The sequence below is a fragment of the Zalophus californianus genome, chromosome 17 (genome assembly GCF_009762305.2).
Source record: "Zalophus californianus isolate mZalCal1 chromosome 17, mZalCal1.pri.v2, whole genome shotgun sequence".
NCBI lineage: Eukaryota > Metazoa > Chordata > Mammalia > Carnivora > Otariidae > Zalophus > Zalophus californianus.
This window is the reverse complement of record NC_045611.1, coordinates 4736063-4876212: the sequence shown is the minus strand read 5'-3', so window position 1 is coordinate 4876212 and position 140150 is coordinate 4736063. Positions and strand designations below refer to the sequence as shown.

Here is a 140150-nt window from a genome sequence, read left to right as displayed (position 1 = left end):
CAGAGTCCCAAAGGCAGAAAAGATTCTACGGGTCATCAGGTCCCCCCATCACCATTCTAAAGGTGGGGGTGGAGGCACAGAAAGGGTAAGTGGCCCGCCCCAAAGCACACAGCCAGTTAGTCCAACGTGACTCTCCTGTTCTCAGATCTTCCCACCTTCTCGTTTCTGCAGCCACAGGTGGTAACAGAGGCCGCTTTGCTCCCTCCGGAAGCTGCTTGCTTTGTTGACCCCACCCACCCATGCCACCACCTGCCTGCCTGCCCCGGGGGAAAGGCAACTGAGTGCCTGTTATTGCCTCATCTGGGGGTTCTTCCAGAAGCAAGTGTAAGTCTGTGAGAGGTGCAAGAAACACTTATTGGGGAACTGGAGGGTGGGACCGATAAGGGCAGCTTGTCAAAACAGCTACCACCCCACCGTGAGCACCTGGGGCCTGGGCACACCCCAGACTCACCCCCAGGGGCTAAGGGGCTGGGGTATTTATATAAAGACTGCTGTCAGCCATTGTTTGAAGGCAGAGAGGGTGGGTCTGAGGCGGTGGCTCTGGTGGCAACATGGTTCCAATGGCACGGAGAAGCTCTCAGGCAGAGAGGTGCCATCAGATGGCAGCCTCGTGTCTGCTCAGGTGACAAGGTGGGGGATACAGGAGGGCCACTAGAGTGGGTAGAACGGTGTTCCCCAAGCTCCTGCTAGTGTGGCCTTATTAGGAAATAGTCTGCAGATGTGACCAAGTTAAGGTGAGGTCAGACTGGCGTTGGGGGGGGCGGGGAGCTCATCCAATGCCTGGGGTCGTAACGGGAGGGAAACGAACAGACACAGAGCACCCCGGGGACGGCCATGTGACAGTGGAGGCAGAGATCTGAGGGGTTCTGCCACAAGCCTAAGGACACCAATGATTGCCCAAAGCCACCAGAAGCTGGAAGAAGCAAGGAAGGATTCTCCCTTGGAGGCTCCAGAGGAAGCTTGGGCCTGCCGACAGCCTGATTTCAGACCTCTGCCTCCAGAATATGACAGGACACGTGTCTGTTTGTTGCAAGGCCCCCAGTTTGTGGCACTTCGCTGCCCCAGTCCCAACGGCTTGAAGGACACACAGTGTGCAGTCACACAAGTAGCAGGTGGCAGAGCTGAGATTTCTATCCAGGTGTGTCTGCCCCTCGGGGCCATGGGGTAAGTTTCTCTCCTCTTCTCCAATCGGCTGTTTCCCCAGCTTTATAGCTCAGGCCACTGCGTGGACCCTGCCACGGTTCTCTGTAACAGGGCAGAGGGTGGACACATCCAGAACATCTCACATGGTGACTGTTTTAATGATCTGACCCCATTGAGGCAGAGACCTAATAGTACTCGGTTAAGGACCTGGGCCATCCCCACCCCCAACTGCCCCTCCACAACCAGTGTTACCTACTGGGGACATAAGCATACGAAAGAGGATGCTCTGCGCTGGGCTACTATGGGGTGGGAAACACACACCGACTCCTGGCCGGTCAACATCAACAAGAGGGAAGGGGAGCTCGGCCTTCTATGGAAGGGAGAGCCCCCAGCGTGGTGTAACTGTTGTCCCGAGACACAGCAGGCCAGCTTGCACCTTCGTATAAGAGATCCTGGCACAGTGCTCACTTCCGCAGCACGTCTACTAAAAAAAGAGATCCTGGCACATCCTTAGAAACCTCCAACTCTGTGTAATTCCAGAAGCTCCAGGGAGGCAACTGGCAGCCTGGGGGAAGGGAAGGAATTCTTCTAACAAACCACAGGACCGAAGCTTCTAGACTGCTTGGACGCTGGATTCTGGAGGAAGGCACACTCGGGACAGCAAGGAGGCGAAGGCAGGGGATCACAGTTTCCCCCCACAGGGAGTCAGGGAGAGAAGGGTGAGGGGCGCATCCGTATCTTTGATTTGCACACGTCTCTATTGTTGGACTTGTTTAATGGGCATGTTCATGTATTACTTCTAGAATCCATTTTTCTTTGTTCTTAATTCCCCAACTTGCACGATGACCCGTATCCCCCCACTTTTCCTGCTGCTTTCCCACGGTAACTAAGCCGCAGTGATTTGCAGGGAGAGGGAAGCTAACAAAGTGTTAGTGCCAGGTCCCTGAAATGACCGGGAAATCCGTATTTTAAAGGCGCCTGCGGTCAGTTCCCCCCTGCTCCGCCGCAGCCTGGCCAAGAGGAGGGCAGCGGCACACCGGAAAGACAGGCCAAGTTCACAGACACCAGGCACAGCAGTACACATTGTGGCAGGCTGGTCTTCACTCCCATAGGGCGTGGTCAGGGTCAGCCCCACAGCCAACCGGGGACTCGGGGTGGGTGCGTCCTTCCCACGCGCTCCTCGTGGCCTGGGCCATGTGACTTGCTCTGGCCAATGGGAAGGGGGTGAACGTGGTACGTGGAAAGGCCTGAACACGCTCCGCTTCTGGGCGGGAGGAACCCGGGGCGTGCTGCCCGCGTCTGCTCCGCGAAAGGCGTGCGGCATCCGAGCTGAGCTTCTGACCCACGCCCTGGACGCTGCGAGCAGGTGTGTGCAGTGCGGGCAGGTGTGCGCGTGCGGGCAGGTGTGCGCGTGCGGGCAGGTGTGTGCAGTGCGGGCAGGTGTGCCGTGGGGGCAGGTGTGCGCGTGCGGGTAGGTGTGTGCAGTGCGGGCAGGTGTGCGCGTGGGGGCAGGTGTGCGCGTGCGGGCAGGTGTGTGCAGTGCGGGCAGGTGTGCGCGTGCGGGCAGGTGTGTGCAGTGCGGGCAGGTGTGCGCGTGCGGGCAGGTGTGCGCGTGCGGGCAGGTGTGCGCGTGCGGGTAGGTGTGTGTAGTGCGGGCAGGTGTGCGCGTGGGGGCAGATATGTGCATCTATTTCGTTTATGTCAGGCGGTCAGTAAATTAGAATTATCGCGTGAGAGCCTGACTAATGTAATCACTGCCGAAAAATCCCCTTGGCTGCTGGTGTCCCCTGTGACTCTGGCAAAGTCTTCTCCTGACCTACGTAGGTCACATGAAACAGTGACCTTTCCCTCCCGCCTGAACAGCCTGGGTCCAAAGGTGGCCATGTAGCCAAGACTGGCCGAGCAGAGCGCCTTGTCACCTGCTGATTCCAGGCTGGGAAGATGGGCTGTGTTTCTGCAAGAGAGCCATTGATAGGGACGACAAAGGCTCTGAGGGGAGCTCAGCAGCCACATTGCTGCGTCGTGGGAAGTCTGTTGGGTACTGAGCACTGAGCCATATTTATTCAGGAGGCATCAGTGGTCCAGGGCATAGGGCCTACAAGCCTGTCAGAACATATACGCCTGTTGGAGACCTGGAAGAAAATGGTATTGACCCCAGAATACAGACAGGAAATTGCAAAGCCCAGCCCGTGTTTATATAAAGATCTACAAAGTATATCATTATGCCACCTTTATTAAGTTACAGTTAGCATTCATGGAATGTCACTGCATTTGGAAGGAAGTGGCAGGTTTTGTTTTCTGGTGTCACAAGAGTTCCCAAGTATGCAGGATCACCGCTGTGAACCCCTAGCCAACGGTTAACCTGAGTCACTTCGGGTGAAGTAAGTCCAGAAGGCTTCCGTGGTGAGGAGCAGCGACCCCCTCGATGCTCTAGCAGACGTGCTGTGTGTTTCTCACATAACAAGAAATCTGGGGCAGGGGAGGAGGGGCAGTTCCTGCTCATGCATGTTTGCCCGGAGACAGTCACATATCCACTCCTCATTCCTCAGCAAAATACTGGTAAAGAGAATGAAATTGCGTTTATTCATTTAACAAAATGTTCTGTGCCAGCCAGCCTCGTAAGCACTTTAAAATACTCAGTCCTCTTACAGCACTATAAGAGGGGTGTAATTCCTATCCACATTTTACAGATGAGGAAACTGGCCCAGAGAGGTTGAGTCACTTGGTCAAGGTTGCACAGCTTGTAAGTGGAAAAGCTGGGATTCTGGCCCAAGCCGTCTGGCTCCACAGTTTACCTCCACAGTCTACTGTCTTTTGATGCCCTTGGATGACGCAGACACATCCTGGAGCCAGAGGTAGGAGCAGCTTCTCCTGGGGCGGGGGGGTGACTGCTTTGGAGACAGGATAGATGCTGGAATGAAATCCACATGGTGTAAGGAAGGAGAGCAGGGATGGATAACGAATAAGTCCCCACAGCAGCCCCTCCTCGCTCCCTTCTCCCTTCCTCCTCCCTCCTGCCCTGCCTCCTTCCTCCCCTGGGGACGTGCTAGAATGAGGTAGATGCCTAAAAAGCCAATAATTGCTCCTTCCCACCTCGGTGACCCTCGGCACCCCTCCTGCCCTTTCCCCTCACTCTCTACTTCTCGCTCTCTGATTTGCGTTATGAGATGACTTTTGCAATGTCAGCCATAAATAGATTATGAGAAGAAAATCTTTTGTTTAAACAGAAATTCTAATTTTCTGAAAGGTGGTGAACAAACAGTCCAGAATGCATTAGAGACCAGCAGATCTTGTTTGCGTAAAATCGTGCTTCAGTTTCTTGATACAAGCAGAAAATAGCTCTGAGTCCTTACCAGAGCTTCTTTGTGTCAAAGGATTGGTCTCACCATTTCAATTTGTGTTGCTCAGAAGATGCTGAGCGTTCCTGCCCAGGGGGGAAGCCACTTCTCATGGCCCCGGTGGGTCACAGCCCTCCCCTGGGCGCTGAGCCGCTCTGCCCCTGCTTTCTACCGCAGTAGTCCAGTCCCTTCAAATGGATGCATTTTCAGCGTTGGGGATGAATTACAAATTGCCTTTACCCAAGGGGCAACGCCTGTGGCCTGGGTCCAGGAGGGCTGAGCCCGGGCTTGGGAAAGCTCCCCGGGGTTCTCTAAATTTTGATGCTGTCAAAGGCAGCTTGTTCTTTCCAGAGCCTCGCCCAAGAGCCTCCAGCACCTTCTTAACCCACAGGCCAGGTGGAGTCTTCAGTGAGACACTTCAGGGTGGCTATCACAGAAGGTACTAGGACCACATAAGCAAGAGAGGGGAGTTTATTATAAAGGGACAGGTGGGCCTCCCAACAGCGAGGGCAGGCAGCAGTCCAGTTTATAGAGCTGTGTGACGTATCACCGAAAAACCTCGTGGCTTAACAGGACCATTTTTTTAGTGCTCCCAGATTCGGTGTGGGGAATTTGGACAGAGCACGGTGGAAAGAATGTGTCTTGATGACCCGGGCTTCTGGAGTGAAGGCACGGAGGCTGGAGGCATCACCTGGTGGTTGGCTAGGACCTCGGCTGGACCGTTGGGGGAACATGGACACGTGGCTTCTCCCTTTGGCCTTGGTGGCATTGAGGAGCTGTCCTGCAGATCTCCACCTGCAGGGTGGGCAACCACCCCACAGCCCCAGCTCCTGAAATCCATTGCCACTTCTGCACTGAGGCCAAGCTTGCCGTGGGCTGTTCCCAGCCAGTGACAGAGCATGGCAGAAACAGTGAGCCCGGCCCATTCCTGGAGAACGTGGGACTCCTCTGACAGGTGACCCTTGACTCATGGACTCCCTGATGGCTCTGTCAGGCCTTCCTTAAAACTGTGCTCCGGGGGTGCAAAACCCCCCACTCTTTGGCTGTGTGGATTGCGCAGACTAATGTCCTTCCAAAGAGTACAGGGTGGAAGGGGGAAAAAGTAACTTTTCAGTGGGAAAACCTGACACACACTTCAGGCGAACAGTCAAGGTCAACATCAACAAAGAAGTCATATTGATAGCATGCACCCTTGTTATGGATGAGAAGGACGCTTTACCTATGAAAATCTTTGTCCCAAAAACTCCTAACCAAACTCTTATCATGAGACTAAACATCAAACAGACTCTAAGAGAGGAACACTCTTCAAGATAACCAACCTCGGGGCCCTGGGTGGCTCAGTCGTTAAGCATCTGCCTTCAGCTCAGGTCATGATCCCGGGGTCCTGGGATCGAGCCCTGCATCATGCTCCCTGCTCAGCGGGAAGCCTGCTTCTCCCTCTCCCACTCCCCCTGCTTGTGTTCCCTCTCTGTGTGTGTCTCTCTCTGTCAAATAAATAAAATCTTAAAAAATAAATAAATAACCAACTGGTACTCCTCAAAGCTGTCAAGGTCATCCAAACAAGGGAAGTCTGAGACACTGATGGGTTACAAGAAAGTAAAGGGTGCTGTGAGAACCCGTCCGAGGGGGCCTCACATGTCTGGGTGGAGGCAGCTAGGAAGACTCACAGGAGCTGGAAGAGTTGGCTGGCAAACCAGGCTGGAGAGATGGTTGCAGCAGGGGCTCATTGTGCGTAGAGGCTCTGAGCATGAAGGAGCTTGGAGCTTCCAGCCACTCGGAGAAGACCTTTGTGGCTGGAGCTCAGAGACAGGGAGAGGGTGCCCCAAATAAAACCTAAAGCGCTTTTCAGGGAACAGATGGCCAAGGGCCTTATCAGGACTTTCTTCCAAAAGATTCAGGAAGCCATTGAAAGGTTTTGTTGTTGTTGTTGTCAGTTAAGTAGGATTTTTGTTTTGTTTTAATTCCAGTACAGTTAACATTTAGTGTTGTATTAGTTTCCAGGGTACAATATAGTCATTCACCAACTCCATACATCACCCGGTGCTCCTCATGAGAAGTGTACCCTTAATCCCCATCACCCCCATCACCTGATTCCTCAGCGCCACCCCCCACTTCCCTCCCCTCTGGAAACCATCTGTTTGTTCTCTGTAGTTAAGAGTCTGTTTCTTGGTTTGTCTCTCTTTTTGTCCCCTTTGCTCATTTGTTTTGTTTCTTAAGTTCCACATAAGTGAGTGAAATCATATGTGTTTGTCTCTGACTGACTTATTTCACTTAGCATTATACACTCTAGCTCCAGCCATGTTGTTGCAAATGGCAAGATTTCATTCTTTTGTATGGCTGAGTAATATTCCATTGCATATATATACCACGTCTTCTTTATCCATTCATCTATTGATGGGCACTTGGGCTGCTTCCATAGTTTGGCTATCGTAGATAATGCTGCAGTAAACATTGAGGTGCGTGTATTCTTCCAAGTTAGTGTTTTTGTATTCTTTGTATATACACCCAGCAGTGGAATTACTAGATCACGTGGTACTTCTATTTTTAATTTTTGAGGAACCTCCATACTGTTTCCCAGAGTGGCTGCACCAGCTTGCATTCCCACCGACAGTGTAGGAGGCTTCCCCTTTCTCCGCATCCCCGCCAACATCTGTCGTTTCCTGACTTGTTAATTTTAGCCATTCTGACTGGTGTGAGGTGGTATCTCATCATGGTTTTGATTTGCACCTGATGATGAGTGATGTTGAGCATCTTTTCATGTGACCATTGGCCATCTGGATGTCTTCTTTGGAGAAATGTCTATTCATGTCTTCTGCCCATGTTTTAATTGGATTATTTGGGTTTTTTTTTTTTTTGATGTTGAATTGTATAAGTTCTTTACAGATTTTGGATACTAACCCTTTATCAGATATGTCATTGGCAAATACCTTCTCCCATTTAGTAGGTTGTCTTTTAGTTTTGTTGACTGTTTCCTTCGCTGTGCAGAAGCTTTTTATTTTGCTGAAGTGCCAATAGTTCATTTTTGCTTTTGTTCCCCTTGCCTCAGGGGACCGATCTAGAAACAAGTTGCTTCCGCTGATGTCAGAGAAATTACTGCTTGTGCTCTCTTCTAGGATTTTTATGGTTTCAGGACTCACATTTAGGTCTTTAATCCATTTGGGGTTCATTTTTATATATGGTGTAAGTGGTCCAGTTTCATTCTTCTGCATGTTACTGTCCAGTTTCCCCAACACCATTTGTTAAAGAGACTGTCTTTTTCCCATTGCATGTTCTTTGCTTCTTCATCAAAGATTAATCGGCCATATAATCATGGGTTTGTTTCTGGGCTTTCTATTCTGTTCCATTGATATATGTGTCTGTTTTTGCACCAGTACCAGACTGTCTTGATAACTGTAGCTTGGTAGTATATCTTGAAATCTGGGATTGTGATACCTCCAGTTTTGTTCGTCTTTTTCAAGATTTCTTTGGCTATTTGAGGTCTTTTGTGGTTCCATACAAATTTTAGGATCATTTGTTCTAGTTCATTCCTCGGTATTTTGTTATTTTTGGTGCAATTGTAAATGGGATTATTTTCTTAATGTCTCTTTCTGCTGCTTCCATTATTGCCATTGAGAGATTTTAAACTGAGAAGTAACATATTAGGATTTGTGGTTTTTATAACCTGTCCCCATGTGGGAAAACATGGGCACGGGGTGCTCTCCTACAAGTAATAGAAATCCCAGACTCCAGCTGGTTTCAAGGAGAAGGAAGATTCCTATCTCCCTTTTCATGGAGCATGAAGGTAGAGCCAACTCGGCCAGGCATGTCTGGGCTCCAGACCAGTTTCCTAATTTCATGGGCAGGCTCTGGCCCCATCCTCCCCCAGTATGCTGGCCTCATCCTTGGGCTGGTGGCAGGCTGGGGACCCTCCTTCCAGGCATCACATCCAGGTACAATACTAGCCAAAGGAAATAATATCAACACCTCCAGTAATTCTTTGTTAGGAATGAAGAAACTCTTCCCAGAAGGTCCTGGCAGAATTCTTCTTAGCCCATTGACCAGAACAGAATGATGTACTTACTCCAGACCATTCACTGCAAGGAAAATGGGGCTACCCTAATTGGCTTAGATTAACCAAAATCTACCCCTGGGTTGGAGATGGGGTTACTGGGGTTATTGAGTTCTTGGATTTTCTTAGCAAGGACAGTATTGTTGCCAGACTGACAGCAAACCACATTCAGCACCCAGAGCTGGAGTGGATGCCAGAAGACCCCTTGGAGGCTCCCCCAGTGGTCCAGACAAGAGAGTGCCCTAGACCAGCAGTAGACTTCTAGAGAACTGAGGGGAGTCGGATGTATGTTAGAGAAGTCACATCAGTAGGATTTTTGGTGGGTGGGGTAGCCTGGTGCAAGAGATAACTTCTTTGTATGGATTAAATATTACATGGTTGTTTTCTTAAATTCACTGTCCTATGATCACACCCCAAAACCACCACAGGAAACATTATTCTGCATTCAGAGGGACATCTGCATTCTCTATCAGTAACATAATATGAAATTCCCCAAGCATAATGACCCCATTTCCCAGGGTTATTTTCTATCCCCACCCATGACTTCACCCAGTGTTCCAGTCCTGAGCACTTAGAATCAGTTCAGCCCAATTTGGAGTAATTTTTAAAGAAAAAAAAAAACTTGCATTCAAGTAATTCCATTGGAATTTAATAAAATTATGCCACTTAAGATTTCAGCGTGATTAAATTTAAAATAGCAATGTCTAGGTATAAAGTAAAACATAATGGCTTTTATTAAAGCAGCTCTGGTCAAAAGCCCAGTTCAGATTTCATGTGGTTTCACATCTGCTTTTCCTGCTGACTCATTCTTTCCATAAACAACTTCAGAAATAATAAAGCCTGCACTTATCAACAGGGATATCACCGTCCTATCTTGATGAATACAAGGAATAGAGCATTATCACATTTACTCTGCACAGAAGGAAAGGTGGCCTGCCAATTTGTGTTATTACCCCAAAAGGAATTCTGTAATGATTAAGCCCTAGACAAATCATGGATTCCCTGTTCATATCTGCTCTAGCCTTATAAGTACTTTGAAATTGCTCCGAGCTGTTCTTTGATACCCTTCAGAGCCATACACATTGCTATAAACCTTCAACTTCATTTGGAGGCAATTTAACCCTCAATTTATCCACAAACTTTTAAAGAAAACTGGGCAATTTCCCAAAGCAAATTACGCCTGAAATGTGAAATAGTGTCTCATAAACACAGCCACTTTAAAATTGATAAGACTGCACTGGAAATTAGGACAATTCACATTCAAACTAACTGAACGACGATCGATCAGGATCAAACCCTTTTGTTGGGTTTTTTGTTGGCTTTGTTGTTGTTGCTGTTGTTGGGTTTTCTTTGCCTTTCAGGTTGTTAAATATTTAAGTGATGGACGATATCTCGTATCGGTAAAGGAGTGAGTGCTCTCATAAAAGGTTGGTGAGATGCGAATTGCTACAGCCTTATGGGGAGGTGTGGCGGCAGTCCCTGGGAAAATGTTCAGGGGCCATTTGTGGCTCAGTCGGTTAAAGTGTCTGACTCTTGGTTTCGGTTCAGGTCGTGATTTCAGAGTCATGGGATGGAGCCCTGCATCAAGCTCCATGCTCAAGGTGGAGTCTGCTTGTCCCTCTCCCTCCGCTCATTCCCCTGCTCGCTCGCTCGCTCTCAAATAAATAAATAAAATCATTTTAAAAAGATAAACAAAATGTTCAGAATGCAACAGTTGTCACAGTAGAGAAAACTTACCCACATGCAAAGAGAAGAATAAAGAGGTGCCTGGTAGCATGGGTTGCAATAGGAGAAAATTAGAAACGACCTAAAACCGAACAGAATTTCAGTAAACAATCATGGGCGCCTGGGTGGCTCAGTCGTTAAGCGTCTGCCTTTGGCTCAGGTCATGATCCCAGGGTCCTGGGATCGAGCCCCGCATCGACCGTCCCCCCTCTCATGCACTCTCTCTCTTTCTCAAATAAATAAATAAATAAATAAGTCTTTAAACAAAAATAAACGATCGTGTACATGCATTCAAAACGAATGATTTGGACCAATCAGTACTGATGATGATTATCGAGACATGTTGTGGAGGAGGAAAATGTGGTGAGAAATTAATCAAGCTGGACTCAAGTTAGAGCACAACCCGCCCCCAAAGTAGTTTTCTGTATGGGTGTGTGTTTAGGCAGATGCTTGGAAAGGCTCTGTGACTGCAGACTCCAGGGGGAACTCGGTGAGTAACATCCAAGGCTAATATTCTGTCCCATTTGGCATCTGCCTTTCGAATTTCGTTCATGGAGTATTCAAATATACAACTTATTTTCAAAATCTGTGAGTGATTTTCCCAAGACAGGGTGACTATCCCTTGGTGTCCCACATCAGGTCCCCCCTCTCCCGTTGCTGTCCGACATGGTGACTTTATTTACTTGCTCTAGATTTTGCTGCAGAGTCCACAGTCGTGATTCCCAAGCCTCTGGGTGGCTGTGCTTATGGAACCTTTCCTCCCCACCCCCTCTCCTTGCCTGAGTAGGTCTTTTATCCTTTATTTTTTTTTTTAAGATTTTATTTATTTATTTGAGAGAGAGAGAATGAGAGACAGAGCACATGAGAGGGAAGAGGGTCAGAGAGAGAAGCAGACTCCCCGCTGAGCAGGGAGCCCGATGCGGGACTCGATCCCGGGACTCCAGGATCATGACCTGAGCCGAAGGCAGTCGCTTAACCAACTGAGCCACCCAGGCGCCCGGTCTTTTATCCTTTAGATGGGAGTCTAAATGTCCCTTCCTTGGAGAAGCCATACCAACCCCCAGGATGGGACAAGTCACCCTGTGATGGGTGCCCTGATGGCACCATGTACCACCCTCCTTCGTCCTCCTTACAGCTGAGATGATACTACGATCGTTGTCGTTAATGATGTTAAACTAAGAAATACTCCTAACCTGCAGAAAATAACATAAGTAGGCTTGCGTATGGACTTTTGTGTTTCATTTATTTAATACCTAGCTCTTCTAGACACCAAGAGTTACATAACCTCTCTGTGTTTCTGTTTATTGATGTGAAAAATGGGGCTCATACTAGTACGCAGGAAGGTTGTTGTGAGGATCGTATATCTTAATACTGTCAAGCGTGTAGAACACTGCCTGGCACGTTCTATTTTAAGAATTCAACAAATAGCAGCTGTTGTTACTAAGTGTTATTATTAGACACTAAGCTCCATGAGGGCGGGGCCCCATCCATCTTCTTCATTATGGTGAATTGCAAACCACGACCTCAGATTCCTCATCCCGGTACACGTCCCTGGGCAATGGGATTTTGTCACTCCTTCCATCTAGAGATGGGGTCCTAGCTCCCCTCCTCTTGAATCTGGACTGGCCCCATGACTTGCTCTGACCAATAAAGGCTACAGAAGGGATATTCCACCATCTCTGGGGCTAAGCCTGAGCGCCCTTGTACTTTGTACTTTCCTTCTTGTGGAGTGCTGCCCTCTAAGGAAGCCGGTCTGACCGAACCTCAGCCTGGAGGAGAGCTGAGGCACCACCAACACCCAGCACCCACCGCCATGTATGTGAGTGAGGCCATACTGGGACTTCTGGCCCAGCTGACCCTCTAGCCACATGTCCTGGTAAGACCAGCGGAAGAATTCCCAGCCAACCCACCAAATCATAAGTAATGAAACATCACTGTTGTTTCAAACTAAGTGTTAATACTAAGTATCAGGAGTGATTTGTTGTTACTCAGCAAACACTGACTGATACATCTGCCCTTGTTTCTGTTCTGCCTTATATGGGACTGACACTAGTAAATGCCCAATAAATATTTGCTGAATGCATGAGTGAGTCCATGAACAAAAGAAACAACCAACGGACGAATGAATGGATGAGTGGAGAGAAATGTGAGGGATGCAGCCTTTTATTCTATTGGATGGATTCACTTCTCAGAGTAGGAAGACCAAGTGACAACAGCCACGATCTCTCTAATGGTTGATTTCAGAGACTGTGTGCTTCGAAAGGGAAATGTGAGCAGACATAATCTCCCCATCACATCAGACCAACTTACTTTGTCTGTGGAGTATAGAAGAACACCCAAATTTCAGATGCAGGTGTCCAGACTGCCTTAAAAACTAAACTGTCCACTAATACATTTCAGGAAATTGTGCTCAAACTGGTTATCTTAGTTATTAATAGGGTCGATATTTCTTCTGCTGTCAACCACAGATAAAAAGGGCCGTGTGGGGACACTGACAGTGGTTTGGCCTCTGTGGAGTGCTTTAGTTTATCTTTAACGTGTACAACAGAAATCTTAATTTTCCACTTGTATTGAGTTCTCGCTCCTGAGGCAAAACCAGAAGGCAAAAATTCTTCAAAGCCATTGAACTGTGCTCATATCTTCGTGTCGGATTTCAGCTTTAAGACGGAGTTGAGAAAACAAAACTTGAATTAATTCAGGTGTCACAATTGTAATTATCTAATTGGCTTTACTCCCCAGATTTTCAATATTTTTAATTAAGCCAATAGTTGTGTTGCAGATTTCCGTGACATACGCATTTGTTAATCAACTACCATAAAACATAGTTTTTTCCTTTTTAAAATGAGTTCCTGGGGCAGGCAGGGAGGGAGGGAGGAAGAAAAAATAAATGGGCAATTTTCTCATTTTTTATGCCACAGAGTCAGCAAATATCCTTGAGAGTTAAAACATGGAACCTAAGAGAAAGTCAGTGACTTCACCTTCTATGATTTTCATAATCTTTCTTCTTAACTTTGAAGGAATGGCGAACTTGTTTCTCCCAATTGTGTGTGCGTATGTGTTTTCAGCAAAGCGTGTTACTGGTCTTCATTCATATACAGAGACCAGATGCTAACCATGGTACTGATTTGGGGAGGAGGGCATTTTTTTTCCTTTGGCCTTATTCTTTGCATTTTAAACATTGTTCAGTTTTTTTTTTTAAGCATAAGCATGTATCATTTTATGAAAACTGTAAAGTCATTACTTTTTTAAACCAAATAACCAAATATATTTTTCCTACTTTCGTCCAAGTTAGACCTTTACCACAAAACGGCTGGCTTTAGAAGCGCATGGCAGAGCTAATGTCTTGGAAAGCTGTCAGCACGTGGAGGGTCCTGTGGGGCCAAGAGGGAGTCCCGCGGAGGGAGAGGGAGGGGCAGAGACACCCAGAACAGCAGGAGCATCTCCTCCCTCCCAGGCAGGTTGGCCTGGAAGATGAGGAAGGCGCAAGTGAAGAGGTAGCCCAGACAGAACAGATCCTGCCAAGGTCAAGGTGCAAAGGTCTCCAAGAAAGGGACCTTAGTGGCTCTCCTGCCCTCAAGTGTACTCTCTGGTTAACTCACACTTTTGATTTCTTTGAATCACAGTGAGATGGGAATTCCAGAATACTGGGCGCTGGAGAACTATCACAGGGTGTCACGTTCCCATATTCTTCTGTATCAAATGCGACATCCAGAAATATCTGGAGATGCACGGGACCAGCTCCAGTCCTGTGTCTGAGAGTGGAACCGTCACTTGGGGGTTCCAGAGTGGCCCAGCCCCAGGGAAACCACTGGAAACCCCTTCTAGCCACAAATGTGGTGCTCCGGCTCTCTTCTCTGTCTCCCCGGCGTCAGATGTCAGGGGCTCATGATGAGACCCGAGGGTAACTTCCCGTCCTGTTGCAGGGGATACAAAGGGACGAACCCGCCCCTAACCCAAATGTCAACATACGTTATCAAAACGCAAGCAAACAGACCACAAGAAGATGCGGGAGAATTTTGGTACAATCTTTGAGCAAAGAACACTTTTCTGACGCAAAACTCAGAAGCCACAAGGGAAATGGACAGATGGGACATGAAAGCAAATCTCCTGCTGGGACATGTGTGGGCAGCTGATGACACACGCCCAAGACTTTGAATGTCCAAAGGCCTGATTTCTTTAACATGAGAGTAGCTCCTAGGAATCAGTAAGAAAAAAGACTGACAAGCGAATAGATTAAGAGGGGGGACTGGTAACAGGCCCCAGAAAGGAACAGCAGCCACTCCTAAGTCCTAGGGAAGCTCAGTCTCACTTGGGAACAGAGAAATGCAGTGAGTGCCCCTCTGGAGTGTCCGCCTGGCAAGGGCCGGGGCTCCCTGCATGGGGCGGGGCACTCAGCCATCCTTGCTCCCTGCAGACCCGGGGGTCGGTGTCCCTTTCAAATTGTACACCAGGCGCATATCTCGCCTTCTCAGAAAACAATGTTTTAAGCGCAAGCAAGCAGGATTCCTAAGCAAAAAGTTTGGAAGTGGAGAATTTGCAGATGTTACCTCCTCTCCCACAGGGCAGCTCTTTGGCCTCCTCATTCACTCATGCAATAAATATTCTCTGAGCAATTACTGTGCTTGGCATTGTTCTGGGCCCTGGGGAAATAGCTAACAAATCCCCTGTCCTCATGGCCTTTGCGTTCTGGCATGGGAGACAGACAAGTAAGTCTGTACCTGGCATGCAGGTGGCTCTGTAAGCTAGAGGGGAGATGGAGAGCACTGATAGTGAGTTGCGATGGACCTTGCGTGTTTTTTTACATACAGTTCTCAAGAAAGTCCCTAAAGAGACAGTGACATTTGAGCTGAGATCTCAAAGAAATGGGGGAGCCAGCCATGGGGATAACTGGGGCAAGGGCAAGTGTTCGAGACCGAGGGAACCGTGCGTGCAAAGGTCCTGCAGCAGAAGCGAACCTGGTATGCTCCAGGAGAGCAGGGAGGTCTGTGAGGCTGGTACTAAGTGAGCAGGGGGAAGATGGGAGGAGATGAGGCCAAAGAGGTCGTGCAGGGCCAGAGTAGGGCCTAGCACATTGCTGTCAGGACTAGTTGAGGCTGGCCAGTGCCCTGGCCCAGTGCCAATCCGTAAATATCTGTTGGATTTGAATTTCAAATGCAGTGTCTTTGTGTTGAGGGAAAATTCCCTTTGAACATTGTCTTTCCAGTCTATGAAAAGGAGGCATCGAATCATTTCTAAAATTTTCTGCTTCAATTATTAATGTTTTCAAACGTTTTCTCTTATTTAGTGATAAATTACATTAAGAACAAAGCCTGTTTGGTCTGGGTGACTTTTCTCTAAAGAGTTTTATTAGAATTTTATCAAAGACTTCTGCATTTATCATCACAAGTGGTATTGATCTCTAATATTTTTCAGAACTAGATTTTTTTCATGGTTCTAGAATATTCCATTATAAAGGGTCCCATAATCATTTAAGTGAGTTTCTGGGATTGACTATTGGAGAAGGGCTTGATTTAACAGTCTCCCTACTCTCCGCCTTCCTGTTCTCCCACGCCCCCCCTCATACATACGCACATGACAGACACACCACATGCACACACCACACGCGTGACACGTATGTACGCATCCAGTGCCAAGGGACTGGGGAAGCTGGGTATTGTTCTCATTCTCTGGTTCCCTCCCTCCTGGGTCCTCTCCCCCAGGCCCACCTCTGTGGGGCAGCCTGTCCGTGGGGCTCCCTTCCCTTGACCAGCCAGGCCTCCCTCCGCCTTGCCCTGGCTCCCTGCCTTTGCTGCCTTCAGGCCCCGCACTATGCCCTGCCAGCTCCCAGGATCCTGGCCACATCTCGGTCATGTTCCCAGCGGGGGACCTGCCCTGTTCTCCAGGCCTCCTCTTCTAGTCTCCCTGTATCTCCAACTTCCCCTGATAAATCCAGGACCACCCGAGATGCCGCCCCCTTCCAGGTGCGAGACAGGAAGCAGGGCAGAAGTCCAGATTCCCCATAACCCCCTAATGAGGGCCTCCTCTGTGAAAACTAGTCATGGGAAACCTCACAAAAATGGAGTTGGAAGGTGGGCAGGGGGAGTGCTCACGCCCTACCACTCTACTCATAGTCAGTTGCAGACCCAACCCGAAGAGAGGGACTTGACCTTGCAGGTGGACGCTACTCCTGGAAGGAGTTCTCCTCCTCCCTGGGCAGCAGCTTCACCAGCAAGAAGCCACCACACCTGGAGCTCCTCGTTTCCACCGGTGGACTTCTGGCTCATCACCGCCATCCCAGCATCCCCCTTTTCTCCTTAAAAAGCTTTTCTCTGCATCAACCCAGAGTTGCTGATGGTGTTGCCACAGCTTGTTTGTCCCAGATTGCAATTCTCTCTCTTTTTTTAATTTTTATTTATTTATTTGAGAGAGAAGGAGAAAGAGAGAATGTGCATGAGCAGGGGGAGGGCCAGAGGGAGAGGGAGAAGCAGACTTCCTGTGGAGCAGGGAGCCCGACAAGGGGCTCGATCCCAGGACCCCGGGATCACGACCTGAGCCGAAGGCAGACGCTCAGCTGACTGAGCCACCCAGGCGCCCCTTGCAATTCTCCTTTATTCCCCAATAAACCTATCTGTTGCTGATGACATAACTGGCAGTTTTACTTTTCAGGTTAACACCTCTGAAGGACCCACACATCCCATCTTCCCCTCTGCTCCCCACTTTCCTTGTTTTCCCCAAAAACTGCAGCATCACCAGGGAGGGCTTTCCCCATGTGGCAGCCTATATATATTTGTGCAACTTGGAAAGAGGTGCCCCTTCTTTGGAATATTTTACTTTCATCTGGCAAAAAAGCATTACAACGGACAGATTTTGTATCTAGAAAACTGTCAGGATAAGTACACAAAACTGAAGTACCTCTGCCATGAATAGCAGGCTCCCCTTAGAGGATGTCCTTGCGCAGTGCACAACCTGCTCTCCCAGACCCTGCCTTCTTAGCTCTTCCATATATATCATATATGTGTTCTTCCCAGTTCTATCTTCATGACTAAGCACTAGGCATTTCTGCATCTCAGGAGGAACTCTAATGTCAAATGGTCAAAACCAGCATCTTACTAGAAAGATAAGTACCCACCTGTCGTATCCTATCTGGAGACGACAAATTGCTATTTAGCCTTAGGAGGTAGACTGTTTCAAGGAGAACATGTTAAAACGGGAAGGTTAAAAGGTATCAGCCTAAGTGCTGGCAAATGGCTTTTCTCCTTTACGCGGACTAGAGACTGGAGTCATCTCTCAGTCCCCACCAGCTTCCATCATTTTACAGATCTAGAAATTGAGCCCCACAGCCCAGGCTAAGCAACTCCCCCAGGGTCACCTTGTGAAATGCTAGACTGCGTGGCCTTCCCACCTTCGAGTCCCCTAACAGCTCAGTAAATTGGAACAAGAGACCAAAGAACATGGGAGATATGCCCACCAGGAGCCCTGCTTCCAAGCCCTGCTGCTTTTCCCGTGGCCACTGGACATTTGCAGCCATCTGAATACCTCAGCCTGGAAGCTGGAATGTCAGTTTTCACTTAGGGAAAATTTTTACACGGCAGTCAAAAGCCATTTAAGAAATAAACGCCGGGAAGATGATAATGGAAGTGCTGGTAACCTTTAATGACAGCAGCATTTGCAAAACGTACAGCTCAGGAAGGGCCAACGCTTGATCCAAAAAGCTCTTGTTAAAATCCAATCATCTTCTGCAATGAGCATTAGCAGGAAATGCCTGCAATGAACAAAAACACGCGAAAGGTTAATGGCCTTCTTTGCTAAAACGATTCGGGGTTTTATCTCACGTTCCAACTCATCCTCAGACTGTGCATACACTGAAGACTTTTTTTTTTTCTTTTTGGTAATCAGGAGAAAAATTGATTACCAAAATTATAATTAAGAGGTGGGAAAAGCTGCAACAATTTGGCTGCTTCATTTAGCACATATTTCAGGTTAATTGCATGATTTTACTAATGAAGATATTTGCATGAATGTTTTCAGTGGCTACGTTCAACTTATTGTGCAGTGAACACTCTGCCAAGTGGATATGACTTCACTTTTTGTTGGATTCAGGATGGGACAGAGGCTGAAACTCTCAGTGACATCCATAGAGAGTGCCTGGCTTCACGTGTCAGGATCCTAATTAGGAGTCCGTCACCCCCCCCCCCGCCCCCCGGTAGAATTCACACTGCCTACTTGTACAGCCAGATCCTTCTCTAATTTTGCAGAAGACCAAAAGATTCCAAAGACGCTGGAGAAGCCACCTTTATCACCAACTTTTTGAAGAAATAGATTAAAAAGAAGTACCCATGCCTATCCAATCCTACCCCCTAAGGTAATCACAACTTATTCACACTTTTTTAAAAGATAAATGTGATCGTTAAAAATAAGAGAGAAATTTAAAAATACAAAATAGCAAAAGAAAATAAAAATTATCCATACTTCTACTATTCAAAGGTAACCACTGTTAAAGTTCAGAGGGTGTAGGGGCACCTGGGTGTGTCTTAGTCGGTTGAGCGTCCAACTCTTGATTTCAGCTCAGGTCATGATATTGGGGTTGTGAGATCGAGCCCCGAGTCTGGCTCTGCACTCAGTGCGGAGCCTGCTTGAGATGCTCTCTCTCCTTCTCCTCCCCATCCCCCGCCTCCCCGCGCTCATGCTCTCTAAATAAATAAATGAAGTCAATAAACAAACAATTGTAAGAAAAAAGTTTAAAGGGGACATTATTCTAAATGTTTTTCCTTTGCTAAATGTATTTTTATTTTCTTACCTAAATGGATTCTACTGTAGATACAGGTTTTTATTGTTTCACTCACCGATAAATTGTGAACACTTTTTATAGCAGTAAACACTTTTTCTACCTCTGCGAATGCATGAGGTCTTGGGTGGTGCAGATGTGCCGTAATTTAAGTGATCCCCATTTGTTGGACATCGAGGTTGAATCTCTGTCTGCTGTTCTAAGCGGCAGGCAGTGAGCACTCCTGAAACTCCTAAGCACACCTGTCACTTCCTGAGGATAAACTCACAGATACGACATGATTCGACAGCCTTGATAGATGTTGCCAGTTTGGCGCTACAAAGATAGGAACATGATTCGACAGCCTTGATAGATGTTGCCAGTTTGGCGCTACAAAGATAGGAATTTGAAACCCCACCAGCCGTGTGGGATAAGGCACATTTTCCCACACACCCACCAGTATCGGGGGCCCAATGCCACCATTTGAAAATGATAGCTAAAAAAAAAATTCATCTCTGTGGGTTTAATTTGCATTTCGTTAGTTACTGGTGGTTATTTATTAGCCATTCGTGGTTCTTTGTGACTTGCCATCGCGAACGCTTTGCCCATCTTTTTTTAAATTGGGTTTGTTTTTACCTTTTCTGTGTCGCAGGGTCTTTCTGTGTTAAGGACTATGTTTGAAGGACATTAAGCTGTATATATGGCACGTTTTGGGTTTTTTTGTTTGTTTTTTTACTGACTTTAATATTTTTTGATTGGTGCAGAAAATAAAATGGTTACATTTTGCTTGCCGTGTTCATTCTCCGGGAGAGATCGAGGCTGGGAGTAGGGACCGTCCCTGGGAGGTCCAGCAGGTCAGCGTGGGGACGTGGGCAGTGAGCGTGCTGTTGTCCGTGCTCTTCTGCGCTAGCTCACCAAATTCTCACGTTATTCTCTCGGTTTTGCAGATGAAGAAATAGAGGTTCAGAGGGCTCCACTACCTGTCCCAGGTCACTCAGGGACGGTGGCAGGATTTGACCCCCAGCAGGTGTCTCCAGGGCTGGAACCAGACTCCCAACAGATGAGAGAACCCGCTTGGTGGTTTGAAACTCGGGCTCCGGACAGCTGGGCCTGTCGGAACAGGTATCTGTTGGAAATGCTTGGCACGTGTAACAGCAAATCCAATGACAGTTGCTTAAACCAATAGGGGTTTTCATAAAGGGACATTTAATTGCGGCTTCTTGTGACATGTGGACAGTGAGTTGTGTGTGAACAGATTTGTCAAAACCGTGAGGCCCCTCTGACGGCGTCCATGACCGCGTGTGTCTTATAGGTATCAGAGCATCTTCTGGGTGAAGGCTTGAGAGGAGAGGCTGTGGCTGAACAGATGTGTGAAATCAAAGGCGTGGTTGATGGCAGAAGGTGGTCTGGGGCCCCAGCTGAGGGTGCAGGCTTGGTCCCAGTTCCCATGGGTGAGCTAGGCCCCCCCCCCCCCAGGGCTGGGAACACCGGGAGCCGCTCCCAGGGCTTGAGAAGCCCCGCCTCCCAGCTCTGGCTCTGCTCAGCTGAGATGTATATTCCTCCACACCCAGTAACCCTGCTTCGGTGCAGATGTGTGAGCACCCTGGTGAGGTCAGGACCCTCCTTGTGAGGCTTTCACTCTCCTGCCCTGCTGTGGGCAAAGACAGCAAGACTCTGAGAGGCGCCGTGCAAGTGAAGCCTTCCCCAGGTCCCCGTTAGCATCCGGGGCAGATGCAGATGGACAGCAGGAGTGGGGCGAGGAAGGGGCTGGGGCTTGGACCCTGGACGGTGGGCCGGGCCCTGGCGGGAAGGAAGGGCTTCGTTCCAAGCTGAGACGCCCCATGACTAGAATCTGGAAAATGTCGGGAAAACTCAAAAAAGCAAAAATGTCTTGTTCTTTTAGGAAGCTATTTAGCAGGACTCTGAAAGGCAATGCATGACCCCAGATTGGATCCTTCCTTTGCGGGGAAATTGCCACCCAGCCTAGTATTGGATAAGGTATATGGGTTGTTAAAAATAATAGTATTGACTCAATATGGAGCTTCCTAAACTTGATATTGTACCTGATTATAGAAGAGCAGGTCCTTGTTCTTAGGGGACGTGGGCTGATGGAGTGGAGGATAAAGAAAGTGTCATGATGCCTGCAACTCATCCTAACTTAGAGGTGGCAGAGGGCTTCCTGAGAAAATGCCAGAGAGATTATATTATTTGTTAAAGGCGTACGTTGACAAGTGACGGATCCAGCCGAGGGGCAAATGCATGTGGGTGTTCATTGTCCCGTTTTTACAACTTTTCTGTAAGTTAGAAGTTTTTCCAAAGTAAACATTTTTTTAATGTTATTTAAAATTCTAGGCGTCTCAGTCACGTGTGCGAAAGAATGACACCTAGGAAGAGCGCCAGGTCCAGATTCCCGAGTCCTTCATGGGTTTGCCCCAAATGACCTAAGATGGCAGGTAACCTGTGGGGCCAGCCAGACCCCCTGAATGGGGACCTGTCCCGATTGCGGGCTATGCTGTCAGCCGTGGTGCTCAGCTGTCTGCCCTCAGGGTCAGCTTCAGCTGCGCTCAGACCCTTCCCGGGTGGCCCATGCTCCGTGACCCATCGACACCGGTGTATGAGGACCCAGGCACGTTGGCCCAGCTGGTGACATCTCTGAGGGCCACCACAGCCCTACAGCTCTGGGGGGGCCAGCCGAGGCCACGCATCAGCTCCCCTCACCCATGGTGCTGATCCCAGGGCACCCCCATCGAACGTCCTGGATGTCAGCTCCCTCCAACCCGACTCCCCTGTGATCTCCCTCACCCACCCCCTTGCCATGCCACGCTTATCCCTTACGTACACACATCACACACCATGGATGCTTCCTTCTGGAAAGCAGTCTGATCTGAAATCTTTCCAACATACAGACAAAAAGATCACAGGATGAGGAAGGCCTGTGTGCCCCCACACAGCTTGAAGGGTCTCAGCCCCGTGTCACGTTTGCTCAGACTCGCTGTCCTGGAAGGAGTGGAGTGTCCCCCTCGGCTGAGGCCTCCCGGGTGCCTGCCTCCCTCCCTTTCCCGTGGGCTCCCAAGATTCTTCTGTCAGCTTGCCACTTCTCCTCCACGTGAATGTGTCTCTACTTTTAATACATATTTATGCATCCATAAGCAATATGTGGTATTGTTTCGGGGTTTTAATCTTTATATAAATATTATCATTTGCCACCTCATTCTACAGCTTGCTTTCTCGGCACCATGTTGTTTGTGAAATGCATCCCAGTGCTTATGTGTGGTCCTAGCCCATTCAGCTTGCCGTGGGTTTTTTGTATGCCCCTGAATTTCAATACCCTGCATGGATTTTATCCTTCCTTCTCTGTATGGACATTTAGGTTGTATCCAGTTTTCTTCTTTACAAACAACACTGCAATTGCTGGCTCACCCATGGCCCCTTGAGCACCCGGGACTCGTCACTGAGGTGTCTTTACCTATCAGGGAAATCAATCTGGGGGGATGAGGGGAGGTGTTCAGCAGCAAGCCACCATCTGAATGTCAGACAAAGCTCGTGGCAGATCCCCATCGCATTCCCTACCCACCCCCCCCCCCCCCGCTTCCTGCCCCCCCCCCCCCAGCGCGTGGGGCAGCTACTGGGGCAAGCAGGCTCAGCCACAGCAATGCGGGGGAGTGAACAGTCCCAGACTCTGGGGACTTAACACCAGGTGGTTATTGCTCACTCATGCATCAGCAGGCGCGCAAGGCAAGGCTCTCTTCTGGCCATGGGCTGGTTCCCATCTCCCTGATGGGCCCTTTTGCTTTTTTTTTTTTTATTTAATTTTTTTAGTGATCTCTACACCCATCGTGGGCTCAAACTCACGACCCCAAGATCAAGAGTCCCATGCTCTTCTGACTGAAGCCAGGCACCCCTGGGCCTTTGATTCTTGAAGGGTCAGTGGCTTTCTGGGACATGCACTTCTCAGGGCAAAAGTTGAGACATTAAGAGGCTAAGCTAAACCCCACGAGCTGATGTGAAGCCTGGTCCCATATTCCGTTGGCCAAAGCAAGTCTCAAGGCTAAGTAAGCCCTAGGTCCTCAGAGGGGCGTGGACTCCTCCCACCAAACACACACACACACACACACACACTTTCGATCCCATTCTCTTCTCACATTCGGCCCCCCTTAGCTCCCGCCCACTCCCCCATTTCTCCCAAGGGTCTCCAGAGCCGAAGTGGGGTGGGCAGTGATCAGCCAGACAGGTGTACTGATAAATAAGGGGAGCGAGGGCGCCATTGGAAGGAATGTAGCGGATTAGGGCTCTCCAGAGAAACACAACCAGTAGGAGGTGTGTGGGGTGGGTGGAGATTTAGTGTGCGAAATTGGCTCATGCAGTTACGGCCCCATGAGCTGCCCTCCACAAGCCAGAGCCCCAGGAAAGTTGGCGGTATCAGCCAGTCCAAGTCCAAAGGTGTGAGAACCAGGGAAGCCGATGCTGTAAATCCTGGAAGGAGGCAGAAGCTGAGTCCTCGCTCCATCAGTGAGACAGGAAAGAGGCAAATTCTTCCTTCCTCGACCTTTTGTTCTCCTCAGACCCTCCAGGGACTAGAGGATGCCCACCCACCCTGGGGAAGGCAGTCTCCTGAGTCTCCCGATTCAAATGCTAATCTCCTCCGGAAACACCCTCACAGACACAACCCCAGAGACAGTGTTCCATCCAGGCACCCCACAGCCAGTCCAGCTGCCCTGTAAAATTAACCATCCCATATTCCTCCTGCCTGATCCTCTGGAACAAGGGTCATTTGCTAAGGATTCGAATGGAGTTGGTCTTACACAGAAAATGGAACGTGAGCTATAAATTCCAGTCCAAAGTGTCCCGAAGCCACGGGCTCCCCTCCGCACAGAGCCGTGGCAGGTGTGCGGTGCTCGCAGGGGAAGCCGCTTAGCTTGTTAATGACTCAGATGGGGTTGTCAGCGCACGCTTGTGTAATTAAACACTAAGAGAACAGTACAGAAATCAATACTCAATCCCATTCTCAAAAGCCAGAGACACCCAGATTTTGTAGGTCATTCGCGCTTTGGATGAACATGCCCCCAAATAATAAGGCAAATAGCCATCTGTCAGTGTACTCTGGCCTCTTGATTTCGTGTTGGCTGGAAAAACGGGAGCCATTAGCTGTGTTATTCGGGCTTAAGAATCGATTAACGGGCCAGTTATTGATAGACACACACTGCTAAGTGGACAAAAAAATTACACAAGGACTTTAGGAGAATGATTGCTGTATTCTTTAGAACAACGGCCGTACAATTCCTGCTTTCATTTCCCTATAACATATTCACACCAAGATTTATGGGGCTTTTGTAATACCTAATTGGGATTGGTAACAAGACTCTCGCTTTCACTGTGTGGAATGTTTGAAGAATTCATCAAATCTAGATGAAAAGGAAAGAAGAAATGAAATCACACCCAGTCTTAGAAATTATTGGAAGGGGCCTCAGGGTGCTTGGAGGCTATTTGATACTCTGTGGAGAGCACCTCCTTGAATCCTCACACACTGTCTGCCCCACCTCACAGGCCATGGAACGGGGCTCAGAAAGGTGATCTTCCTTGACCAGTGTCACTCAGCTAAACAGTAGTGGAACTGAGATTCAAGAGGACAGCCGAGGAGCGAGACTGCTCCCCCTCCACCAGGCTGTATCCTAGGATCTCTCAACACCCCGATATTGTCGGAGTGTCAGCAAGATGCCTCTGGAGTGGGAGGGGTGATGAGAATGGGGAAGGTGGGGGGACTCAGCAACAGTATGATTTGTAAGTCAAGAATAACTGCCTCTCCAGCAGGTTTGTCCCCAGTCCCCTCCGTGCATGTGGACCTAATACCTTATTTAATATGGCCAATGGGTTGCATTCACTTTGCTGGCCTGGAGGTACCTAAACCTCCCAGGATTCTTCATACAAATTTCTCTTAAGCTAGGTCTCCTTTGTCCTGTAAATGTGGGGGTTGGGGCAATATTGCCCTGAGGACAGGGCAATAACCCAATTCGTAACATTCACCCGCATTTGATCTACTCTAGTCGTTCTCCAACTGTCCTTTCAACCTATTGAGAACTTTTCAAATCTTAATTCTACAATCCAGTATAAGAGCCATCTCTTTATGTTCTCACATGCAAATCTGATAAATACGCCTTCAGTTTCATCTGGGATGAGCAGACCGATGAGTGCACACATGAAAACGAACTGTCAGGAGCATCTTCTGTATCATGCACCAACACTCAGCCAAGAGGTGCAAAGGCCTTCCCAAATTCTGTAACCCCTTCCAGCACATTCTGTCAAGCCCTAATGGGGCAAAGCTCCTATCCATCTACATATCAAAGACCCTCCCTATGGCCTGCATTATAATTCCGGATCAGAAGCCCCATGAAGGCAGGGACTGTGTCACGTATTGCTCACACCTGGGTCCCCAGGACCCAGCCTGTGCAAATACACACACAGATATTGGAGGAACAAAGTCACCAGGACTCAGGGGGTGGTTCAGAGTGGAGAGGTTAGTCATCAGGCAAACTTTCAGATACGAGATGAGTAAGTTCTGGGGTATCTAATACCCAGCCTAGTGACTCTAGTCAATAATACAATATTGTATACTTTAAATTTGCTAAGAGAGTGGATTTTAGGTGCTCTCACCACACACGCACATACAAAGGAAACTTGTGAGGTAATAAATGTTAATTAGCTTGATTGTGGCAATCATTTCACACTGTATATGCATATCAAGCCGTAACATTGTGCACCCTAAATATATATGATTTGTGTCCATTATACCATAATAAAACCGAGGAAGGAAAAGTCCCTGTGCTTCCAGACCTTCTGTTGTTTTGAGGCTTCTGTTTACATGTAAACCCAGGGCATCTTTTATAGTTTTAAAATACATAGAATATGCTAGTTTACACTCGTATGTGGATGAGTACAAAGGTGAGCAATAAAGATGTAGCTGAGGTTGGGCGCCTGGGTGGCTCAGTTGGTTGGGCGACTGCCTTCGGCTCAGGTCATGATCCTGGGGTCCCGGGATCGAGTCCCACATTGGGCTTCCTGCTCGGCAGGGGGTCTGCTTCTCCCTCTGACCCTCTTCCCTCTCGTGCTGTCTCTCATTCTCTCTCTCTCTCTCTCTAAAATAAATAAATAAATCTTAAAAAAAAAAGATGTAGCTGAGGCTTCAAGGAGCTTTCAGTCTGGTTAAGGAATTGAGTGTATAATGACTGCATGAGAGGAACTCTGACCTCTCCCAGGGGAAGGGAAGTGATGACAGACCAGGAGGATGAGGAGGAAGGACAGAGTGCACCAGGCAGAGCAAACATCATATGCAAAGGCCCTGTGGCAAGGAGGACAAGGCATTTAAAAGATAGCACTATGTTTTTTTCCCCTTCTGTCTTACATTGTTGCTAATTTCATATCTAATTCTCATATTGTATTGAAAGCTTCTTGAAGGCCAAGACCACTTCTTACCCACCACTCCATCTTCCACATCCCTTGCCCAGTAACTGAAGCCCAATACACAATGCCAAAAAATTTAGTTTCATTGATCTAAAGTCAGTAGATACTATAAAGACCAGTCCATTTTTGGTGTGGGGGGGATCCCAGGTCCCCTTCCATAATGTAGTCTTTCTCTATACCCATGAATCACCTCCTTTCTTTGGGCCTCAGTTTCCAAAAAGGAAAAAGCAAGCATTAGATCAGCTCATCACAAAGGCCTTTGATGCAACGGCAAACAGAACCTCATTGTCTAGGGAAACCTGAGACAGACAACTCTGTGCCCTGATTAAGAGTCAACACAACTTTTAACAACACTGATTTTAATATGACTTAGATGACACAACGTCAGACACAGCAGCCTATTTTGAGGTCTTGAGCGGGGGAGGGAGACAGGAGAACAGGTGGAGCCGGCGAGAGGGCCTGTCTACTGCTGGTTAGTGTCTGGGCTTTGGAGGAGGGAAAGGCTTTCTCAGACTCTGAAGAAACCACTGAGGAACGAGGGAGATGTTCTGGGGGTTCTTTGTGCCACCCACAGGCTTTCAGGCATCGCCATGGTAGACCTAATCCTAAAGAGAATGCCTTTCTGGAGATCTGCATTAATTACCATCATTGGACAGACATTATCTATATTTACATAATAGCTTCCCAGGTTTTGCTGGTTCCAAGTCAAGCTAACAAATTTGTAGCTATTAAGGAACACAGATTGCTCTGGTATGCTTTAAATTCTGCAAATGGAAAACTTTGTCTGTTGAGAGAAGTGGCTAGAACCCGGAACAATTAGTGTCTGATAATTCGTTAATGTTGGAGATGCACGAAGATACAGTTTAAAATGTCTGCGTTAATATCTTAAGTGAAAAAAGAAAAGCATTTAAAGAAACCATAATCAGGTTAGGCATATTAATATAATAGCAATTTTTTTCTTTTTTTTTTTTTTTACAAAATGTGAAAGGCTCCTTGTTAGGTCTTTAAAGGGGACACCTGATGCCCACATCCTAATTTTTACCATTTAATTGCCCTGTCTTGGATGCTGATCACAGTTTGTGGAGGGAAGGGAGTAGGAAGGCAGCTGCCCCGGGAAGGAGGGGTCAGGGGTTGCTAGATTGGTTGGGCGTGCACCTGGGGACGGCTGACCCAGCGGTGCACCTGTCCTGGTGACGTCATCGTCTTCCACGGGCTCAGTGAGCTCTTAACAAGCTCTTGGCGCAGTTGGATCAAAACGCGTGAGAACTCACACCGGCTCGGTTCAGAGAGGCTGGTGTGGTGATGGGTAACCTTGTGAACTGATTTCTGCCCAGAACCCTGCTCCTGCCCTGGAAAAGAGCGGCGCCTCTTCATCCAGGACCTTGCTTCCCACGGGCTCCACGTGCCTCCGAATCTCCTGGAGGCTCCTACCACGTTCGGAGGCCGTAGCTCCGGGCGCCTGCAGCCGCTTCCGCCCCAGGCCGCCTGTGAGGCCCAGGGTGTGGGGCTGCCAGGCTGTGACCCAGGACCGCGCCCCGCGGATGGCTGCCCGCTGCTGCGGGCCCGGGGGACCGGAGCAAAGCCACGTGAGAGAGCGCATCCCGGTGCTGAGAGGGGCCGACCAGGGACCGAGGGAGGCTTCCTGCTCCAGGCCCAGAGGCCCGTCCTTTCCAAGGTTTGACACCATCAGCGAATGAGCTGTTCTTTTGCCTAACTAGTTTGTGTTGGATTTCTGTCATGCGTAACCCAGAAAATTCAGGGTACAATACAGGATGCACAGCTAAATTTGAATTTCAGATAACGAATGATTTTTTTTTTTTTAGGGTAAGTAGGTGCCACATATTGCATGAGACATATACTAACCCTCCCCCCGCGAAAAAAATTGTTCATCTGAGATTCAAATTCAATTACACATCCTGTGGTTTTAGTCACTAAATCTGGCAACCTGAGCTGAGGAGCAAGGCAGGCTCTCCGCTCCATTGCTGACCGTGACGTTGACGGTACCCATGGCTGATTTCCAGGCTCCTGTGCCAGTGGTCTGAGCAGGGGAGCTGCTGGTAGCGATTGGGTAGGGGGAGGGGAGGAAGGGAGAAGCAGGTGTTTCTGGCCCCAGCTGCCTTTTCTCCAGGGCCCCAGCTTCGGCTGGAAAACCTGTGTCCTGATTTTTAGACCTTAGATTAGTTTATTCCTCTAGGAATCCCCATAATGGAAGTCATACACTGTGTACTTTTGGGGCCTGGCCTCTTTCAGCAAAATGTCTTTGGGATCCATCCATGTTGCGTTTATCAGTAGCTCATTCCTTTCTTCCCCAGCTTTATTCAGATACAGTTGACATTTCACATTGTGTACCTGTAAGACCCACAATGTGCTGGGGTGCCTGGGTGGCTCAGTTGGTTGAGCATCCGACCCTTGATCTCGGCTGGGGTCTTGATCTCACGGTGGTGAGTTCAAGCCCCGCAATGGTGGAGCCTACTTAAAAAAAAAAAATGCAGAACGTGTTGATTTAACACACTTACGTATTGCAAACCATAATAGACCGTATCATCAGGTAACAACTGCATCGTGTCGCATACCTACCTACCATTTCTTTTTCGTGGTGAGGACATTGAAGATTTACTCTCAGCAGGTTTCAAGTGTATAATACAGTATCAGGAACTCAAATCCCCATGCTGTACCTTAGATCCCCAGAACTTATTCACCATAGAGCTAGACGTTTATAATCTTGACCAACATCTCCCCTTTCCCACAGTCCCTCATAACTGCCTTTTGAGTCTGTGTTTCTGTGAGTTCAGCTTTTTTAGATTCCACATATGTGACATCAACAGCATTTGTCTTTCTCTGACTTAGTTCACTTAGCGTAGCGCCCTCATGGTTTATCGGTGTTGTCACAAATGGTGGAATTTCCTTCTTTCTTATGGCTGAATAATAGTCCATTGGATGTAATATATATGCCACATCTTTATCCATTCATCTGCTGATGGACCCTTGGGTTGCTTCTGTGTCTTGGCTATTATGAATAACGCTGCGGCGAACATGGGAGTGCGGATACCTTTTGAAGGTCCTGTTCTATGTCTGTGGCCATACCACGCTGAACGTGCCCAATCCCATCCAGTCTCACCAGATCCTCTTCTCATTTCCTTTGCATATAGACCCAGAAGTGGAATTGCTGGATCATATGGTATTTCTATTTCTAACTTCTTGAGGAACCTCCATCCTGTTTTCCACAGTGGCTACACCAGTTTGCATTCCCAACCACAGTGCAAGAGGTTTCCCTTTTTTCCCCACGCTTGCCAACGCTTGTTATCTCTTGTTCTTCTGATGGTGGCCATTTGGATAGGCATGAGGGCACATCTCATGGTGGTTTTGATTCCTGTTTCCCTGGTGGTAGGGATACTGAGCATCTTTTCAGGTACCAGTTGGCCATTCACCTTCTTTGGGAAAATGCCTTCTTGGTTGCTTTGCCCATTTCTTAATCAGATTATTTGTTAGTAGTCCATTCGTTTTCATTGCTGAGTGGTATTCCATCGTCTGAATATATCACTTCTTAAAAAAAAAACAACCCTCATTCTCCTGTTGCTGGACTTTTAAGTTGTTTCCAGTTTGGAACCATCATGAATAAAACTGTGGAGAACATTTGTGTACACATCTTTGTGTAAACACGTTTTCATTTCTCATGAGTAAAAACAGGGATGGAAAGGTTTGGTTGCAGGGTAAGTGAATGTTAATTTTAAAAGAAACTTACAGACTTTTTCTAAGGAGTTTTGCCATGAAACTATACATGAGCATGAATCTCTATTAGGATGACACAAGTCCTCTGATTATAAGGCTACCAATCAGAATCTCTGAGATCCTGTCAAGGCTGGGGTTCTCTGCTTCCATTGTAATGCCAGTGTCACTGTTTTCTAACACAGAATTCTCTGGGTAATTAGCTATACAGGAGGTTGCTGAGTTGGCACATCCCCCCTTTTCCCAGAACATCTGCAAAGATCAGAAATCAGAGGCAAGTACTCTTACCACAGCATTATATATTTTATCAGCTTTATTGAGGTGTAACTGATAACCAGAAATTGTGTATATTTAAGGTGTACACCTTGGGTGTTTTGATACACGTATATGTCACGACATCATTGCCATGGTCAAGCTGGTTAGTGGATCCATCAGGTCACTGATGAACATTTTCTTTGTGTGTTGGGGGGGCGGTGGTAAGAACAGTTAATATCTACCCTCTTAGTAAATGTCAAGTATATAATACAGGATGGCTAACTGTTAGTGTATTTAACATAGTTTGGGAGGTGGGCGCAAAGCTGGTGAATTCGTGGTTGATGGCATCAGCTCCAACTTAGAGAGCAGAGGATGCGAAGGGCCTTTCCATTCAGGCCACCCCGAGGCCTGCGGGTAACAGATAACCCACAACAAAGCCTCAGATGACAGTCACTCTGCCCTGTGCCTTCACTACAGATCCTTATAATTAAGAAACAGCCTTAAAGGGGTACCTGGGTGGCTCAGTCGGTTAAGTGTCTGCCTTCGGCTCAGGTCATGATCTCAGGGTCCTGGGATCCAGCCCAGCTTCAGTCTCCCTGCTCAGAAGGCAGTCTGCTCCCTCTCCCTCTGCCCCGCCCCCCTGCCCTTCCCCTTTCTTGTCCCCTTCCCCCCCCCCCACCGTCGCGCTCTTGCGCGTGCGCTCTCTCACTCAAATAAATAAAATCTTTTTAAAAAAAGGAAGGAAAGAAAAAGAAATAGCCTTAAAGATAAAGACTAGGGCACAGTGGTTCCTCAAATTTTCTCTAGCTTGAAAATGACCATAAATAACCCAAATAGCCATAAACAAATGGCTCATATCTTGGAGAGTAGGCAAGACTGAAGGAGGAACTCAGGCTACACCGTCAGGCCTACTGGGTTTTCAGATAGTCTTCCCTGGCGGTCCGGGCTGGCGCCCCCAATGGAAGGAAAGCTTCTCTTGCCTAATATTCCAATAAAACCCTAGAACTGAGTCTCATTGGCCAGGCCTGAGTCACATGCCCATCCGTGAGCCAGTCAGGGCCAGGAGGATGGAATAGGCTGATGAGTCTGGGTCATGTGCCCAGATGAGCCGGTCTGGTGTCAGTGCCACAGAAATTCCGTGTGCTGAGGGGCGGGGCGGGGCGGGGGGGGGGGGGTGATGCCTCCAAATCAGATTGACAAGCTAAAGGCGGAGAGGAGGAGTGGCCAGCGGGTCTGCACAGCGCCCCCCTTTCTCAGCCTAGCTGCTATTAGACCAGAGCTAATAGCTAATGAGATCAAAGCTGTCATGACTAACGAGACCTTGAAAAACCAAACCTCTAGGACGTGAAGTTACAAAACCCCACAATTTTTCTTCAGCAGTATGTAAAATCAGACAGTACTCAGTCTCGTGCTTTAAAAAATTTTACTGAATATAATTATAAATACAGAAAAGCCTCTTTGGAGATGTCTTAGTGAAAGACAGAAGAGACACATGCCACTGGGGAAACGCTCGTTCTTCCCGCTACCGTAAAAATGGGTAAAATAATAGAAAGAAAAATGCAAAATATAAAATCCATCTCTTTGTCAGCATTGCCACTGGAAACGGCATAGAAAACACTGAAGGTTTGGACAAACTGGAATTAGAAGAAAGTGGGTTCTGTGGGATGTTTTCTATGCAACTGGATGAGAGCACAGATTTTTAAAAAACTACGTCATAACTAATGGTATTTGCTAGATTCTGTTTCAGGGAAGAAATGCACAAAAGACCACTTTTTGTGAGCCATTAAGTGAAAGCATACCAGGTAATACATGTTCTCAATAGTATATCCTTTAGCAAGAATAATGTCTGTGGAAGGAAAATTAGTGCTGGAGCATGAACACGCAGACCCACGTGCTTGCGTGTGCACGTGCGTGGGTAAGAATTTCAAACAATAAAGGTAGCACCACAAATTGCTTAATAGATGGTATGCGGAAAACTAACTCACTAGACAAGATCCCCACAGAAAGCCTTGCATACAGTGGCCTCCCGTGAAGAGTTACGAGTGAGAGAAGGAAGCTTAGGACAATGGACAGTGAAGCTTAGGACAATACCTTTGTGCGCCAGGACAGAGGAAGGAATTCTCAGAACGCATTTCAAAGGGTCAACGGCAAGGCAACAAAATCAATAAGCATGACTAGATCAAAATTAAGACTTCTTCAAAAATAAAGGACATCATGAATAAAGTTGATAACAAGGGGACAGAATGGGAAAAGACGTTTACAATGTCTGAAATGGACAAGGGCTTGATATCCAGGGCTGTACTTTTCACTAGAAATATAATGCGGCCCCTTACATAATTTTAAATTTTCTACAGCCACATTTAAAAACATAAAGATAAATCAGTTTGATACTTTATTTAACCTGATATATCTAGAATATCCTTTCAACATGCATTAATATAAAAATTCTGGAGAATCTTGCTTTCTCTTCGGCATGTGGAGCCTTCAGAATCATAAGTGCATCTTACCCTAGTCAGCGCACCTCCCTTTGGACCGGCCGTAGTTCAAGCACTCGGTAATCACACATGGTCAGGAGCCACCATGCGGGACAGCACAATTGTAGACGATCCTCGGAACTCGTGAAAATCAGCAAGAAGGAAAGAGTAATCCTGATAGGAAAATGGACAAACGATGTCAACAGGTAACTTATAAAAAAGGAAACCCAAAAAGGTGACAAGCATCTGAAAAGGTGTTCCAATTCGTTAGTAATCCTGGAAATTAAAGCAGTGAGAGAGCATGTTAACGCCTATTGGACTGACAAAATTAGAAAGCCAAATAATGCCAAGTGTTGGCGAGGATGTGGGCACCGTGGGACCACCTGCCTGTGGGCAGGGCAGCTGGTGTAGCTACTCTGGGGAAGAGAAAACCAGCACTTGGTCAAGTGTGCCCGAGAGCCAACAATGCTACCCTCAGGTCTGTATTTCAAGGAAGGGCTCACACAGCTTTACAAAGGGACAGGTACAAGGCTGTCCTATGTGTTACTTCTTGTGGTGGCAAGGAGTCAGGCAAGCTGGATGCCCATTGCTGGAAGAGAAAGAAGAAAATAGGGGGTTCTGACCATGGCAAGGCATTTGAGGGAACAGTTCAGATGCACACGCAGCAATGTGAATGGATTTAACAGATGCTCGATGGAAAAAGTAATAAGATTTAACAATACCATTTACATACATGACAAATACATCACACAAGACAATGGGATATATTTTCCAAGGACACATACCCAGAAAACCCCACGTTAAATATGAGAATTGTTGTTTGGTGAACTGGAGAAATGGGAGTGACCTCTGGGGACCACAAGGGAGTATTTATTGTCCATGAGAGATCCTGGGGATGCCGGTGTGCTATGAGTAGAAGAGTGTGCTCAACCCAACTCTCTACCCAAGGCCAGAAAGGGGAAGAGGGAAAGGAAGGAGGAGAAACTGGTGAAGCCCGAAGTGCGGCACACCTTGGCGCCCCTAGATGTCATGGCTGCAGGTGACCCTGTGAAAGCCAGAACTCATAATGGAATGGGGAGAACCCTCACAGCCCCGTTGGGACCTTGTGGCAGAGGCCAGAGAAGAGTCGTTGGACTTCAAGATGTTACACTTGTGTAAAAACAAAATGATGGGATGCCCGCATGGCTCAGTTGGTTAAGCGTCTGCCTTCAGCTCAGGTCGTGACTCCAGGGTCCTGGGATCGAGCCCCACGTCAGGCTCCTTGCTCAGTGGGGGAGCCTGCTTCTCCCTCTGCTTGTGCTCTCTCTCCCTCTCTCTCTCTCTGACAAATAAATAAATAGAATCTTTAAGCAAATTTAAAGGTCGTCTTTTTTTTTTTTTTAAGTTTTCCATAATGACAAGTAGTTCTGAGGAATATATAACCTCGCAAATAATTTCAAGAGAATAAGCCCATCAGTCTATCACAAAAAGAGACAAAAAAGGGATTGCTTTTCTAAAGAAACTCCAGCTATGGAGAAAGCATTTGGGGGAAGGTTTTCATTATTTTGCCACTTTTCCTCCCAAAATAAACCACTTTTTAAATGTATCATCTATAAAAGTGCTCACTGCACTGTCCACAATAGCCAAACTGTGGAAAGAGCCAAGATGTCCATTGACAGATGAAGGGATAAAGATGTGCTGTATGTGTGTGTGTATACACACACACACACACACACAAATGGAATATTATGCAGCCATCAAAAGGAACGAGATCTTGCCATTTGCAACGACGTGGATGGAACTAGAGGGTATTATGCTGAGCAAGATAAGTCAGTCAGAGAAAGACAATTTATAACGTGCATGCATCTGTACACTGCAAACTTTCTTACTGATGGGTATGTTTGGTCAAAAAGGCTTGGAGACTGTATCAGTTTCCTATGGCTGCTATAACAAAGTCTCATAACCTTAAGTGGCATAAAACAACACACGGTTAATGTTTTACTGGAAGTCGGAAGTCCAAAATGGGTCTCATGAGGCTAAAATCAGGGTGTCAGCAGGACTGAGATCCTTACAGAGGCTCTAAGGGTGAATCACTCCTTGCCTTTCTAGCTTCTACAGGTCACCTGTGTCCCTGGGCACACCTCCTTCTCTGTCCCTCCTGCCTCGTTTTTTTTTTTTTTAAGTTTTATTTATTTTAGAGACAGAGAGCAAGAACTCGAGTCGGGGGGAGGGCAGAGGGAGAGAATCTCAAGCCGATTCCCCACTGAGGGTGGAGCCCAACTGAGCCACCCAGGCACCCCTTCTGCCTCTCTTTAACAAGGACCCTTGTGATGAAGTCGGGCCCACCTGGATAATCTCCCCATCTCAAGGTCCTCAATTCAACTACATCTGCAAAGCCCCTTTTGCCACATAAGCTCACATATTCACAGGTTCTGGGGATTAGGATGTGGACATCTTCAGGGGTCATCATCCTGCCTGCCACAGAGACCTTGCTTGAGCAAGAACTATAAAACTGACCCAAGGAAGAAAGAAATTTTGCCAGCCAGGGTCAGATTGGATATGGAAGCTGCTAGCAGGGCAGTCTCTGCGAGCTCGCTTTCAAGGCTGTGCTTTGAGGGGAGCTGGACCCCATCTTTAGCTAATGCATATGGTATATCTTTTGTCACATCTCCACCCTTTTGGCTAAAAGTAATAAACCTCCTCCTATTTAAGCAACAGGAAATTGAGATGATATTTTGCTGTCTACTGGGTCAGCTAGGCCAAGGTTCAGGTCTTGATTCGGGCGCTTCTCCCTGTATGATCTGGACAAATTTCCTGCCCCTCTGATCCAGAGTTACCCTTTCTCTAAAAAAGAGAAGCTCATCTAGGTGTTGCAGGGTGGCAGGGAGGAAGAAAGGCCATAATGTATAAATTGCTTGCACAGGAGCTCGGCTAAGACATGTCAGTTTCTCTCCCCCGATGGGGTCGGAATTTCTGTCTGCACAATTCTGCATCCATGGAGAAACCTCACTAGGAAAGATGCAGAAACATGAGAGCAAGTGGAGTCCAAGAGTAAACACCACTCTGCACCAATTTCATGGTTTCATTTAGGGATTAACAGACATACAGCTTCATTCACAGCTTCCTGAAAACAGTGCCAACCATGACATTGATAAATCAACCAACTTAGAACCAAACGCATCCTTGACCTGGCAATGGGTGTCGAAATAATTTCCTTGAAAACAACGATCTCCCTAATTTAGCAGCCGTGTGCTTTGACAGTTTCCCAGGTTCACAGAACATAAACACAATCAGCCATATTTGTTCTGCACAGGGCCTTGATTCTCATTGGAGATCTCAAAGAGTGTGCGTGGTGGAGAAACCCATTCACAGGTGGACATCCTCCAAAGGAAACATCTTCATTTTCCTGCTCTGGAAAGTGGGGCTTGTCAAATCCCATTTTCCTGCCAAAGACTTTTTCTTTCATGCAGTAACATCTCCCTCTGCTGGAACTTGTAGATTTTGCTACCCTATTTATTAAGTGTTTTAAAAGAAAGAAACGCGGGGTCATTTTCCACGCCCCGCGCCCCCATCCTCAGCAGAACAGAAAACCAAGACTGGGATTATGGTTCCAGTCTCTCCCAGGAATATGACCTGTTCACAGTCCATCTGAAATTTCCTGATCAGCCCTGGAGAAGTCATCCACATGATAAAAATCCTACCAGTCCCTTCCCACAAAAACGATGTTTCTTTTTCTTTGGCGAATCAGATCCTTGCCTGACCCTCTTACCCATAAAAACCTTCCATTTTGCCAAACTCCTCTGAGCATCTCTCCCCTTGCTAGAAGGGACGCTGCCCGATTCACGAATTGCTTAATAAAGCCCATTAGATCTTCAGTTCACTCAGTTGAATTTTGTTTATTTTAATTCCAGTATAATCAACATACAGTATTAAATTAGTTTCAGATGTGCAGTATAGTAATTCAACAATTCTATATGTTCAGTGCTCATCAAATGTACTTCTTTTTTAAGTCATCTCTGTGCCCAACACGGGGCTCTAACTCACGACGCCAGAGATCAAGAGTCACATTCTCCACCAACTGAGCCAGCCAGGGGCCCCATGATAAGTGTACTCTTAATCCCCATCACCCGTTTCACCCACCCCCCACCCACCTCCCCTCTGGTAAACCATTAGTTCTCTATAGTTAAGAGTCTGTTTTGGGGTCTTTTTTTTTTCCTTTGTTTTGTTTTTTTAAATTCCAAGTATGAGTGAAATCATATGGTATTTGTCTTTCTCTAACTGACTTATTTCACTTAGCATAATACTCTCTAGATCCATCCATGTCATTGCAAATGGCAAGATTTCATTCTGTCTGATGGCTGAGTAGTATTCCGTTGTCTGTCTATACCACATCTTCTTTACCCACTCATCAGTCTGGTGGCCATTTGGGCTGCTTCCATATCTTGGCCATTGTAAATAATGCAGAAGTAAACAGAGGGGTACATATATCCTTCCTAATTAGTTTTTGTATTCTTTGGATAAATATCCAGTAGTGTGATGACTGGATCAAATGGTACTTCTATTTTTAATTTTTTGAGGAACCTCCATACTGTTATCCAGAGTGGCTGCCCTGGTTTGCATTCCCACCGACAGTGCACAGGGATTCCTCTTTCTCCACATCCTTGCCAACAACTGTTGTCTCTTGTGTTTTTGATTTCAGCCATTCTGACAGGTGTGAGGTGATAGCTCATTATGGTTTTGATTTGCATTTCCCTGATGATGAGTGACTGAATTTTGTTTTTTAGTAGAACAAAAAAAAATTGAATAGGAGATGCATTTTGCATTCAAGCCAGTGGTTCTTAAACTTCTGTGTGTGTAAGAATCTTCCAGGGTGCTGTTTTTTTTTTGTTTTGTTTTTTTTAAGTGGAGATCTTTGTACTCCATGCCCATCTCTGAGGAATTAGAAAGAGGAAGCCTGCAGTGGGGCCTGGTTAGAGCCCTGGCAACCCCACACCCCACTCCTTCCTGTCCCATTGAGTCTGATACACGTGGCCTTCCCAGGAGAATTGGGCTGAATTCTGAATGAAGGAGGACAGGTGGTGGACAAATGGAGGTGTGGGCATCAAATTTGTCCCTTTAGGAAGATTCGGCAGGAGAAGGGAGATTTTCAAGCTCAAGAAATCTGTATCTTCCTCTGTTTTCAGCTTTATTGAGGTATACTTGATATAGAAAGAACTGTACATATTTAGTGCATACAACTGATGAATTGGGACATATCCATACACCCTGGAAGCATCAGCACAATCAAGTTAATACACATATCCGTCATCTCCAAAGAGTTCTTTGCAGCCCATTTGTTTTATTTCATTACTTTTTGTGATAAAAACACTTAACATGTGATCTACCTCTTAACAAATTCAGAGCACAATACAGAATTGTTAACTCCAGGCCCTGTGTTGTACAGCCGAGCTCAGAACTTACTCGCCTTGCGTAACTGAAACTTTATATAGTTGAAAAGGAACTTCCCATATTCCTTCTTCTCCTCCAGCCCCTGGCAACCATCAGTCTGCGTCTTCGGCTTCTGTGAGTCTCATTATTTTAGATACTGTATATAAATGGAATCATGCAGTATTTGTCCCTCGGTGTTTGGCATATTTAACTTAGAATAATGTGCTCCAGGCTCACCCATGTGGTTGCAAATGGCAGGATTTCCTTCATTTTTTAAGGTTGAATAATGGTCTGTTGTATGCATATACCACATTTTCTTTATTCATTCATCTGTCTATGGATATTTTGATACCAGAGACTGGAGGGGCTCCTGAACCCCGTAACCTCGACCACCAGCAGATGCCAGATTCTTGACTTTGGACTGAGAAAGAATTCAAGGATGAGTCAGAGTAAAACAGAGCAGAAGAAGCTTTATTGCAAAAGGGAGAGTACGCACTGGAAGGGGGATTGGGGCCCAGTCAGGGATCTAAGTGCCACAGGGAGATGTGGGGTTCTGCTTTGTAGTCATAATAGAGGGGCGGAATATTCATGTACGATTCTGGGAATGGGCGGGGATTTCCAGGGACTCTGCCTACCATTGCGCATGCTCTATGCTAGCCACTCTGTGCAGGGGCAGTCTGATTTTTCTATTGCAGATGCTCCATCTAGAGTCAAGATCTAATAGCATTCCTCCATGCCCCCACTGGAGGGGTCGTTCCCGGTCATTTGCAGGCTATCTGGAACTTTGTGCGCATGCCTGGCATGGGCTTGAGCAACAGCAGGATGCGTGCGGACAAGAGAAACCACAAAGCTTTCGGAGGGTTTACTGAATTGTGGCACACACTCTGTCAGGTGTCAGACTCAGGCTGGTCTTTTGTTCCTCCTGCAGTTACCCAGCATTTCCCTGTTACGTGCCTCAGTCTGGCTTCTTCCCATACCTTGGCTATTACGAACAGCCCTACAGTGAACATGAGAGTGCAGGTATCTCTTTGAGATCTCAATTTCGTTTGGGGGGAAAATATACCCCGAAGTGAGATTGCTGGATCATATGGTAATTTTACTTGTAAGTGTTTGAAGAACCTCCACGCTGTTTTCCACAGTGTCTGCATTCCCACCAACAGTGCAGAGGGGCTCCAGTTTCCCCTCACCCTCACCAGCGCTTACTATCTCTTGGCTTTTTGATAGTAGGCCTTCTAACAGGTGTGGAGTGATGCCTCATTGTGGTTTTGATTTGCATCTCCCTGATGATGATGCTGTTGAGCACCTTTTTATGTATCTGTTGGCCATTTGTATGTCTTCTTTGGAGAAATATCTATTTGAGTCCTTTGACCATTTTTAATTCAGGTTATTTGGTTTCTTGCTATCGAGTTGTAGGAGTTTCTCATATATTTGGGGGATATTAACCGTTTGGGTATATGGTTTGCAAATATTTTCTCCCATCCCAGAAGTTGACTTTCCACTCTGTAGATTGTTTCCTGTGCTGGGCAGGAACTTTTTAGTTTGATGTAGTCCCCCTTGTCTATTTTTGCTTTTGGTGCCTGGGCCTTTGGTGTTACATCCATGAAATCGTCACCAAGATCAATGTCAAGAAGCTTTCTCTCTGTGATTTCTTCTAGGAGTATTACAGTTTCAGCTCTTCCACCCCAGTCTTTAATCCATTTTGAGTTGATTTTCAGCGGGGAGCCTACTTCTCCCTCTGCCTGCAGCTCCCCCTGCTTGTGTGCTCTCTCTCGCTCTCTCAAATACATTTTTTTTAATTTTTTTATTGTTATGTTAATCACCATATATTACATCATTAGTTTTTGGTGCAGTGTTCCATGATTCATTGTTTGTTCATAACACCCAGTGCTCCATGCAGAACGTGCCCTCCTCAATACCCATCACCAGGCTAACCCATCCCCCTACCCTCCTCCCCTCTAGAACCCTCAGTTTGTTTTTCAGAGTCCATCATCTCTCATGGTTCGTCTCCCCCTCTGACATACTCCCCTTTTCTTCCTCTCCTGTTACCTTCTTCTTTTTCTTTTTTCTTAAAATATGTTGCGTTATTTGTTTCAGAAGTACAGATCTGTGATTCAACAGTCTTGCACAATTCACAGCGCTCACCGTAGCACATACCCTCCCCAATGTCTATCACCCAGCCACCCCATCCCTCCCACCCCCAACCACTCCAGTAACACTCACTTTCTTTCCTGAGATTAAGAATTCCTCATATCAGTGAGGTCATGTGATACATGTCTTTCTCTGATTGACTTATTTCACTCAGCATAACACCCTCCAGTTCCATCCACGTCGTTGCAAATGGCAAGATCTCATTCCTTTTGATGGCTGCATAATATTCCATTGTGTATATACACCACATCTTCTTTATCCATTCATCTGTCGATGGGCATCTTGGCTCTTTCCACAGTTTGGCTATGGTGGACATTGCTGCTATAAACATTGGGGTGCACGTACCCCTTCGGGTCCCTACCTTTGTATCTTTGTGGTAAATACCCAGTAGTGCAATTGCTGGATCGAATGGTAGCTCTAATTTCAACTGTTTGAGGAACCTCCATACTGTTTTCCAGAGGGGTTGCACCAGCTTGCATTCCCGCCAACAGTGTAGGAGGGTTCCCCTTTCTCCGCATCCCCGCCAACATCTGTCGTTCCCTGACTTGTTAATTTTAGCCATTCTGACGGGTGTGAGGTGGTATCTCATTGAGGTTTTGATTTGGATTTCCCTGATGCCATCTCAAATACATTTTTAAAAAAGTCTTAAAAAAAAAAAAAAAGAAATGCAGAACTTTTCCAACACCCCTGAATGCTCTCTTCCCAGTGAATCCAATGTCCCCCACAGATGTAACCACTGTTCCTCCTTTTGTCACCATAGATAAGTCAACTGCAAACAGCCGTATTTTAACTTTCCACAGCAAGTACCAAGTTATTTGGGACATAACTCACACCGGCTGCAAACCCCAAATGCTATGACTCTGAACCACTGCGGAAAAATCTGTTTTGAGCGACCAAGGGCGTTGACAAGCTTGGAGCAGGAGAGTATGCAGTAGTTTACAATTTGGAAAACAATCCCTCTGGCGGCCAAGCACCGCCATTTGTGACCGAACTGATGCCCTCATTTGGGGCAACCCTGGGCTTTGGCAGCTGAAAGCATATGGGATGTCATCAAGAAAAGAGAATGCCCACTGTGGTGGGATTGCTTGTTTTCCTTTTCACTTCTGCCGTTTGTCACTCCATTTTGGAAAAGTCCGCAGCTGGGATTCCATTTCAGTTCAAGGAGCAGATCTGTTTCTCTTGGCCCTGCGCCTGTCCGAAATTTCCATTCAGCTGACTGCAGTCCCATCCCGTGGTGACAGCACCTCACTTCCGTCCCTGTCCGACGCCGCAGAGACCATGGGGCAAAGAGTTCACGTGCACGTGAATTCAGCCACCCGTTGTTGCCTCCCGGGAACAGAAGACAATGTTGGCTTCACCAAAGAAACCCAACCTGAACGGGTAGGCAAGGAGCAGGCATAGGCCTGGGGGGTGAGGAAGCGTGCAGCGGGACATTCTGGGGGTGTCCCCGGAGCCCTTCCTACATCCATTCTCACTGCCTTCTGACGGCGGCTCAGAGCTCAGCTCCTCTGGCCTTTGCTGATTGGCTCAGAGCTACATGTCTGCCTCCGAATCTGGAAACGGAGTTTCAGGGCATGTGAGCCGGGAGATGTGAGAGGGCCATGTGCCCCTGCCCCCCGCCGCCCCGCGCCTGCTCTGGGCCCGGCTCTGCGCAGACCCTGGCATACCACAGACAGCAAGGCCTGTGGGGTCCCGGCTTCCAGGGAGCTTCCATCTTCGTGGGGAGGTGAGAAACAAAAATCAATTAAAAATAATAAGTATCTCTTTGTGAGGGGTGCAATGATCGAAACAAAGGCCGGGACAGAGGAAGGAAGGGGATGAGTGGGTGGGAGGGTGAGGGAGGGAGCGCTGGTGGGGATCCAGCTCTCGGAGAGGCAGCAACGGGAGGGAGCTGGCCAGCTGAAGAACCAGGAGAGCCCGTGCAAATGCCCAGAGGTCGGGAAGAGCCTGGCACACCAGAGGGGCTGAGAGATGCCAACTGTGACTGGGGCCTCGGAGCAAGAGGGGAGTAGCAGGAGATGAAATGGTGGAACAAGATGGGTCAGAACACGAAGTGTCCCGTAGGACGTGGTCTGGAGTGCAAATTTTATTTTGAACACAGCAGCAAACTCCCACCCACCATTAAGCTGGGGAAGAATTATATGACCCATGAAGACTTGCAGAACTGAGTTCAAGGTGCCTTGGAGGAGGGGAGGACAGGGGAGTAGGGAAGAGGTATAGTTCCTCTCTTGTCATTTCACTGTCATCCATGACTCCTGAGGTTTTCCACTTCTTCTTGGGTCAGTTATTTTAAAATTCTGATACATACGGGCTCCCTGCTCAGCAGGGAGTCTGCTTCTCCCTCTGACCCTCCCCCCTCTCATGTGCTCTCTCTCTCTCAAATAAATAAAATCTAAGAAAAAATAAAATAAAATTCTGATGCATAACGTATGTACAGAGAAGAGAACCTACCATGTTGAGTTTTCAAGTAAGTGGACACAGCCCTGTAACCAGCATCCAGATGAAGAAACAGAACATTACTCCCTCTCCCGAAGCCCCTCATATCTCAGCCCCCACCCCCCGAGGAACCACCATCCTGGCTTCTAACAGCAGAGTTTGGTGTTGACAATTACTGACCTTTATATAATGGACTTGCACGGCCTGTACCCTTTACCCCCTGGCTCCTTTCATTTCATTCCATGTTTGGAGATTTCGCCCATGCTGTCAGTGGGGTTGAGGTTGCTCCTTCCCATTACTGGAGAGTATTTTATGGTGTGATAGTCCACACCTTACTTAGGCATCGCACCGTTGATGTGGTGGACAGACTCTAAGGTAGTCCCGTGATGCCCCGCTTCCTGGTGTTCATGCCTTGGTGTGGTCCCGTCCCCTCAATAGCGGACAGGGTGTGTGATGTGATTATAGCCGACAGAATACAGCGAGGGTAATGGAATTCACTTCCGTGATTACATCACAGAGCACTGTGACCGCCACTTTGCAAGGAGACTCTCCCCCTTGCTGGCTTTCATAAAGCAGTGGCATTTTGGGGAGGCCCGTGTGGCAAGCCTAGGACCTGTGGCCTAGGGCAGCCTCCAGTGACTAGGGATGGCCTCCAGCGGACAGCCAGCCGGAAACTCAGGCCCTGGGTTTGACAGCCAAAGATGTAAATTCTGCCCACAACCACATGAGCTTCGAAGGGAACCCTTCCCAGCTGAGCTTTGAAATGAGGCCTCTGCCTATCAGACACCTGGATTGCGGCTTTGCAAGATTCTAAAGGTCCATCCCCAAATTCCTGACTCCCAGAAACTGTGCGATACACAAGGCGTATCAGCTTAAGTCACTCATTTTGCGGCAATTTGTTATGTAGCGATAGAAAAACCAGTATTATGGACGTTTGGGTAGTGCCCAGGTCTTAAAACTTGGGCTGCTATGAACATTCCAGTGTATGTCTTTTGGTGAACATATGTAAGCACTTCTGTTCGATTTTTACCTAGGAGGGAACCACTGGGTCATATGGGACGCATATGCTCAGCTTGAGTAGATTCTGCCAACAGCTTTACAAACCAAGTTATGTTTACATCGGTAAAGATGAGATTCAAACCCAGGTATGCACAGCTCACAATCTCCCTGTTTTCAACTACCATATTTGCTTTCCAAGCTATATGACAAGTGATCTTACAACAAGAAAACAAATGCCTCTTCATAGTAATTTTTGGTGAAGTGTAAAGTACTTTAAGGCACTAAAACTCACTTGTCTATTTCATTATATATCACCTAATGTCTCACATCTCATTGAATTCCCACAACAACCATTAAGGTAGGTTCTGGTATTATTGTGCATATACAGATGAGGACCCTGAGCCCATCTAGATGAAGGGCGTCCCTGAGACCAGCGGCCCTAGCCTGGGGTCTCCTCGCTCCTGGGCCTGGACTTGGCACTGCCCCGTGCTGCTTTTTCCCTTTTCTCCTCCTTTCTTTTTCTTTGTGTCTCTTCCTTTTTAAAGAGATCATGGGGGCGCCTGGGTGGCTCAGTTGGTTAAGTGTCTGCCTTAGGCTCAAGTCATGACCCTGGAGTCCCTGGATCGAGTCCCTGGATCGAGTCCCTGGATCGAGCCCCGCATCGGGCTCCCTGCTCAGCAGGGAGTCGGTTTCTCCCTCTGCCCCTTCCCCCTCTCATGTTCTCTCTCTCATTCTCTCTTTCTCTCAAATAAATAAAAATCTTTAATGAAAAAAAAAAAGAGAGAGAGATCATGACCTGTGTCCGGATGGGGGTGGGCGGGGGCGAGGAGATGCAGGGACAACTTTTCTCTCCCGGCTTCACTGGCATACACGCATCACTAGGTAGACACTGGTCGGGAGCCAGTACCGCATGAAAATCCTCTCTGCTTCTTTGACATTAGAGGCTTCGTAATTCTGAGTTTCATAGTCTCATAAAGTAAATCCCAGGTCTCAGAAGTGCCTTCTGTTTCTCTAATCAACAAATATTTGCAGGGTGTCTTAGCAGGGACCTCACCACAATTTAATTAGAAAGTGGTTTCGATGGGGCGCCCGGGTGGCTCAGTCACTTAAGCGTCTGACTCACGGTTTCGGCTCAGGTCGTGATCTCGGGTCCTGAGATCGAGCCCCGTGTCAGGCTCTGCGCTCAGTGCCATGTCTGCTTAAGGCTCGCTCTGCACCCGCCCTGCCCCCGGCTTGCATTCTCTCTCTCAAATTTTAAAAAGGGAGGGAAGAAAGAAAGAGAGAGAGAAAGAAAGAGAGAAAAAAGGAAAGGAAAGAGAGGTTTAGATTGCTACCCATTTGTTTCCAGGCAACGACCCCGGTGGTGGTGGCAGCCACGAAGGCCCACTCAGCCTCAAGGGGAAGAAACTTGGGCCCCAGCCCTTGGTGAGGATCGGCTAGATGCTGGACCAACAAGAGGACAGGAGTTATCCTTACCGCCATCTTGGGAACAGACGGTCGGCAGCAGCCCGTGGCGCGTACTGCACACACGGGAAGGTGGTTCAGCATGGAGATGAACATCTTATGCCTTGGAATCAGCTGGAATGGGCCCAAATCTTGGCATGTCCCCTGACCAGCTGTGTGACCTCGGGCAAAATTGCATAATCTGTCCGAGTCTCAGTTTTCTCATCTGTAAAATGGAGAAACTAAGCCCCTCCTTCATGAGATCAAGCGTGTGAAAGGCTTAGCACCGCCCCTGGCATGTAGTCAGGGCTGTGGTGTGAATATCTTCACTGTGATTACTAAGGCCACTTAGTCCTTTGGTAAGGGACCCCATGTGCTGCAGAAACCCCAGGAACATGCTAACCATGCCATGACATAGGAATTTATCTTCAACAAAGTATTTCACTATAACTTGGGTCTTGGTGAGAACCCTGAATTATCAAGAAGAGATTGAATTATATTTAATACAGTTATTTTTTTTAATGTTATTTATTTGTCAGAGAGAGAGAGAGGGAGAGAACAGCAGGCAGAGGGAGAAGCAGACTCCATGCTGAGCAAGGAGCCCGATGCGGGACTCAATCCCAGGACCCTGGGATCATGACCCAAGTCAAAGGCAGACGGCTTAACCAACTGAGCCACCCAGGCGTTTTAATACGGTTATTAAGGCAGAAAACCTGAGACGTTTATAAACGCCAGAAGCGGTGGCCCGGCCACTCTGAGCTCTCTGAAAGCGGGAGCCTGCTTTATTTGTCCTTGTCACACCAGGGCCGAGAGCCTGGCATGCAGTAGATGCTCTCCAAACGTTCATGGCATCAAATCGCCATCTAATGAAGGATGAAACATAGCTTTCTCGAAGATGCACACATTATGAACTAGATAAACATAGGTTCTTCTCCATCCAAAATCGAAATGGGGGAAAATATGGCTTTTTCTTATTACTAAAAGTCATGCAAGCTCATTATAATATTTTTTAATTTCAGGCAAAATAAAATCAGGCAACTGAATAATGTATTTAAAAGACAGTTTAAAAAAAAGAAAGAAAGAAAATTCATCACCCAGAAATAACTATCAACATTTTGATGAACTGTTTTTCAAGTGCTTTTTAAGAAATAAAAATAGAAGCATGGTATTATAGTGTTTTGTAACCTGATATTTTTCCCATGGCAGCATGATCGTCAGACCTGCCGTGTGCATTGCAGGGAATTAAAGCAGGACAGGAGCAGAGACGCTGCTGGGCAGCTGCTCTGTCTGCTTGTCTGTGGGTCTCTCGCTCCCTCCACCTCCTCCCTTTCTGTCTCCCGCTTTGCATGACCGTAGTGTAAGCTGGAGGCTGTCCCTGCAGGCTTGGCTGAAGCACCAGCTCTTGGAACTGCCTGGTTCTCAGGCTCTGTGCCTGCCCCTGTCCCCCTCAGCCCTTCCCTCGGGGTCCCAGCCTTCTCTTCCTGCTGCTGCACGTCCCTTCAGGCAAGCAGAAGGACTAAAGCCCGCTGAGTTCTGGAGTCTCCAGCGCTGTGCCAAGTCCGTTACACACAGTACGGCTGCCACCACACCCATTTTACAGATGAGGAAGTGGAGGTGAGGGAGGTGAAGTACCTTGCCTTGGGCTACCGTAAACAAGTGGTGGCTTAGGATTTGAACACGGGACCTAAGGCTCCGCATCCTCTGTCTTCGCCACTTAACCACTATCCTGCATGGTAGAACCAGGTAGGGGCAAGAAGTGGAAATCTACTTGCTGAGTGCTTTCTCATACTTTTCCTCATGTCCCTGAAATGTCCACCCTTTAAGGTAGCGTTGAGTGGTTTTCCAGCAGGGAAGCTCAGAGAAGTTAGGTGATTTGCCTGGAGTCTCACAGCTCATAAGACAGAACCATCACTTGAACCCTCACCTGCCTGATGCAGAAGCTCGTTGGTGCTGCAGTAACGCAAGCCTGCGCCCCTCCACACGGTGCCCTGTGGTTATGTCCCACCACCCGTCACACCCAGGAGGGCAGCCGTTACTCCAAGAAACTGACCTTTGGAGCCCAATCACAAGTGGGTCAGTAAATCATGGTGGACACACTGGAGCCAGACTGCCTGCCTAACTTTGGGCAAGTTATATAACCTCTCTGTGCCTCAGTTTACCTCCTCAGTAGCAACGCAGGTAAAGATAGAGCCGACCTCTCAGAGCTTTGTGAGAAGTAAATGAGTGAGTTTATGCGAAGCGTGTAGGCCAGTGTCTGGCATCTAGTAAGTTCAATACCAAGCATTAGTGATTCTTACTATTTTTTTTTATTTTTTTTTAAGATATTTATTTATTTGACAGAGAGAGACACAGTGAGAGAAGGAACACAAGCAGGGGGAGTGGGAGAGGGAGAAGCAGGCTTCCAGCCAAGCAGGGAGCCCGATGCGGGGCTCAATGCCAGGACCCTGGGATCACGACCAGAGCCGAAGACAGACACTTAACGACTGAGCCACCCAGGCGCCCCAGTGATTCTTACTATTAATAGAGGCCAGCGTTTGATACAAAATGTATTTTTCCCATTGCATTTCCTTTTGAAACAAACAAAGCAAACCTTGGAAGGTATGTAAGTTTCCTGTGGCTGCTGTAACAAATGACCAGGAAGTTCCTGGCAACCCTGGCAACATGGGTTCATCCTCTGAGAGGTCTAGAGGTCTGGAGCTCTGAAGTCTAACCCTGTGCTCCCTGGACTAAAATCCCAGTGCTGATAGGCACGGCTGGCTCCCTTCTGCAGGCTCCTGGGGAGACTCTCATTTTTCCAGCTTCGGGAGGCACCCACGATTCCTTGGCCTATGACCCCCCCTCCGTCTTCCTCCACAGCACCTTCAAGCTCTCTCCAGCTCTGACGTTCCTGCCTCCCTCCCCTTCCACCAGGAAAACTCACGACAGTCTCCCCATCTCAGGGTCAGCTCATCAGCAACCTTAAATCCCACCTACAGCCCTACTTCCCCTTTGCCGTGTGACCTAATGTGACCACAGGTTCCAGGGATCAGGACTTGGACGTATTTAGGGGGGACATCAATCTGCCGGCCGCGGAATGGTAGCAGGGTCCCTTTCCTCCCGTCTTTATTCTCTTCTCTTTGCCCATCAAAGCCGTGCCTCCTCTTTCCTAGCGCCCTGAGCCTCTGGTTCCTGGCGCCCTTTCAGACAGCGAGGAGGACCCTAATGGCTGTCTACAGTTCCCCCGTCATCAGAATGTAGCATCTACAAATAGTCAAAGGTACTGATACTGACCACCTTTCTTAGCTTGACTCTGAGGAGTGTGTGCAAGACTCCATCCCCAGTCACTGTAATTCTGCTTCTTTGCCTGTTGGCTCCAACGACAAGGTGCTTTTCAAGTGCAACCAAATTATGGCCCACTTCCAGTCATTCACAACAACAGATATACAAAATCTACATTGAACAGCTACTATGTGCCAGGTGCTGGGTTAGGCAACAGGAATGTAAGAATAAATGAGACACAGATCCTGCCCTCACCGAGCTCAGTGTTGGAGGAATGGATGGGGGGAGGAAGGCAGACGTGTGTGAAAACGTGGTGGGAAACAGTTGGCCCTTACTTAGCATAGTGGGACCCTGCAGCCGAGTAATTTCACTCATCGGCCTTGGCCCCAGTGGTTTCCAGTGTGACTGCATGTCAGATTCACTTATGTCTTCGCTTTTTAAAAATCCCAATGCCTGGGCCCTCCTCCAGCCCAATTAAATCGGAGCCTCTGGGTGTATGGCCTGGGCGTGAGTATTTCTTAAAGCTCCCAGATGATTCCAGGCCATGTGAGAACCAGGACTAGCAGTGTGCCCCCGGGTTCTGATTTAATTGGACCTGGTGCAGTCTGGACCTGGATATTTTTAAAACTCCCCAGTGTGATTCTAAAGCATAGCAGAGTGTGAGAAACACCAGTCGACAGCAGTGCTTCTCAATAGTGGGAGGGCAGTTTTGTCCCCCAGGGGACAGCGGCAATGTTTGGAAACATCTGATGATTGCAATGGGGGGGCGCTACTGGCATCTGCTGGGTAGAGGCAAGAGATGCTGCTAACCATCCTACAAAGCAGAGGACACCCCCCGCCCGCCCCGCCCCGCATCCAAAGAACGATCCATCCCGGAATGTTTATCATTTCACGGCTGTGCGTCACCTAGACACACCCTTGTACGTGTGTTCCAGGACCAAGAGACATGTCTAAAGATGTTCTTAGTACAGTGTAACAGCAGAAACCAAACAACCCGAATACAGCCCAAATGAAGAGATAAATCTATATTAGCATATTCATAGCACAGACAGCTTCAGGGATCTGAGGGTAGAGAGGCATAAACACAGCGGGGGTGAGAGAACAGAGGCTTCCCTGGGGGGAAACGGGGTCTCCGAACCGTGGCTGCATTCTCAGCTAGCACCAGTGACTTGATGAGTCTCTTTTCTTCCTAGGCTCTTCGGTTAGTTTGCCATTTGCTGGGGAAATTTATCCTATTTGGTCTTTTTAAGTAATTTGGGCAACTCCAGTAAAGAAAAAAATCAGTATGCACGGAAGTATTTCCTGCAGTGTAATTGATATATACATAATAGAAAAAAATTAGAAACCATGTAAATATCCAGAAATGGCAAAGTGATTAAGACATTATGGTACATCAACTCAATTGAATGTTATGCAGCCATTAAAAAGGATAATTATGAAGGTGATTTAGAAACGAAGGAAGTGTTTGTGATATGATGGGAAGAGGAAAAAAACAGGAAATAAACAGCACAAACACAGTGATTACAACTCAGAAAAATATGTTGGCCTGTGGACAAATACTGGAAGGATTTGCCGAAATAAAGACTGTCGTAATTAAGATGAGCGAATTATGGGTGGTTTTTTTCCCTAAAAATCTCTTTAATGCTGTTTTGTTTTGTTTTGTATACTTAAAGTAGACATGTTTCAGGACAACTGCCCAGGCCATACCCCTCTCAGCTGAACACTGTGTCCCCACCCGAAAGGGTGAATCCCCCTCAGCTCTGCTTGGTCTCTGTAACCCTGTGTCCCAGCCTGGGCACCTGGTCCTACCTGGACCAATCAGATTCTCTCTACTGATTGGCTAGAGAGAGTCAAGATGCTGATCCCTCTGAGGCAGTCTTTTTTTTTTTTTTTTGAGATAAAATGCATATAACCTAAAATTTACCATTTTAAAGTGTGCGATTCAGTAGTTTTTAGTACACTACAGTGTTGTACAATCATTGCCACTATCTAGTTAACGAACATTTTCATCACCCTAAAAGAAACTCCATACCCGTTAGTGGTCACTCCCAATTCTCCCCTCCCCCAGCCCTAGGCAACCATTACATTTACTTCCTGTCTCTACAGATTGGCCTGTTCCAGAGATTTCATATATTTGGGACCATGTAATATGCTGTTTTTTTATCTGGCTTCTTTCGTTTTGTGTGTTGTTGTTTTTTTTTTTTAAGATTTTATTTTCTTTATTTGACAGAGAGAGACACAGCGAGAGAGGGAACACAAGCAGGGGGAGTGGGAGAGGGGGAAGCAGGCTTCCTGCTGAACAGGGAGCCCGATGCGGGGCTCGATCCCAGGACCCTGGGATCCTGACCTGAGCCCAAGGTCCTCAGACGCTTAACGACTGAGCCACCCAGGCGCCCCTATATCTGGCCTCTCACTTGGCATAATGTTTTCAAGGTCCATCCATGTGGTAACATGTACCAGTTCTTCCGGGCGCCTGGGTGGCTCAATCAATTAAGTGTCTGCCTTCTGCTCAGGTCATGATCTCAGGGTCCTGGGATCGAGCCCCGCATCTGGCTCCCTGCGCAGCGGGGAGCCTGCTTCTCCCTCTCTCTCTCTACAGCTCCCCCTGCTTGTGCTCACTCGCTCTCTCTGTCACGTAAATAAATAAAATCTTTAAAAAAAATTTATCAGTGCTTCATTCCTCTTTATGGCTGAATAGTACTCCATTGTGTATTGCATCCCATGTTTGGTTTATTCCATTCATCTATTCATGGGCATTCGGGTTGTTTCTCTCTTCTATTATGAGTAATGCTGCTATGAACATTTGTGTACAAGTTTTTGTGCAAATAAATGTTTACAATTCTCATGAGTACCTAGGAGTGGAATTGCTGGGCTTATAGGGTAACTCTTTGTTTAACTACTTGAGGTATTCCCAAAATGATTTCCACAATGGTTGTATCATACTACATTCCCGTCAATAATGTATGAGAGTTCCAGTTTCTCAGCATCCTCACCAACACTTATTTCTCTTTTATTATATTTTTTTTAAGATTTATTTACTATTTATTTGAGAGAGCATGAGTGGGAGGGACAGGGAGAGGGAGAGAGAGAATCTGAAGCAGACTCGGCCCTGAGCCTGGAGCCTGACGTGGGGCTCAGTCACACAACCCCAAGATCATGACCCAAGCCGAAACCAAGAGTCTGACACGCAACTGACTGCACCACCCAAGCGCCCCTATTATTATTATTACCATCTCAGTGGATTTGAAGTGATATCTCATTGTGGCTTTGATTTGCATTTCCCTCCTGACTAATGATGTTGACCGTCTTTACATGTGCTTATTGGTCATTGATATATCTTCTTTGGAGAAATGTTTATTCAAATCCTTTGCCCACTTTTTAATTGGGTTGTTCTTTTATTGTTGAGTTGTAAGCATCTTTATAAATTATGGATACTAGATCCTTATCAGATATACAATGTGCAAATACTTTCTCCTAGTCTGTGGGTTGTCTTTTCACTTTCTTGTCAGTGTTCTTTGATGCATAACAGTTTTTTATTTTGATGAAGTCCAGTTTATCTTTTGTTCTTTGGTGTCATTTAAGAAATCACTGCCTAATCTAAGGTCATGAAGATTTATACTTATTTGCCCTTCTAAGTGTTTTATAGTTTCAGCTCTTCCATTTAGGTCTTTGATCCATTTTGAGTTGATTTTGTTTATGGTGTGAGGTAGGGGTACAAATTCATTTTTTTGCATGTGGCTCTCTAGATGTTCCAGCCCCATTTACTGAGAAGTCTATTCTTTGCCCAGTAAATAGTCTTGGAATCCTTGTTAACAATCATTTGACCATAGATGTATGGGATTATTTCTGGACTTTCAGTTTTATTCCATTGATCTCTATGTCTGTCTTTTTGCCAGTACCACATTGCTCTGATTAGTGTTGCTTTGTAGTAAGCTTTGAAATCAAGAAGTGTGAATCCTCCAAGTTAGTTCTTCTTTTTAGGGATTCTTTTGGCTGTCTGGGACCCCTTGCATTTCCATGTGAATTTTAGATTCAGCTCTTCCATTTCTGCAAATTGGAATTTTGAAAGGAATTGCATAGACTCTGTAGATTAATTTGGTGAATATTGCCATCTTAACAAGATTTAAAGCTTCCAATCCATTCACAAGGAATGTCATTCCATATAGTGAGGTATTCTTTAATTTCTTTCAACAGGGCTCTGTAGTTTGCAGTGTACAGATCCTAAACTTCCTTGGTTAAGGTGATTCGTATTTTTTCCTTTTTGATACTCTGGTAAAGTGAACTGTTTTCTTAATTTCATTCTTGGGTTGGGAAGTCTTTCGAGCCAAGGACATGAGCAGGAAGAAGGAAGTGGCTGGGGACACCTAGAGAAAAATGAGTGTGAGCACAGATAAAAACAGAAACCAGAAATTATGGGAAAAGGAAGGCATTTGGGAGAGGGAGATTGAGAACTGTACTGGAAGCAAATGCTAAGCAAAATAGGAGATTTGGAGACCAGGTTCCCGCATAAGCAGGAGGATCCCAAGCTAGATGAGAGCATGTGGGAGGCAGATGTGGCCAAACGCCAAAGAAGCCCATCTAAACCAGAGAGGCTCCAGCCGCTGGTGATGAGTTCATGCCACTTCCTTGGTAAACAAGAACTTCAGGGTGCTTTGTGTGTCTGTGTTTTTCAGAATGAACCAAATGTAGTTTCCACATGCCCTGTGAGATCAGACATGCCCCGCAAAGCCTGGTCTTGCAAAAAACTACCTCCCAGAATTTGTATGCTGCCAAACTTGCTCTGGAGGGTTCCATCTTTGGAATTCTGGCACCTAGAGTCAACCAGGTGCTTGCTCCACCCCCCTCCCTGGAGCAAAAGATACTATATTTTCATCTGAATGAAGCAAAGTCCCATCCTAATGCAAATGCTTCCTGCAGTTTGGGGGTGTGGGGCACCTGCTCAGTGTGTGGTATTCTCTTCCATAAAGGCAGCGCATTGGGGCAAAGGAGAAGGAGGAAATGAAGGGGAGTTCAGAGCCTAACTCCCTAGAGGACAAAATAAATCTCTCTTAATCACTGTTAACTATTTGAAAATCATTTCACAAGAAAATGTCTTGTCGTCCTGGCGGTTGCTCAAGGAATTACAGGTCTCAGAGTCATGAGGAAATAATCCTGGGTCAACATGCTGCTTCATTTTGGACACATGCAAACATACACCCATCCCAAAATATTTCAGTTTTATTTACTCACAACACTTTACTTCCTTCCTTCGTTTATTTACTTATAACAATTTAGCTATGGGGCGCCTGGGTGGCTGTCGGTTAAGCGGCTGCTTTCGGCTCAGGTCATGATCCCAGGGTCCTGGGATCAAGCCCCGCATCTGGCTCCCTGCTCCGCGGGGAGCCTGCTTCTCCCTCTCCTCCCTGCTCAGTGTTCTCACTCGCTATCTCTGTCTCTCACTCTCGAATAAATAAATAAAATCTTAAAAAAAAATTTAGCTAAAATGTTACCGTCTTTACTGCTTGCCATGTGCTTGCCCTGAATTGTTTCACTGAATCCTCACAAGACTGTGAGATAGATATCTCTGTCATTTACATCTCACAGATGTGGAAACAGCTTTTAAAAAGTGACAAAGCCTGCTCACAGTCACTGAACTTATAAGTGGCAGGTCCAGGACGCATAGCTACAGCCTTCTGAGGACTTGGGAGCCTGTGAATCTTGGTAGTATGCAGTCCTGCCTCCCTTGATTGGCTCTGCAAATGTAGCCATGCCAACAAGCCCGCCAACAAGCCCCACACCAAACTTCATTTGCTTATTGGCCAAAAGATTCTAGAGCACGATTTCTGAAGCTGAGTCCCAGCCATCATGAGAGACGGTTCTCTGTGCCCCTCACCTGCATCTCCTTGGGGGGGGGGGGGACCCGATATTGTCCTGGTCTCTGTGCCTATCTCCTGGTCCTGCTGATTGAGTGCCCCAAGTCTGATCCCACCTGTCATTAACCCTTTCAGCAGATCAGGTATTTATTAGTAAAAATCACTGGGCCAATCTGCCGTGTTGATAGATCTTGCAAAGGCAGCCTCTGCAGGGCTGGAGACATACTCCCAGCAGCAAGGTCACAGGGCCCTTGTGTCCCCAGCCTGTAAGCAAGGGGTCTTAGGAACTTTCTGATCATTACAATCCAGTAAATGAAAGCTGGTAGCTCACTGGAGTTTTAATTTGCCTTTTTTAAAATTATGAGTGAAGTTGAGCACTTTTCCTATTTTTAAGAGTCATTTCAATTTCCTTTTCCAAGAGCTCCCTGGTCATATCCTCTCTCTCCACTTTTCTGTTGGGTTGACAGTCTTCTCACATTGTATTGTGGTTTTTTATGTATTAGGGAAATTAACACTGTGCAAATATTTTTCTTTAAAAAAAAAGATTTTATTTATTTGAGAGGAAGTGCGAGAGAGAGCACAAGCCAAGCTGGGGAGAGAGGTAGAGGGAGAAGCCAACTCCCCCGCTGAGCAAGGAGCCCAATGTGGGGCTCAATCCCAGGATCTCTGGGATCATGACCTGAGCCAAAGGCAGACACTTAACCGACTGAGCCACCCAGGTGCCCTTTGATCTTGTTTTTAAGCATAAAGAACTCTGGGGGAAAAATTATGTACTTAAATTTACCAATTTCTCTTTTATGGTTTGTGTCCTATTTCAAAAGACCTTTCTTGCTCTGAGATTACTTTCATTTCATTTTATAAAAATTTAAATCCCTAAGCCATTAGGCTTATCGTGAGGATTAAATGAGATAATGTGTTTAAGACTAAGAAGAGCAGATGACATTTAGTAAGTGCTCAGTAAAGTGTCGTTAGTGTGTCGAGGTAGGTAAAGGGCTTAGCCAGTGCCCGCACACATCTCTCTCCTCAAAGACATGTCCGGACATCCAAGGGGGGTTTAATGGGATGTCAGTTACCACTGTGTAAGATCGTTACAATTAAGAAAGGAAGGGGTCCAGGCTCTGGTACCCACAGGTCATGAGGTAACCTATATATCCCCAAACAAACAAACAAAAACCCTTCCCCAGAGCCCACTGTCCACCCTTTGATCTCAGCAGGCTCTCCGATGCTGTCCTTCATCCTTTGTTACCTAGACTAGGCTTCTCTTTTTTAAAGAGCACAGTGAGCTCTTGGCTGGATTTTTTCTGGACTCCACTAAACTTGGCATCAGGCCCCGCAAACTCCCTCCAGTCTCTCACTAACTCTCTTCCTCTAAGGAGAGACTGCCATAGGTTGTGTTTGGAGGCTACAGACTGAGTATGATTCCACAACCCTCAACACCAACACGCCCACCCCCACCGACAACTGCCTTTCCCGCCCCGTCTTGTGTTGCTTCTCCCAGTGTTTTAAGAACGAGTTCCAAAATGTAAAAGTCTAGGGCCACCGGGCCTCAGAGTAATAGAAACGAGGTGGGAAGAGACAAAAGATGTGGCTAGAAAGAGCAGGGGCTGTTGGTGTGGGCTCTAATATGGTTAGACGGCTAATTTAGAAAGTTCACTCAACAGCTGATGCCGAAAATGGATTGGAGGACTGAGCCTGGAAGCAAAGAGTTTCCTGCCCTGGCCCCGCTGAGAAGGGGTGTGGTTTCTAGCATCTGCCTTCGACTCAAGTCATGATCCCAGAGTCCTGGGATGGCGTCCAGCATCAGGCTCCCTACTCAGCCTGCTTCTCCCTCTGCCCTTCCACCCGCTTGTGTTCTGTCAAATAAATAAAATCTTCTTTTTTAAAAAAAGTAGAGATCACTAAACCTTACACGTGGGATGAAGGGCAGGGCAGAGGTTATAAAACTGTGCTTTTGAACTTGGAAAAATGAATAGGTCAGCTCATCCCCACCCCGCCCCCCAAACCATAACTAGCTTCTGGTCTCAGCTTAAATGTCACCTCCTCAGAGACTTTCCTGCTCACCCTGGTCACAGTGGAAAGTCCACCCCAACCCTGCTAGATCATGTCACTGCACGCTCCCTATTTCCTTCTTGGCACCATTCACAGTTTGTAGTTAGGTTATCCTCTTCATTGGACTGTAAATTCCATGGGGCACCGTCTGATCTACCTAGCTCATTATTTTATCTCCATGCCTAGTACAAGACCTGGCACTTAGCAGGTGGTTAATAAACACTCTGTTAAATGAATTTAGGAAGGAGGGAGAGGGGCACCTGGGTGGCTCAGTTGGTTGAGCATCCAACTCTTAGTGTCAGCTCAGATCATGATCTCAGGGTTGTTATATAGAACCCTGGCTCCCTGCTCCATGGTCGGGGGGCGGGGGGAGCCTCTGCTTGGGATTCTCCCTACCCCTCCTCTCCTGGCGCACTCTTGCTTGCTTTCTCTCTCTCTCAAATAAATAAATCTTAAAAAAAAAAAAAAGGAGGGACAGGTTGGGGACTAAGATGGTGGGGAGCGCCCCATTTGCTGCGTCCCTGAAACTTTCTCCAGCAGGCTGCTGGAGACATGGGTCGCGAGCTCAGGAGAGGGGAGAGCTGCACCTCTGGGAGGCATCTTGTATAATCAGACCCTGGCAACGATTTGAGAGCGCCTAGGCACGACTTAAGACAAAGGCTACCCTGCCAGAGAACTACCACCAGGGACACTTGGTAAGCACGCAGATTCCCAGGCTTCTCCCCAGACACCAGGGACCAGGAATCCGCAGGCGTAGCACATCCCCCCAGGGTGACTCGGATGCACCTCGCGGTAGCAGAGCTCGACTGTAGGGCAGGGGAGGCGTGTACGCTGTGGGGCAAGACGACAGCGACCGAAACGGTGACTTTGGGTGGCCTGGTCACAGGACACGCCCGCAACCCCGCCTCGCCCGCTCCCCAGCACAGTGACCTTTGGGCTCACTTGGCCCGGCGCCGCGCTCCGCCGCGCTCCGCCGCGCTCCGCCCCGCCTCCCCCGCCCCGCCTTCCGATTGGCCACCGTTCCACCCGCCCCCCTCGGCCTCGACTAATGGGGCCGGCGCGCGCCGGAAGCCGGAAGCCCCGCGGCGCCAGCGTCCCCCCGGCAGCTGCCGCGCGGTACCATGCGAGCCTTGGGGCCAGCCCTGACGGCGCGGCGCCTCTTCCCTTTGCGGCTCTGCCCGCGGCCGCCGCGGCCGGGCGGACCCCGGCTGTCGAGCGGGTCGGCGGCGGCGGAGGCGGGCGCCCTGGAACGGGCCATGGACGAGCTGCTGCGCCGCGCGGTGCCCGCCACGCCGGCCTATGAGCTGCGCGAGAAGACGCCGGCGCCGGCCGAGGGCCAGTGCGCCGACTTCGTGAGCTTCTACGGCGGCCTGGCCGAGGCGGCCGAGCGCGCCGAGCTGCTGAGCCGCCTGGCGCGGGGCTTCGGCGTGGACCACGGCCAGGTGGCCGAGCAGAGCGCCGGCGTGCTCCAGCTGCGAGAGCAGCCGCGGGAGGCGGCCGTGCTGCTGCAGGCGGAGGACCGGCTGCGCTACGCGCTGGTGCCGCGCTATCGCGGCCTCTTCCACCACATCAGCAAGCTGGACGGCGGCGTGCGCTTCCTGGTGCGGCTGCGGGCCGACCTGCTCGAGGCGCAGGCCCTCAAGTTGGTGGAGGGGCCGCACGTCCGGGTAAGGCCCCGCCCGGGCCCCCACCTTGCACCAGGACCGCGAGCTCTTGGAGGTCCTACCGGTACCTGCCCCTCAAGCCCCAGACACTCCACCGTCCCCAGCCTGAAGCCGCGCACACTTTGCCCCCAGTTACTAGTAGTCCCCTGCACCCCGTCTCCTTCCTTCCCAGGCTTTCTGAATCCTTGCCTTGCTCCAGGGTTTACTGTGTAGGGCTTACTAGAAAACTCGGCACCGCCTACCTTTAACGTGACTGTCAACGCCTCCTTCATGGTTATGTGTGTTCCACGAAGTCTCTTTTTTATTACTTTAGCTGAGTTTCATCTATGTGGTATATTTGAACGAGTACCCACCTGAGCATCGCGTAGCCTCCAAAAACCTGGATGATGTCAGCAAAAGTTAGTTGCACACCCACTATGTGTAAGCCCTGGTCTAAGAAGCCCTGCAGAATGCACAGAGAGGAGGACTCTGGTCTCTGCCTCATGGCTGTGCACGCCTTTGCACTTTCCTGAGTTCAGCCCTGAAATGTGATGATTCCAAGTTGAGTACTTGAGTAATCAGGTGCTTAGCTCGGTGAGCTCATGTTGGGTGCAAGTGAATACTTCAGGATTTAAATAATGATGACTTGGAAGATTGCTGACAGTTGAACGTAGTCCTCTTCTATTCTTAGTATTAAATATGAAGGGGCCACTAGCCTGCCCTTTTAGTGAACAAAAGATGATGTAAATGTTTCAGGAAGCTTCTGACATTGAGAACTTGTTTGGGTGCAGTTGGCTTTAAAAAAAAATCGAGCAGTTGAACGATTATGTCCTACCTAATTTGTTTAAGAACGCTAACACTGGCATGATAATTTTCACGTTCATGTCCTCATTCTTAGGTGGGTTAAGGAAACCTACTGAGGTCAGGAGACTTGACCAAGGACTCAAAGCAAATAGGTATGTCTCCGATCATCTACCCAAATCTCAATCTGGGGTTTTTTGCACCATGCTTTATAACTACATCATGCGACGTGAGTTATGGTGTTTGTGAGAGACTTCATCTTTCTTGACTATTTGGCCTCAGATGCATAAACACTGGGGATAGTTAAAAATGGGGTTAATCTCAGTGATAACAGTGCTGTGATTGATTACTCATGATGGCTGGTTAATTTATAATGCTAACTGTTAATCTAGGGCCCTGATTTGAATTGATCACATTTCTGACTCAAGCCCAGTCTGAATGGCTGAGACTTCATGTTCTACACACTGTGTGCATTCCCATCTGCCTGTGTTAAGTCTTCAATCCAAGCACAGGTGTTGGGTTTTTTTGTTTTTTGTTTTTTGTTTTTTCTTGAAACAGGGACCGGTACTCCATGGTGGTCCTTCTGAAGCTTGATTTTTATTACATAGAAAACTGGAGAATTAGGTAGAATGTCACCTGTCCCAGAATGAAATAATTCACCTTTCTATCCATCCTTCCACGCAACATGTGACCATTGGGTGTTTATCTTATACCAGGCATGCTCCTGGTGCTCAGGTCACTTGGTCAAGAGCTTCCGTTCTAGTCTAGTATGGGAAGAGTTAATAGCAGGCGTGGTGACTGGTAGGTGCTTTTCGCACACTGGCTCATCTCATTCTCAGCAAGCTATAGGGACCTGTTGTACAGATGAGGAGATTAAAGCTCGTCATGGTCAAGTGCAATGCCCAGAGTGCTGAGCTGGAATTCAAGCCCAGTCTTGACTCCAGAGTTGTGTACTATGTCACTACACGTTGATTCTCGGAGCCAATGACTTTACTGGATCTAAAAGGGATTTGGTTTTCTTAGAATTTGCCTTTTTCTGCAAAATCAAGGACAAGATAAAACAACCCAGTTAATTAATGGCTTTGTTTTACTTAGTTTTACCTAATGGGGAGTTTAATGTTCTCTAGTTGTGAGTGTATTTACTTTTTCCAGGAGTAAGTGTACAAGCTTCCATCTACCGGTAACATCAGTGCTCATCTTTCTCTGGAGCCACTGGTCATTGTTCCCTGTTGCAAAATCAGCAATCCTGCCATGGCCAGAAGGATCAACATGTAATGTCTTTCCTTTGGCATTCTTGGTGCACACCAAACTACTGCGGACGTTTCCAGCTTTCCCACCCATTACTCGCTCCTCTCCACAGACCCCCCTTTGATGGAAAGTTCCCGACCCCACATTACTACGTGATTCTTTCTTGGGAAGCCAATTAGAGTAGGAGCTGCTCATCACGCAGCGTTTCCAACACTCCAGTTCAAGGTGGCTTCCCCCAGTTTTGAGCTTCATGGCATGCATTATTTGTGCATGTATTATTATATTATTCGCTTGGATTTTATATCTTAACATTAGAATTTAGCATTTGAAATGTATTATTCCACCAGCCCTCCCCCCCCAACCCCCAACATCAGCCCCTTGAAAACTGAGAGCCTTGTTTTAAAAGTCTTTCGTAGCAAAATGGTGAATGATGCATGAGATGAGAGTCTGGGGTGCCCCGCCACAAGACGGAGTTGACACACTGATTACTTCCATTTGTCTTGACATCACACTGCTGCACTCAGACGTCTGAGCCTGGAGGGAAGCCCAGAGGGCTGGGAAGGTTTCTGCATGGGTAGCAGAGGCATCACATCAGACATTTGGCCAGCCTTTGGCATATTTCAGCGTGTTGGCCCCCGTGATGTCTAAGGTCCCATCCAGTTCTAAATCCTCCAATTTTGTGAGAGGTTACCGAACGCGTCCATCCCCTTGCTTTTCCCCACGCAAGAAAACTTGGGTTATCATTCAGGTTTGAAGGAGCGTGGCAGCTGAAAGCTGTGACATTGAGACTTGATCTGGGCGCCCGAGGGGCTCGCTCTGGGGAGATCCTGAGCCAGGTCCTAGGCTGTTCGGGGTTCCCTTGTTTTTTTAACCAAGGTAGTCCACATACGAAGAAACCTTTTGTACCAACAGGCAGAAAGTCATGTGGAATAAAGATATTTCTTGAACAGCGGATGAGTAACAATAGCCTGACCTTTGCCACTGCGTGTGTCCCAGACAAAGGCAAGAAGCCTTTTCTAGTCGTTTAGTCACACTTCTTGGCGTTTCTCTACCTGGAGATGTTGTCCTTCTATCCACTGCATGTAACCATTAGGGCTAAATCCATCCATTCCCTTCTCCTTTGCTCTATGTGGTCACTTAGCACTTCTTTAATCCCTATCATTTAAGTCCTTCAGAGAATAGTTTTTTTTAATCCATAGAAATTGTCCCTGGGATCCAGTTTGGTGATCTATCTGTAGGATCACGTAATGTGTGCAATCCACTTTGATTTCCGTTTCTTCTACCTCATTCTGGATTTTGCATCCAGGCTAAAGAGACAACACAGCTAGAACCTTTTGCTCTGAGGAATTCAGTGTTAGAAACCACCGGAAGTTTGGCACATGAATCTTCAGAGCAGGAGTCCCAAACGCCCGCTGACCCGTGGGGCCCTGTGATGCTGGGGGAGCAGGGAGCTCCTTGTCGCTTCCAGTCTGAGCGCCGCTCCCTGCGTGCACGTGGCACCGTGGCCTGGCTGTGTCGTTCTCCCCACACCTGCTCACCTCTGGATCTGCCGGACGAAGTCAGCATGGACACGCGCCGGTTTGCGTGAGGGCCGCTGCTGTTTTGACCCTGAGCGTTCACCCCAGAATACGCTCAGTCCACTGCGGGACCACGACAGGTTCTGGTTTACTGAATCCTATAGGGTGCAATGGCATTTTCAGAGTAACGGGCAAGTATGAGGCCAAAAAGGAGTGTCTTTCACGGGGTGTCTTTCACGGGGCAGTGGGGACTGTGGAGGAAGCACTGCGTGGAGATGGAAGAGGCCAGCTCTCAAGACCAGGCCCTCTGCCGATTAAAGGCATGATTTTAGCCAGGTCCTTTAACCCCTGGGCCCATGGGCTGTGCGCTGAGGTGAGAGATTCTGCTGGTGGTTGGTATGCTCAAGGTCAGCCTGCTTCCCCCTTCTAAGAAGTGCTCTGAGGGTTACTGTGCAGCTTGGCTCAAAATCAGGTTCACAAACGACGGTACAGTTCATCACGGTCCAGGTTGTGATTACTGGAAATAGGGGTGTGTGCAGTGTGTGTGGTTTAGAGGCTTTCTGTTTTATCTCCAGAGGCCAACTTGGGTTGAGGAGTCAGATTTCTTAGAGATAAAAATCCCCCATGAAGCTGACTTGAGTTCCCATTCTAGGAGGTCCGAGCTCTGTTCAGTGGTTTGTGGGCACCAGAGGGAAGTTGGCATTTAGAAAGTGGAAGTGTTTCTTGATGGCAGTTTGAACATAGAAATTCCAGTGAGATGAGAGGTGTGCGGGCCTTGACAGAAGCACGGGGGCCGGCAGAGAGGGGGCTAAACTCGCAGCTGACTGGCTGGCGTCCCTACTGTCTCGAGGTCCAGCCACACTGGATGCTTTGTTGTACGACCTCTTTTGGTGGCTTGTCCTGCTTTGCAGTGAACATAGTGGTCCTTGTTGGTTCTACTAAACTCTGTGCTTAGCTAGACCAAAAAGGACCTTATCTGCAGTTTGGCGGGGATGCCGCAGTGCCCCAGGGGGACAGCAGCTTCCACCAGTGGGAGTCGTACCTAGAATGTCTTAGCTGTGCCACCGGGACCCTGTCCAGTGCTTCCAGCTCCTTGTCCCAGGCCAGGGCTTCTGAGCGATGGAAACTAACTTTGCTCCACATTCCAAACATGGGGAGATCTTGATAGCCAACAACTTCAGCAAACTCTGCCCAGAGGGGAGGTTGATTGGCCTTCTGTACAGTGTCCTCCAAGATAACCACAGTGGGCAGGTCTGGAAAGCCGAGTCCGGGTTGACTGGCATCCCCAGCAGTTGTGTGTGTGAGTCTGGGATCCATGGCAGAACTGATGCGCATAACGCAGAGGCGGTGTCTTCCCCTCCTGTCACCTGTGACCCGGCCCAAACAGCTGTGCCGCGTGAGCACCGAGCCTGGGGACTTGTGCCCTTTCACCTAGATTCCCAGATCTCATGTGGCAGGGTCACATTTCACAGCCGTCAGTAGCCTGAAATAGAACCGAGAGACCTTGGAGGGGGAGCTGTCACCGGCCAAACCGTTTCTTTCATCATTAATCCTGAATTGATACTGAAACTAGGTACCTCCCGCGTGCTCCTGTCATGAATGTGGTAGAGGCGCCAGCACTCCCCACATGGAGCTTGGCTAATCCAGTCCTAACCCTTTGGTGCACAGGTTCCTAACCTGGAGTCCACGAGCCCCGGGGAATGAGCCGTAGGTGGGTTTCAGAGGGCTCCATGAGTCCCGGGAAGTTGTGTACACAAATTGCCTCATGTGTTTGCATTTTCCTGGGGAGCAGGTCCCTGGTTTTTAGCACGTACTCAAGAGGGCATGAGGACCCCAGGAAGATTAAGAACCGTTGTGGTCCAAGGCAGTATTTTATTTTATTTTATTTTATTTTTTATTTTTTATTTATTTATTTTTTTCTTTCCAAGGCAGTATTTTATAAACAACCTTTGTGCACTGCCTGGCCGATGGCCTCTCTTCTCCCATCCTGTCATTGCCTCCTCCCCATTCTCCAGTCTTTCTCTTTCATTTGACATCAGTCTGCTAACTGTCTTCCACATGGGAGACCCCCCCTGAATTCTTTGGGCACCAGAGGAGTAAATTCGAAACAACCTCTGCCCTCACTGTGAGCGTAGAGCTGAGTGAAGAAGACCAGGTTATGGAACTGAGAATTAAAAGGCATTGTAAAAGGCATCTGGTCCAACCCGTAAATCCTTAAAACAGTTCCACCAAATCCTCATCGACCCAGTGCTCCGTCCCCACCTATGGTGAGGGCCATCCAGGATGGCGTCTGTAGTCAACCCTACCTATTCAAGCCTTCTCTTATAGTAAATTCAATCCAAGTCTAACTTGGTCCATGACGTCCCCTTGTTGGTCCACGATTTACCTCCCTCCTCTCCCCCACAGGGTTACACAGAACAAATTTGTGCCTGGTTCTGTGCCTTAAATATTTAAAGATGGATCTCACTTCATGCTGAAACCTTTTCTGAGCCACCAATCCTATACTTCCTTGCAGCTTGTCCTCAAGTGACAACATCGTGAATCCTTTCACCTTTTACCAGGGAATAAAACGTGAAGTGGTCCTATCCTATAACGTTTTTACAGCTTTTGCAATTAAAGCTCTTTGTCAGTTCTGTACCAAATGTCCTGAGATATTTATTAGTATTCAATAATAATAATCAGTGTATCTGTTAATATGTAGTTCATCTATGAGTAACAGAGACCCAAAATAATAGTGGTTTGAATAAGAGAGAAGTTTGTCTCTCACGTAAAAGTCTGCAGGTAGACACCGCAGGGATGATTCTGTTCTGTGATGCCTTCAGTTGACCCAGACTTCCGTTTGGTTCTCCCCTAAAGACCTTAATCCCCAGAGTTACCTCATGGCCCAAGATGGCTGCTCCAGCTCTGGCCATCACATCACCTTCCAGCCTGCAGGGGGAGCAACAAAGAAAAGATGGGCAAAGGGTATACTCTTGCCATTTTTTAAAGTTCCCCAGAGCTGCTCCAGGACACTTCTGTTTACATCTGACCAGAAGTCAGTCACATGACCACCCCTAGCTGCAGTGTGATCTTAAATCTGGACAGCCATGCACCTCCCTAAAGCATAAGGCTTCTGTATGTTTGGAAGAAAGGGAGGCAGATGTTGAGGAACGAACAAGCTATGTCTGCTGCCCTGGGCGTCCTCTTGCTCTGGCTCTCAGGAAGCCTACCGCTGTCCATGTTCAGCGTGTCACGGGAGGCTACCCCGAGCCAGGTCTGCCCCTGTGTCCCCTCCTTTCCCTATGCACCTGGTGCCATTCTTGCTTGAAAGGTGAAGTTGACTCACGTCACTTCTGGACATAGATCGGATACAAATAAGTGAAGTGAAATTAGAATAATTTCATCAAATCTAAATGCACTAATCGCCAAGCACGCTATTATTTTATGTCCCACAAAAGTAGGAAAAACCGCTCCCCCAACGCAAGGGTGACCCGCCTTCATGTGAAAAAATGCATCTCGACTTCAGAGATGTTCAGATATGAAATGTAGAGCTGCCAACTGTGGCGCCCGGACCCTGCACTTGTTTCTCTCCGGAAACAAGGGGTGATACCTTGGTGCATCCCAGAGTGTTCCCAAGAGCGTGAGGACTCGAGTCCTGTGCCACCTGTGTTAGCGTGCCCTGCATGGTGCACCATCCGTTGCTCTATCAACCTCACGCTTCAGTTGTGTGCACTGCAGTCAACGCATCCCAGCTATTTGATTGGGGCAGCTTAGCTCACATTGAATGCTCCCTTTGAGGCCTCTTTCTCACTGGAGTCGCAGAGGCTAAGCAGAGAGCTGAGTGCCCAGTGCCTGGTCGGGGTGGGTCCTGCAGAGAAGCTGGTTGGCGAAGCACCATGAAGGGGGCTTCTGTGTCCCACTTTATCCACGGTGCCAGCTGGCGACAAGGCAGGGGTGCGTGTGCTCCCCCGGCCCCGGCAGCTAGCACTGTGTTCTCCCTTGCAGGAGATGAACGGAGTGCTGAAGGGTATGCTCTCCGAATGGTTCTCTTCCGGCTTCCTGAGCCTAGAACGGGTCACCTGGCACTCGCCCTGTGAGGTGCTGCAGAAAATCAGCGAGTAAGTATTAAGGTTTTCACTTTTCCTTCATGTTAGCTGAAAGCCAGTCTCCACCCGCACAGGCGCTCGGTTCCAAGCACAGTATTCGCAAATGGTGTGGCTGTCCTAGCCCATGATGTCGAGATCACAGGTGGGCGCCGGCCATTCTGCCCGCAGGCCCGCACGCAGGGTTCCCTTGATGTCCTTGTGTTTCCTTGCAGGCCCCGGTGTCGGAGCCGCAGGACTTCCCTGGACATTAGGATCTCCCCTAATTGGGCAAACTTCTCCCTCGGGTGAATCTCAGAGTGGGCTGTATGGTGCACGATGCATGTGTGCCCGGGGCATGGAGAAGCCCCGGCTGGCGTGTCACAATGGTCCTTGGACAGGAGAAGCTCTATCCATCTCAGTGTCTTCATGCTCCATGCCGTCTTAAGGAAGCTAAGGCTTGCAAAAGGTTGCACTTGGAAGCGTGACAAATCCCAGGGGCTGCCATTTCACTGGCCGAAAACAATAAAGTGGTTGGGGGAGGTCACTAGACAAATGGAACCAGGTCACAATCTCAGGGTCATGAGATCGAGCCCCGAGCTGGGCTCCACCGCTCAGCGAGGAGTCTGCTTCAGATTCTCTCTCTCTGTCTCAAATAAATGAATAGATAGAATCTTTTTTTTTTTAAAACAAATGAATAAAATTGCTGCACGGGCACCTGGGTGGCTCAGTCGTTAAGCGTCTGCCTTCGGCTCAGGTCATGGTCCCAGGGTCCTGGAATCGAGCCCCATATCGGGCTCCCTGCTCGGCGGGAAGCCTGCTTCTCCCTCTCCCACTCCCGCTGCTTGTGTTCCCTCTCTTGCTGTGTCTCTCTCTGTCAAATAAATACATAAAATCTTAAAAAAAAAAAAAAATTGCACAACTGCTTCCCAAGGGCCCTGCAAACTAGTCTTTTAAGACCGGGGTATTAAGAATCAGAGGACAATTTCATGTGTAAAATGGTCATTAGTTGGAGTTCCTCTCAGTCAGTGCTGTTTCATATTAAAACAATTTTCTTTGAATTCTCCTGAAGTTGTAATATGAATCGGAATCAGCAATGGTTATTTAACTTGTAGAGTGTTCGACTATCTTATTTCTAATTCTCTCCTCAGGTCTGAGGCCGTGCATCCTGTGAAAAATTGGATGGACATGAAGCGACGCGTCGGGCCTTACAGGAGATGTTACTTCTTTTCTCATTGTGCAGCCCCCGAGGAGCCCTTGGTCGTGTTGCACGTGGCGCTGACCAGCGAGATTTCCAGCAACATCCAGGTACCTGCACAGTCATGGCAGAACCACGCAGGCGTCCCACAGGGCCCCGTACATTTTTCTAAAACCTGATTTTACCCCCCTTTATGAAGGACGTTGCTTGAGGCATTCATGTTCTGAATTGGCTAGAGAAGAAACCTCCAGGTCTGTAGCCACAGGGTGTAGACCCGTACTAGACAGAGTTACGGACTGAGGACGGCGCTCCTCTGTGGGAATCGACTTTGAGCAGAGACAGGGCTAAGGAAGGGAGGGCACTCGCTTCTAAAGTTGAGCGTTCGTTCCGTGCCTGTGGGCAGGTATAAAAGCTCCGTGACTAAAAACTTGAAAACTAGACTGTGTGCCTTGTGCCTCCGGTGGGCCCGGCGCTCTGCCCGGGGAGCCGAGGGGACAGGCCCATGGTGACGGGCCCTGCCTGCTGCGGAGTTGACAAGAAAGTCCCCATCCTTCCTGCAGGTGCAGGGCTGGGGGCAGACCCCAAGGAAGGGAAAGGCAGGTGAGGGGAGCCAAGACACCCAGGTCACTTCGGACTTGGCGTCCGGAGTGGCTGGTTAGGAAGCTGAAAAGATGAGAACGGGTACCGGGATGGGCTCACAGGCAGCGTTTCCTAGTATCAGAAGGCAGAGAAATCAAGCAGGGCAACTGGGCAGGTGTTCTTGCCCACCAGGGAGCAAGGCCCCGAAGTCCTTCACGTCTGAGAGAGCCGGCAGTCCTCTCTACGGGCTGGGCGGTGGGATCTATGAAAATGGAGAATGGGCGTTCTTTTCCACCTACAATTTCCACTCTGAGGATTCATCCCTGGGAGGTGCTCAGACCTAAGGGTGTGGACGTGGCTCATGAGGGCATCGTGTAGTTTTGGAAGGCTGGACATGATGGCCCGACTGCCCACCGCAGAGAACGCGGGAAAGACCCGAAGGCATATACCTCTGGTACACCCTCCCGCCCAGGATCTCCATGCGTGTGTTTAAATGGGGATTTACTGCTACGGTTTTGATGCAGAAAGCCGGCCTTGGCTTACTCTTGAGTAAAATTCCGGCCCCGGCCTAGCATGTGTAGCGTGCTCTTACGTGTATATTGATTGAGCGTTTGCTCGGTGCCCGTCAGCCCCTCAAGCACGTTCCCTGCGTCACTGCTCAGCACCACGTGGGTTAGGCGTCACTCCCGCTAATGTTGTCCTCGTGTGGGTGTGAGAAGGCTGAGGCTTAGGGGAACTTCAGTGATGTGCCCATGATCCCAGAACCAGTAAGGATGAGACAGGATTCCAACCAGCGCACACCCCAGCCTTCAGGGCAATGCCTTCTGTGCTGGAGATTGGGGCGTATGGGAGCAGGTGAGAGGGGAGGGGGTTGTGCCCAGGGGTAGGGGTGTGTGTGTGTGTGTGTGTGTGTGTGTGTGCGTGTGTGTGCAGGTGAGAGGGGAGGGGGTTGTGCCCAGGGTGTGTGTGTGTGTGTGTGTGTGTGTGTGTGTGTGTGTATTTAAGCCTGTGCATACCTTAGGCAGTGAGACAGACTGGAAGGCATTCACCCCAAGGTTAGCAGCAGAACTTGGCATTAGGTTTTGGAGTAACTTGTGATTTCTTCTTTATGCATTCCCTTCTTGCCCCCTCTTTGACATTGTGCACATCTCATTTGTATAACCAAAGAAGGATTCATTTGTATTTTGAACACTTTAAAAAAAGATTTGCTGGAACTTTTTGAATAGGGAACGCAAGATAACCTACAGAGTTCTGGAAAGACAAAGGAGGTAACCCCATAAGGTGAAGACCAAGCCCAAGGCTGAGGTGCACCCTGACCCTGACAGCCAGGAGCCCTCCCTCAGAGTCCGGCCCCAGGAAAGGGCGTGGCACCGCCCCGGGGGTGTCCCTCCCTCTGTGTCACCATCCACCCCGCTTTCCTATGACAGCAGTTCTTAATTTTTCATGAGTCACAGGAAAGACCCTTTGAGCATCTGAAGGGGATGAAAGCTGGCGGTCATTTTCCCCTGGGGAACGTGCGCAGACTCACACGTTCCACACACAATTTCAGAAAGCTTGGGGACTCCCAGCCTCATCGGGGCTCTGGGCCAAACCACCCCTACTGCAAGAGTCAGATGTAGCTGGTGGAAGTTAGGGTAGCTTAAATGTGTTCTGGAGAAGCAAGCTGGCGTACCTGCATTGAAGCAAACTGAAGGTAACCACCTGCTCTTCCAGTGGTCAGGTGACCTTCAGATGGGAAGGTTCAGAAAACCCTGCATTGAGAACTCAGGGCTATAATAAGATCAGCCCTGGCAAAGGGACTTTCCTACAGAGTCTTTCCTAGGTCACTTCGTGGGTGTGGGTGTGGGTGTGGGTGTTTTCCCTGAGGTAAAACAAGGATGTAGCACAAAATCAAAAAGGTACACAGAAAAGTACATTTCCTAAGAGAAAAACTGTATAGGAGCATATATGGCCCTATTGAGAAATCTAAAAACCTAGAGCTCAGAGAGAAGGAACGAAAAGCGTTTCGTTTGCTGCAGCCAGCAGGCCTGCACGGGGCAGCCGGGGAAGTAGAGGTGAGGCGGGGTGGGGAGGAGCGTCATCTCTGGCTCCTATAGCACAGAGGCCTGGGAAAGAGAAGACGGAGGGGACACGCATTGGTTTTTGAGAAGTTCAAAGGGACCGAGATGGCACAGGTGCGGCAAACAGCCCAGGGGGGCTACGCAGGTGCCGCCTCCAGAGAGATTTCCTGTCAGAACAGGCCTTCGGTCTCCAGAGCCTCGTCCGTGAATAGGGGCTAGGGTGTCCCGGCTCCCACCCTCCCTGGCTTCTCCTCGCCCCAGGAGGTAGGGCAGGCACGGGAAGCAAGGGGCCCAGGCCCACCGGCATCGTGTCTTCCAGGCCATAGTGAAGGAGTGCCCCCCGCCGGAGACGGAAGAGAGGAGCAAGATCTCCGCGGCCATCTTCTACTCCATCAGCCTGACGCAGCCAGGCCTGCAGGGCGTGGAGCTGGGCACCGTCCTGGTCAAGCGAGTGCTCAAGGAGCTGCAGGTGGGCACGGCACAGGGCCTCCGGCTGTGAGACGAGAGAGGACCTAGAGGGGGGTGGGGGGAGTGGAAAAGAGCCAGATGCCCCTTGGCACGTCCCAGGTGCCCCAAGATGACTCGGGAGAAGTAAGCAGTGCCGAGAGAGGGACATCTGGTCACTCGCTTCCGAGGACATTAGCCCCTCCGGGAAACCATCCACCCTGTGGCCGGGGCGTCTCCCGGCTTCATAACCGCCAGCCCCTTCGCTCCCATGTCCCAGTTTGGATGGCACACTTTGTGGCTCCCAACACCCTCCAGGCTCTGGCCCCGGCACCCCCCAGCATGGGCTTTCTCAATAGCCCTGAGGGAGTGTCAAGGTTAGACCAGGCAGCTCGAAGGTAAACACGCTGGCCTTTTTTTTTTTTTAAATAACTTCCCTCTGTTGCCCTGGGAAAAACGCTTCACCATCCTACAACAGAAATGTTCCCATTCGCTCCAGGTCTAGCTTTCTGAAACGATCTCATGAGGGGCTTGAGTGAACTGCAGTGAGCAGAATCTAATTGTTAGGTAAAATAATTAGATGGCTAATAATTGGCTCTGAGAGCGGCGCTCTCTGCTTCGGGTGATTTTACCACGGCACCCACAGCAGAAGCCCTTCCATGGAGAATGACAGAATGGAATTAAAATGCTGACGTGCTTTGTGTTAAATTCATAATCAATCTTAAATCTGAGAACTCAGGATTCAGTTGGATGTCAGCTTTATTAAAATCACTCTCTTGCCACCTTTTCCCCAGAGACGATAGGAGCCCCATATAATTAATATAAGTTTCTTTTTCTTTCCTTCTTTTTTGCTGACAGTGTTGATGAATGGAGCAGGGAGAGGGAGCAGGGGGTGTATCAGGGTGAGAAAGGCCATCAGAAGAAGAGCAGAACCTGGGGTTCTGGGTAATTCACCCACAGACTCTACTTCCGGTTGGGTCAGAGTTGGCCCCTCCACCCAGTAGCCATCCTGGGGGAGGGAGGGTCACTGGTCCCACGCTCGGCTGTGAGTCTGATAGTCACCAGGGAGAACCCCAAAAGAAGCCCTATCACTGTCCCGCACCAGCGTGTGCATCACAGTTTATAAAAGCAGACCCTTGAGAACCGCCCGAAAATGCCCATTGAAAAGAACGTGGTTAGGAATATCATGGTATAGTCTTATCTCTTAATATTACTCTGTTGTTAAAGTTATGTTTTTGAATTTTGAATGGGAAACGAGAAAATGCTCATGGTCCAGGTTCATAAAGCAGGGGCATAAAATAAACATCTCACTCAGGGAAAAAAATGCCTGGAGAAAGACCAAGAGGAATTACACTTTATCAGACCTGGAGAGTAGCTACTCAGAGTCCTGGAGTGTGGTAGGTTTGTTGGTTTGTTTCTGTCGTAAGTTAAAAAAAAAAAATTCTTCTGTAGTGAGCACATAGTACATTTTTAATCAGAAAATGCTAGGTTTTTACAAAATGGTCCTTGAGATCTGTCATTTGACCATGAACGGTACTGTCTGATACGGAGAAGCAGCCATGGCCTCCCCTTCTTGCCCATCCTTGCACGCAGTGTGGGATCGCGGGCCAGCAATTTCCCACTCGAGACGCAGCCATTGGGTACTTGTGTGCCAAGTGCCAAACCAGGCTCTCTGGCTGCAGAGAAGTCCCTGGGAGATGCACCACACAGACAGGAGCTGTGGTCAGAAGACTGCAAATCAAGCCCCACGTCACTGCAGCCCCCACTGCTCATTTCGGGCCCGGCCCCTGACTTGCCATTGTGATAGTGCAGACAGAGAAGGCCTTCAGACAGACAGACACCTTGGGGACTCAGGATGCCTCCGGGGCCTAGCGTATGTCAGGTTCTTAAAAAATGGGCCTTGAAAGGAGAGAATGAATGCACGTCAAATACCATGTTGTAAACTACACAGCAGCGTGCAGGGCTTAATGAGGCCTAAATGATAAATGGAGGGGTGTTTCTGCTTCAGTGACATACCAGCTGAATTTTGTATGTGTGTTTTCTCCACCTTCCTTTCCCAACCAACCATGCCTTACAGAAAGAGTTTCCTCATCTTGGGACATTTTCAAGTCTGTCTCCTATACCTGGATTCACCAAGTGGCTTCTGGGACTCCTGAACTCACAAGCAAAGGAACATGGGAGGAATGAACTCTTTACAGATTCGGAATGTAAAGATATCTCTGAGATCACAGGTGGTCCCATCAATGAGACCCTCAAGGTCTTTCTCAGCAGCAGTGAGTGGGTGAAGTCTGAAAAGCTGGTCAGGGCGCTCCAGGCCCCCTTGATGCGGCTCTGTGCCTGGTACTTGTATGGAGAGAAGCATCGGGGCTTCGCCCTGAACCCTGTGGCAAACTTCCACCTGCAGAACGGGGCCGTGATGTGGCGCATCAACTGGATGGCTGACGTGAGCCTCAAGGGCATCACCGGCTCCTGCGGCCTGATGGTCAACTACCGGTACTACCTGGGGGACACAGCCACCAACAGTACCAGCTACGTCTGCTCCAAGAACATCAAAGCTTCCGAGCAGGTCCTCAGCCTCGTGGCCCAGTTTCAGAAGAACAGCAAACTTTAAACCTGTCCCAAAGCAGACGTCCCCGACCCAGAGAAGGAGGATTTTTCTGGATGGGTCAGGGAGGGTTATGCGTCAAAAGGAGCTTTTTTAGTCAAGCAGGGTGAGAGCGTGTTCTCTGGCCTGCAGCAAGGTCACACTGGGAGGCTGTGCCCTGACTTCCTCTGCAAGAGTGCAGGCTGCCGCCAGATGGTGGGGGGCTGGACGCCCCGCCCCGTCCCCCACGGAGAGCGGCCTGGCTCCCTGCCAGAGGTGGTGCTGTGGTGCTCCATCTTCAGAAAGCTCTAGAGCCTCTGCTGGCTGTCATCCCAGGGTTGGCCCGGCCAGCCTCACCGGGCCCCGGGCCGTTGGCCCAGGTGAGAGCAGATTTTCCTTCAAGCTTAGAACATAACTCAGCCATGGCTGTCTTAGCCATTTCTCTCCACTTGCGACAAAGGGGTAGAGGGCTGTGCTACACGTTACTCAAAGTTTTGGAGATCCCGAATGTAGGGAAATGTTCATGACTGCACCGAGTTTCCTAAATTAAATTATCGAGCACACGAGGTGGTGTCACCTGGGGCTTGAATTGGATGGTAGACGTTACGATTTCAGAGACACAGGTTCATAAAGAACCTGAGCGTACCGAGTGAGCTTGTTGTGTGAGGGAGTGAACAATGTAAGGTGGCATGGTGGCCGCCTCGGAGAGCCGAGACCTCGGGGGCTGGAATGCGCTCGACACACCAGCTGTGCTGTGAACAGCCAGACCGGCAGAGGCGGTGCCTGCGGTGGTCGGGGGGGGGGGGGCAGGGGGTCTGCGTGCATGGTCTCACTGTTGTCACTCCCGCAGACAGGTCCCCTGGCCTTGCACGCTCTTCATCTTCCACACCCGACCCCTGCTCCTTCCATATCACCTGCTGCGTGGGGCTTGTTGCCTGATAACCAGCCTGATAACCGGTGGTCACCCCTGGAAGTGTCTCTTGCTCTCAGTCCTGGTGGAAACAGTCCCGTGCCGCTTGGCACGGCTCTGAGCTCCCGTCCCGACCGCGCATGAGCTCTGGAGCCCCTCACGGGCCCAGGTCAGCGCCGAGGAGCTGGGGAAGAGTTCACGCATGAGCTGCTGCAGTGTGGCAGGTGTGCCGTGGGACCACCGCCCTGAACACCCTCCCCGCCCCGGCGCGTGCATGCACACACTTCACACCTTTTCTCTTTATGTAACCTCTTATTGTGAACATTTTCAAACCAAAGACACAGAAGCGGACAGATAGTCCAGCGAGCCCGTGTGCCTGTCACCCGGCTCCCACCACACTCCATGAGCCTGCTTTCTTGTCAGGCCTCATCTTGTGACTTCTTACGGTGGTTTAGCAGGTGCTCTGTGAGTTGGGCCGGCTGGCTGGGTCTGGGATGCGGAGGGGGCTGTGGTCTGAATGTTGGACCCCTGTCCCCTAAAGATGAGGGCATTAGGAGGTGGGGACTTAGGGGGTGATTAGGGCATGAGGGTGGCGTCCTCGTGAGTGGGATGAGTGCCCTCCACAAGAGGCCCCACAGAGCCCCCTGGCCCCTTCCACCCTGTGAGGTTACAAAGCGTCTGTGCCCGGAAGAGGGCCCGGCCCCGCCCATGCTGGCACCCTGATCTTGGATTTCCGGCCTCCAGAGCTGCCAACAGTAAATCCCTGCTGTTTATAGGCCACTCGGTCGTTGTTATTTTGCCCCAGCAGCCCAGATAGCTGGGGAGGGATGAATGTGGGTGGACGAGTATCTCATCTCCACGGATCAGTCCAAATCACTGACAGGAGGGAGCTGGACTGCCTCATTGTGCTGCACTGAGCCAAAACTCACCTCATACCACTTAGGTCACAGGAAACCCTGGTGTCTGTGCACTTGCCACACCTCTCCGTGGCTCCTAGCAGGGCAGGGGCTGGCTGACACAGCCCAGCTCCCCCCTTCCTCTGAGCGACGATCAGACTGCCCAGGTGCCCTTACAGCATCCTTTGCGAAAGGACTGTGGCAACAGCGAGTTGGGGAGGCAGCAGCAGGTTCCTGGATCCTGGCGTTGTGAGCTTACTGCCCATTGGGGAGCACCCACTGCCCAGGTGACGTTGTTGCCAGGGGGACACTGTGTCTTCAAGTACAGGTGCTGTCTCCCAGACCTGGGCTCCGTCCCACGTGCTCTCAGGGGACCCGGGGCAACCACTCGGACCACAGTGTCTTCTTCTGTTAAAGTGCCCACCGTGGGGCAGCTCACAGTAGGTGCTCAATAATTTGTCCTTCGTTTCCATAGCATGCCAGACTCGGGGCTGAAGCTGTGCTCCGGGCCTCCCAACCACAGAGCCTGCTCCTCGCCCGTGTCCCCCAGCCCACGTTTCAGACCGCATCTCAGGAGAGGCTCTGCCCCCCTCCCCCTCAAGCTGCTGGTCCAGGCTCCTCTCCCATGGCCTCCCTGCTCTGGGGTCGGTGGTTCAGACACACCCCCGTCTCCATCCCGACCACAAGGGTTTCCCCACAGGCCCAGGCCTGGCCTCTGCTGGAAATGGGATTAATGACGATTTGGGCGTGCCAATGGACTTGGGACCAACCTGCTCAGACTTGTGCACAGGCCCCTTTCTGTCCTGAAAGGCAGCACGTGGTCCGACAGCTGGAGCCACCTACCCTCACCTTGCCTCAGTCTACCCCTCTGTAACTGGGTAACCACAGCGCACAGGCGCTTCAGGGCTGCTGAGAAGCCTAAAGGAATGACCGCCGTCCTGTTCACCTGGAGAGAAGAGGTTCTCCATCCTCTTCTCCGTATTCGGAAATTGAGAGTGTTGGGCGGTTTTCTGGCCTCTGTTCACAATTCCTAAAGGTGACTGTTCCCAGAGGAGAAGGGGCAGGAACTTGCACTCTGCACCGCAAAGGCGGGGATCGCTGATGCCTGCCTGTTCTTTCTCCCCCGCCGGGCTATCCCTCCCTCTCCCTGGCCTCTCCCGCCCCCCCCCCCCCCCCCCCCCCCCCGCCTTTCTCGCTCAGGACTGCACAGCTCTGCCCTCCCTTGGGCTTGGGGGCGTTAACGCTCCAGCAGGCGGGTGGGGGGGGGGGTCTGCTTTCTGCTTTCTGTATGTGGCTTAAAAGGTAGGGAGGGGGACTCTCCAAACATTTTTGCAAAGATCAGCTTTTCCTGGGCTTTGTTTTAAATCAAGTGTAAGGTGTGTTTAAAATTTAAATGGAGCGAACATCTCTCTGATTTTTAATTGGATTCTAAAGCCCTCATTGGAATATGAGGTCCTTTTGGATCTATTCTTAGAACAGACAGCTGCCAGGTGATTTCTACCCACCACAGACAGTTTCTGCATTCTTTGCAATTTAGCTAAGTTGATAGAGGGGACCCTGTGGCTCTTTCTTGCCCTTGTTTTTTTGTCTTTTTCCAAATGGCATTTGCATTTCTCACCTAGCTAATTTCCGTCATCCAGAAAAGGAGGAAGAAAGAGCCTTTATCTGTGCTCCGGGCTTGTAGTTCTCCTCACCTCCCCACCCCGAGGCCTGAGGCTGTTTCTGACTTACTGCTGAGGAACCTGAGCTCTGGGAGGTTTGAGCAGCCGGTGAGGGAGAAGCTGGGACTGCCAGGGCGACCGCTCGAGCAGAGCCTCAGAGAGGAGGCGCCCAGCCACTTGGCAGAAGGGCAGCTGGCAGGCGAGGCGGGGAAGGACAGCGCATGTCGGGCGGGTCGCAGAGGTTCTGGCAAGGGGGCGGGGTCCTGGGCAGGACTCTCCCGAGGTGGAAAGCCAGTGTCTTGTTAGCCATCTCTCCCAGCTGCTAACCAACAGGCCAGGCCTGGTGCTCTAGCCTGGGGGCACCCCGAGGGGCTGGGCAAATTAGAAGCAGAGCCCTGAGCCAGGTTGGCCAACACTGTTGCCAAACAAACTCGGATTAAACCGCCACAAGAGAAACCAGTAACTCAGGAGACGGACATTTATGTCAGGTGCCGGCAGCGGGGGCTGGGCTCAAGCCTTAACAACTCACTTCTCCGCCCACAAGACAGACATCTAGGGTTTTACAGAGAGGTTTGGGGGGGGGGGTGGTACGTGCAGAACAGGCAGGATGGCGAGGTCATGGGTGAGGGCAGTGTGTGTTCAGCATGGTCAGGGGCAGGGGAGGGGGCACGTGGGGTGTGGTCTTCTAGGCGTTCTGTTGCTATCAGGGCTTTTTTGGCCTGGCGATTGGAATGGGCTAAGACAACCTAACCTCCCTCAGAAGTGTCTGGGTTTGGACAGTCACTTCTTTGCCCCCCCCCCGACCAATGACGCACGTGTGTGGGTGGCTACACGAGCGTGTGTCTCCCCCTAGATAGAAGCTCCCTGAGGGCAGGGGTCCTGCTTGGTTTTGCCAGCAGCTTGGCACAGCTCCTGCCATGGGCTGGGCTGCAGGTCCCCCGGGGCTCCCAGGGCCCCCTCCAGTGCAGCCCCCTGCAGAGGGACACTCCTCAGCCTGCTCTGCTCCTGGCCCAAAGCCCCACATCTCCATATAGGCAGGGTCTTTCTGGCCGGGCTTGGCCCTCAGACCTGGCTCTCCCCCAAGGAGTCCTGCCCCAGGGCGCTGTGTGACACGGGGACCCAGCCCTCCTTCCCACTGGGACCCACGGGAGCTGCTTCCTCCAAATCCAGTTCTTGCCCAGGAGCCATAATCCCAGCCGCCCTTGGTGAGTGCCGTTCCCTGCAGGGGTGACATGGGCCTTGGCTTGCAGTGAAGACCGGAGACCCCGGGGCAGCCTGTAAGGGAGCACAACTGTCCCCGTCTGAAAGCTGAAGACGCCGAGGAGGGCAGAGGGTGAGGGGCCAGCTCGGGAGCTCCTGCTCTTCCTGCGCCGCTGTGCCCCCTGAGACTTCTCTTTAAACACAGGGAATTAAAAAGACACTTCTCTTCCATAGTCCCACCTCTCCCGGACCAGACGGTGTCCCCAGATCCTGTCACCTGGCTGTGAAGGCAGGACTGCACTCAGTGCCGATGGCTCAGCGGGCCCTCCTGGGGCTGCGTGAGCGGTTGGACAAGAGGAGCAGATGAGGAGCCCAGCACCGTGCCTGCCGCACAGCAAGCTCCTCAGAGATGTGGCGGCTCCCTTGGATGGGGACAGGCCGGGACTGGAGAGGCAAGGAGCCGCAAATCCCTGTTCTGCCTCGGGCCACTGTCACTGGAGGTCGGAGCCGCCTTCCGGCGCTAAAAATGCTTCTGCGTCTGGAAATCTGCGAATCTTGGGCACCGTCCACCCTGTGTGCCACTAGATGGCGATGCTGCCTCTTCCTTTCCGGGGACTCGGGCGCCCAATCTCAGCTCTTAAGCAGTGACCCAGGTATTAGACCTGCACCCAGATCCCACACAGCAAGCCCCCTTTCTCTCACAAGGCCTGAGGAACGACACTCAGGGCCGCTGCATGACCTGGGGCCGTCCAAGCCTGCTGCCCTCTCGGTTTTCCCAAGGTGGTCCCACCGCAGGCTCCTTGGGTCCCGGTGCAGAATCAAGGTCATTGACAGGGGAGGAAGAGTGGGGTCCTTTGTCCCAGAGGATCCCCTCTCCAGTCCCTTAGGTGAGTCTCCACTTGGGCCAACTGAGGACATGACTTTTGGTTCAGGCATGGAGCCCAGATCACAAATCCTGCTAAATTTAGGAGCCGTGGCCCCAAACTGCGGTCACTTGGTGACCATCGTGACTTTTTATATCATTACCATAAATAAAAACTCAGTATTTCCTGTCCACAAGTAGAAGTGCAGAGCACAAATAATACGATAAAAAAAACAACAACAGTATTTTTAAATCCTAGTTAGACATGGCTGTCTTCTCTCTCCCTCCCTCCCCTCCCAAAAAAGAGGTGAGTAAATGCCAGGGAGGATTCCAGGTAGACTAGGCACCAAGCAGACACTCGAAGGCCCCCAAAGACTTTTGGAAGAACAAGAACTGGGAAAGGATTCAGTGAGGTCCTTGCTCTGTCCAAGAGCCAGCAGATTAGCACCCATCTCACACTTTGGGAAATGCTTCGAGGGATTATGTCTCCAGACACACAAAGTGAACTCCTTCGGGCTCGTCGAAGGCAGGTTCTCCAGATGTGTTCTTGAGAGCCTCGCGATAGGGACAGGACCAGAAGGAGAGCCACGGGCAGGAAGGACTCGGAACCAGGCATCCTGGCCAGAGGAAGTGCCCTCAGTGGACAGGGGCTGGGCAGCTCCCTGGTGCAACCTGGTGACCCCTGAGCACAGTGATGTTGTGGGGACTGTCCAGGCTCTCTGCACCTTTCGGAGCTCCACAAATTCTTCATTAAACTTCTTAAAAATCAGATTTATAAATTCTTAACTGCCACAAAACCAGCCTATCCATAAATGTGATGTATCAGATCTTAGCACGTTGGAGCCACAGACCTGTCCGCCTGTGGGACGGGGGACTCTTGGTCTTGTTGAGCCCTGAACAGACCCAAGCTGGCCCCAAATCTGCTCAGTTGAAGCACACACTGGGAGAATGGTCTAAAACTAGTCCTTTGTAGCCTTTTATCTGCATGACTCAGCTCTCCCTTGGTACTCTGCAGCCACAGAAACGGGCAGGCTTGTCGAAACAAGCACCGGACATCCCAAACCCTTCGTTCCCAGTACGTGGGATCCTCACATCAGACTCACCGCTAAACGTGAAGATTTTAGCCCAAGACCTTGGGATCATGCAGCCAGCCCCCTCTAGGGAAACAGCTGATGGCTGATCTTCTAGAGGGGGGTGTGAAGTACCAGGAACAGCCCCGGGCAGGGGGGCACCTTGGAGGGCCTCCCGGATGGCTAGCATGCCAGCAGCCAACATACGGCACCTCCGTCCCTCCAAACTCAACTCACCTCCTGCACTGGCACCAGCCGAGCCCAGAGAAACCGTCCACATCTCTTGCTTCATGTCCTTGCATCAGAAAGCCCCGTGAGGGCCAGTGGGCTGTGTGCTGCCCCATCCGACAGGGACCCTGCTGGAGAGCAGAGGGAGGGCTGGGTCCTGACAGAGGTTAGGTGAAGGGGGGAGACACATTCTCTTCATTGTCAAGTCCTTCCCTTCTGGCAGCGGAAATCCTGGAGATTCTTGCAGGACTAAGTACAGCTTCCCACGGTGCTGGTGTGGTTTACGAGGGACACGCGCATCCGGGCGTCGTGCGTGGGCCTCCCCGACATGACTGTGTTCAGGCATCATTGTTACATTTCTGACCTCCGCACACAAGCCATCCATAGCTTTACACAGGTGTCTTCTTCCATTTTTGTCATTTCCAGGGACTGCTGGTGACCACAGAGGCTGGGACATGCTTTATTTGGACCCAGATATGGGTCCCCATCCAGACGTCATCCCTTCTGAGCTGGGCGACCATTACTGAATGTACACTGAGTAAATGCATCCATTTTCATTTATAAAACAGATGTAAGCTAGTAAACGAATTCTTTCATTTTGAAATTTTTCATATTGGCGCTCCAAATGAGATTTTGTGTGTGTGTGTATTAAACTCCTTCGTGGCTGCAGGGGGAAAACGTTTGGAAATGTTGGACGAGATGATTCGTGGGCCCTTCCGAATGGCAATGGCGAGCCCGGACCCTGGGCAGCCTCCTCCCTCTGCTGCTCGCCTGGTGGTGACGCTTCCGGGTCCTGCTGGTTTCAGTGCCTTCATTTGGGATTAGCAGTGGCTCACTTCCCTTTCTGCCACTCCGTCCAGAAGATTCCAGTAAGTAGAGAAGGCCATCTGCCCCGTCCCGGGCCTGGGGGGCCATCTGTCCGAGATGCCCAGGATGCCCACAGACCTGGTGTCCTGGGTCTGCTCCCATACCGCACATGGGGAGACCGAGTCTTCCGGAGACTCAGACCCTGGCTCCAAGCTGCACCTGGAGCAGGTGCACGGGTCGTGGTGCTGGGCTGAACACGGAGGCGCCTGGCCCCAGACCAGAGCTCGGAAGCATGCAAGTGCAGGGCCTCTCACCTAGCCCCCTCCTGCCTGGGGCTCACCTTGGCAAGATACGCCCATTTTCGAGGTGTCCCCCCCCCCGGAGGCTGCGGATGCTCCAGTGGAGTTACTGCAGAGGGAGGAGCTGGGTCAGGCCAGGCCTCCGGGGCAGCACCGCTCTGAGGCTTCCCTCCTGACCCCCCAGCCAGCACAGCTCAGGACTCTGTGATGCGACAAACAGGACAGCCTGACCTCTCCGGTTGCTACATTCAAGTCAGGGGAGGGGGTGTCCCCTGAAGGAGGACCAGCTGCACCGTGCCTGCTCCTCCCCAGCCAGCACTGGTCAACGGTCACCCTGCAGCACCCAGCCTGTTTGTCACCAGGTAAGAAGGGGGCCCTCGGCAAGGAGGGGCAGGGCCTTCTCCGGGGAAGCCATGGGGTCTGGTATGGGGGCCTCGCTTGGCCAGAGAGGAGGAGACTCCAGAGAAGGGGCAGCTAGGCCCTCTGGCCCTCCAGTCGTGGAGCAAGCATGTGGGCTGGGTGAACCCCAGCATTGCACCTGCCGTTGTACCATCCTGGGAAAGTGCCGTGACCCCTGAGCCTCAGTCTCCCCAGCAGTAAAATGGGCTAACTCGTCCCACCCGCACAGAGCTCTTTCATGGGCGGCCCCAGCACATACCCGCACATATGTGCAGAAGCTGCTCAGAACAGGACATTGACCTTTGTTGCCAGGCCCCATCAAAGCTAGACTCAGGGGCTCTCCTCAGGGCGCCTACCCCTCCTGACTCCCAGCACCGCGCCCTCCTCAGGGAGAGGCCCTCATCGACCCCCCTCCACCTGCCACAGTGGGGCCAGGGAGAGAACACGGCCAGGGGAAGGTCAGCCCTCAGGCCTTTGTCCTTCCGGATCTTTGGCCTCTCAACTTGGCTCTGTGTCAGGCAGACCAAGACAGGCCTTTGGTTTCCTGACTCAGAGTCTCTGAAATCAGGCCGGAGCCTCACATATGGTGAGCACGTCCCCCCAGGAGACCGTGTGCTTCACTGCGTGAGCATCAAACCCTGCGGAGGGACCACAGATCGGGCAAGGACACTCAAGGCCCCGATTCCTGCCTCCCCACCCACCCCACAGCCAGGGATGCTGTGGCCTCACTGGGCTCCTGACTATTCTCGAAGGTTCACGCCTGACTTTGGCTTACACTTTTCCACTAGCCGGGGTTTGTCTGTCCAGCTAACCCCATTCGAGACTCAGCCAGGGTACTGGCCCCACTTCCTGCCCGGAAAGGCAGGCTGCAGTCTGACCCCAGATCTCTCCCATCCTTCCTCCACAGCTCCTGGCTGCCCACGAGAGTCAGCTTTGAGAACGCTGAACCCCAGTGCAAACCCGAGTCCCAGGCCAGGGTCCCGCCCGCCCATGTCATCCCGTTCCACCCCAGAGAACACACGGCTGGGCTGGGCAGCGTCCAGCCCTCGGTTAGCCCTGGGCTCTGCCGGTTGCCTCAGCCCTACTCTACCCCCTCGGCCCTCAACTTGGTCAGGAGCCCCTTTTATGCCTTTTAGCTGCTCAGCCAAGATTGGGCTCTTCTGGTTTCTGACCCTGGCCTTGCCATTTACTGAAGGGGGGGTGACCTTGGGAAGATCATGTGCCTCAGCTTCCTCGTCTATAAAATCCTATAATTGCAGCTCCCTGGTGGGGAAGCAGAGGTGCCTTGTGTTGTAATACGGGTGACATGCTGAGCTTCCTGGCAGGGTGAGTGGTCTGTAAATGGTGCCGCCCTTCATGACCCTGGCCTCGGGCGTTCTCCTACCCTCCGTTCTGGGGAGCAGCATGGCTCTGCGTCACTCCGCTCACACGGGGGCCCCTCACCCGCGATTGGGAGAACATGGCTCCTCCTGGGCAGATGAGGCCGAGCAGAGCCAGGCCGCGCCTCACACCTGCGCCCCGTGTCCCCTGACTTCTGGCAGCTCCATCCTGGGTGGACACAAGCTGAGGAGGTGCTCTCGGGGGCCCAGGCGCTGCCTGCCACGCCCCCAGAACCACCTTCCCTGCCTCCCCAACTCCCAGGCCAGGGAGTGGGTGTACCGCCGGCGCGCGGGAGCCTGAAGCTCAGGAGGAAACGTGGTCCTGGACAAAATTGCCTTTTGGTCAGATGTTCACGTGCCTGTGGTCCCTTCTGTGTGAGTGGCCGGGGCTGTGGTACCGCGTAACCGCGAGCGGGGGCTTAGAGCAACAGAAATCTATATTCTCCCAGTTCTGCAGGCCAGAACCTAAGATCACGGTATGGGCAGGACCAGCGGTTCTAGGAGAGGCTCCTCCTGCCTCTCCCAGCTCTCGGGGCCCCAGGCATCCCTGGCCTGTGGCCAAGTCCTCCTGTCTCTGCCTCCGTGGTCCCATGGCTTCCCTGTGTCTGCCAAGTCTCCTCTCTTATAAGGACACTGTCTTTGGATTTAGGGTCCGTGCTCAATCCGTGAGGATCTAATCTCTAGATCCTTAATTGATTATATCTGCAAAGATCCTTTTTCCAAATATGGTCACACGTACAGGTTCCTGGGGTTAGGACGTGGGCGTGTCTTGGGGGAGTCCCCACTCCCGTCTCCTCTCTGTCCGAGATGCGATGCGGTCTCAACACTGCCTCGGAGAGAGTGTGGGGTTTGCACTGTAACAGTTCCCGTGGACTAGCTCGCGATCTCCACCAGCAGGTGCCTGCTGCCCTCTCCGGCCATTCCCCGAGCCACTTGCTGGCAGATGGGAGGTGGTGGGAGGGGGGCTGGCCGAGCGGACATCCAGGTATCTGTGGCAGAGAGTCCCACAGAGAGCACCCAGGCCCACCCCTCGGTTACAGGTGAGAAACCTGGGGCCGGCTGTGCTTTGAAGCTCCTCTGCTCTTGCCCTCTCCCTCGGACTCCTTCTGACCATCACAGCAGCCTTCCGGCCTTCTCTGTTCCGTAATCCCCACGGGAGCCATCCCTGCCCCATGAGCCCTCTGCCTCCCCACTCCCAGACTGCCCTCTCCGCTCTCTGCACCCTGAGCCCCTCTGGCTTCGGCCTTCCCTGCCCCCACCCCTGCAGTCAATCTCCCTGTCGCCCAGCTCCTCTGGCTGATGCCTTCGGCCTTTCCTTCCCCCCCCCTTGCAGAAAACCTCCTGATGATAGACAGGGCTCGAGGCTTCTGTGCCCACTCCACCCGCCACCGCGCCCATCCTCAGTTTCGCATTTGCCCTTTGCTGGCTCACCGTCCCCTCCTCGGATCTCCGAGCCCCACCAGGAACAGGCAGCATGGTCTATCCCCCGTGCTCCTGACCACGCAGAGCACCAGCCCCACACTGGCTGAATGAATAGAATGTGACCCACCCCAATTCTGTGGCCAGAAAGTGGCTCCCACACTGGTGTTCTCCTTGGCCCCCACCAGAAGGAAAGCCACATGCCTGCTCCCGGGGCACCAGGGGCTTGAAGTCACCCGGTAGGCGCTGACCTCTCTGACACTGTGTCTCTAGTGACAGAAAGGTCAGTCCCAGAGGAAGGAGCCCAGGAGAGTGCTGCCCTGGTGATCTCTTGCTTAAGGAGCACCCATAGGCTCAACTTATCTAATCATGTTTATTGAGCACCTGCTATGTGCCAGGCCCTCCAGGAGGCTCGAGATCCACCAGGGAACAGAAGAGAAAACACCCTGCCCTAAGGAAACTTGTATCCCAGTGTGGGGTCCAGACAAACAAATGAACAAGTGAGTGTGTAGTACATGAAGTGGTGGTGAGGGCAGATAGAGAAACACAGCTGGATAAGGAGGGTGGGAGTTACTCTTTCATACACCGAGAAGACATTTGAGCAGAGACGTGAATGAATTGAGGGAACAAGTCACATAGACATCTGAAGGAAGAGCATTCTCGGCCCAGGGAATAGCAAGTGCAAATGCCCTGCGGAGGGAGTGTGCCGAAAGCAGCGAGGAGCCCAGAAGGGCAGGGAGGTGGGAGAGGAGGTCAGACGGGTGAGGAGGGCAGGTCACAGAGGACTGGTTTGGACCCCTGGCTAGAGGGAAGTCATCAGAGGGCTAGGGACACCATCTGGCTTTGGGTGGTGTGGTCATCCCAGCAGTCGGGTGGAGGATGGGCTATGGTCAGAGCAAGACCAGTGCCACATGCCCTGTGCGGTTGGGAGGCTGTGCGGCAGTCCGGGGCAGAGACTTGGCAGCTGTGGACGTTGTGCAAGGTGGTCACACTCCAGACGGTCTTGCAGGTAGCGTTGGTAGGGTTTGCTGATGACTTGGGTGTGAACCAAGGAGGAGTCAGCCTTGCCTCTGAGCAGTTGGAGGGAAGGAAGGACAGTTCTGGGGAGCAGTTCTGGGCCCCACAGGGAGCTGAGGCTGGGCTGCACCTCCCCTCTGCCAGTTGCTGCCTGCCCCTTCCGGCCCCCGCCAGAGCCCGAGGATCACGCAGAGGGACACTCCGCTCCTCCCCACCTGGCAGGAGGCAGCAGGCCTGCCGGGGCGCATGCAGCCTGCAGGGGTGGGCAGGCCTGCCAAATCCTCTTTCCAGGGATGTGGTCACAGTGGTAGAGACACAGAAGCTCCCAATCAGGGGCCTGGACAGGATCCAGAACCCCTGGGCCTCTGCCAGCCGCAGACTCTTCCAAATCAGGGTGTGTGCGCGGGGAGAGGTGGGAGGGAGCAGTCAGAATGGAAAAGACCCAGAACCCGAAGCCGGTTGACCTGGTTTCTAGGCCTGGCCCTGTCTCCTGGGCTCCTCCATTGAGGAGGAGAGTGGGGAGGTTGGCAGCGAGGATTTCAGCAGAGCTTACCACATGCCAGGCTCTGTTCTCAGTACCGTATGCCCTTCCCAATCCTGGGTGATGGTTGCTGTTTTTATCCCCGTTTTACCCATGAGGAGACTGAGGCCCAGAGCTAGTAAGTCACTTGCCCCAGGTCACTGTGTTGGGAAGTGGCCCCTGAGGCGTGTTGCTCACCACGCTGCCTCTCAAAGCCCCAGGAGGCCGGCCTCCGCCCACAAGCATCCCCCCGTTCCCCAGCCCCAGCCCCACTGCTGTCCTCACACCAAGCCTTCCGGCCCCAGGGCCTTTGCCTGTGCTGTTCTCTGCCTGGAGTGCTCTTCCTGTGGCTGGCTCTCCATGCGCTCTTCAGGTCTCAGTGGAAATGTCACTTCTTCAGAGACATCCCCTGACCACCCACCTTCCCCCAAAATCCAGACCTCATCTTGCTCCTCCGCTGACACCTCAGCCATTCAGTAAAGCCTCCCAGGCTCGGAGTACAACGGTGAGCACAGAGAGCAAGGTCCTCCCTGCGCCCTCACCTCAGAGACAGAGCCCTACCACCAGCTTTCACAGGGGAACCCACAGGGTCATCCTGGCCCCTCACCCCTCTCCCGCCTCTTAAATACACGTGAACTCCTTGAAATGTGCCTCAAGCTAGCCGGTCCCCCCACATGATCCCGGGAGTCACTGGTCTGGTTGAAAGAATTAGCCCTCCCTCAGCCTCCCCCTGCCAACACCTGCCGCCTGTCCTCAGGGAGCCTCCCCTGGACCGAGCGCCGTGCAGGGCAGTGGAGAAACCAGAGTGGCTTCAAGCACAAGCCCTAAATGGAAAGGGCTGAGGGCAGGTGTGACCCGTGGAGCCACTGCTCCAAGGAGTGCCTTCTGCCTCTTGGTCTGTGGCAGGAATTCTCCAGAGAGAACAGGCCTAGTGTAAGCCCCAATCTGGAACCTTCTTGCCATATGGGTTCCTCTTTACTGGACATTTTCCGATTTTCTGTTAAGACGTGGGGCTCAGAACCAAATATCTTTGATCAGTGCCCAAACAGGAACTTCACCTCCACCTTCTGTGGACGATGCCCCTAGTAATGTGACCCCAGATTGCAACACAGAAGGGCCATCCGCTTGCCCCTCCTGCAGATGCCAGCTCTAGAACAGTGGTTCTCAACTCTGGCTACCCATGGGGAGTACCTGGGGGGTTCTTCAAACTCCCGGTGCCTAGGCCACACCCCACACCAGTTCAGTCAACATCTCTGGAGTGGTTGGTGTCCCGGGCCTTCCGGTCCTCCGAGCCCTGACCCTTGTACTTGACTCACTGAGTCCCTGGTCTCCTGGCCTCAGGGGTGCCAGTAGGTCTTCAGACAACTATCTAATCCAGGGTTCCCAAAGTATGTTCCAGGGAACACTAGTTCTGCAAAATGTCCCATGAAGAATGGGTGTGTGGTCAGTGAGTTTGAGAAATGCTGCTCTAAAGCCACCCCCCGAGATGAGGTCATCAGAGGAGTCACGGGGGAAGGCAAAAACACCTGAAATCAAGCTTCCTGTAGAACTAACCGGAAGGGCTGTTCTAGCAGAGCATTTGGACCCCTGTCCAGCCGTCAGTCAATCCACAAATACCCCAGCATGACCTGAGCCAGGCCCTGGACCACAGCTCAGCTCCCAGCTTGCTCTCTTGCTCAGGTGGGCACTGAGCTGAGTGGAGTTAGGATGGGGTGGGGGGCAGGGGCTGGAAACCCTGGGACCAGGGAGAAGTCACCACTGCAGGGTCCTTCTTGGAGCCTCAGGTGTCTTGCCCCCATGGAGCCAAGCAGAGGCCTGGAAGGGCCCTGGAGGGGTGCCTCCGCCCTGGTCAGCTGGCAGGGGGGGCCCTAGCTTGAGTTCTGGGGGCCCAGGTGTTGGGGAGGCCTCTGTGAAACTCCACAAGCATTTGCTTATTTATGTGTGAATTTTACCTATGTGCCGACCAGGCGTACTCCATGGAAATTGTACGGCCCTCAAAGTGCAAATGGGTGTAGAGGGAGCAGTCGGTCCTCAGCCACCCAGGTCCCCACCTCCCGACCTGGGAGAGAGCCACCCCGTCCTCCTCGCGCCTCCTCCCCCCACCCCCGCTCATCCTCTCCCCCCCACCCCCGCCCCATGCTCTTCCTTCTTCCTTTCCCCTGTCTTGCACAAATGGGGGCAGACTCCACCACCTCCTGATACCCTGTTTTCATTCGCCGTCACAGGGCACCTTTCATGTCGCTCCATAAAGAATGGCTGCAAAATACTCCATTATAAGAATGTGCCAGAACCTATTTCACGAGTCTCTTAACGACTGGCACTTGGGTTGCGTCCCGTTTTCGGCTCTTCTCAACAATGCTGTAATGAATAACTCTAGACAGACATCATTTCGGATGGGTGCAAGTCTGTCCCTAAGACAAATACCTCACAAGGGATGGCTGGGTCCACAGCCATGTGCACTGTTACCCTGACAGACGGGGCAATTCCAGCTTCCACGCCCGCCCGCGATGCCCCGGGGATGCTGTCCTTTTCTAAAGAGGGCCTTTCTGCCCTAGAAAAGCTCACCATGCCCCCAGGGGTTTCTGGTTTCTGGTCTCGGAATCATTTCTTCCAATGACATCTTGTGCAGAATGTTGAGAAGTAAAAGAAAGAAGGGGCGGGTCGGCTGGCGTGCGAGCAGGGGTGGGCATCCGCTCCGTTGTCTGCCACTCGCAGGACGCCCTTTGGGGGAGCCAGGCAGGGAACAAGGAGCACTGGGGCACCCTGAGGACGGCAAAGCAGGAAGCCGGTTCTGCCCCAGGGACAAGGGGAGTGTCACTGGAGCCGAGGGAGGCCGAGGGAGGCCGGGGAGAGGAATCGGGGGGCTGACGCCGGCCGCAGAGCCTTCTCCAGGCGGCCACGGCCGACGAGGTGTCCCCCGGCCAGCGCTGCGCCCAGACCCGCGTGCGCCCTCCTACTTGCAAGAGCCGATTGTGACCTTTTCGGGAATTTTGTGTGCCGGTTGTGAAACACCCCCATGTTTAAAAATTACATGAATCATATCCAAAACAAAGATAATCCATCCTCAGAACTCTTCACTTCCTGATGATTTTGCTGCCTTTTGCCACGCGCCGTGGTCATGATGTCATCTGCATCCGAGGTGATCCTCCCACACGCCTCTCCCCGACTCTGCGTGCGGGGTCGCCACAGTAGCTTGAAATTGATGGTGGGCAGCACTGCTAATTAGGGTTTTCCACCGTGCCCCCGAGGCTGGCTGTTCAAGTTAGCCAGCACTCCACCACGCTCACTCCTCTGCCCTCTGCCCTCCTGCCCCGGTCTTTCCTCGATGGAACCCAAACAGAAGCCGGCCGGTCAGGGCACCAGGCTCCTGGGGCTCAGAGCAGGACAGGGAAGGTAGAGAACAGATGTGGGAGAAGCCAATGGAAAAGATTTGGCATGCCAGGCCTCTACTGACAGGGTGACAAAAGACACCTTGGCATCCCCGGCTCCCTCCGTGTGGGAAGGACATCTGGGCAGGGTCTCGACTCCCACCAGCGCTGAGCCAGGCAGCCAGCTGGGAACTGGCCAGTCCGCGGGGGAGGCTCGGGCTGGTGCTCTGATTATGGATCAGAGGACGTCAGACCCGCGTAGCAGAACCCTTCCACGTTCTTTAGAATGACTATGGCATCATCGTACTCAAAGCGGTGTTCCCATCCTGCCTGATTCATTGCCAGCACACTCAAGCGTCGGGAGTCAGGGCTCCTCACACCCAAGCTGCACCAGAACCCCTGGGGGGTCTTTGGGAGTACAGGCTGCCAGGCCCCCGCCCCCGACATTCTGCCCCAGCAAGTGGGCATTGCGATAGAAGAAATGCATAATTTGGTCTTTCCCCCTGGCTCCTGGCCAGAGCTCCTCCAACCTTTGTAGTTTTCTGACTGATAAATGTGCTTGGAGCTTCTCTTACTGCCATAGTTGATCTTTGACCCCATTTCCGACACAGAGGCCCTGGTGAGGTCTTTCCTGGGTGATGAGAATGCCTTTGGTCCCAGTGAGGTGACCCTGGGTGGCTCCCGTACAGCAGCCCCACCCTCCCCATCCTCCTGGACAGGGCGGGGCGGAGACCGAGCTCACGGTCCATCCTGCCTGTGTGCTGAAGTGTCCCTCAAAGTCCCTAAGGTGTGCGGTTTGGAAGGCTTCCAGGTTGTGAGCACATCCACGTGCCAGGGGGGTGGACATACCCAGCTCCACAGGGACAGAAGCTCCTGTGCTCGGGACCCTCCCGGGCCTCACCCTCTGTGTCTCTCCGTCTGGCTGCTCCCCTGTGTCCAAGACCACAGCCTTAGTAACGAACCAGTAGTCGCACATACACTGTTCTCCGGGGTTCTGGGAGCTGCTCTAGAAAACTAGGGAGCCTGAGGAAGGGGTCGTGGGAACCTGTGATTGTAGCCAAGTCAGAGCGTGGGTCAGGGCATCTGTGGGGCTGAGCCCTTAACCCGAGCGGTCTGGGCCAGCTCCAGCTGGTGTCGGAACGGATCGAACTGTGGGACACCCAGCTGGCGGATGAGACTCGGTGGGTGCAAGAAACACCCACACATCTGGTGTCAGAAGCACGGGAGTGGGGGTTTGAAGTAAAGGAAAGAAACAGTTTTCCTAGACAGTGAGTCTGGGATGGGGTCTGAGACCTTCCTGAGCTCCCAGGTGCTGAAGCGTGAGAACACACTTACTGCCCAGAGGGGGCCGACCTCTAAGGCTCCTACCCCACGAACACAAAGTGTCTCTCTCGCTGTGTTGTCGTGCCAAGCCCAGACGTGTGGCCAGGTGGATCAGGGGGACACACGTGGGCCAGGGTTTGCCTTGATCAAAAGGCCAGGTGGCTGCTGAGAGGGGACCCAGCAAGGCCCAGGGGACAGGGAGGAGGAGTCCGGAACAAGCCAAGGAAGGCAGAGACCAGAGAGAACATTCTGTGTGATTCCTTTTACAGCAAGTTCAAGAATAGGCAACACTAACCTATGGGGAGAAAAATCGGAGGCAAAGCTGGGCGTGTTGCATGCGTTGGCCTCAGTGGCAGTCCCACGGGCGTCCGTGCCTACGAAACTCCATCGAGCTGCACACATAAGCTCTGTGTGCTTTATCAGAAGGCGGTCACACCTGCCTGTGTGTCCACCCAGCCTTGGCCTCGCTGATTCAGCTATTTTGTGTTTACAGCAGCCTCCTGCCTGCGAGATCCTAGCTGGGAAAAGAAGCCGCCATCCCCACCACAAGGCAAACTCGGGGTGCTCAGGAGAGCCTGAGCAAAGGTGGCTTACAGGAGGTGGGAGAACGTGGGGTCAGAGATGCTGGCCAGGGCCTGGGGGACGTCAGCGGGTCACCAAGACGCTCTAGTGAGATTTGAGAGGCCCCGGAGGCTGTCCCCAGGAGGGCAGCGGGCGGACGTGTGCTCCTGGCAGAAAGGACGGTTCATCCGGGAGGACAGAAGTGACCTGTGTTTGGGGAACTGTGAGCCTTCAGGCGGTTGGGGAGACGAGCAGGGCTGCTGGGGGAGGGCCCTTTTCCCCTAAGGGCAGAGGCCGCCTGCAAAGCGCTGTGGGCCGCCGGGTGTTGGCGCTGGTGGGGGCCAGCAGAAGCCCAGACCAGGTGGGCCCAGCCTCTGGAAAGCCATGTGTGGTTTCTAATAACCTTGCATACTTGCCCTCCCTGTGACCCGGCAGTTCTACTTTACTCCAAATAAACGAAAGCAGATGTCCCCACAACGGCTTGCCTGGGAACCGTCACAGTACAAAGCTGGAAACAGCCACATGCCCAGGAAATGGATAAGCCAGCTGTGGTGTTTGCAGACAGTGGAACTGTGCTCAGGAATAAAAAGGAGGGAACTGCAGGCCCACACATCAATGTGAGTGAATCCCAGGGCCACACGGGGGAGCAAAAATCCAGACACACGAGAGGACATTCTGTGAGATTCCACTGATGTCAAGATCAAGAGCAGGCAACGGGGTTGACAGAGAGGGCCCCGGGGAGGCGTCGGGGGGCTGGGCATGGTTCATGTCTTGACCCGGCTGGCAGTTATGTAGAAAGCACGTCTGCAGACCTCAGTACGCACTGCACCGTGTGGACGTTATACGTACATATGTATATGAAATACCGATGCTGCCCCGGTGGGGGCAGAGCTGCAGGGGGCCTGGGGTAAGGGACAGATAGAGGGAGGTGAAGGGTGAGGGCCTAACGTACCCCATTGCTCTGGACCTTTGGAAAGGAGGAGAGACCACACCCACATGCCCTCTGACCTTTCCCCCCACGGCAAGCCCCTCCACTGGCACTTTGACCTCTCTGTCTGCCCCTCACATCCACACAGCACACACACACCACACGTACACACACTCACACGTGAGTGCACACACACACACACACACACACACACAGCATCCTGGAATCCGGTGGGTCCCAAAAGGAGCTTCTTCCTGAGGAACAGGAAGTGGCTATAACCCTGACGTGGCTGTAACCTTGACGCTTTCCTGAGACAGCGGCCACAGCCCCTGACCCATGCTTGCCCTCATCCTCCCCACCACCTTTCCACACTGCAAGCCTGATCCTGTCACCCTCCTCTGGGGTCTTCCCTTTGCTCTCGGTGGGGCTGGGGGGCGGCGGGGACCAGATTCCTTCCTTGGCCACCAAGCCTACATGATCTGGGTCCCGTGAGCCTCTGCCGCCCTCATGCAGGCACGTTCAGTTTCTCCAAAGTCTCCTTCCAACCTCAGGGCCTTTGCACCTGCTGTTGCCCTCACCTGCACGGCTTCTCTCCCTAGTCACTACTTACCCAACCCTCGGTTCCCAGCCCAGTTGTCCGTCCCGGGGCAGCTTTTCCTGACCCTGCCAGAGAGGTCAGTTTGTGATAGCGCACCTCTGCACTTACCTCCCCTCTGGGTAAGAAGATCTTGGTCTTTCTCCCTCATCACATGTCCACTTCTTAGCACAGCGCCCGGCAATAAATTCCTGCTGACTGAGTCACTGAAGGGCGGGGGAGCTTTGGGCTCCCTCCCCGGAGGTCACAGACCTGTGGAGGGGAAAACAGCACTTGGCAGATTTCCAAGGCTGTTCCTGCCGGGTGACCCCGGAGGAACCACTTCCCGGAGGTTCATCAACTGGGAGAGGGGGCGCTGGGCTCGTGGGACAGCACCCTCTGGGCACAGACATCCTCGCACCCAGGATTCTGTGCCTGACCATTCTCGGCCCTCAGTGGACCACGGATCTCGGGGGGGCGGGGGTACAGGCACAGTCCTGGCTGGTGACACAGCAGCGGGCACCCTGATCAAATGGACGGTGGAGGTCAGGGGTTCCAGAGGAGGAAGAAGGCCACAGCGGCCTGGACTCAGGTCCACAGTCCTCGACAGCCAGAGGTGGACAGGCCCATCCTTGCACGGACTTGTGAAGGGAGTGGGGCCAGGCCCGGCCTGATGGCATTTTTAGCCTCCGTGCCCTGAATTCCGCCGTTCAAGCAGCATCGCCTCGAGTGCAGGAATTGTCCGGAGGTGAGGCCAGCTGGGCCGCCCAGCTCGCGCAGTAGACATCTGGGCAAATCTCCCCGAGCCCAAACAGCCAGGTCACTCCTCCACCTCCACCCGGGCCCCAAACACGCAGCGCCTCTGGGGCCCTACCCAGACCTGACTGTGCCCGTTGGCAGCACCCCAGCGCCGCAGGGGGCAGGCAGCCGGGTGGTGAGGTGGCGGGCTGCCTGCCATGCTGGGGAGAAGTCAGTCCCAGGGGCCCGGGGCCTGTCGGGTCCGGCTGGATGCAGCCCCGTGAGCAAGGCGGGGCTCCTGTCCCCTCAGAGGTGCCCCCGTCCCAGCCCCATCCTTCCCACGCTGGTCCCAGTGCCTGCATCCTGCTGTTGCACCGCCCCCCGCCTCCAGTGGGCAGATAAGGAGCAATCCTGGCGTCCCCCTGTCCGGGCTGCTGGTGGTGGTGGTGGTGAAGGTGGTGGTGGTGGTGAAGGCGATGAACATGGTGGTGATGAGGACCCCCAGCCGGAAGCCAGCGGTGGTTCCTTTTGGTCTCAGCTCAGGGTGGTATCCGTTCCTCAGAAACCACAAGCACTCACCAAGAAGCTGTGTGTTGTGCTCGGGAAGGAACCGGGCACCGGGGACACAGGCCGCCAGGCTCGGCCCCTCGCCGCCCCTCGCTCTGCTCGTCTGAGAACGTGGCTAATGGGAGTTACTGCCTCAATCGCCAGCCCAGGGGCCGGCTAGCACAGACTCGGTGGTAGCTCCTACGATCTTCATGTGGGTCCCAGCCTCCTGCTCTCCGCCGGTAGTCCCCTCCCCCTCCCTCCCCCTCCGTTCCCTCCCGTCCCCCTCCCTCCCCATCACCATCACCTTGGCCCGGAGCCAGGCAGACCTCTAAGCTGCTTTGCAAGATCCTCATGGGGTCTGCCTGAGGTCCGGGGGCTCCAGAGTCACAACCAAAGGGGGGACGTCACCGGCCCCGTGAAGATGCATCCTCTGAGCACTGCTGGGCTCTACCTCAGAGCCCGACAGCATCCCCCCAGGGTGGGGGGTGGGGTGGGGGGCGGTGCACGCGTCTGAACAAGCCATGGGGACGGCCGGCTCCATCCTGGCCTCCTTTTTCTCTCTGGGAGCTCCTCTGAGCACCCACACTTACATCCCAGCCAGGACCCCTTGGTCCCCACACCCCAACCTTCTGTGCCCAGCTGGAGAGGTCCATGGGTGCCCCGGGTAGCACGACAGCCCTTGACCACCCCCTCCCTACCTCTCTCCTTACCAGGCTTCTCAGCCTAGCAAATGCCCTGCCACCAGGAAAATGTTCTTGGCACCTCCGTGTCCTTGCTCACGGCCACTGGGCGCTGCATGCACGTTGGTAGCCAGCACACAGTACGGGCCAAAGGGGAGCCCCTGGAGGTGGTCCAGCAGGGGAGGGCAGGCTCTCCTGTGCCATTTGTAAGCTTCTAGGAGACCCTGCAGGCATGTGGGGCCTCAGTGGGAAAGGACGGGGCTCTGGAATCCTGCCTCTGTGTTGGCCCTGGAGCCCTGAAGCCCTCTCCGTAGGACTTCCGTGCTGGGCACGAGCGCTGTTTAGGGAGGAATTGTGCAGAATGCTCCTGGGGCTTTCTCTCCTCCTGTCCTGTCCCTGGGAAAGGTCTAGTCACCTGACACTAAGTTAAATCACTGAGGCCCTGACCCCACCTGCCCGAGAAGGCAAGGCCCCGAGGGTTGGTAAAGCCTGATAACAGTGGCAAACATGACATTTTTTAGCAGTGTGTGAGCCAAAGGAAACAAAGACAGTGATGCCCCTGCTCCCTGGGGACCAAGGGGCAACAGCCACAGCTGCCAGAGAGAAAACAGCCCGGCAGCCACGGCTGCTTCTGGCCCCTGGGTCCCGGACAATACACCTGGGCTCGGATGGGCCACACCTCCGCTAGAAGGGCCTGGAAGTCTGGCAGAGGGGCTGGCCAACCCAGAGTCTGCAGAGCTTCCTGATGCTGCAAGCCCACCTCTCGGGGTGGCCGAGGGGGCGGGGGCTCCCAGTCCCCCGGCAGGACCCTCAGAGGCAGGGACAAGGCAGGGGGGACCCAGTTCTCTGAAGAATGAGGCGCGTGCTAAAGCTCCAGCCCCAGGCCGCAGGTTACTTACGGATTCCGAGCCCGTGAGGAGAAAGGAGCAGCACCCCAAGGGCCGAGCGTGGGTTCCCCAAGAGCAGTGGAGTCACATGGCTGTCCCTTCTGGGCCTGGCTCCCTCTGTAGGCACAGACAGATGGAATTTCTCGTCCTTTCCTTCAGCCATTCAAAAACCCGAGGGAATCACCAGGAAGCCTCTTGAGAATGCAGGCTGTGGGTTCCCCGATCTCGTGGGGCCCGGGTGGGGCCTGAGCCTCTGCATTTCTACTAAGTCCCCAGGTGCTGCTAGTGCTGGTCTGGGGACCACATTCTCAGAACCCCTGCCCTCGAGGAAGTTTCGGGGGGGGGATGGGGCGGGGGCTGGGTGGCTGGAAAACACGCAGGCCCGGAGCCACGTGAATGGCCGCCCGGAATGAGAATGTCCGAATGGGGGTACACGGAGGTGAGGGGTGGCCACCACCCCCTGAGAACCCACAGCAAGCCGGGCCAAGAGCTACCTGGGGGCCAGGTATTATATGGATAAGGAGACTGAGGCTCAGAGAAGTGAAGTAACCCACCCAAAGACACATAGCTTCTAAGCTCCAGAGCTGATGTACGACCCAGGGTCTCTTGACTCCACACTACTCACTCACCCCCCTCTGCCAATCAGAACCACATCTACTGGAGGAAGGGTCTCTACTGGTGTGCCACAGGGCTCTGTCTTCAACCTTGGCCAATTCACAGTTGGTCTAAGATTTAAATATATCAAGGCATGCCAGTCCTCCCATATGATAGGAAACATAGAATATAAAGGGGGCTTCTTTCATGCTCAGAAATGTTTTAGGAGTCTATCAGGAAAGTCTGAAAGCCACCAGATTCATTAATTTGTTTAGTCAGTATTATCTGAGCTAGCACTGTGTCCCAGGCCCTGCGCTAGACGCCTGCAGTACATCAGTGAACAGAAGAAAACACAGAAAGTCCTTGTCTCAAGTAGTTTTTACTTAGGCTGATTACTGCTGTTCATGACACGAAAGCAATGGAAATGAAAGCCATCTGAGACTCCCTGGCCTCGAGCATCGGCCTCGCTTCCTCTCTTTGCCCAGTCCCGGTCGGTTCCAGCCCTGGGCTCCTGCGGTGGGTGGGCGCCACCCCAGTTTCCAGGCTGCCCCTCCTGCTGCTATCATCGCGAGCTTCCTTCCACATCGCCTCTGGCTCCCGACCTGCTCCTTCCAAAGGCTGCAGAGTATTTCTCTCTGGGCCTCGGCCACCACTCGCTGACCCACGGTCAGCAGCGGCCACGGAGGTCAGTCACAGCCTCTGCTGGTAATATCGGCACCCTTGGGGGGAGAGGGGTTCCCCCAGTTTCGCGGAGCTGTTTCCCACGTGGGGGTTGCCCCGGGACTGGACTGGCTCGCGGGATGGCGGTGCAGACGCATGAGACGAAATGCCAAGGGGGAGAAGGTCAAAAGTCAGTGGCATAGAACCGAGTTGGGGAAACCGAGTCATGGTAAATGAGCAAGGGGACATCGAGGTTCGTCCAGTGGTCGAGTCGGTGGTGCTTTGGGGCTCCGGCGAGACCCCCACCGGGGTCACCAGCTAGTCCCTGCCATCCTGGTGGTCCGGCTCCTCTGAAGATGTGTTTCCCTTGTAGACCTCATGACTCTTGCGGCAACTGCACAAGGAATGTGGCTTACAAAGGTCAGGCAGCGGGCTGGGAGGGGCGCTCGCGTGCTGGGCCCTCCACGGGCCAGGTGGTTTCAGTCTGTGTTGATTCAGCTCATCTCCCAACAGCCGCAAAGACAGAGGCTTCCAGCCGCGCTGCACAAGCAAATTGCTGGTAAAACTCCCCGGGGCCAGCCGCACCCCCGCCCAGCCAGATCAGAATCTCTGGGACGGGGGGGCCTCAGTGTTAGGGTAGCTTTAAATTCTCACCAGGCGATTCCCATGAGCGGCGGGGATGAGAAGGCTCTCGGCCATCTGCCGCGCGCGCGCGCACACACAAGGCAAGGGAAGCTCAGAGGGGTTAAGGCACTTGCCCTAAGTCACACAGCTGAAGGTGATGCAGCAGAGTCCCTGTTGGTCTGACTCCTGGGCCGGGCCCCCATCCACCCTGAGTGTACGGCAGGCACGTTCACTCCTGCCATAACTTTCCCCCTAGTTTTTAAGGAGAGGAGGAATGAATCAGGAAGCAGAGAGTGTGCCTGCAGGATGGGGCTGAGCCCCCCACCAGACTCGCCCTTTGTGCAGACTCTCCTCTGGGGGCTGACCCCACACTCTGCTTGTGGCTCCTGACCTCCCCGGTCTCTCCATGGGCCGGGGGGGGGGGGGGTTGGGGGCGGGCAGGCCTCCTCCAGCTTTGACCTCATTTCCCACAGGGCTCTGTGGCGACTCCCTGGGTCATGAACCCAGGCTGGGCCAGGCCCTGGCAGCTCACACCCCTGTCCTGGGGCGGTCTGCCACCAGACACTCTTACATTTCAGTCACCTCCACCACTTCATGGGGAAGAGTGGCCTTGGGCAAGTCCCCCCGGTTTCTTCATCTGTCAACTCAACTTGTTATTGAAAATATTTGCCTACCCCCTCTGGTTGTGGAGAGTCGAGGAGATAAGGTGGTGACAAAGTTTTGTAAATGGCGAAAGCAAATATTAGCTCTGGTGTCATGTGCCGGAAGAGCCTGGTCTCGTCGAGCCAGGGCACCTGGTCACAGTCCCACTGTACTGCTGGCCGTGATTTGGGGCCGCGTTTACCAGGGCCTCAGCTTCCTCACCTGTTGAATGGGAGAATAGTAGCCCCGTGCAGCCTTTCCTCACCGGACTAGCGTACAGACCAAACGCACCAATCCCCAAAACGCCTTTCAGCGTGGGCACCTCAGACCAAGGGCGACTATGGTGGTAGGCAGGCCTTTCTGGAGAGTTCTTGAGGCCGTGCGTGCCTTTTTGCTCCAGGCAGGAAGGAAACTTTGTCCCTTCGCTAGGTTACTGCCTTTTCGCAGGAAGTGTCCAGACTCGGCAGTCCCAGCCCTGAGTTCAAGCCCCAGTTCTGTCGCTCATGCTGTGTGACCTCAGGCTCAAGACTGGCCTCGCTGAGCCTCAGCCGTGTGTAAAGAATATTCCGTCTACAGCCTGGAGGTGCCCAGCAAGGGACAATGCTATGGGAACGGCCCCCAGGAGGAAGGGAGGAGGAGGGGGCCAGGAGCAGCCCCTGGGAATAGTCCTAGGATTTTGTAGGGAGCGAGAAATGGTAGTTTTGATATGGGGGCACAGGGGGTCCTTTCACCCGAGGCTACCCTGTCCTCCCTTCCACTGGTTCCCCAGCTCCCAAGCACCTGCAGGGAGCTTGGGGGAGGCCGGGGGGTGGGGTGGGGGCTGCTGTGTCCGAGCTCCTCCTTAGTGCTGGGCCCCTCCTGCAGCGGCACCACCTTGCAAGTCCGGTGCCCTGGTGGGGAAACTGAGGCTCAGAAGGGCAGCACCCCTCCCAGGGCACACTGCCCAGCTGTTTGCAATGAATGGTCCAGATGCCCAACCGGTGTGGTTTCCCAGGGACTTCCACTGCTGAATCCGGGGATGTCACAGTTGGCAGGAGCAGCTGGTGCCCATGTCCAGTATAGAAGGCTAACGAGAGCCACGTGTAAATTTTCCAGTCGCCACATTAAAGGCGTAAAAAAAAGAAACAGGTGAAATTAATTTTAATAATATCCCTTATTTAACCCAAGATGTCCAAGATATTTTCACTCTGTCACGTAATCCACAGAAACATTATGAATAAGACGTTTTACCTTCCTTTTTTTATACTAACTCTTCAAAATTTACTGTATTTTACACTTACACCTGGGTTTGCCAAATACAGGCTGCTCGGGTAACTGAATTTCAGATAAACAATGAAAAAAGAGGTTTTTGTTTTTGTTTTTGTTTTTTTTAGTATAAGTGTATCCTAAATATTGCATGGGACATATTTACACTCAAACCTCTTTCTTATCTGAAATTCAGTGGCCTGTGTGCCTCTAATTCTATTTGCTACATCTTGCAACCCTAGTTGCGGCACCTCTGAATCCAGAGGCCTACCGGCCACCTGAACTGGGAGTGGAGAAGGGGACAGGCAGATGTGGAGGGATCGGGGCCCCCAGGAGAGTCTGAGAGAGCCAGGCACCCCAAGTCAACCTGCCTTGCTCCTTCCCTCCCCACGGCGCCCCCTAACCACCATCTCTTTGTTGCCCGTGACATTATCTCTTTGTCTTGGTTGAACTTTTGGGAAGCAACTCAACACATTCTATTTCCCACAAATCTCCTGGCACAAAAACAGGCGACAGGGAAGAAAGTCCACATCTCACCCACAATTCTCTGTATCAGCAAATTTTCCAAATCCGGAAAAGGGGTCAGGGCCAGCGGGGGTGGTGGGGCAGGTCGGGAGGAAGGATGGGCCAGACCCAAAGATGGGGGACCTGGGAGCCCACCTCCTTCCCAGGCCTTCCTCTCTGGACCCCAAGCCTCAGCCTCGTCCCACGGGGGCTGAGACGCTCCAGGTGGGAGTCTCTGACTCGGGGTTGTCGCTCTCTGCCTCAGTTTACACATCCAAACACACTGGGAAGTTGCAGTCCAGAGCCCTGGGATGGGGAAGTGGACACAGCCAGGCGGCTGCTGGGGAGAGATGCAGCCCGCACAAGAGGTACGTCGGAGGGGAGCTGTCCTCCCCCGGCTGGGGCTGTCCCTGGGCTCCTGGCATGTGGGGGGTGCACATTCCAAGTGTCCGGAAATGCTGGAACAGAGACCCAGAGAGGTGGGCCGCAGCCGAGGTCACACAGCATGTCTGCAAGGGGCTAGAACCAGCTGGGGAGCCGGGGCCCAGAGCAGTGGGCTTCCCGCTGCCCCTGCCACAGGCCATGTACTGTGTCACATGTGTCCCAGAGGAGGAGAGCGGAGGCAGGAGGGAGGTGCTCCCTCACACCTGGCCTGGTGCAGCCCCCTTCCCGGGCTTGTGTCCCCTAATCTCCTCCCTAAGCCCAGGGTCTCCCTTCTCAGCCCTGCTCTCTATGCTGCCCACCTCCCCCCCCCCCCCCCCCCCCCCGCCACCCCTCGGTTCCCCCACCCCCAGCCCTTCCCAGCGCCAGCCAGCTCACCTCTCTCCCCCTCCCCACCTCAGCTCTCGCCTCACTCCATCTCTGTCTGTCTGTCTGTCTCTCTCTCTGCTGGTCCCAGCAGAACTCTGCATCCTCGGAGGTATCTTTCCTTGGTGGGACGCCAGACCCTGTCCCTACAAGAGCCCCTGGCCTCCCTTTCCCGTCCCCCCTCCCACTTCCCGGGGCATATTTTGTGCTGTTCACATTTCAGCCCCATCCCCTGTGGGCCACCAGACCCAGGAGAGAGACCACACAAACTGTAAGGGGCACCGCAGCGTTCCATAATCAAGACCCACAGTGTTGTGTTCCTGTGATATTTTTAAAAATCAAGAGTAATGCCAAAAATTCGGGATGAAGAAAAGAGCAAAGTTTTAAATAAAGACAGCATCAGTATTCTGAGTTTTCCTCATGCATCAGGCTCCAATATGGTTCAGCACAGCGCTGTTACAGATCCTGTCTGGTTCTGGAAATTTAATTATTTTAATATTTAATCTCCACTTTTTGCATTACTATTGACTTTTTTAAAAAGTTTATTTATTTTTAAGTAATCTCTACACCCAACACAGGGCTTGAACTCACAACCCCAAGATCAAGAGTCACACGCTCCCCAGACTGAACCAACCAGGCCCCTAATTTGGATTTTCAAAAAAAATTTTGCCCTAAAACATGATTGTCTTCATCACTGAGTGTTTTGGGTACCCCCTTAAGCCTTGCATGCAAGGTGAGAGCCTCACTTGCCTCCCACAGGCCGCCGCCCCCCAGCTACAGGGAAGTCCCCAGACAGGAAAGGATGAAGGGGTTAGCCATCACATCAGTGATGAAAACCACAACTGATGTGCACTGAGGTCTATGGGCTATTTAAACACTGTTCCAACTCTACCACTTCCTCCCTCCCTTCCTTCCTGAGCACCTACTATGTGGGGAGCACCAGGCTAGACTCGTGGTAAAGCAGACACGGGAACACTTCCCTGCCCATGCAAAACCCACATCCTGGTCTGGGGAGAGAGACACTGAAATCGTAAGTAAGGATTAGCAAAACGTGAGGTGTGCAGAGAAGAAAATAACCAAGAAAGGAAGATAGGAACCAGGGAGCCGGCTTCATGTTTTAGGCATGGGAGCCAAGAATGGCAACACTTAACCACCCCACCCACCCCGTGAGGGAGAGCCTGTTTGTTGGCCCCATTTTTCATATGAGAAAACTGAGGCGGCTTGCCCAGGAAGTGGCAGGGCCAGATTCTCACCCTGGGCAGGCCGATGCCCCAGGGCTTTATACGGGGTGGGGCGAGTGGGAGTGGAGGAGGGGGCGACACCAAGTGCAACCAGGGCGTCTTTCTCCACTTCAAGGGCCACCTCCCTAGGGGAAAAGGCCGGGTTGGCTGGGTCGGGGGCCCCCGGGTCCTCTGTTTACTGACCGAGCCCCGCCCCCCCCCGGGGAGGGGGAGTCGCCTGGCACGCCTCCCCCTCCCCCGTGGCGGGGCCCCTTTAAGACCGGCCCTGGGTCTAGTGCAAGTTCATTCATCCAGGGGCCCCTGCTGACTCACGCTTATGAAAGTGGTTTTCCCGGCCCCGCCCCCGCCCGCCTCCTCCCGGGCCCGTGAAATACCCCGGCCTCCGCGCCTCGCACAGCCTCCTCGGTGCCCGCGGGGAGACGGCCGCCTGCTCCGCGGTGGCTCCGACCGCGGCCGTCCCGGCGCGCGCCAGGCCGGGCTCGCCGCGCCCCCGCGCCGGTCAGGTGAGTGGCCTGAGCAGGGCCGGCGGGTGGGAGACGGGGACCGGCGGGCTGGGGGGGGGTGGGGGGGGGAGCCGGCCGGCCGGCCGGCCGGACGCTCTCCCCGCCGGCCGGTTCCCGCTCCGCCGCCGCCGCCGCCGGCCCCAGGTGCCCGGCCCCCTCGGCCGCTGCCGCCCCGGCGCACGTGACGCCGCCCCGGGCAGGAAAGGGAGGTGTGGCCGCCCGGGCGCGCGACACGCCGCCCGGGCCACTGGGTCCCGCAGCCCGGCCGGGCGCTCTTCTCGTCCCCTCGGGGGACCGGGCACTTGGCGCCTGACAGGCTTGGGGTGCTGAGCACGGGGCTGGGGGGTTGCTCCAGGTGGGGGAGGCTCTGGAGGGAGGCGGCGCACCCCGGGGGCCCCCGAGGCTGCAGGCAGGTAGGACTCGTGTCCACGGACCCTCCTCACCCTCACCCAGCCTCAGCTTCATGTCCCTTTCTTGGCGGCACTGTCGCCAACGCTCTTTTCCGCAGAGGGGCCTCGCCCACCGTCTGACAGGTACGGCAGGCAGGACTTGCACTCTAGGGCATCGTCTGGCACATTGCTGGGCAAGACGCCCCCTCCGTCCTCACCACCACGTCTGTCCCACCCCCGCAGGGATAAGAACGCTCTCCGAGTTGGGGGGGGGGGCGCGGGGGGGGGGGTGTCTCAAAGTCAAGTGAGCAAAGGGCCCACCAGCGGTGCCCAGGAAATGCAGCCGTTCAGGTGTCCTGGAGGCTCAGAGCAGTTTTAAGCTCTAGTAACCCTAGAAGTGCGGGTGCTACAAACTTCAAGGAAACATCCTGTCATTTAATGCTGCCAATATTCCCATTTCTTCTATGCTTATTTGCCTCTGGGAATGACAGTCTGTCCCAGGAGCTGTTTGCACTTGGCACTTGCTGTCTTCAGCCAGGAGGGACTCAAACAAAAAAAGTTAACGTTAAAAGTTGGCCATTCTAACACCACAAAACTAAAACACATAAATGAAAATGAAAATAGTTGGAGATCATCCACTGTCTGTTGGCAGTGTATGCACTGCTCCAAGGTAATGAGGGCTCTCAGCTGCTCGGGGACCTCGGGACACTGCACAGGAAATGACCTCGGGGTGGTGACCTCATGTATGTGGTATCTAGAAGTTTCTGGGAGGGAGCACTGAACTCGGAGCCCAAAAGCCCGGATGGTAAGTGGATTCCTCCACCTCCTGGGAAGCAGGATAAGAGGCGAACCAAGGGCTCCTAGGAGTGCCTCTCGCACTGGGGAGTCGGGGGCACCAGCGAAGGGACAAGAGAGGTGAAGGACGTGGCTCAGGGTGGGCATGCTCATTTTGGGGGGCCATGGGGAGTCCAGGCGGACTCAGACCTGGGGGGGGTCAAACTCTAGATCTGTCACCCACTGGCTCTACGACCTCGGAGGCATGGCCTCACCTCCCTGAGCCTCAGTGTTCACATCCGTGAAGTGGGTTGCCATGAGAATTAAAGTTGTAAGGCATAGGGAGCTCTCAGCAAGGACATCGCATGGGTCCCCATTGCTGTTATTCCTGGGGATAGTAGAGACGAGGGGTGGGGCCCTGGGGCTGTTTGGAGGTTCCAGGAGAGCGTGCTGGGGGAACTGCAGTACGGCTCCCCAGGGCCACCAGGCTCCCCCAGTGCCCCGCGGGTGGTGAGAAACTGCTCCCTCCCCACTGGGAACGTGGCCCCTTGGCCTCCCTCCCCATCCACAGTGGGGACAGAGCAGAGGGTGAGCAAGGGCAGCTGGGCATACTGCACTCTCAGCCTGGCTGGGAACGGCCTTTGGCAGAAGCTGTCACACCCTGTCACTCTGCACTCTGGAGCCCGGCTCAATGACCTCAGCTGCCCTATCTGTAATATGGGAGTGAGTGGAAGAGTGTGCAATTAAATAAGGATTATATGGCTTAATGTGTATAATGTGTTTAGAGCATGCTTGGCACCCAGCCAGCTCTGCATAGCCATGCACGAATGTTACCATTTGTGCTGCTGGTGATGGTAACAGTGGTGCCACCCCCAAATCCTGTCCCCGGGCAGACAGCGCCGCCCCTGCAGGGAACCCGGTGTGGAGAAGGCTAAGCAGTCCCCAGTGCCACCTTCCATCTGTTGGAACCCCGTTCATCTTTCGGAGCCCCGGGGCTTGTCCACACAGGAGGAGACTGTCTGTTGCCCTGGGCCCCCGGGACCCAGCCAAGGCAGAGAGGGCTGTTTCCAGGATGAGGGAGACCCTGACATGCTACCTGACGTGACACTTCCCGCCGTGGGTCCTTCACCTCTGAGCCTCCCTTTCCTCACCTACCAGCAGAGGTGACATGGCTCACCTCCCAGAGTTGCTGGACCCAGTGCTGTCACTTAGGTGCGAGCCCCTCACTGTAAAGTGCAGGGAGAAGGTCTGTCGTCCTCCCTGGGAGAGCAACACCGGGTCTTCTCACGGGCCCATCCGTGGCGGGGCGGGGTGGGAGCGGGGGAAGGGTGGTGGTGGTCCTTGTCCGTCTGCTCGGGACCTGCCTGGGGGCAGATGCTGGTGTTTCAGTCACTCTGCACGCATCAGAGGTTGTATTCTGGCCTCCGTCATGTTTGGTCACTGGTCAAGATTTTTTCTTACAAGTGTGAATTAGTTGCCCACTTTTACAAATCAGAGAATGCACATCAAAATCCAGATTTCTGCCTTCTCCGGAATAATTCTGTAGGCAGTGAGCCTGGGCCCCCATCTCTGGCTGCTCTGGGGCCACATGATCGCTCCCTCATTCTTTACACGTGTGTGTGTGAGACCCTGGGCTGAGCCCCGGGTCTCCCTGGGGCAGGCCAGTAGCATACAGGGTGCACACACAGGAAAAGCCTCGGCACCAGTTTCAAAGCCAACTTCGTGACACCGAGCAACTGTGCGCCCTCTCTGGGCTCCAGGTGACGTGTGTGTGTGAAGTGGGATCCTAACTCACAGTGCTTTCTGCGTGGGGCAGCGTGAGGAGCTAGGTCCGTGCTAAGGGCCACACACTCCTCACACGCTCGTGGGGATGTTGCCTTGTGGCCCTCGGGACGGCAGGGTGTGGGCAGTGGGTGAGGTTGGAGGCCCTGTTAGCTGGGTTTGGGGGATGTAGAGCAGGTGGGTCTGGACCCTTCTCCGGCACCTGCAGCCCCAAGAACTGGGTGTAGGTCCCCACGAGTGATGTGATGCGGGCCTGTGGCCAACAGGCGGCGCTGGTGTTCCAGAGACAAGCCAGTTCACAGGCATTTTCCCCAAACCTCTGTCTTCCAAAGTTTCAAGTCCACCTGTTCCAACTGAGCCCCTGGAACCGGCAATGGGCTCCGGTCCTTGCCCAGTGACACATTTGCTCTGGCCGGTGCTTCATGGCCATTACCTCCCTGTGTCCCCCAACCCGTTGGGGTAGAGACTATTATTCCCATTTTATAGATGAGGAACCTGACCCAGAGAGGTCCAGGAATGGGCCCATGGTCACCAGCTAGGAAGCACCTTGCCGGGTGATGGCTCCAAAGGCCACCAGCTGCACTGGAGAGCTGAGGGCTGGATTGTCGGGTGGGGGCTGCAGCGGTCACGAAAGGGTTAGGTGGGGCTTGCCCCCACGTGGGGCAGAGGAGGCCTTACAGAAGATGGGGAGAGTGGGGTGAGGCTCAGAGCTGGAGGGGACCGGGCTGGAGGAGGGGACCCTGCCTTGTGGGGCGGGAGGGGAGGCGGTTTGTTTGGAATAGAACAGGTGTGAGGAGGAGAGAAGGAACAGGGGAGTGGCATCCCGATAGGCCTCAGCAAGGACCTTGGACTTGACCCTGAGGGCCACAGGACAACACCCCGTAGCTGGGAAGGGAGTGCATGACACCCCAGGCTCAGGGCCCTTCCCCCTCGTTGCCCCCAGGTCAGCTGCCAGCCGCGGGCCCCCCACCAGCCATAGGCATGAGCAACTGGAGGAAAGACCACCTTGGCACCAGCAGCTCGGAGCCCCTCCCGGTCGTCATCATCGGTGAGTGCGTCCAGGGGGAGGGGCCACACGGAACCCCTGGGGTGGAAGGTCAGGAGCCAGGCGGCCCAGGCCAGGCCTTTCTTTACAAAAGTTGTCTTTAAAATTGGCCATTGAGCATTCAGGATGTGCCTGGTGCTATGCCTAGCAGTTTATAAAATGTCATTCCCTGTGATCCATCCAAGAACCCACGAAGCCAGAGCAGAATGGTCCACTGAGGCTGCCCAGCAAGGGGGCAGGGAGGCCTGGTCCTAAGCCTGCAATGGTCCCTGTGCTTACCCTGTGCCTGGCACTCTGCTAGGGGCCCACGTGAGGGGGACGCAGCTGCAGCATGTGGTTCCTGTCCTCGGGTCTGCCAAACGGAACAGACGGCCCCTCCCCTATGCAATGGCCATTTCTGTAAATCAGAGTCAGCTGAACATCAGTGATCGCATATGGTTTGGCCTAAGGGGATTCCACATATGGGTAATACTCTGCACAGCACAAGATAAGGTGGGGGCAGGGAGACTCAGACAAGAAGAGAAGTAATGTCACGAGGGTAAATGCCCAAGAAGTGCCACAGATGAGCAGTGTGACTCATTCAGGCTTGGGGACTGGAGGCCCCACAGGGGGCTCTGCACCCCTCCTTAGCCCCCCCACCAAGCTCGCCCCCCAAAGCACAGGAATCTATCCTGTAAGATCATTCTTGTCTGACCACTCTCATAGCTCTCGGAGGACAGAACGAGTTCCTGGTGATCTTAGCATCTGTCATGCTGCTGTGTGACCACAAGCAAGTTACTTAACCTCTCTGAGCCCCCAGCTTTCTCAAGTATGAATGGGGGAAAAGGGTAGCCTGCACCTCACTAACGTTATTGGGAGGGCACAGTGGTCTAATGCACGTCAGGGCTTCACGTGGGGCCTGGCCCAGCAGAAGCGTCTGTCACGTCTTACTATTTTGTTATTAAAATCCCTTGACGCATAATAGGTACTCCGTAAACATCTGTGGTTATCACCTGTACCTCACTGTTGTTAAAGTAGTACCCAGTAGGCTCTCAACAGTCGTCCCTTACTTTGTTACTGTGATTACGCACAGCGCCTGGCACACGCTAAGGACTTACTGTTGTATTTTAATGAATAAAGAGCAAATCAGTGAACCAGTCAGGTCACGACCAAAGCCCTCGGAGCCGGTGGTCTGTTGCACCTACTGGCCCTGCCCTCTGACCCCACCTTCTCTCCCCAGGCAATGGTCCCTCGGGTATCTGCCTGTCCTACCTGCTGTCAGGCTACACCCCCTATGTGAAACCGGACGTCGTCCACCCACACCCGCTGCTGCAGAGAAAACTCACCGAGGCCCCGGGGGTCTCCATCCTGGACCAGGTGGGCCAGAGCTCTGGGCACGGGGCAGGGGACACAGCCGCCCTGGGGAAGCAGGGCAAAAAGAAAAAGAGGCGTTTGTTAGACGCAAGGAGGAACGGGAGTGGCCGCACAGTCAGGCCCGGAAATTGTGAGAGAGGGGTTGCCTTTTGAGACCTGCAGATACCGCACCTGCTTGTCCCACATTCCCGAGACCAGTGGGTCTAAACCTGCTCTCCTGGGCGCACTTGGCAGTATCTGGAGACAACACCAGTTGTCACAGCTGGAGCTGTGGCGCTCCAGGCTCACAGGGTCGCGGCCAGGGAGGCCATTTAATCCCCTACAGCACAAGGGACAGCGCCCCCCACAAAGTGTGAGCCGGCCCAAACGTCAGCAGTACCAAAGTCGAGAAATCCTGCCCGAATACTTCAGTTCACTACCCCCTGCCCAAGAGGGCTCACCAATCCTCCATCCATGCCCCTTACCTTCCAGAAGGCCACCCATTGTCCACCCCCCCAACTTCCAACATCATCCGTCCTCCTAGCTCTTCCCCCCTCAAGTTGGCTGATGAGGAAGTAAGCTGGCATTTGGTCTAGATCAGCATTTCTCAAAATGCCTTCTACAGGACATTTAGTTCCTCAGAGAAAATGTTCATACTTCAGTAAGTCTGAGAGTTACTGGGTCTGGCAAAACTTAAACAGGTAAATTCAGCTGCGGGACTTGTCAGAGCCTTTAACACGTGGATGTGCATTATCTCCATGAGGCAGCATTTTCCAAGCTTGTCTGACCGCCCTGATATCAGGGTGCCCCTCTGACCTGTGCACCACCCCCAGGACCTGGATTACCTGTCCGAAGGCCTCGAAGGCCGGTGCCAGAGCCCTGTGGCCCTGCTCTTTGATGCCCTCCTGCGCCCAGACACAGACTTTGGGGGAAACATGGAGTCCGTTCTCACCTGGAAGCACCAGAAGGAGCGAGCCATCCCCCACATGGTCCTAGGCCGGAACCTGCCCGGGGGAGCCTGGCATGTGAGTGGGGGCTGGGAGAGGATGAGAGGGGCTTTGGGCCGAATCCACCCGCGGTCTTGGAGAGACTCCCTCCCGAGGGTTAGGACTCTTCCATTTCCGGCCTTTCCCTATTCCCTCCCCCTCCTCCCCCTCCTCCCCCTCCTCCCCCTCCTCCCCCTCCTCCCCCTCCCCCCCCCTCCCCCTCTACCCTTTCTGCACCCACCCCAGCTAAGGCCTCCCATGCCCTTCCTCCCTACCGGGCTGGGGGCTCGGAGAGGCCGGGACCAAAGGGCTCCTTTTGCACACAGTCCATTGAAGGCTCCATGGTGACCCTTAGCCAAGGCCAGTGGATGGGGCTCCCGGACCTGCAAGTGAAGGAGTGGATGTGCAGGAGGCGAAGGTGAGGCTGCTCTGGAAAGCCCAGGGGGGGCAGGGGTGACCGGGGCCCACCCCCACATTGAGCCCAGGAGCCAGAGGTATAGGGGCTCTGAGGCTCCCCTAGCCTGCCCCTCCTCTTACTTCAGGACAGGAAACTGAGGCTCAGATGGGGAGAGGACTTGCCCGGGGCCCCAGGGGGCTAGGCTCACCCCAGGACTCCCTGCCAGTGCTCCCTCCACCTGATACACAACACCACCCCCCCCCCCCGCCGCCCCCCACCCAACATGGCCCCTGGGAGCATCCCAGCCTCTAAGGAGGGCGTGGCAGCTGGCCCTGCCCTGTGCCTCTGGCCTCCCTCCTGCCCTTCCCACCACTCAAACCTGGCCTGGAATAATCTCTTTACTCCAAGGTCAGCTAATAGGATGCACTTCCTTTTTTTTTTTTCCTTTAAATTTTTATTGTTATATTAATCACCATACATTACATCATTAGTTTTGGATGTAGTGTTCCCTGATTCATTGTCTGTGCATAACACCCAGTGCTCCACGCAGAACGAGGATGCACTTCCTTTTTAAAAAATGCTCTTGCAGTAGAAACATAATCACACAGAGAAAAGGAGACAACTCAGCCGAATGCCACGCTTCTCTGTCACTCTCCCATTTGGGGGTATTTCCCCCCATCTTGTTTCCTGCTCCATCAGGACCACACGACACCCATCTGACCGTCCTGGGGGAACAGTTCAGTCACTGACCAAATGAATTCCAGCCCCTACTCATCCTGGGGATCGAGGCAGAACGCTGCCCAGTGCTCGGGGAGGGGGGTGCAAATAGGGGATTGCCACTTGCGTGGTGGCTGACCTTGTGTGACACCCTGCTCCCTTCGATCCCCAGGGGCCACGACAGGGGCCCGTCGTCCCCGCCCAGCAACTCAATTTCACAAGGACTGTGTGTCTCTGTGGTTTTGGTAGGAAGATATCCAGGCTGCTGGAGTGATGTGTTAGAGACAGGAACCGCAGTCGTAATTGGGGACATACCCTTTTATATCCTACTTGTAAATTTAATATCATGGCATAAGGACCTCAGGCGGGGGAGACAGGGTTTGCAACCATCCTTTTACGAGGCTGCATGATATTCCCGCTCGAGCCCCTCTCCGTGGTCTGTGTCTAGACACTGCCCGGGCTCCGGAGCCCCACCCAGACCTGGGGCTTCGCTTCTTTCTGAGCCGCCCTTCTTAGAACCCTGTATGTAACATCTTAGGACCGTTCTCTGGAAAGGTTTTTACTCAGAGAAGGGAAGTGACAAACCTACAGACACAGACCGCAGAGTTCCAGTTTCAGAAGCAGGCTGACGTGCTGGGCTGCGTGGCGTGGCCTTGGGGGATGCAGTGTGAGCTGGCGCTACCGTTGGTCCTGCTGGGTGTCACGGAGGATCCTCCATCTTTTTTATTTTTTAATTTTAGAGCACAAGAGGGGGGAGGAGCAGACGGGGGAGAGGGACAAGCACATGAGGCTCGATCTCAGGATCCTGACGTCAGAACCTGAGCCAAAACCAAGAGTGAGACCCTCAACCAACTGCGCCAGCGAGGCGCCCCACGTAGGATCCTCCTTAAGCACAACGTGTCCGAAGTTGGAGAAAATAACCCACTGAGGTCACACCAGTAGACAGAGGGAGGAGCGGAGAGCTCGCCCCAGGCCTGTAGCTCAGCCCCCTGGCGACACTGGCCGTGCGGTCATTGCCCTGGGAGGGGTGGCAATGAGAGCGAAAGCAAGAGTAACGACACTGATAATAAAGTAGTCTCTGCCGTAGCGGTGTGTGCGGGGGACTCTGCCAAGTGCTCGGCATGGGTTATTTTTAAATTAATGTGTTTTATTGAAATACAGCCTGCCTACGGAACAGCGCACCACTCCAGCGCATGCAGGTGGCTGGGTTGTCTCAAAGAGCTCACACCTGCACTGCAGCTGCCCAGAATCAGAGCTAGATCCCCTGCCCCCAGGAGCCCTCCTCACAGCCACCCCCCCAGCCCCCTCCCCCCCCGGGGGGAGCCACTTCTTCACCTCGAACTCCATGCATCAGCTTTACCTGTTTCTGAACTTGATAGGAATGGGATCCTAGCATCTTTCCATAGATTAGGATTTAGTCCTGGGAGGTAGGACTGGTGGCTGACTCTCACCTGCCACTCACTACCTGGCAGGTTCTGTTTCACACCACCGTCTGACCCTCTCAACAACCACAAGAAATAGTTCCGTCACCGCCATCATCCCCATTGCACAAATGAGGAAACTGAGGCACAGAGCGTTTCAGGCACATAGCTCTCCAGCAGCAGAGCCAGGATTTGAACCCAGGCCACCACACCCTCACCCCTACCCTGATGAGGTACCCGAATTAGCTCCGTTTTACACATGAGGAGCTGGAGGCACCGAGGGGTAAACCGAGTCCCACGGCAGGGGGAGGCAGAGCCACAGTCCAGCCCCAGGGCCCGCCGCCACCGGCCTGGTCACCCCTGTCACACCTGATCACCCCCACACCCTGGTCTGCTCTCTGACACCCTCCTCCCCCCCACCTCACCCCCCGCCGTCCTTCCCTTCAGAGGTCTTCGGAACAGCCGGGCCACGGCTGGGGACATCGCTCACTACTACAGGGACTACGTGACCAAGAAGGGCCTGGGCCACAACTTTGTGTCCGGCGCCGTGGTCACGGCCGTGGAGTGGGGGACACCCGCGTCCAGCGGCTCCGGGGCCCAGGACCCCGGCCCGCTCTTCCAGGTGAGCGGCTTCCTGACCACCGAGGACCAGAGCCGGCAGCCCTTCTCCCTGTGCGCCCGCAATGTGGTCCTGGCCACGGGCACGTCGGACAGCCCGGCCCGGCTGGGCATCCCCGGGGAGGCCCTGCCTTTCGTCCACTACGAGCTTTCGGCCCTGGAGGCGGCCACGCGGGCGGGCACGGTGAGCCCGGCCTCGGACCCCGTCCTTATCGTGGGCGCGGGGCTGTCGGCCGCCGACGCCGTCCTCTATGCCCGCCACTACAACATCCCAGTGATCCACGCCTTCCGCCGGCCCGTGCACGACCCTGGCCTGGTCTTCAACCAGCTGCCCAAGATGCTGTACCCTGAGTACCACAAGGTGCACCAGATGATGCGGGAACAGTCCATCCTGTCGCCCAGCCCCTACGAGGGCTACTGCAGCCTCCCCGAGCACCAGTTGCTGCTCCTCAAGGAGGACCGCCAGGCCGTGTTCCAGGACCCCGAGGGCCTCCAGAAGGTCTTCGGCGTGGCCCTGGTGCTGGTGCTCATCGGCTCCCACCCCGACCTCTCCTTCCTCCCCGGGGCAGGTGCGAACCTGGCCATGGACCCCGACCAGCCCCTGAGCGCCAAAAGGAACCCCATCGATGTGGACCCTTTCACTTACCAGAGCACCCACCAGGAGGGTCTGTACGCTGTGGGGCCACTGGTGGGGGACAATTTTGTGCGGTTCGTGCAGGGTGGGGCCCTGGCAGTGGCCAGCTCCCTGCTGAGGAAGGAGGCCAGGCAGCCACCCTAGCACCTGGCCTGGCCTCCTCGTACCCAGGCCCTAAAGAGGAAGGGAGATTCTACAGCCCCACTGGATGCCCCAGTGAGGGAAGGGGGCCTCTCCTGGCAGGAGACAGGAGGGGCCGTGAGCCCATGCAACAGGCCTCTCGGCTGAAGAGGAGTGGGGAACCCAGGCTGCCTGGGCTGGGACTAGTGCCCAGAGTGGGAACAGAGGCTGCAGGCCAGGGTAGGCTGTGATTTGGGGTGAAAGCTGCTGGTATGAATTGGGGTTACCAGGGCCAGCTGAGCACTGAGCCAAGAGGACACCAGGCCCTGCTCCTTCCAGAATCAGGTCCTAATTAAACCCAGTGCCTGCCTCCACTCATGTGTCTGAGGATTCTGTGCGTGGGGAGGGGGCTGGGTGCCTGGGGCGGGGGAGGGGGGGAGGGGAGAGAAGCACAGGGCCATGTGGGAGGTGGGATGTGCTGCAAGTCCGGGCACAGCTGTGTTAGGAAAGTGAGGGGAGGGGGTGTGGGGGGGAATGGTAGGCTGGGGAGGCTTTCACAGCCCCTGCCCACCCCTCCAGCCTAGTCCCTGCCCCTCTCCCACGCTCCCTCCCAGCCACGCTGTCTCTTTTCAGGCCCTCATGCTCCCCATCCTTGCACCTGTCACAGGGCCTTTGCAGGGGCTGGGCTCCTGGCCAGTCCTTCCACTCTCTCAACCTAAGGATCACTTCTTCCAGGCGGCCGCCTCTGACACGAGCCCCTCCATAGCCACCAGGGCAATCCCCTGTTCGTGGCCCAAGTTTCATGGCAGTTCAGTAGTAATGGTTCATGTATCTGAGGAATCACTCCGGTATCTGCTCACTTGGATCTAGGTTCCAGGAGCCCAAGGACACCCCCCTCCCCCCCCCGCCCCGCCCCGCCACCATTAGTGCAACCCAGCGCCTAGCACGGGCCTTAAGTCGTCCTTTGGACAGATGGATGATGGGTGGATGGGGTGTGAGGGGAAGAGGGTGTTCTGGGGCACCAGTCGGCGCTGTGCTGTGGGAGGGGGAGGTTTGAGGGGGCACGCAGGACACCGGGAGTGGTGGGGGAGGCCCAGCGCGTGGGCACTGGTCCCCGGAGCTGCAGCCAGCAGAGGGCGCTCCGGGCTCGCCGGACACCTGCGCTCCGGCCCTTGCGTCGGCGCCACGGGTGGGGTGGGGGAACCTTCGGGAGGGGGGCAGCGGGAGACTTTCGGGGGGCAGCCCCCAGGGAGCCCCCGGCTGCGCAGCCGGACGCCCACCGACCCCATGCCTCCTGGGCAGCCCCTTCCGTGGCCGGGCTGGGGTCCAGCCCCCAGCACCGCGCGTCTCCCGCGGTTAGCCCCCTGCCGCCGCGCCCGGCTGCCGGGGGCCGGGCGGGGGGGGGGGGGCGGTGGACACGAGGCACGTGGCTCGGGGTCCAGGCGGAGCGCCCCCCCCTCCCCGTCCCCCGGCGCCGGTCCGTCCCCGCGGTGGCCGCGGCCGCGGGGCAGAGGGAGGGAGGGAGGGAGGGCGGGGCGGCGCGGGCGGCGGCGGGGAGGGGTCGCGCGGGGGCGGGCCGCGGGCCGGGCGGGGGTCGGCGGGTTTCCGGGCGGCGGCGGCGGGCGCGGCGCGATGTGCGAGCGGGCGGCGCGCCTGTGCAGGGCCGGCGCGCACAGGCTGCTCCGGGAGCCGCCGCCGCAGAGCCGGGCGCTGGGCGGGCTGCTGCGCTGGGTGGGCGCCAGGATGGGCGAGCCCCGGGCGCCGCTGGCCCCCGACGCCCACGACGCCCCCGCTGCGGACCCCAGCCCCGGCCCCGGGCCCGGCTCGCCGCGCGGGGGCACCGCCGTCATCCTGGACGTGAGTACGCGCCGGCCGGGACCCCGAGCCCCCTCCTCCCACCCGGGCGCTCCCGACGCCGCCCTCCTGCGCCCCCGCCGGGACCCGCGAGGCCGCCTCCTCCCCGGGCGGGGGACCCCCGGCCCTTTCCCCTCTGCGTCCCAGAGCGCGACCCCAGGCCCTCTGTGTCCCGTCCGGTCTCCGTCCCAGTCTAGCCTCGCCCCTGGACCAGGACGGTCCTCCTCCTCCCGCCCCCACCCACCATTTCTCGGGATCCCCACCTTCTCGGAGCCGGGACCCTGGAGCCCTTCGACCTGGCCACCGCCCCCCTACTTTTGTGCTGGCCGAACCCTTACCCTTTCCCCAGCCCTGCACCCCACCCTTTACCCTCATCCCTGTCGGGACGAGAGCCCCTGCCGCCTCCAGCCCCCTTCTCCTCTCCATCCCAGATCCCTGCCTGAACCGCTACTCTTCTGAGACCCCCTCCCCTTCCAGCCTCTGGCTCCCGGGGGCCCCTTTTCTCATCCTGGCCGTAGACCCTGAGCCCATGCATTCTCATCCCCAAAGCACTTTCCCTTTTCACCCCAGGCACCAGCTCTTTGAAAGTGAAGCCCCCTCCCCACCTGTGTCTTCCCCTCTTCTTTCAGGAGAGCTGGGGCCACCCCCATCTGCTCTGAGCCTGGACCCCTCTGGGCTGCCGGCCCCCACCACCCCCGACTCCCCTAGGAGCCCCGTCTGTCCTCCACTCCTTCCATACCCTCTACTCAAACCACCCCTCCATCCCCTCTGGGGTCCAAACCACCCACCTCTGGGAAGCCCCCCTCACCCTCCCACCCACTCCCCAGGAATGGGAGGAAGATTCTACAGGATGGACTGCTGAGGGTGGGAGACTCGCTCTGTAGAGTGAAGGAGAGGCGGTGGGGGCTCTATCCTGGGCACCCCCCCCACCTCCTAACAGCATAGCTGTGGGTTGTGCGTGTCCCAGTGAGGGTCCTGTGCCTGGTGGGTTTTGGGGAGAGTTGTGTCTGTGTGTTTGACTGTTGGGGGAAGCGTGGCTTTCCTCGCCCCTTCCCTTCCTCTCTGCTGGAACCCACAGTTGGCTCTGTGCAGAGAGGGCTGGGCAGGGCAGGGGGCACTGTGCTGTGGGTGTTTGTGGCTGCCCGCGGACACACACACACGCACACACACACACACACACACACACACACACACACGCACAGCCAGATCCTCTCTCAAGACCCCAGCATAGTTCATGTGGGAGAGCCCTGGGGCCCACCCTTGCAGGGAAGCCCTGTCCAGACCCTTCCTGTTTCTAACAGTACAGGTAGGGGGCTCCGGGGTCCTTCTCAGGCTGGTGTGTGTGGGCTCTGAGCCTCCATTTCTTCATCTGGGAGATGGAGTGATGAGTGGGGGTGGGGAGCGGACGCCTGGAGCCACATCACGAGGTCTGCCTCGGTTGCTTGTTTGGTGTGGCCATCGTGGACCCCTGAGGGGGGACCCCTGGCCTCGGGGAACTTTGCAGTCAGGAGCAGGGGTGTGGAGGGCCCAGGGTGGGGCTTTGGGGAGGGCCTGGGTGCTCTGGTCATTGCTCCCCCTTCTGCCCCAGCCACAGTGGCTCCTGCCCAAGTACCCCAGGCTAGGGTTTTGGCTGCGGGAAGGGGGTGATGCCTGAGAAGCCCTTCCTGAGCTTCAGCTTCAATCTGTCACAGTCTCAGGTGCTTGGGCAGGGGGAGGGAAACATCTGTTCTTGGCCCCAGGGCAAGAACCAAAGGTGGGATGGTCAGAGGGGGGTAATGCCCCCTCACCCCCGGCTCCTTCTTATCAGCATGGCTCCTCTCGTCCTAAAAATACCAGGAGTAGTCATCTGGTCTCAGCTCAGGTTTGGGGGGTGGCTGTCACCTCCCCCCTCCCCTCCCCCTGCAGCCAGAACTTCGCATCTGCAGCTGGGTTTCCAGCTTGGTGGCCGGCTTCCACCCCCTCCCCGCCCCCCATAAAATAATCCAATCCCGCCCCTGGCTGGCCCAGGCACCAGGCCTCGAGGTTCCCTTAGCAGACACCTCTGTTTAGACCTAATCAACCTCCCTGGAGGACAGCGGGGCTCCCGCGGGGCTCTGGGAGGGGTGCAGTGGCTGCGTCCGGGGGCCACGGATGCTGAGTGTGTGACTGAGCGTAGCACAGTGGGCGCGGCCGCATGGATCGCTGGCTCTGGAAGCACACCCGCAAGCATGTGGACGGGTGCGAGCATGTGTGTCCGCGTGTGTGCGCGCATGTCTGTCAGTGTGGCCGTGGGCAGGCCAGCGGCCCAGAAGGAGCGTGGGCGCTGCTTCCTCGGCCGCTGGGAGGGCTCTGCCTGAAGCTCGGTCCCGCCCTGGGTCCCAGCCGGGGTCTCCTCTTGGGGGAGGGGCTGCCCCGCACCCCCCCACCCCAGGAGGAGTGGGATCCCAAGATGAGTCAGAAGCCACTGGAGGGCGCCCGCCCCTCTGGGGCCCACGCTGACTGTACTTTTCTTCTCTGCAGATTTTCCGCCGGGCCGACAAAAACGGTGAGTTTCCCTCCCAAGCTGTGCCCTGAATGAGCCCTGGCTCCTTCTGTTCTGATGCTTCAGGGGCAGGGGCCCAGGGTAGGGGCGTGGACAGCCTTGCACCTAAAGGTTAAAAGTACAGGATGTCCTGAAGTCAGAAGGCCGAATCCTGGCTCTGCCCTATGCCTCAGTTTCCCTGTCTATGCCGTGGAATTCCCATAGTTCCTACTTAGTAGGGATGCCACAGGGATTCAGTGAGCTGGTGTCCGTGATGCCCGGATGTCTTGCATATAGTAGGTGCTTGGTGAACGTTAGCCCTCATGCAGCTGGGCTGGACCAGAGCAGCCCAGGTAGGGGGTCTCCAGCAACCACCCTTTAAGAAAGCCCCCAGCCTCACTCTAGGCCCTTCCCAGGCCCTGATGCGTGTCTTCCTCACTACGACCTCATGCACTTGGTGCTGTTTGCTCCTGTTCTGACAATTCCCTCGTGGTCCAGAGAGGTTAAGTGACTTGCTCAGGGTCGCCCAGCTGCAGGGCCTGTGCTGGGGACTCCCGGGGCAGAGGCGTCTTCATTGAGATAGACCCATCGTGGCTCCTGAGGGGAGGCCGAGGGTCAGGGCTCTGCCCGCAGCCGGGGCACGAAGCCTGGAAGGGTGGGCAGGTGGCGTCCAGCGGAGGGGTGAGTGCCAGAGTGCATTTCTCTCCGGGGACATGGACTCAGGCAGAGTCCTGGCATTTGAAAGGTCACTGTGACGGGCTGAGCTCATGCTCATTAGCGAAGACAGCTGCAAACGGCCTGCTCGGTGTCCTTGCTGGGAGTGGGGGTGCCAGGCCCGCTCCTCGGATGGTACAGAGGCCTGGGTAGGAGCTGTTACCTCCCTCATTAGCTGACCGGGGTTCATTAGGGCCGTGGTAGAACATTTAAGGTAAATGTCAGCCCAGCAGACTGTGCTCAGGAGGCCTGGCGGGTGTCTCTGTGCCTGCTCTCCTGAGTGCAGACTGGGTGGAGGAACCTGGACAGGCAGGAGGAGATGGAGGCTGGGAGATGCCCCCCACCACCCCCAATGCTGTGCCCGTGGCAGCCATGACTAATCAATCACCGCACGCTTCCCCTGAGCGCAGACCTGACCTCAGCCCTTCCACACGGCCCTGTGGCAGGGGTCGGGGGTCTCGCCAGAAGACTGTCCCCAGCTGTGGATCCTTTAGCGGCTCTGTGTCTCGGTTTACCACTCTATAAAATGGGGGTCTTGTGAAGACTGAACTCATAGAAAGAGGCCCGTGTGTCGGCCGCAGTTCTGCACGGTGCCTCCTTGTTTTTATCAGTAGTCTTGCCAGAGGAAACTTGGAAAGTCTCCTCTCTTTCAAAAACAGAGCCACCATGGAGCTTGCATAGTTCACAGTTGGTAGCGTGAAGTCCTTTTCACGGTTGTATTTTTCTGTGAGTGTGTGTAGGGGCGGGGCAGGGCTTCTCTGCTTTGTTGGGGGGGGGGGTGCGGGGAACTCTTGTTTTTGAAAGTTACAAATTCATTTCCCTCTGTGACATTGAACCTCGAGCCCGGATGTCAGAGGCGCACTGGGAGGTTGCCCTTAGCCCACCCCTCCCTCCAGCACATTCATTTTCTCCCTCTCTCCCAGCGCCTGACACTGTAGGCCTGATGGGCCAGAGGGAAGACAGGTGGAGGGAAGCCATGCAAGGTTCGAGGATCTCCCTCTGCTGAGCTGGTACCTGTGTCCTGCTTTGAGCCCCTGCAGGGTTTGTGGGAGCAGAGATAGATCATCCCAAGCCTTTAAAATACAAGAATGGGGGCACCTGGGTGGCTCTGTGAGTTAAGCGTCCGACTCCGGGTCAGCTCAGGTCATGATCTCAGGGTCCTGGGATGGAGCCCCGCCCAGCGGGGGGTCTGCTGAGAGGGTCTCTCTCCCTCTGCCCAAACCCTGTGCCCTTGTCCCCCTTCCCCTTCCCGGACCAGGAAGGGGCCTCTCTTTCTAATCCACACAGAGGTACCACATGGGCTTGCAGGGACTTTGGTTGCAGATTGGCTGGAAGTAACGGCCGGGGGTCTGTGCCGAGGGGCTGGGGGCTTCCCTCTCCCTGACTTCCACGGCCTCCCACAGACGTGGCTCCTTTAAGGAGCAGCAGGAGCTGGTCTGAGATCATTGAGGAGGGGGCGGAGGCCGCAGGGGGTTGAGATCAGCAGGTGCGCCCAGGTAGAAGGAAGTTGCAGAGGGGGAAGCTTGGGGACTGAGTCTCCCAGAGTCACGGGTTCTGCCGCAAGCCCCTCCGTCTGTGACCACGTCCCCCCAGCCCATGAGACGTCCCCCCGCAGATGCTGGTGTCCAGGGGGGCTACAGGCGGAGGGAGAAGAGGTGAGACAGAGGGTAGGACCAGTGGAACACAGGGGCTGTGGAGCCCCTCCCGTCCCAGGCCCACAGAGGCTGGGCAGTGCTGGGGGCGGGGGGCCCGGGCAGGCCTGGTGCCTCCTTCCCATGCGGTTTGGCGTCTTCACGGTTGGGTCTCTGGCAGGGTGAGAACCAGACGGCTGTGGGCAGCTGTCTCCCATCAGACAGTATGAAAGTTTGGGCCCGAAGTTGGCAGAGTGGTGAGGAGGTGTTCCCTCCCCTGAGTCAGGACCTGGGTGCTGGGGTTGGAGATGATGCCAGTATGGGGCGGGGGGGATTATGTGGGCATTTGGAAGCAAGAGAGAATGGTCCTCAGACCCCCTGGCGTCAGCGTGGTGCTCCGGCAAGCCATACCCACCCCCAGGTGGCCAGGCGAATCGGGAGAGAAGAGCACCTGGCCGGGAGCAGGTGCTGTTCGTTGAACCTGTCGGTAAATGAGCCCCAGGAAATTAGCTGCTACTTGTCGTGTTTGCTGGCTTGGGGATTATCTGTAAATGGGAGCTGATATGTCGGCTTGGGAACCAGCTGGATGAGTTGGTGATTTTCTGCGGCCCGGAGTTTACTGGTTAATTTGGGCATTCGCTGGGCGGGCGGAGATTATCTGGCTAGAGTTTATCTGTTGATTTGGGAATCGTCTGGATTTGGGGATGTCTTATCTCTTAGACACCAGCTGCTCTACCTCCTTCCTCCCTTGCTTGCAGACGATGGGAAGTTGTCCTTGGAGGAGTTCCAGCTCTTCTTCGCAGATGGCGTCCTCAACGAGAAAGAACTAGAGGATCTCTTCCACACAATCGACTCCGACAACACCAAGTGAGCCAGGCCCCCGTTGCTGGGCCTGGGGCGCGCAGTGGGTCTGGGGAGGACCGTCTTCCCCCCAGCGAGGTGATCCGTCTCTGTCTCCCACTCCCCCAGAGGGACAGGGGACCCGAAACTTCCCCACACTCGCTGACCCAAAAGTCTGATCTGTTTGGCCCCCACCAGCCGGGGTGACCTGGGGAGTGGGCATGTTGACATCACATTGGCACGTTGGTCTTTCCTGAACACACGCGGCTAAGGAGGGATAGACCCTCGATTCTGCAGCGTGTCCACAGGGTAATGAAAAGGGAAAGTTGGTATTGACCTCCGCCTCCTGCCCACTCAGCCCAGTTCTGACCCCGGCACCTCTTGCTCATCCCCAGTCCCGATGTGAACTCCGTGACCTTGATCCTCACTGGTCCTGTCTTAAACCAAACGGACCAGATACTAGTCGTCGCTCTGAGTTTAACCCCGCTTCTCTCTATCCAGCTAACTCCCGTCGTAACCCCCCGAACTTGCATCTCAGAACTAACAAAACTTCTGGCCTGACCCATTCCTGAGCCAAGTGCATACTTACCGACCCCACCACCTCATCGTCCCCTGGGATTCCCCAGGCAGGGTGAGGCCCGGCCCCCTGCTCCACCCCGCAGCCCATCCCTTTCCTCGGGCCCACGCAGGCATGGGGACCAGAGTTCGGGGATGCTGCTTGGAGCAGGTCTGATGAGCTGGGGTCCCCTGAGACAGGCAGAGGTGGTCTGGACAAGGAGCTGCCACCACGCATGCCTGCAAGGGACCCAGCACAGTGGTGTCCTGGACCAGAGGTTGGGGCTGAGAGTGTCCCCCCCCGTGTAGGCTGGGGGCCAGGGTGGGCAGGTGTCCCTGTCTGGGGAAGGCCCCTGGAAACAGCTTCCTGCTGCAGACCCCGTGAAGGGCTAGGTTTCTGCCAACAGATGGAGGTTTCTGAGAGCTTCCTGCCGTCCCCCAGGGAGTTTTCAAAGGGCCAGGGTGCCCCTTGGTTTATTCATTGTCCTGGTGCCTTTTGTGTTGGGCCAGCTGGGTGGGGAGGGGGGAAGGGAGGAGGCTTTGGTTGAAATCCTCTTTAAGCACAATTAAACAGACTTCCTTTCTGCAGGACTTGTCAGAACATTTAATATGGGATGTGACTTGGAGAAAGCTCCAAGACAGGGCTTCCAAAGCCTCTGAACCCAGATTTATTTGGCCACAGGAGCCTTCTCCCAGACACATCTTACTGACCTGGGGTTCCAGGCGCTCTCCAGCCCAGGGCAGCCCCTCCTCTCTCAGTGAAGGAAGTGGGGCCCAGAAAGGGCCAGGTCATCAGAACCTGCACAGACACTCGGGTCCCTTGGCATCTGCCCCTGGCACGCCCCACCACCACGTCTCTGCTCTGAGGCTGCTGCATGCACCTTCCCCAGCATGGGTGGCATTCTGGGGCTTAGTCTCCTCTGAGGAAGCACAGAATCCTCTCCAGGGTGTAGGAATGGGGACACGGGACCCCAGGGCAAGGGTAGGGCTGTCCCAGGACCCAACAGATGGGGATGCCCCGGGGGAAGCCTGTACTAGTCATGGGCCCCCCACCTTCTGTCCATTCCCTCCCTTCTCCCAGCCCCTGGCTTAGCCCCATTCCGGGTCCCATGTGCCCATGACAGGGGCAGTAGAGTGGGGGAGAGGAAGTGAGTGGTGGTGGGGTCAGAGGACACGCAGATGTGGGCCCTGCTCCGTCCTTGGAAGGGCTGGCATCCTTGACCTCATCTGCGAAGGCAGGGCTCACGGGGCCAGCTTGGAGGATGAGGACAGACAGGGTGTGGCGGCAGCCCGGGGCCGCGGGGGGGGGGAGCGCAGATGGGACGGGCCTCCTGAGTCTCCCTCCTTCTCTCTGCAGCCACGTGGACACCAAGGAGCTGTGCGGTAGGTGCCCAGCTCTGCAGGGGCCAGGACTGGGGTGGCGGGGTGGGCCTCGGGGGAGTGCTGGGGGCCCGGGGGGTGGCGTGGGGTCCTGCGCCTCTCACCCTGACCTTTGCTTTCCCTTCCCTCAGATTACTTCGTGGACCACATGGGGGATTATGAGGACGTCTTGGCCTCCTTGGAGACCTTGAATCACTCTGTCCTGAAGGCCATGGGCTACACCAAGAAGGTCAGGGGGCGTGGGTGGCCCCTGGGACTCCGGCGTCTGAGATTTCTCCCTGGGCATCCTCACCCAAGGGGGCCTGGATTTGGGATGCCAAGTGCTGGGTGGGTCGGGCTCTGGGGTGGGCTTTACTCGGGGCTCCCCGAGGGAGCTGATGGAAGCTGGGAGGTGGATGGAGGGGCTCGGCGAATGGCCTGGTCCTGCGGCACCTGGTGTGGAGCGCGGGGCCGTTTCCTGGCGTTGGGCGTGGTCTGGGCACGCGGCCCTGGAAGGCGAGCAGGGGCCTCCCGGAGCCCTCCGGCGCCCTCGGACAGGTGAGGTCCCCGACAGTCTCGGGCCGTCCTGTGGCAGGGCTACGGGACAGCAGGGGACGGAAAGACGCGGGTTCCTGCGGCTGCCCTTGGCCGAGGGCTTGCCCAGTGTCCGGTGTGAGAACCCTGCCTGGGTGGCAGGACTGTTCGGGGTGTTGGGAGCAGGCCCACTGCTGGGGTCCCTGCGTGTCCCAGAGACAGGTCTCGGGGGCGGCTCCGGCGGCTCTACCCACAGCCCTGTCCCCGCCTCGTGTGCCCTGGAGGAGGATGAAGGCAGGGAGCCGCGGCCAGGATGGGGGCTGGGCGTCGCGCCTTCTCTGCTGCCGCGCAGGGCCGGAAGCAGCCCGTTCCCCAGCCTCGGAGTCTGCACCCCGCTGGGCCGGGGGCTGCCAGAGGGGCAGGCATCGAGAGAAGAGGCGCACTGGCCAGCCCTGCGGTACAGCCACTGTCACACTCTCACCGCCCCATTTCGTAGCCATGCACACAGGCCCGGAGGAGGGAACCCTGCAGAGTCCTAGTCTGATGGCCATAGCTGCAGGTGAACTGAGAGAAGCTGAGGCAGGGACCCGGCAGGAGGTGTGGGCAGGAGGTGTGGAGCTCGCCCGGGGGTGACCCGCGAGGGGGGGCAGCACACCGAGCAGGCGTGCAGGGAGGGAGTGGGGAGCGGGTCGCACTGAGGGACACTGGCGGAAGGACCCCGAGCCAGTCCCCCCCCCCCCCCGCAAGCCTCAGTTTCTCTGTCTGTGGAATACAGTGTTCACCTTCTAGTCCTCGGGGACTGAAGGAAGTAAGGTCTCTTGGCTACTTAGCACGGGGCCTGGCACAAGCAGAGGTGGCTGTTTTATCATTAGGCTCCTGTCGTCTGTCCGGACAGAAGTTAGATGAATTCTGTAAGCTTTTTCAAATGGTACTCAGTTACTACCCTGCGTCTATCAGGGAACCCCTCTCTTCCTCCAGATCTCAGAAAAGCCGGGCCTGATCCTGAGCCTCCATGCACCCACATTTCCATTCCTCTCCTCCTGCCCTGCTATCACGAGTCTTGGCGTCTTAGAGCTTATTTATTTATTAAGATTTTATTTATTTATTTGACAGAGGGAGACACAGCGAGAGAGGGAACACAAGCAGGGGGAGTGGGAGAGGGGGAAGCAGGCTTCCCGCGGAGCAGGGAGCCCGATGCGGGGCTCGATCCCAGGGCCCTGGGACCGTGACCTGAGCTGAGGCAGACGCCCAACGACTGAGCCCCCCAGGCACCCCTTAGAGCCTGTTTTAAATATCGTGTGAGACCGCTTGCCTGTCATTGTTCATCTGTCTGGACTTCGGACGTTCTGAATGTATCAGGTGGGCAGTGGGTTTGCAGGGGAGCGTGGAAAGAGCCCAGACTCTGGAATCCCTGCCCGGACCAGGGTAGCAGGCCAGCTCCGCGCCTGATGGCCCCGGGGGGACGCGTCCCACGTGCCCCCCACGGGACCCCTCGAGGTGGAGCCACCTCCCAGTGATGCCCTCTCGAGGTGTCACCCACATGCACAGTTACTTCTTGGTCTTTGGTCATAACTCTTCGTCGGAGAGACCTCATTCTCCACCAAGGAGCGGATTTTAACATCTCCCAGTAGAACTCGGGCCGGGTTTGGAGATGCTGCCCTGGGAAGGCATGCGCTCGTGATGCTCAGTGCAGCCTTCGGGGCGTTTCTAGCTGTGATGGTAACGCTGTTTGCAGCGCCGGTGGACATTCCTTCTTCTGGCTTGTTTTCTAACCGAGTTCTGTTGGTAGGAATGCAGCTCATTGGTTAATCCAGATGCTTCGCTCGCACCGCCGGTCTGTGTTGAGTTGTTGGCCCGCGCGGATGCACGGTCCTGGCGTGAGTTGTGAGCTAGTGCGCTTCGCTTCTTGGAGTCTCCCGCGCGGTCGTCTTCGTTCTGGGTGCGCCCCGCAGCCTTCCCTCCCCCAGATTCTGCAGCCCCGCACCGCTGCGTCAGCTGTCCTTGTTTGGCTCGTGATTTTCAAGTGCGTCTCTCCAGTATTTCTCCGCTAATGACAATATTAATACCAGCTCTTATTTTAGAATCCTCTTCAGCCTGTAAAAAATATATATATATTTTTTTGCATTCCCTTCGTTAAATTTCGTCTTAGGAGGTGGTAGTGAATTTTGTAAATTGCCTTTCTGATGACGTGATCCTCTTCAGTGATTGGTGGGGTGGATTCTGTTCTTAGAGTCTCTTCTGTTGGACAGTCCTTCCCTTCCTGTGAGAAACCCCGACGGGCGCCCTATGCCTCCGTCACGGGGCCGCGTTCTCTCGGTCTCTCTCGGAGATGCTGGGGAATGAATGTAGGTGAGCTTGAAGATTCTGCTGTGTGTGAATCAGCTTCTCTGCCACAGAATCCCTTTTCTATTCAAAAATAGAATTTATCCAGGAAGCTGGGGTCAAGGTCCTCCACAGGGGAGGAGCAGTCTTTTCATAGGTTTTTGAGGTCAGTCCTGGGTTCAGTTAAGTGGTTGACTTTTTGTGTCCATTTTAGTGCAGTTTTAAACAAAACGGTCACAAACACGTTCAGCTTCACGATCAGTCATGCAGAGTATGTTGTTGATGATTTTTTTTTTTAAATCTAAAACCTTCTTTGACCCGAAACAGGCATTTCGTGCAGATTAAATTGAACAAAACATCTGCTTCTATAGCTCGTCTTTTTTGTCCTGTTGTGCTACATTTTAAAAAATTTCTATTTGACAGTTTTGCCTATTTTTTTTTAAGATTTTATTATTTATTTTAGAAAGAGAGCATGCGAGCAAGCGGTGGGGGGGGGAAGGACAGAGGGAGAAGGAGAGAGAAGCTCCAGCGGACACCCCACTGAGCGTGGAGCCCGACTTGGGGCTCCATCCCCGATCCCACAGCCCTGAAATCACGACCTGAGCCCAAATCAAGAGTCAGGTGCTTAACCAACAGAGCCACCCAGGCATCCCCCTCACCACTCACTCCTTCTTAAGTTTTGGTTTCAAAATTGAGAAAATCACCTAAGGACTTAAGGCTTTTTTTTTTTTTTTTTTTTTTGTCTTCATAGAGAGGAATTTTCTTCAGTAATTTTAATCCCAGAAATACAGAGTTCATGTCACTCATTTATAAATACTTGGGTTGTGTATACAGTTTCTCATGCAAAATCTTTATATCTTTTACCATGTTGTCTCTTTATTTAAAAAGGTTTTCATGATTTAATTTTGACCTTACTTCCATGACTGAATTGATTAACTTTGATTAAGTTAAGAATTATTTTTGTTATTCATCTTTGCTTTCTACTACCTGTATAAGGAATATGAATGTTTAAAGGACTCATGAATCAATGTGAGGATGGGTAATATGTCACAGCTAGCTCAAAGGAAAATTCAAAGAACACACACCACGTACAGAAGCAACCAGGAATTCTGGAATGACTTTGTGAATAGATGCAGAATTGACCTGTCCCCAGTGACGGTGACAACCCTTTGCATTCTTCCAGACAAAATCCATGTGTGCTTCTGTAGATGAGAATTATTTGCAATATCGTTCCTATTGTACATTGTACAGAGTTTTAAGAGTCGCTCCAAAACAAGGGAAGACTTAGCCCAGAGGGTATACTAGGCAGGAGATCCAGTAATAATCTTGTCCATTTTGAAGACTTTCACACTTTCCTGACAGTGCTCCTTCCATTCATTGTTTATTATTGTCCAAGTTATCTGTCCTCTGGGACAGTGATGAGCTAATTTGTCACACTAAATGGCTTAATTTTTAATGTGTTCCCTAACTGTATTTTTAGCCATGTTGTTTGATGCATATAGACTTTGGTTATGTTTTTATTATATAAAAGGTACATGTTCAACTTGCAAAATTCAGGAAACAGAGAAAAGTATGAAGAAGAATTTCACATTTCTACTCCCAACATTCCTCACCACTGTTCTGTTAGTGTATTACCTTATTATCTCTGAGCCTTTTTGTCCCCATGTGTATTTCTTTAATATACTTAATACCGTTCTGTGCACACACAAATTTATTTTTTGCTTTTTTTCCCCACCTAATATTTTTAACACTTTCCCCACGTTATTAAAACTGTCCAGAAGCATCTTTTTAAATATTAATATTTAAATGTCCTGTTCTTCTCTTTGGGGCATATTAGATTATTACCAGGTTTTTGCTATTATAAATAATGCTATAACCTTGGGACATAAACATTTATGCACATTTTGCATGATTTCCTAAGGATGGATGATCAAAAGTGGAATTACTGGGTCAAAGAATAAGAGCAGTACAAGGCTCTGGATATAAAGCAAAATTGCTTTATGAAGTGGCTGTGTCCATTTGAGTCCCCATTGCCATGTTTGTTTATTTATTTTTGCTAGTTTTTATTTTTTTATTATTAATCACCATATATTACATCATTAGTTCTTGATGTAGGGTTCCATGAGTCATTGTTTGTGCATAACACCCAGTGCTCCATGCAGAATGAGCCCTCTTTAATACCCATCACCAGCCTAACCCATCCCCCCACCCCCTCCCCTCTAGAACCCTCAGTTTGTTTTTCAGAGTCCATCATCTCTCCTGGTTCGTCTCCCCCTCCGATTTCCCCCCTTCATTCTTCCCCTCCTGCTATCTTTTTCTTTTTTTTTTCTTAAACATATATTGTATTATTTTTTATTTTTATTTTTTATTTGATGGAGCGAGAGCACAAGCAAGGGAAGCAGCAGGCTGAGGGAGAGAGGCAGGCTCCTTGCTCAGCAGGGGCTCGATCCCAGGACCCTTGGATCATGACCTGAGCCGAAGGCAGGTGCTCAGCTGACTGAGCCACCCAGGCACCCCTCCATTGCCGTGTTAATGGCATCTTCAAGTGATACTATGACTTGTCCTGTTGATTTGACCAAATTTGGTGGCAGGATTTTTTGCACAGACTTGACTTTGTTAATCTTGTGGTACTGTTTTGGTTTAGAGGTGCCTCCGTGTGGCTCTCATTTCGTCAAGTCTGGGACTGCATGTTTACACGAGGGAACTGAGGCTGCTTTCTGCTGGATTTTATGGTTATAATCCGTCTGCTCTGACTGCTGTTGGAATCTTTTATGCTTCCCATTTTGCGTGCTTCCTTTGTTCCTCGGTTTGCCATTTGATGGTCAGCTTTGTTAATAGTATTGATTGTGATTTCGAAGGGAAACATTGTAGCTTTCATTTTTCACTGGCCACCTCGGAAACAGGCGCTTTTTGAGCACACTTCCTCCTGTTTTTATACCTAGCTAATAAAAAACACTTCCTGTGCCTTTTTGTGAAATTAAAACAAATTTGAGATCTTCAGATATTTGTTCCATACTTCTGCCCTCTTTATTGACATAATCCAGTGTGATCAAAATTAAGCTATGATTAATATTTTCATTTCCTGATCTCTGTAACTTTAAATTTAATTACAGCTATCACTGCTGCTGTTTTCATGACTCTCCTAACCAAGAGTTCTTTTTTAGGTTCGACCCTAGATATTTCAGGGGGAATTCCTAGGCATAGTTTGCTGGAAAGGCGCTCATCTGGTAGCATGTCAGAGATTTGCAGGTTTCTGAGGGTCTCCCTGTTGTGTGTCTACCCGGTACAGAATTCCTGGATCTGACCCTTTTCTTCTGGAATCGGTGGAGTTGGTCTCTTGGTTGAGGCATCGATTGTGGTGGAGGAAAGATCTGTAAAGGCTCATTTTCTTTATTTTTTTTTTTTATTAAAGATTTTATTTATTTATTTGACAGAGAGAGACACAGCAAGAGCAGGAACACAAGCAGGGGGAGTGGGAGAGGGAGAAGCAGGCTTCCCGCAGAGCAGGGAGCCCGATGTGGGGCTCGATCCCAGGACCCTGGCATGACCAGAGCCAAAGGCAGACGCTTAACGACTGAGCCACCCAGGCACCCTGTAAAGGCTCATTTTCACTCCTTGGAAAATAACTCGTCTTTCTGGAATTCAGCTAACCAGTTACACTCATGGATCTTTTGCAACCTCAGCCACGGATCTGGGTGCTTCTAATATACTTACAGCTCATTTTTCTGCCTGATGGTTTCTAGCAGGCTCTCTCTCTTTGCATTTAAATTCTTACCACATTATATCTTCTTGGCCATTCATTTGTCCAGGGCCCATTGATCACTGGATTGAGTGTGGCTTCAGCCGTTTGCTGGGGAGGGTAATCGGTCACTGAAATGCATTAGGTGACGGGAGCCTTATCTACCTTCTGCCACAGATTCATTCTCGGCTGGGGCTCGTCTCCAGCGTTGGCACGGGACATCCCCCCCCCACATGCCTCCCTGCGTGTGCCTGCCTGTCTTCCCCACGCTCCCCATCCCTGCCTCTGTTTCCCTCTCTGTCTCTAGCCATGTGTCCCTTGTGCACTCATTGCTAGTTAATTCCTGGTCGGAGTGATGGATGGCTCAATTTGCTGTCCTTGGGAAGCCCTGTTTTCCCTCGCCATGCCAGGGACGGTGGACCTCCAAGGTGCCAGGCACTTGGCTCAGCGCAGGGGGGTCTTGGCACAGGAGGTGGGGGCGCTGCACAGCGTTTTGGGGACCAGCATCCCCAACACAGTGCTTATTGGATCCCTTATCATCTTGAGTGACCCGACTAAGCCAGAAGCTTCTCAGTTCCACCGTAAAGCCTTCGGAAGCCAAGGGGATCACAGCTGGATCCAGAAGCCCTGAGAAATGTCTTTGCTGCGGACTCTTGACGGAAGGGGAGATTCCGTCCTGCAGCACGGAGCGAAGTCTGTGGCGATGCTTTTCCTCTTCCTGTCCCCAGAAGTCGTCCTCTCGTGGCCTCTGGGTCTCCTCCTCTCCGCTCACCCCAGGCTCCCTGCTGCCTCCTCCTGCTGAGATGGAGTCTCTGGCATTTTCTTGAGAGGAGCCAGTTGAACTTCTCTGGTTGCTTTTGAGGTTTCTTTCATTTTTTTCTGGGTAGCATCACAAAGGCCCAGGAGCCCAAGGAATCCTCCTCGGAGGAGAGAGGGGCAGGGTCGTGTACTCTTCTTCTGTCACACTTCGTCCCTGTCACGGAGAACATCAGGAACGCCGCCACCAGTGGGCGTGCTTCTCTCTCCCAGCCCCTCACCAGCATCGTCTTCACCGTCACCTCCGTCATCCTCACCACCATCCTCTTCAGCCTCTCCATCACCACCTCTGTCGTCATTGTCACTGCCATCATCACCATCACCATCGTCACGTGACGCTGTCATCATCACCATCTTCATCACCATCATCACGTGACACCGTCATCACCATCATCTTCATCACCACCACCACCCCCGCCATCACACCACCACTGTCACTGCCATCTTGATAACCACCACCCCCACCCCCACCACCCCCCCACCATCACCACCACCCCCACCATCACCACCACCCCCATCACCACCACCCCCACCATCACCACCACCATCATCACCATCATCACCACCACCATCATCATCATCATCATCATCACCACCATCACCATCACCACCATCACCACCACCACCACCACCACCACCACCACCACCATCTTCATCATAGCAGCTACTGTTCATTGAGTACTTGCTATGGGGCAGGCACAGCACTGAGCATGTTACATACATTCTGTCACTCAGTCCTCCGTATGACCTTGCAGGGGAGATACTAGAGTGACTCTTAATCATGGTCACAGAGGTGAGGAGCTGGTACGTGGTGAAGCCAGGGCTCAAACATCCATCTCTGAATCCATAGCCCATGTGCCCTGATGCAGGAACTCTACCGTTCCCCAGATGCAGGAGGCACTGGGGTCCCCATTTCCTCCTGCGAGGCAGAGACACCAACCCCAAGTGCCCCCCCAGCTCAGCCCTCCCAACACCCAAGTTCCTCTGTAACCCCTCTCCCATCTGTGCCCCATTGCTTCCCTCCACAGGTGTACGAGGGCGGGAGCAACGTGGACCAGTTTGTGACACGCTTTCTGCTGAAGGAGACGGCCAATCAGATCCAGTCGCTGCTGAGCTCCGTGGAGAGTGCGGTAGAGGCCATCGAGGAGCAGACCAGCCAGATCCGGTGCGTTCCCGGGACCTCCCTGTGTCACTTGGGGCTGTGTCGCACACACACACGGCAGTCTGCTGCTTGCAGGGGCCGTGTGTGCTTGGGGGCTGTGGGGACCTTGGGCAAGGAGCTACACCTCTCTGTGCCTCTATTTCCCCATCTGTAAAGTGGGATGATTATATACCTGCCTTTTCAACGACTGTGCATATGGAATGAGACACTGTACGTGCAGAAGAATGCCGGGGGTGCATGCAGGACAGGCACGTAGAATTAAGACTGTTTCCTAGAGTCTGACCGATATGCCACATCCCTGTACCACTCACTTTCATTATTACCCGAGACGATTCTGTCACTTGCCTCGCTTCTGAAAACTGGAAATAGTTTCAGGAAACTACGTGGTTACCATAACCAGAGAAGTTTCCACGTGCCATCAGTGCAGTAGCTATAAAACCAGGCACCTGCTCTTGCATGGTGTCGGGGAAGCCCGAGGCCTGCCCTGCCTCCATCTGCTAGAAGGAGGGACTGGGGTTGCAAAGAGAGGCCTTGAAGAGAGAGTAGTCAGGCCTGAATCCTCACTTTCTCTGGAGGCCTGAAAGAGAAGCAAGGTGATCTAAGTGATCTCGGGCCATGTTTGCGTGCCAAAAAGCCAAGGAAAAGCATCTGTGCCAAGTTGAGACAGTTCCCCTCTGCCCCTTCTTTCCAGAACAGCCGATGCATCTGGTGCCGAGGGGACACAAATGGGGACAGGAACCACAGCCACGCATCTGCACAGGCAGAGGCTCGCCGTGGCCAGGGTGGCCGTGGCTGTCCCGTGGGGGTTTAAGCACATGATGTGTGGCTGGTGAGGGCTGCTCCCAGCCAGATATGATTGCAAAGGCTGCTTGGGGATGCTGTTGCCAAAATTTGTTTGCTCTCGTTACCCGCGGGCACATTACCTGGGAAATGTCAAATGCAGATCCCCGGCCCCTGACCGTGCCTGCTGGATTGGAGTCCCTCGTTGCTGAGCCCGCAGCTTTGCATCCGTCTGCGCTCAGCCTCGTGAATCAGAGGGCCCCCAAAGTGAACAGCCCCAGCTCTGGAGGCTGACACGGACACTTCCTTCATTTTTTGGTCACTGGATTAAAAGCTGCGTGTTTTCTCCTGCTGTAGGACAGGAGTTGGTGGGTGCAGTCGGTGGCCGATTCCCTGCCCTGTGCCAGCCCCATCGTGTGTCGGCACATATACCACCTGCCCGGCCCCAGGCTGGGACTTTCCTTTGGGACCTCGGTGGCAGAGGGGGCCCTTCGCGATGGAGAGCCACACCTCCATATGCGCTCCCCCTTCAAACTGCCCCGAATCTCAGCTAATTCGGCCCCTGGCTGCAGGTCCCCTTAGGCTCCCGTGTCCGGGAGCAAGCCACTGGTTCAAAGCCCGCGGCCCCCGTGGGACTCCTGCTGCACACATTTGTGGTCTGAGGGCCACGCTGCATTTCCTGCCGGTTTGTGGAGCATCAGGACGGACACCTCAAAGTCTCCACCAGCCTTTCCCTCCCCCAAAGACTTGGGGTGGCCCTTGCTGCACAGGGGCGAGGCTTGCTGAGCTTTTGGGATCGTGGGAGACAGTCTGGAACGTACCAAGGCAGAAAGAGGCCCAGGACAGGGCGTGTTGGCTGTGTGCCCAGCGGGGTGTGTGTGTCTGGGTGTATCTGTGTGTCTGAGGTGAGTGTTCCAACATCTCTTTGCACGTGGGTGTTTGGCCATTCCCCGAGCATTGGTCGAGCCCCCATTATTGGGCCAGGCACCGTGCTTGGCGAGCTGTGCGTGCCCGTCAGGGCGTGCCGGGGCTGTGCACTTATGTGTGCATCGGTGTGCATGGGGGCAGTAGACGGGGACAGGCCGTGGGGCCTGGCTGAAGTCGGGAGCACAGGTTTTTCTGTGCTGTTCTATGCCCTCTCTGGGCTGTGTCTTAGGGCTCCCATTTTCAGAGAAGGGGGCTGTCTAGCTGGGACAGACCCAGGCTCCCCCCCACCCCCCAGTGAGGCAGGGAGGGGAAGCCGTCACTTCTGCAGTGGAGTGGGAGCCTGGCTCTGTGTCAGCCCCGGAACGGAACCCCCCCGGGCACGGAGCCGGGGCTGTGTCGTCCTAGAATGTAGCGAAGTTCGGATCCCGACTGCCCCCTAGCTGTGTGGTCTTGCTGAGGGCACCTGTCTGTGGGCCTCATTTACTCCTCGGGGAAACCAAGGCCATTATGGCCGCCTCACAGGAATGGGGCTCCACCGGGTCAACTGTGCACATTTCCGCTCACAGCAGGTGCTTAATATTTGCCAAAGCTAAAAGGGGCCAGGGTCCTGCGGCCTCCCTCATATGTGTGTTTCCTCCACTCAAACTGCAGACAGAACCACAGCAAACCCAGCCACGGCGTGGTGGAGACCTGGTCTGGAAGCGCCGCGCCCCCCCACGCCCCCAACCCCAAGCTGGGGGCCTCGGAACAGGGGAAGAGTCTTCCATCTGGTGAGAGGGAATGGCGGCCTGGGGTGGGGAGCCCTGGTGGTGGCCCAGATGCAGCCTGGGCCTCCAGGTGGCACTGGGAGGGCTGAGGGCGCCTCTCCTCTCCCCCAGGCCTCACCCTGCCCACCATCAGCATCTCTGTTCCTTTTTCTTAGGCACTGTGGACCCCAAGGAGGAGGGCCTGGAAGCCCAGATCAGCCGGTTGGCAGAGCTAATAGGACGGCTGGAGAGTAAGGTAAACCCGCCTCGCCCTCGCCCCTCGCCCCTGCACCCAGTGAGTGTAGGGTTGGGCCTGGAGTCCGGACAGGACAGGAGCCAGGGACCTTGGAGAGGGCATCAGCCGGGGGCATGAGGAATGGAGTACAAGACTAGGGGGAGTATGTCCCTTGCACCGGCCCAAGGAGAGGTGCTTGGGGGGGGGGGCGCTGTCACAGGGCTGGGGGCAGCCCGGAGGGGCACCTCAAGGAGCAGGAAGGAGTCAGCAGGGACGCAGATGACAAGGGGACAAGGCTTCCTGGCCTTTGCTCGAAGGTGGGCCTGGCCTGGGCAGGTGATACCAAAAGGTGGCAGGTGAGGGCCTGCGACATCCCAGGGGAGATGAGAAACATCCCGAACGACCACATACGATTTGGCACGTCCGCGGGTAATAGGAAATGGCACAGTCTCTGCAGAATCCTGTCTTCAGAGAACATTTCACCGCTCGGTAGGTCCTCAGGGTAGGACCGCATTAGTCTCCCACGGTGGCCGTCACTGGTACCCCAGGCGGGGCTGAAAGCCCAGCCCCGGGTCTGAGCCTAGAAGTCTGAGATGAGGCTGTTCCCTGAGGCCTGTCTCCTGGTCGGTAGATACCGCCTCCTCCCCGGGTCCTCACCCGGCCCTCTGTGCACGGCTGCGTCCTGATCTCCACCTGAGGACAACGGTCAGGTTGCATCCGGGCCCACCCATGGGCCCTCATCTTAATTACCTCTTCACAGGCCCTATTTCCAAACACAGTCCCGTGCTCGGGTGCTGAGGGGTAGGACTTGCACATAGGATTTCGGAGAGGAAACGGTTCAGCCCATAGCGATGACCGTTTGTCGGCAGAAAGACAACAGGCGGCCTTAAGGTTGACCAGTGGGCCCAGGTATCAGGTTGCTCTCTGAATCCTGGCTCTACCACTTAGCTGTGTGACCCTGGGCCAGTGACCTACTCTCTCTGAGCCTCAGATTCCTGCTCTAACCACAGAGAAGTATTCAGGATAGTCCTCCTCCCAGCGTTGCTGTGAGGGTTAAAGAAAACGAGGTCTTAACGGCCCAGCCCAGGGCCTGCGCGCCGAACCTGTCTGCCCGCAGGACCCCGGGGAGCAGGCAGCTCCCAGCTCTGCGCTGACAGCCATTTGACGTGGCTCCTACCTCGCTGAATTTTTTTACATCTTTGGCAAAAGGGCAAAAAAGTACTTTGATGGGTTTGGGGGTTCTGAGGGCTCCCCACGCAGAGGGAGGCCGAGGCCAGACTTGGAGGGGAGCCTGAGGGAGGAGGCGGCTACCCACGTGCAGGGCGGAGGCCGGGGTGGGATCCCCCTCCCGTGAGGCCGGCCGCTGAGTGGGAGCGGTGGGAAAACGGCTCGGCGGGACCCTGAGGCCCGGTTGTCATAACAACTCCGAGCGCCTCCAGAGGGAGGCTCTTGGAAGCTTATTTTTAGCACCCGGTCGCCTTAACAACCAGCTGGCTGGAGACCTCCGAGCACCTGGGTGTCCTGGAGATGGGGCGGGGCCCCTCTTGCTGGCCTCTGATTGGCCCAGGCCGCCAGCGGGAGCCAATCCGGGATGGGCCGGGGATGTCCCGGCCCTCCGCGGGCCAACCTGCGCCTCCTGCCCGCTCTGCCTGGGTGGGGCGGATGGGGCGCTGGAGGGGGCGGGGCAGACCCCCCTCCACCCTCGCCCCCCATCCTCGCCCTCCGCCCCCCGTGGCCCTGCTGGCCCGGAGAAGCCAGGGACACCAGTTGCGGCCCCTGCCTCCAGGGCCCCACCTATGCGGTTGTAGGATGACGTGCCAGGCACACCCTGGCCACCGGTAAAGCTGCTTGCAGCGCCGTTTCTGAGAAGTGGGTACTTGCCGCAGGACCGGCTGCGGAAATTACGAGGCCATCTTGGGCACATGCAAAAGGAGCATGCAGGGCCCCTTGCTCAGACATTCTGAAGAATTTCACGGTGGTGACTGCACAGGTCACATGCCCCATTACCGCTCGCTGTTTTCCTTAGCCAGCTACGGGTCTGCCACTCGTGCCTCCTGCACACGAGAGGAAAGACCCGGGTCTGTGACTGTGCCGGAGACATGGCTGTCCTCGTGGAGGATGGACAGGCACAGGCACAAAGGTGCCCAAGTTTAAGAAGAATCACAAATTTGTGGGTCAGGAGATAGACCCTGGCTTCAAACCCAGGCTCCAACGCTCACCCAGGGTTCTCTGCTCTGAAACAGCGAGAGCATCCATCAGGTGCCCTGTTCTAGACGCTGGCTCAGGGTCGTGAGCAGTATGCACGCGCTTCCTGCTTCCTTGGGGCTTTCGGTGGGCCAGCACCTACCTCAGTCTGCACAGTTCAGCAAGATGTATTGGCGAAGTGTTCAGTTCAAGGTGTCTGGGAGGCCAGGGATAACAGACCAGCCCATTCAGACCATTAGATTCACAAGGCGCCAGGGGTTATGACTCGGGGTGATTGTTCGGTTAATGGGGAGTCTCAGGGCTCTTGCCAGCAGCTGTGGCAAAAACCCAGCATCCTGGGTTTGAGACTCAAGCCCACACTGCTGCCTGTCCCCAGACTGCACTCCCCCACTGACAGAATGCCTGCTGGGCAGGTCTGGGTAGCCTCTGTGCCTCCCAGTGCTCCCACAGGCCAAGGCCAGAAGGGCTCTCTGCCGTCGGTCTCCCCACCTGGCTTCCCAGCTCCCCGCAGAGCCAGCACGGTGTATGGAGGGTGGACTGAGCCCTGTCCAGCCGCCTGGCGACTCCAGAGCCCCTGGAACCTTGGGGTGGAGAGGCTGCAGCTCTTTGATGGCTCTGGGCATTCTGGTCTCATTGTGGTGGTCTTTGTGCATTATTGTTTCAGACCCTTTGGTTTGACCTTCAGCAGCGCCTCTCGGATGAAGAAGGCACCAACATGGTGAGGCCTGCTCCCTCCCTGCCCCTTTCCTGTGGCCCCATCCCTGCCTGAGCCCGGACTCGATGCCGGCAGCTGCGTGTCCTTGACACCCCCACCCCGGGACCTCCACCAGGGCAGACGCAGCCCCAGCTCCTGGCCACCCAGCCCTCCCAGGGGTGGTTTACTTTTGGACAAAATAGTTGGGCTCAGAGCAAAGTGAGCAGCACAGAGACACCAAAACACGGATTCAAGCAGAAATGAATGTTGCTGGGCGCGCTGGTGCTGCATCTCAGACCAGAGAGCCTTGCAGGCAGCTCCCGACGTCCGGAGAGCCTCTTTACACACCCTTGTTGGCTGTCCTGTGTTGGTAGGGCTCCCGGCAGCTTTGAGCTCTGAAGTCCTAGTTCTTTTTAAGCTCGTTTTCATGTGTAAGAATGAAGGGGCCTGTGTGTCCATGGGTTTTTTCGGTTTTATTTTGGCCAAGTTGTCTTGTCCTCTGGGAAAGAAGGTCTGGGGAGGCTGGGTCTTAAGATGTGCCCAGGGGCCAGGGAGGGGTCCTTGGAGGAGAGGGCTGGCGGGGAGTGGGGGCGGGCACCCCACGCTCACGCCGCCCCCCCCCCCCCGCCGGGGTCCCACAGCACCTGCAGCTGGTCCGGCAGGAGATGGCCGTGTGCCCCGAGCAGCTGAGCGAGTTCGTGGACTCCCTGCGCCAGTACCTGCGGGGCACCGCTGGGGCCAGGAACTGCTTCCAGTGAGTGAAGGGGCGGGTGCGGGCAGCTCGGCCTGGGGGTGGAGGGTGGGCTCCCCCTGAGAACAAGCCGTGCCCCAGGGAAGCCCCTCGTCGGTCCGGGCTTTGCCCTGCCGTGTAAATGTGGCCGGGACTGGGTCTCCCTGGTTTTAGCTTCCTCGTCCTCCCTGGGGTTGCTGGAGGTGACACTGGAGTAGTGGCCGTGAGGGGCTCAGGCCAGTGGCTGGGGCAGTCTGCGTTGACTCTGGTTGCGCAGTCGCCCCCCGGGCCTCACCCTTCTGCTCCGTGCCGCGCAGGCCGGACGTGGCCACGTCTCAGCCTTGCTGGTGGCGCTGAGCGAGGGCTGCTGGCCCAGGCCACCGGGCTCGCGCCGCACGCCGTCTCACGCCCACTGGGGAGCGGCTGGAGCCTCTGGTCCCTGCTGCGGTTCTCTCCCCCCAGCTCGCTTGCCTCGGCCTCCAGAGCACGGGCACCTTCTCCCTGCTTCCTGGGGATACAGCCGGGAAGCAGGCTCCTGCTCTTGCTGAGCATTTATTCTAGGGGGGAGAGGGGCAGACAGAGAAGGAGGGTTCCCGATGGGGCCAGGAAGCGGGGTCCTGGAGAGGGGGGCTTCGGGAAGGGTTTGCCCTGGGTTGAGGGGCAAACCCTGCATGTGCTTGAGGCCAGAGTGAGGAGCAGCCCGACCTGCAGGATCTGAGGGAGGGCAGTCTGGGCCAGGGATCAGCTGGTGCCGAGTTTAGGGGCAAAGCCAGCACCTGGTGTGGCCCAACAGTGACACCAGCGGAGAGAACTGGGGATGGTCGGGACCGTGTGGGAGATGGTTGAGCAGAAGGCAGACGTGGTCTGGTCTCCTTTGTGGGAAGAAGGGGTGAGTGGGGACTAGGGCGCAGCAGGGCCAGCAGGGGCCCTGCAGTCACGGGAGAGGGGCAGGCCTTCCCGTGCTGTGGGTCCGGCCTTGTGAGGGGCTGGGATGGAGGAAGGTGGAGAGAGGAGCAAGGCTGAGTTGGCGAGCCTTTGGCTTAAGAGACCCGAGAGCGGATGGTGCTGTGTGCTGAGCCAGAGGGGCGGGAGAGGTCAGGTGTGTTGGTGGGGATGGCCAACAGGCTTTTGGGGCCCCGTTAAAGCTGCAGTCAAGGCGCTGACGTACAGGTGGGCTGACCCTGGGAGCGGAGGCGTGCTCGCCGTGGGCAAGAACGTGGGAGGGGAGGCGGCAGGACGCAGCGGGGCTTCATGCCTGCGTGGGAAGCACTGTCCTCCCTGCGCCCCACGCCTGCCTGCGTGTCGTCCGGCCCCTGTAGCCCTGTAGAGGCCTCCCCCGCTGCCCAGCAACCCGTGTGTTGTCAGCCAAATGCAGTCCCCACGGGGCCTTTCATCACCCCGTAACCGAACGTACGTGAACCAAGTCGCTCCCAAGCAGTGCCAGCGGCGTTGGAGAAAGGGTAACGTCCGGGCAGTGGGGGACACGTGTGCCCCATCCTCTCCCCGAGTACGAGCCCCCAGCCCCACGTGTGCTTTGAGGCTGGACTGGCCCGTGATTAGAGAGGGACGGCCACCCCTGACAAAGTCCTCCCCCTCGTGGGATGCTGGGGAGTCCGTCCTGCGGAGCTGAGAAGGCAGAAGGCAGGAGCGCAGCCTAGGGGCCACGGCGGATGGGGTGAGAGACCCTGGAATCCTGGAGCCTCCCCCTGTCCCCGCCGGGTCAGCCACGCTCGGGGAGGTAGCCCCCTGCCTCCTCCCTGGGCCCAGGTAGGATCAGCCCTGTTTAAGGGGAGGTAGGGGGCCTGCCGGACCACTGACCCCAGGCAGGCCTTCCCCCAGCCACCGCTGGTCCGATCCCAACTCCCGAGACTGTTTCAAGGATCAAATGAAACAATTCTAGAGGACAGCGTGGCAAGAGGAAGATGCCTTTATTTTTGAAGGAAGGAAGGTAGGGTTTTTAAACCTTTTCAAGCGTCATTTCATTGTAACTCATTCAGTGAGTGTTTCTTGGCTCCTTTGCGGGGCAGGCCCTTTCGTGGGTGGGAGGGGATACTCCCTGACTGACCGGGCCGGGGCCGGGGGGGGGGGGGGGCACGCGCTAGGGGCCCCTCCCACCTCCTGCCAGGCTGGTGGGGGCCCCTGCCTTGAGGGGGACAGGGGCCGCCCCCCAGCTGGAGCCTCTCTTTCAGCATCGCAGCTGTGAGGCTGGCTGACGGCTTCACCTTCGTGGTCTACGAGTTCTGGGAGACCGAGGAGGAGTGGAGGAGGTGAGCCCAGCGTCGGGGGGTGGGATGCAGGCGCCCCCGCCCTCGGGCCCCTGCTCTGGAGCATCGCTGGGGAGCTGGGAAGGCAGGGGAATAATGAGGGCCCCCCCCCCCCCATCCCACCAGCTGGGCTCTGAACCCAGGTCCTGGCCTGCCGTGGGAGCTGAGGGTAAGGCTGCTCCCGTTTGAAAACTGTGGCCCCAGGGGATAAAACTCCAGAAAGTTTTCTGGGAAAGAACACTCTGTGGGAGGCAAGAGCCAGGCTGTCCCCTGCACCCTGAGCCTGCTCCAAGGCCACAGCGTTCAGCCTCCCTGAGGCCTGGCCTTCGTATCTTTACCCCCTGGCTTGAAGCGCCCAGCCTGGCGCACAAGGGGTTAGGGGCCCCCCCATCCCGGGGAGAGCCACGGGATGACCCCCCCCCCCCCCGTTCCCCTGGCTTGCAGGCACCTGCTGAGCCCTGTGTGCAAGGCGTTCCGGCACGTCAAGGTGGACACGCTGAGCCAGCCAGAGGCCCTCTCCAGGATCTTGGTGCCAGGTAGACAGAAGTGGGGTGTGCAGAGGGTCCTAGAAGGGGGGAGACAAGGATGTAAGAGGTGAGCCCCTGAGAGGGGATAGGACCTGAGATGGAAGGTAGCCCTGTAACCTCGAGCCAAGAGGGGGGCTGCAGGGAGGGGGGCAGAGCCTCCACCAACAGGGCTGTGGGCCCCCCCCCTCCCCTGGGCCCCCAGTGTGGGCAGGGGCTGCCCTTCCCAACCCCCTCCTGTCTCCTCTCTCTTCCCCGCTACCAGCTGCTTGGTGTACTGTGGGCCATGACTGACCACCTCCCTGAGGCCTTTGGATCAACCTGCCACTCTGTCCACTCTTTTCTAGAAACTTTGGTATATAAGCTGTCTTTTCAATATACTTCCGGACAAGAATGTATTTTCCCTGTGTGACATGAAGGAGCAGCCCCTGCCCCTGACCACCCCCCTGCCCCGACCCGACCCCCCCAATGGCAGAGCAGCGTCCGCGCTGCTGCAGCTGAGACACAGAATGCACAGGGAAGCCTCCTGGAACCAGCACCCTCCCCTCCCAGCCCAGTGGCCACGCATGACCCTCTTCCCCTGCCCCCCCTCAGCAGGACCGGCCCCTCCTCGGGCCACTGCCTCACGGGCCTGGGGAACATTCCTCTCCCTGGTAGGAGCTGAGACCTCGTAGTGCCCACCCACAGCCTGGGCCCCGCTGCACATGACCGTAGAGCCCTCGTAGCCCGTGCCCTGCCTGGCAGTCAGGCACCAATAAACCCTGGTTGGGAACGGCTGCGTGCTGTGTTTTTCTTCCGAATTTTCTAGCGCCTGGCTGCTAGAGGAACAAAGCGGTCTCGGTGCACGGGGCCCCCTTAGTGGCCATGAAACCTTGACCCAATCACCCCAAAGCCTGTTTCCTTATCTGGAAAACGGAGCTGATGAAGCTGAGGTATGTATTTTAACAGACAGGGTCTTGTCTATTCCAAAGTTCTGGGAGTCCCCAAGAATTCCCTGCTGGCTCCAATAACTCCCTGAACGCCCTGGAGCCCTTTCACTCAGCTACGAATTACGGCAACAGCAAAGGGAAGCCGTG

At 53.4% G+C, this 140150-nt stretch overlaps 3 protein-coding genes and 1 long non-coding RNA gene across 8 annotated transcripts; all 4 read left to right on the top strand.

Annotated features, from left to right (window-relative positions):
• The first annotated feature begins 2387 nt into the window (after positions 1 to 2387).
• Positions 2388 to 5842, top strand: LOC113936630. The gene is made up of 3 exons (XR_003524311.2): positions 2388 to 2509; positions 3834 to 3998; positions 5069 to 5842. It is a non-coding gene; the product is annotated as an uncharacterized LOC113936630 (long non-coding RNA).
• Positions 5843 to 57593: 51751 nt separating this feature from the next.
• MLYCD (malonyl-CoA decarboxylase) lies at positions 57594 to 80598 on the top strand. 3 transcript variants are annotated; one of them, XM_035724888.1, is made up of 6 exons: positions 57594 to 58165; positions 65692 to 65804; positions 66920 to 67076; positions 69925 to 70074; positions 79887 to 79998; positions 80131 to 80598. In XM_035724888.1, the coding sequence occupies exons 1-6, from the start codon at positions 57620 to 57622 to the stop codon at positions 80283 to 80285; spliced, it is 1233 nt and encodes a 410-aa protein (XP_035580781.1). In that variant the 5' UTR covers positions 57594 to 57619; the 3' UTR covers positions 80286 to 80598. The 3 variants fall into 3 exon arrangements, with proteins under 3 accessions (XP_035580781.1, XP_035580780.1, XP_035580779.1); XM_035724886.1 differs by lacking the exons at positions 79887 to 79998; positions 80131 to 80598 and adding an exon at positions 72127 to 73196 and having other exon boundaries at positions 57620 to 58165; XM_035724887.1 differs by lacking the exons at positions 69925 to 70074; positions 79887 to 79998; positions 80131 to 80598 and adding an exon at positions 72127 to 73196.
• OSGIN1 (oxidative stress induced growth inhibitor 1) lies at positions 80313 to 112317 on the top strand. 2 transcript variants are annotated; one of them, XM_027617426.2, is made up of 7 exons: positions 80313 to 80329; positions 80751 to 80928; positions 105617 to 105721; positions 106938 to 107074; positions 107884 to 108075; positions 108363 to 108454; positions 111019 to 112317. In XM_027617426.2, the coding sequence occupies exons 3-7, from the start codon at positions 105655 to 105657 to the stop codon at positions 111965 to 111967; spliced, it is 1437 nt and encodes a 478-aa protein (XP_027473227.1). In that variant the 5' UTR covers positions 80313 to 80329; positions 80751 to 80928; positions 105617 to 105654; the 3' UTR covers positions 111968 to 112317. The 2 variants fall into 2 exon arrangements, with proteins under 2 accessions (XP_027473227.1, XP_027473226.1); XM_027617425.2 differs by lacking the exons at positions 80313 to 80329; positions 80751 to 80928 and adding an exon at positions 101582 to 101728.
• A 1258-nt stretch (positions 112318 to 113575) lies between these two features.
• On the top strand, positions 113576 to 139846 carry NECAB2 (N-terminal EF-hand calcium binding protein 2). Of its 2 annotated transcripts, none has more exons than XM_027617127.2 (13): positions 113576 to 113800; positions 116297 to 116321; positions 119401 to 119509; positions 121395 to 121420; positions 121549 to 121646; positions 129836 to 129972; positions 132328 to 132446; positions 132599 to 132678; positions 135527 to 135580; positions 136198 to 136310; positions 138476 to 138553; positions 138995 to 139086; positions 139422 to 139846. In XM_027617127.2, exons 1-13 carry the CDS (start codon positions 113576 to 113578, stop codon positions 139484 to 139486), a joined length of 1221 nt encoding a protein of 406 aa, XP_027472928.1. In that variant the 3' UTR covers positions 139487 to 139846. The 2 variants fall into 2 exon arrangements, with proteins under 2 accessions (XP_027472928.1, XP_027472929.1); XM_027617128.2 differs by having other exon boundaries at positions 139340 to 139846.
• The last annotated feature ends 304 nt before the right edge of the window (positions 139847 to 140150 follow it).

Coding starts and splice junctions, on each gene's coding strand:
- MLYCD (XM_035724886.1), top strand. CDS start 57,620: ATGCGAGCCTTGGGGCCAGCCCTGACGGCGCGGCGCCTCTTCCCTTTG. Junction 65,805..66,919: donor GTGCTGCAGAAAATCAGCGA/GTAAGTATTAAG, acceptor TTCTCTCCTCAG/GTCTGAGGCCGTGCATCCTG. Junction 67,077..69,924: donor AGATTTCCAGCAACATCCAG/GTACCTGCACAG, acceptor CGTGTCTTCCAG/GCCATAGTGAAGGAGTGCCC.
- OSGIN1 (XM_027617426.2), top strand. CDS start 105,655: ATGAGCAACTGGAGGAAAGACCACCTTGGCACCAGCAGCTCGGAGCCC. Junction 107,075..107,883: donor GGGTCTCCATCCTGGACCAG/GTGGGCCAGAGC, acceptor CACCACCCCCAG/GACCTGGATTACCTGTCCGA. Junction 108,455..111,018: donor TGGATGTGCAGGAGGCGAAG/GTGAGGCTGCTC, acceptor CCTTCCCTTCAG/AGGTCTTCGGAACAGCCGGG.
- NECAB2 (XM_027617127.2), top strand. CDS start 113,576: ATGTGCGAGCGGGCGGCGCGCCTGTGCAGGGCCGGCGCGCACAGGCTG. Junction 119,510..121,394: donor ATCGACTCCGACAACACCAA/GTGAGCCAGGCC, acceptor TTCTCTCTGCAG/CCACGTGGACACCAAGGAGC. Junction 121,421..121,548: donor GGACACCAAGGAGCTGTGCG/GTAGGTGCCCAG, acceptor CCCTTCCCTCAG/ATTACTTCGTGGACCACATG.